Below are 139,916 nucleotides of genomic sequence, written 5' to 3'. Positions count from 1 at the left end.
TAGGAGAAATTATGGGAAAATGATTTGAACACAACCCTATATATATATATATTAAATATAATGAATAATATTGTACGAGAGGTATATACAATGGATAATTGTGTACTTGTTTACTGTATTTAATAAATACTCTTATATTTGATCGTATTGTTTTTTGTTCTAGTAGAAATTACAATATATTTGAAATTATTTTTTAGTTCTAAACATAGAGTCAGTTTATGAAGTTGATTCACAACATTTCCCAAGTAAACAAAAATGTTCCGAAATTCGCCCTTTTTTACGGCACCGTTGCAAAACTAATTGTCAACAAATTTTGACCTAATTTAGTATAATAATCCATAATTAACTAATTCTTGAATCATTAACCATAAAGTACATGTCTTCTTCCTCGTTGCATTAACTTTTGATATCCACTTTGATTCCATACTCCCTGAAACGATGATGATATATATGTGTGAAATTAAAAAACAAGTTACAAAAATATTTCAATCAAAGGATTCATTTTATATACTCCCCAAATGTTAGTTAAATGATGAAATAAATTTATTAATATAAACATTAATTAAACATCAAATTAAGCATAAGTTGACTTTTAGCATAAAATGATATTATTAATTAAGCGGGGGAGAAATAAGATGTAAAAATTGAGAAATAATGAAAAGATAGATTAAAATAAATATAGTTGGTCAAATTTGCCTTTAAGACTGAAAAGCGAAAAATAGAATAAATTAATTCAATAAAATGAAAAGCACTTCTATAAGTTATTTGTAAACTTATAATTAGGTTTTGCATACTCTAATTCTAGATGATGGTTGATGTACTCTGGTCTAATGTCAAGGATTATTTGTTACTTATACCTATTTTTATATATTCACATTTACTATTTTTCTCTCATACTTAATTTACTTATTTTTTTCTCTTTTTCTCTTATACTTTACTCACTTTTTTATATTTCTCTTATTTTACCAATTTATTATTAAATCATGTCATTCACAAATGAGACAACTTTTCGTGGACGGAGGCCATGTTCATGGTGCTTTCAAATTTAATCATTTATCTATAAAAATCATACTATGGAGTATAAACTATGAATCTATGTAATGACATTTTTATTATTCTCTCCAAAACTCTCCTCATATATATCATAAATATAAATAAGAGCAAAAGTTATTTTTTGTATAAATTATGATCTAAATTTCTATAATGACATTTCTATTATTTATTATCCAAAACTAGATGGGTAAATTATTTATTTAAAAAAATTATATGTATATAGCATTATATTTAACCCAATCTCTCTATATTACATTTTAACTTTTTCTCTAAAAGTTACCAAATGTGGTGAGTTCGACATTCCTCCACACCATATTTTATGACTATGCCTAAAGAAAGGCATATGACACCCAATTATTAATAAAATCTATCATTTTATTTTGATTTATTGTCATAATTAAAACCCCAACCAAAATTTATTTTCCCATCTACTTTGGTATAATTGCAATTGATAGATGTTATTCTTCGTGGTGATGGGTGAGGTACCTGTGTTATTATTATTTTTTTAAAAATACTTAAGACATTTGCAGCCATGGCCAGAGCTCCATCGTTCTCTCTCATCATCATCCTCCTCTCCTTAGCCATTTCCCTCCCAAAAAACTTTTGTACAAAATTCGCCAAGAGAGAGATGCGGCGGCTAACTCACCTCCACTTGTACTCAACGCGACGGCCGTGGTGGTTGCGCAGGCCGTCACCACGAACACCTACAGAACCAGGCTGGGCGAGGTGGTGGTGATCGATAATCGCCTGGCGGAGGGGCCGAACCTGAGCTCGAGGGCGGTGGGGCGATGTCACGGGATGTACGTTGCGGCCGATGTCAGCAACCCAGCGGTGTTTAACTTAGTCTTCACCGAGGGGGAGTTCAACGGGAGTTTCCGATCGTCGGGGGCAACGGGCGTTTTCCGGTTGGCGAGGGGCTATGCTCGGATGAGGACATATTCGGATGATTTGGAAACGGGGATTTCTGTATGAGTATTATGCCTTTGTCACCAACTCTTAGACCGATCCTCATGTGCTTTTGTTGATTATTGTTCCACATTCCATTATAATATCTATATAATAGATTAATATCTATATATATACTGAACATAATGAATAATCTTGATTTGCAACGAATTGTACTTGGTGAATATACTAGCATTTTTGTTCTTATAGATTTGACAATATTAATTTGACGTATCATGTTTGTCCATATAACTAAGAATTATATTCTTCCACATTTCCTATATAATCTCAGTATCTAACTCATATGTACAACTCACGTTGCTGCCTAATGACTACTCCCTCCGTCCGTGAATAGGAGTCTCGTTTTTTCCATTTTGGTCCGTCCGCGAATAGGAGTCTCGGTTCATAATTATCATAAATGGTAAAAAGGCCCCACATTCCACTAACTCATTTCACTCACATATCATTTGAAACTAATATTTACAAGTTGGACATCTATTCCATTAACTTTCTTCAATCCACTTTTCTTAACGTTTCGTAAAACTCGTGTCGGAAAGAAATGAGACTCCTATTTGTAGACGGAGGGAAGTATAAAAAAGCGATTTGTGTCAAGAAAAAGGAGCTAGTTAGAGAGGGAGGAGTAGTTCGATGTTGGAGTAGTTAGTGTATTTATAGAAAAATAAGCTTAATGTCTAATGTCATACGAGTACTATAATTTCACAATATATGTATGCCTATATACAACGTTAGAGAATGGGTAATACCTCAACTCAAATACTCATATTATTCCATTAAAAATAAAACATTTTTTAGTTATTTCATTAAAAATAAAATATTTCCTAAAATAAAAATAACATTATCTCTACTTTTTCCTTTTTCTTACTTTACTCTCTCTTCAATAATTCACAAAACAACACTACATAAAATCTCGTGCCAGAAACCAAATGTTTCATATTTAGTGGGACGGAGAAAGTATAACATATCCAAATCCATTATAACACGATTTTAAATTTTTTTATTTATTTTATCAAAAAATATGTTGCCACAAATGAAAAAAATGTGATATTTTTTTTGTAATTGCCAAGAATATCCTCCAGTTGGCCTAGTGACTATTCTCCGTATTGATATGTTTACTATCAATGATTCAAATTTGTTTTCTTTTTTTTGCACCCTTAGCCAACTTAATACACAATATTCATATTTGTCCATTATATATAGTACAAATATTACCGATCCCATACCGTACGCTGCCATGGCCAAAGCAAAAACGTTCTCTCTCATCATCATTATCATTCTCCTCTCCTTGCTGGCCATTTCCTTCCCAACAAACTCCCAAGAATTCTATAATACTAAAATGTCCAAGAGAGAGATGCGGAGAGAGCGGCTAACTCGCCTCCACTTCTACTTCCACGACGTCCTCCATGTATGATATTTTGGAGTTTGAAGTTTGTACGATATTTAGAGTTTATATTTAATTACATCCTATTGTTCACATGTGTGATAGTATTATATATGAATATATATAATGAATAATCTTGTTACGGAGTAGTTGGAGAAATATATTACTCCAATGTGTGGTTGTAACGTTACATTACTTTTTTAAAATCATATAACTTGTCTGAAACATTTATCAGCATGCATATAATAAAAAACATTTTCATATTCTCAGTTCACACATTCTTCGTACTCTCAATTCCTAAAACTCAAATTACGCAAGAGAGGGTGGCTACACGAGGCGTGAGTGAGAGAGGAGGTGAAGAGAAGCCGAGAAATGAAAACCACGAGTCATTTTAATTTCTTCATATTTATTTCATTATGCAAAATAAAATTTGTGAAATGATAAACAAAAGAATATTCGACATTCTCTTATTTTGGATTATACTTTTTCAATCACATTAACCCACATAGCCACAAGAGTGTGTTTAAATGCTAACTTTTCTTTAAAATGTCAATACGATCACATTAAAATTTCAACACATATTTGTATTGACATTTTAATAAACTGTCTTGACATTTAAATATCAGACTTAAAATTAAAAAGTATTTTAATTCTGTGAAAATATGAATTAACTGTTGAGTTATAACTGCAGGAGCAAATTTACGTTGCAATAATTTAATATTGCACTGGTGAGACACTTCCTAGTCGAGATTCATTTAATTGCAATATAGTGACCCTATACACTAAAAACCCAAACCTTGAAATCTAAACCTTAAACCCTTAACTTTAAAATATACTCATCATGACCAACAAATGAGCCAAATATCAATAAAATTCTCCCTCCGCCCAGTTCAGTTTTACTTTGTTGATCACTTATTCTATTTTGGGGTTTTAGATCTGGATTTGATATATACTTTATTGTTTAATGAAAGAAAACAAAAAAAATATTGACATATGTATGCAATGGTGCATGATTGACATGTGCAAAACCAAGTTAAAATATCATATGTTTAAACTCATTTAATAAATTTATTAATAAAAAAAATTTATACTTAGATACATAAATTTTATGTTTAATATAAATAATGTATAGTATATTTTTTTATTTTTTATATTTCACAACAAATTGGATTAAATTAGTGAATTCAATTATAACAATGGTGGGACATTTAAACTCAAAATATGATTTTTTTTACCTGAATCTTGACTGTAAATATATTTATATGCTCGTATCAAGAAAGTACTTTACAATAGGGCTATGTGAATGATAAACCTAAAAAAATCTTGCTTGCATTCATCCAAGCATCTATTCACCTAATGATATTATTTATTGGAGCTGAAGTAGTGTTTTGTTGAAGATATACTTGTATTCAATCTAATCAAATAATTGTGTTTCACATGTGCAAGGAATGTAATAGAATGAATGGAATACATCTACGAAGGCGCAAAAAATGAAATGCAAAGCTAGACTCAGTAAGATGACCATTCAAGGAATATTTAAAACGATTACATCTCAAATTGAAAGCGAACCTGTGTTGTGAAGCTCCACTGAATTGGATTTAGCAATTTCCTCTTGTGCAGAAGCCGTTTGCGGTTGTAAAGACTTTAGCTGTTTTTCCATTGTCTGTGTACGGGAAAAAAATCAGTAATTGTGTCAGTAAAAGTAAACTAAATACTTATAGATTAACATTTCTCAGCTACCTAAATTGCCCTAAAAACACCTCTTATTTACCAAATTGCCCTCAAAACTAAACCTTAATATTAGTATAGATTAGTGAACCGATTCAACTCTGAACCCCTTCTTAAATAAATAACGAGATAGGGTTATATCAAGTCATTTTCAATCGTATCCAATTTTCTACTCCACCCAATAATAATCTTCAGTCAATCAATATTTTAATTAAATCTTATGACACACTTCAATAATTCAGACCAATATCTCCCATACTATATAAATTTTCATAATTTTCTGAATTTCGAATGTAAATAAATTATTTATTTTCTTTAATTTACGACATTTTTAATTTTGATAATTTCAGGCGTTACACTCTTAGCACGGTTCAATCTAATTCAAGAAGTTACAATCGATCGTCAACTACTACTGACACCTCAAATTACGTTGTGGCCACTAACTTACGCAATATGCAATGGATTGACACGGAATAAAGAGCAATATGGTGAATTCCAATGTAATTCGAGTAAATAAAATTGGGGTAGTCTCTAATTATACAATTTATAGTACTACTCTTTATTGAACAAAATATTTTACTAATTAAATTTAGTCACATACTTAAATAATTCAAACCAAGATATTATTTAAATTTTCTAATATTTCCCATACTAGTTAAATTTTACTTAATAATTTTCTGAATTTCCAAGTATAAATAAATTCATGATATTCTTATTCACACTAAGCATGATCCTCTAAAATTTGGAACATTACATGCTTGACTCATTGACTGCAACAAACGCCCCAAATTAAGGTGCGGCCGTGAACTCCGAGTAAATCGACACACAATAATTAAAGATCGACATGGTCATTTCCAACATTGTCCAGTTGAATAAATTCCGGCACTTGTTTTCTATTTTATTTTATGTACTAGTGCATTTTATATGTATATCATTTATATAGTTGTTAACTAAATATTTTGCTCTACAATGTGTATCCTTATATTTAGAAAAAAGTTGACTTTGCACGAAATCCAACTTTTACACTATAATATCTTTCCTCTTTCTCTCCACTTAGCCAACTTAAATTGTAACACAATATTCATGTCTGTTCGAGTATACCAAATCCTTGTAAAAGAAGATATTATATACATATAACCGTTTTCCGCATCAAGAACTACACACATATTATGCAATTGCAGCCATGGCCAAAGAACCAATAACGCTTTCTCTAATCCTCATCCTCTCCTTAGTCATTTCCCTCCCGACAGACTAATTCTATACAAATTAAACTATCCAAGACATATTTCAAGAAATTGATGATGATTTCTTTATACTCCATTTGTAAAAATTACATTGCCGCATCAATTATTATATGATTTTTTGTGTCATTATCGTTTGTGTAAGTTTGGGATTTAATTCCTAGGTCCACAAAAAGTATATCATATCATATCATATTCATATTCTCGTTGTGTTCTTCATGTCGAATTCATATTCGGATCTGAGTAGATATATCATAACATATTGGGTTATGTTCAAGCTAGGCCCGGGAAGACTCAAATTAGAGATGTGATTTTGGTTTGAGAGGAGATTTATTGGATTATAAACTCATATCATATCAGATGATTGAGCATGAAAAATTGGAAGCTATATATATATATGTGTTATCCAACTCCATTCCGTCTCATAAAAAAGCATATGTATTATATAATATTAATAAATTTAAGAGAGATACAAATAATTTTTTAGATTAAAAACTTTTATTTTTAGAGGATAAACTAAAAATAAAGAATTTTTATTTTCAAGGAAAAGAGAGTACTCCCTCAGTCCCAACTAAGTTGAGTCAAATTTTTTGAGTACGGAGATTAAGAAATTATGTTGAAAAGTAAGAGAGAGTAATAAAGTACTAGGAAAGATAAAGAAATAGTAAAGTATGTGATATATTAAAGTAACAATGATGGTATATTTTGTTTTTTATCAAAAAATGAAATGACTCTTTAGTTGGAACGTCCTAAAAAAGAATACGACTCAATTTAATTTAGACAAAGGGAATATAAAATATAAAAACTTTATGTTGGTGTACCCTGTCCACTAGCAAACGGACTCTATTGGTAAGAGGCTCTATGGGTCCCAATACAGGTTTGTCACGTCACTACTCCACTATAGTCTGTCTCCCTAAATATAGAAAGTTAAAACGGCCACGAAATGAAAGGCAAATGAAATGAAAGGCAAACGAAATGAAAAATGCGATAGTTCGCCATCAGTGATTTGAGTCTCTTTTTTCCTTATTTACAACCTAAACCAACTTAATTTCAAAACACAATGTTAATTCATGCCTTATATAGTTCAAATCTCATCTCAGAGCACACGCAATGGGGCGCCCGATGGCGTCCATCGTCCTCGGGTGTGGACGATGGCACCATTGTGGGTGCCTGCCTTCGGGCGCGCCCCATGCTCCCGCCCGATACATCGTCCGCGCCATCGTCCACCGCATTGTGGGCTCCGCGGACGATGACACGCGGTTTCATTTTTTTTATGAATACCCTTTATTTGTAACTTTTATTTTCGCGATTCCACTCTCGAAACTCACATTTTTTATTACTACGAAATGGATTCATCAAGTCCCAATAGTCCGATGTTCAGTGGTGAGGCGCGTTGGCCGGGTAGAGAACCCGACGAATATCGATCATTCGTTGGCAACAGCCTCGATGGCGAGGACGATGTTGCAGACGCACAAGGACCTCAAGAAGTGTACGGACCCCGAAGAAGCCGAATATCTCCGGGCATTGATCGATGAGCTGCGCTGGAGATTGGGAATTGCGTAGATTAGCCGGTTTTTTGTGTAAACTTGAATCGTGTAACTTGTTTTTTAATCAATCTTAGCCGGTTTTTAGTTACTTGTTCTTTTTTTGTTAATTTTCGTTTGCACACTATATTTGAAAACATTTAAATTAATTAAACAAAATAATAGTACAACTGATGACGTGGCGTGCCATAGGGCGCCCCACTGCAGGTGGGGGTAGGAGGATAAAACTGATGACGTGGCGCGCCTTAGGGAGCCCCACTGCTAATGGTCTCATCTACAACAAAAAATAAACTCATTTCTCAACGCATTCCAGGGACGGATCCACCTTAATATAAAGTGGGGCAAATGCCCCTCCTCAAATATTTTTACTATATGCTATTTTGTCAATTTTGTTATTTTTTTTTGAAATTTCTTTATATTTGCCCCTTCTCAAATTTCCAATACATATAATTTTGCCCCCGTTCATTTATATTCCCGGATCCGTCCCTGACGCATTCAATTTGCAGCCATGGCCAAAGCACCATTAACGTTCTCACAAATCCTCCTCCTCTCCTTAGCCATTTCCATCCCATCATTAAACTCCCAAGAATTCGCCACAAAACTCTCCAAGAGAGAGATGGGGATGATCAAGAGAGAGGAACTAACTCACCTCCACTTCTACTTCCACGACGTCATCGGCGGCAGCAAACCGACGTCCGTGGTGGTGGCGCAGGCCGCCACCACGGCCTCGGACCCCAACAGGTTCGGCGAGGTGCTGGTCGTGGACAATCGGCTGACGGTGGGGCCGAACCTGAGCTCGAGGGCGGTGGGCCGAGCTCAGGGGATGTACGCGTTGTCCGATATGGGCGACGCGGGGGATTTAGTGGTGTTCAATTTGGTGTTCGCCGAGGGGAGGTTCAACGGCAGCACGCTGACCGTGGTGGGGCGGGACGCGGTGCTATCGGCCGAGAGGGAGGTGCCGGTCATAGGCGGCACCGGGGTTTTCCGGTTTGCGAGGGGGTATGCGAGGACGAGGACACATTTGCTTGATGTGAAAAGGGGATATGTTGTGGAGGAGTATCATGTCTATGTCTTCCATTATTGATTCTCATGCTTATGGGATGTATGTGTATGTCATATTGTCAGTTTGTGTTACAACTTACAACTTACAACTTATATATGAATATAATGGATAATCTTGTACTCCACCTTGTTTGTTGTAGTCCGACAAATTTATATGCTATAATTTGGTTGTACTAGAATTTACATTTGTTATTCCAGTATATCTGATATGTTAATTAGTGTCAAATTTTATTTAACTATATACAATTATACTATTAATTAGGAGTGCCACTTAGAATATTTCATAGATAGGTAACAGGTTTTACATTCTAGCTTTACTCATATTTAATTTTATTATAAAATCCATATTGGGACTCTGAAATAGGACGGAGGAATTCCTCTCCTCAAGTCTTCATTTAAAATTTGTAATTTAAAAATTTATACTACCTCCGTCTCACATTAAGTGTCACATTTTGCCATTTCGGTCCATCACACAATAAGAGTCACATTTCACTTTTATCATAAATGGTATGTATACCCCACATTCCACCAGTCAATTCTACTCATATTTTATTATAAAACTAATATATATATATATATATATATAAGTGAAATTCATAGTTCCCTAACTTATTCAACTTATTTTTTCTTTATATTTCTTAAAATATGTACTAAAACTAAATGTGACTTAACCGTGGGACGGATATAGTACAAAATGTATGAATGTGGTTTGCCCAAATATTTAGTACTTGCATGTTGGCCTACTAAACTAAGCGGTATCCAATAGCATAACCACACTATCCTAATTCTTAGAGATTTTTTTTCATCTTTCAAAAAGTGAAAGAATCAAAAATCATTTTTAACCACCTAAACTCTCTCCAAAATAAAGGAGATAGAGATACCAATCTATCTTCTTACTTCTTAGTCATTCCCTCATTCCATAACTCTCAAAGACACATCTCCCTCTCTCTCTCTCAAATCCGGCATGGCCGGAGCCACCACCATCCTCGCACTCACCATCCTCACCCTCTCATCCCTTCTCCACCCCACAAACTCCCACCAATTCTCCACAAACCTCAGCAAACGAGCAATGGGGATATCAACTAAGCGAGAGAAACTAAGCCACCTCCACTTCTACTTCCACGACATCGTCAGCGGCCGCAACCCCACGGCCGTCCGCATCGCCGAGGCCGCCGCCACCAACTCCTCCGCCACGGGCTTCGGCTTCGTGGCGATGATAGACGACCCCCTCACCTCCGGCCCCAACTACATGAGCTCCGAGATCGTGGGGAGAGCGCAGGGCCTGTACGGCTCCGCCGATTTGAGCGAGGTGGGGCTTCTCATGGTGATGAATTTCGCCTTCGTGGCGGGGAAGTTCAACGGCAGCACGCTCAGCGTGCTGGGCCGGAACGCGGTGTTCAGCGCCTTGAGGGAGATGCCGGTCGTCGGCGGAAGCGGCGCTTTCCGGTTTGCGAGGGGGTATGCTCAGGCGAGGACTCATTTCTATGACTTCAAAACTGGGGATGCTGTTGTTCAGTATAATGTTTTTGTGTTGCATTATTAGCGTTTTTACGTTTGTGATGGATCCGCGAATTTCTGATGTTAGTAATTGCTGGTAGAGAATGAAAACTACGACACAAAGAATTTACGTGGTTCGATTTACTGAAGTAAATCTACGTCCACGGGAAGAAAGGAGGGCAAGATTGTATTGCTTGATCTGTTTTCTACAGCTTACAAATACAAACTTGCTATTTGCTATTTTATCTCTAGAGAGCTTAACCTTCTTCTATCTGATCTAAGTTCTATTTATATCTTGAACTAAGATCGTGGCTTGCATCACCACCCTAAGTCGTGGATGTCGTGTAGGTCATGGCCTAAGATCGTGGATGTAGCGTAGGTCATGGCCTACGATCGTGGCCTGAGTTGACACCACGTGGTAGTGGGTGTGTTGGACATCCTGTATGGGTCCACTAACTCCTTGTTCGGTCGAATACTGAGACCGAACTGCTTTGGTTGCCGATCTGAGAGTAGAGCTTGATGCCGACCTGAGAGCAGAGCTTGATAGGTTGGCTTTTACCGAGCTGTAGGCTGAGGCCGAACTCTTTGGTAATGCCGAACTCATACTCTTCCTTGGGCTTTGGGCTGATGGGCCGTCATTGCTGTTGGGCTTGTTTAGTACGCACCCCATCACTACCCCCCCCCGAAAAGCGAAGTGAATCACTTCGGCGAAGCGAGTCACTTCGGCATTCTGGAAAAGGGTACGGGGGAGGCTGAAGTCAGGGGACGTGCCCTGCGCGTGACTGCATTAAATGCGGCATTAAATGCGACAGTAAAATCCGGCCGTCGAATCCTGAAAAGGTGGAATATGAAACGGTGCGATGATTTGAAATCTTTTCCAAATCTGATAAATACCGCCTTTCTTCATCATTTGAACACCTTTGCTATTGGCTTCTTCTGCACTCTCTATCTTTTGCGCGAAAAATTTCCTTCCGCTTTCAAAAATTTCCTCAGGATTTCTTCAAACTTTCAAAGAGTAAGAACCATGTCTGCTTCTTCTTCGTCTGAGTCTGGTAGCGGTAGAAAAGGGGGTGAGGGGTCTTCTAGCCGGAAAGAATCCGGGGAGAAGACCGTAGAGTATTTTCACAGTATCTTGAGTAAGGATACTGTGATATCCCTTTACGAAAAATACTCTTTTCCTGGGGGGAAGGCGGTGGTTCCCGACGATGATCATAGGGCTAACGACCCGCCGGAGGGTTATGCCACCGTTTACGAAGCCTGCTTAGAATGCGGGCTTCGTTTCCCTCTTCCCCCACCTTTTGTAGAGCTTCTTGATTTTTTTCAACTCCCTTTAGGTCAGGTGACTCCGAATTCTTGGAGGCACTTGTCGGCTTTTGCTGCCGAACTCCGTAGGTTAGATAAGGATCTGTCTCTGCGGGCAATCCTTAATTTTTTCCAATTTAAAAGGAAGGGATCTTGGTTTTACTTGATCCCCTTACAGCCTTTTAGGGCATTCTGCAAAACCAAGTGGCCGAAATGGCAAAACCGCTTCTTTTTTTATAATAGGACAGCGGCTCCGGGCTTCCCCTGGAGAGGGCCGAAGTCCGTGATTCCTCATCCTCGGTTAGAACCATTGGCCGAGCTCGATGGCGAGCTCAACAAGATTCCCATAGTTAGGAAACAATACACGGAGTCTGAGCTCGTCAAGGGCGACGTCGTGTTCGACATCTCGTCTTCGGACGAAAAGGCCGAGGGTGAGGATTTCTCTTTACCTTTATGTTCTACTGCTTTAACGAAGAAAACTAACCTTGCTTTCTTGCTTTTTGGCAGTGTACATGCTGAACAAGGCTACCCGAAAATCTTCGGAGTCCAAGGAGCCGGAGAGGCCGAAAACCACCAGCTCGGCGTCTGATGCCGAGAGGACTCCGAAAAGGCAAAAAAACCTCTTCGGATCCGAAGAAGCCGGAGTCAACTTCGGCAAAGGGGAGGGGGAAGGCCCAGAAGCCCCCGAGAGCGCCAGAGAAAGACGTGGTCTTGGCGCCTCCTTCGGAACATATCTGTGAGCCGTTTTTATGGCCCACGGACTTCGCCGAGGTGAATTCTCTTCTTGATTTTCTGGCCTTGCTTTTTTCCTGTATTTTTTGTGGTCCCTTTGTTGACTTTTTTCTTTATTCATTTTCAGAGGAACGATATGCTCTCCAAGCTCGTCGCCGTCGAACTCTCCAAAGCGTCCAATGACTATGCTGAGATGCAGAGGAAGTTGGCGGCTGCTTGTCATCGGGCCGAACAGGCTGAGGCTAACTTTGAGAAGGCCAGAGCTGCTAGGATTTCGGCCCAGGATGAAGCTCAGTTTGCCAAAAACCAGCTCGTCATCCAGCGGGAGCAGACGAAACGGAGGGATGCTGCTGCCGTGGTTGCCCAAGGGGAGGCTCTCCGTGTTTACACGGAGAAACTCTTTTTGAGCAGCCAGTTCTCGGCCTTTGTCGGTAGTCTGGTAAGGCTAATTGCCGATAAGGGCGAGCAGGGGGCCGATGTCGTGCTGCCTCTGTACAGCCGAGAGATAGCGGCTCGGCTTCAGAATCTGCCGCTCCTTGAGGAGCTCGCTTCATCTTCGGTCCTGCTTTCTGCAGACCAAGTCCGGAGTTGTCGAGCTGATCGGGACGAGAACCTGGAGGCTATCTTTGCCTCCGTGGGACCCGTTTCACCCGCTTCGACTTACAACGGAGAGGGTGAGGCCGAGCCGCTGGAGCGGGAGGCCGAAGTCGATCAGGCCGGGCATCCGGAGAAGGAAGCCGATCAGGAGGCGGAGGCGAGGCCGGCAGGAGGCGAGGCTGAGGCTGAGGTAGCCCAGGAGAAAGAAGCTGTACCAGACCGAGGAGCCGGAGACGAAGCTGGCGGAGTATGATTTCGTCTCCCTTCTCTTAGTCTAGTTTCTTCCTTGTAAAATGGCCTTGAAGCCCTAGTGTAAAAAATTTTCCTTGTGAATGAAAAATTCTCTACACTTGTCTTCGTATAGCTTTTCGTACTTGCCTTTATTCCTGTTGTATTTTACTATCTGCTCGGTACAGCTGCCGAACTAATATAGCTGCTTTGTACCCAAGGAGATGGAGATACTTCACTGGAAACGGCTGTACTCTTCGGCTTTGGACGAAGCTGAGAGAAGAGCTATAGCCGATCAGACGAAGAATGACGAGCTTCTGGCTCGTTTAGTGAAGCTGGAGGCCGATATCCAGGACTTAGAGTCCGATAAGAAAGATCTGGAGGCCGAGCTGAATACGGCCATTGCTGAGAGGACTGCGTATGAGGATTACATCCGTGTGCGCGGGGGAATGACCATATCAGATGTTCAGAGTAGAGTTGACGAACTGTGGGAGGAATATCATGTACTCCGTATGAACAATGTGCTGGAGAGCCCGGCTTGCCAACAAGTTGTGACATCACTGCGGCGTTGGGCTTCTCGGTACAACATTGTTCTTTCTCGGCGCCCCTCCATAGAAAGATTCCTTCGGCATATCGCGCCAACAGACGCTCGCACTCCAGATCAAACCTCTGGTTCCCTTGTTCAAAATCCTACTCCCAGCCAACAACGAACTCCGGAACAGCCGGAAACGTCAAGACGAGAACGGGCTCAGGAGCAACCGGAATCGTCAAGACAGGGACGGACTGAAATTCGCCGAGGAGTTGTGACTATGAGCGAGCAAGATCAGCAGATGCTTATTGCAGAGACTCTTCATCGCCGAGGTGTTAGGACTTCTCGGGCTCGGGGAAGAGGCGTTGGGTCGAGGATAGCATCTCGTCGACCTGCTTATTCTTCATCTGCTCGGAACAACCGAACTCGGCTTCCAGAGGATTTTGCAGATAGGTGGCTTAACTTCAGCAACCCTGGACAGTAGAATAGTCCTTTGTAATAGCGTAACGCCATTTTGTAGGGTAGCTAAGTTGTATGCCGAACAAGATTTGAAAAATGAAATTTTGTTTTCGCTTCTAACACTGTATTTACAGCTTAGCGAAAAAATTTCATCGTACTCGTCCTCGGTCTTATGAAGTAAACTTCTTTGACCGGGCTTGGGCCTTGGTCTTATGAAGTAAACTTCTTTGACCGGACTTGGTCCTTGGTCTGATGAAATAAACATCTTTGACCGGACTCGTCTTTGGTCTGATGAAATAAACATCTTTGACCGGACTCGTCTTTGGTCTGATGAAATAAACATCTTTGACCGGACTCGTCTTTGGTCTGATGAAATAAACATCTTTGACCGGACTCGTCTTTGGTCTGATGAAATAAACATCTTTGACCGGACTCGTCTTTGATCTGATGAAATAAACATCTTTGACCGGACTCGTCTTTGGTTTGATGAAATAAACATCTTTGACCGGACTTGGTTTGTGTTCTAATTTGGCGATTTTTGTCGCCGGGATCGAACTTTCCCTTGTCCTAATTCGGCGAGTTTTATCGCGTGGATCGGACTTTCCCTGTTAACCGAAGTGGTCTTATGCAGTAAACCTCTTTGACTAGACATGGTCGTCCCCGGTCTTATGAGGTAAACTTCTTTGACCGAACTTGGTCGTCCTAATTCGGCGAGGTTTATCGCGTGGATCGGACTTTCCCTTATTGCAGTTCGTTTCAGACGAAGTGCTTGTTAAGCTGAATCGCGGTCTTGTATCCTCCTTGGAAGCTTGGACTCACAATCGTTGGCTTATTGCAGTTCGTTTCAGACGGACTGCTTGTTAAGCTGAATTGTGGTCCTATATCCTCCGTAGAAGCTTGGACTCACAATAGTCTTTAATAATCGATCTAAAAAGGAGATCAGTCTTTAAAGAACGATATACCTTGGTACCATTTGTAAGAGACGACAAGCACATAGAGACAAAACACATAGAGAAAAAATGAAAAGGACGAAGGAAAAAAACTTTAAACCCTTTTTTTTAAAAAACGACAAGTAAAAGGTACAAGTAAAAAACAAACAAATAAAAACACATATCCCTATGACCGAACTAGACACGAGACGGACTGACCGGACTTTTGTCTCTTACAAGTGGAACTTCTTGAGGTTGGAGACGTGCCATGTTCGGGGTACTTGTTCTCCTGACATGTGAGTCAATTTATAAGACCCTTTGCCGAGGACTTCTGACACCCGATATGGACCCTCCCATGTGGGTTCGAGTTTGCCCAGCTTTTCTGCTCGGCTTACTTCGTTGTTTCTCAAGACGAGATCTCCCACTTGAAATTGAAGCTTTTTCACCCTTTGGTTATAATACCGGGCTACTTGCTCCTTGTACTTGGCTGCTTTTATGCACGCCAATTCTCTTCTTTCTTCGGCGAGATCTAGTTCTGCTCTCAGTCCGTCGTCATTCATTTCTGAGGAGAAATTTAGAGTTCGGGGACTGGGTACGCCGATCTCCACCGGAATTACGGCTTCAGTGCCGTACACCAGACTATACGGAGTTTCACCGTTGGAGGTTTTGGGTGTAGTTCGGTAGGACCATAGGACTTGAGGGAGATTTTCTACCCATTGTCCTTTGGCTTGTTCTAACCGAGCTTTTAACCCTTTCACCAGAATCCGGTTCGTTACTTCCGTTTGTCCGTTTGCTTGGGGATGGGAGACCGAAGTGAACCGCTGTTGAATGTTCAGCTCTTGGCACCAATTCTTGAACGTCTTGTCGGTGAACTGAGTCCCATTATCCGAGATGAGGATGTGGGGTATGCCAAATCGGCACACTATGTTCTTCCAGACGAAGTCCAATGCCTTTGAGCTCGTTATCGTAGCTAATGGTTCAGCCTCCACCCACTTCGTGAAGTAGTCCACGGCAACGATAAGGAATTTCATTTGCCGAGGAGCTTGAGGAAGTGGTCCCACTATGTCTATGCCCCATTGCATGAAAGGCCAAGGGCTTTGCATAGTGTATAGATCGGTCTGCGGCATCCTTGGGACATTTGCATGAATTTGGCACTTCGTACACTTCTTGACGAGCTGAACTGCCTCTTGTACCATGGTTGGCCAATAATATCCCCATCTCAGAACATTTTTAGCTAAAGCTCTGGCTCCGATGTGGCTACCGCACGATCCTTCATGAACTTCTCTGAGGATGTAGTCCGTCTCTTCTGGTCCTACGCACCGCAATAACGGCTGGAGGTAAGACTTTCTAAAGAGGACTCCTTCATGAAGTTCGTACCGAAGAGCTCGGCACGTGATCTTCCGAGCTTCTCTCTTATCCTCGGGCAATTGTCCTTGATCCAGATACTGCAAGATCGGCGTCATCCAGTTCGGCGAGCTGGATACTGAATGTACCTCGGCTTCATCAATGCTTCGATGCATTAATTCTTCCGCCTTTGAGCTCGGATCTGAGGCCAACTTACTTAAGGCATCTGCTCGGCTATTTTCCGCTCTGGGAATGCGGATTATCCGAAAATAGGAGAAACTTCGGCTGATGCTTTGCGCTTTGTCCAAATACTTCTTCATTCTCTCGTCACGAGCTTCACTTGTACCCAACACGTGATTTACTATGACTTGTGAATCACAATGGACTTTGAGAGATTTGACGAGCAGACTTTGCGCTAACTGGAGTCCGGCCAGGAGGGCTTCGTACTCGGCTTCATTATTAGTAGTGGGGAATAGGAAACGAAGTGAGTAGGTTACCTCGTGTCCGTCGGGAGCGACAAGTAAAATACCAGCTCCACTTCCCATCTTGTTTGAAGCTCCATCTACGAATCCGCTCCAGCAGTCCGGCGGCTCTACTTCGGATTCCAAGGGCTGTGCTAGTTCGGCATTGGCAGAATTCTTCTGTTCGGCAATAATAGGAATTGCTTGATCGAACTTCGCTTCTGCAAGAAAATCTGCCAAGGCTTGTCCCTTGATGGCTTTCCGAGGTAGATATTCAATTGTGTGCTCTCCCAACTCTATAGCCCACTTGGCGATTCTGCCTGATGCTTCTGGTTTGGTCAACACTTGCCGAAGTGGCAGATCAGTTAAGACGCATACCTTGTGAGCATAGAAGTATGGCCGCAGTCTCCTTGCTGCATTTACTAATGCCAGAGCAATCTTTTCCAGTGGTTGATACCTGGTTTCTGGACCTCTTAATGCTCGGCTTGTAAAGTAGATGGGAAGCTGCTTTAGGCCTTCTTCTCGAACAAGTACCGCGCTGATGGTTTGATCCGATGCCGCTAAGTATAAGAATATTACTTCGGCTTCGGTTGGAGCAGAGAGAATAGGAAGCTCGGCTAGATAACTTTTGAGCTCGTCAAAGGCCTTTTTCTGCTCGGCTCCCCACTCGAACTTTGGTGCCTTTTTCAACACCTTGAAGAACGGCAGTTGCTTTTCGGCTGCTTGGGAAAGGAATCGACTCAGTGCGGCTAGACATCCGGTTAGCCTTTGCACGTCATGTATGGACTTCGGCATTGCCATGTTCTGAACGACTTGAACTTTTGAGGGGTTTGCCTTGAGTCCGTCTTTTGAAACCCAACAACCCAGAAACTTTCCCGAATCTACCAAAAAGGTACACTTTTGGGGATTAAGTTTGAGGTTGGCTTTCTTGAGCACGTTGAGAGTGGACTTGAGGTTGTGCTCGTACTCCGAGGTGCTTTTGCTCTTGACGACTATATCGTCAACATACACTTCGACCTCCTTTCCAATCAGGTGCCGAAAAAGCTTGTCTACCATCCTTTGATAAGTGGCTCCGGCATTCTTTAAACCGAATGGCATCTTTTTATAAGCGAAAATGCCGAAATCAGTAATGAAGGCCGTTTTTGAAGCGTCAATCTCATCCATTAAAACCTGATGGTATCCTTTGTATAGATCAAGAAAACAAAAAATTTCAAAGCCTATCAGAGCTTCTACTTTTTATCTATGTTCGGAAGGGGATAGCAATCTTTGGGACAGTGCTTATTTAGATCGGTGAAATCTATGCACATCCGCCATCCTCCTTCCTTTTTCTTGATCATGACAGGATTGGCCACCCACGAAGGATACTTCACTTCGAATAACACATCCGCCTTCAATAATTGACGGACTTCGTCATGGATGACTTGACTTCGTTCTGCCGCAAAGAGTCTTTGCTTCTGTTTTATCGGCCGGACCGAAGGATCAATATTTAAACGATGAGTGATTACCTCGGGGGGCACTCCGGTCATGTCCAACGGAGACCATGCAAAGACGTCTTTGTACTCCTTGAGGAGCTGGATGGTTTTTTTCCCGAAGTAGAGGCGTTCCCGCGAAGCCGATCTTAACCGTTCTGGATGGATCGTCTTCGTACAGCTGAACTGTCATCGAATTCGGCTCCGGTATGACTTCGGTCATTGCCTCTGACTCCGGCTGCTGTGATTGCTATGCTTGGTGGTGCCGATCTGACTGCTCGGCACTTCTAAGCGCAATTTGCAGACATTCCTTTGCTCTCTTTTGGTCACCTCGGATGACCGCTATCCCTCCTTTAGTAGGGATCTTGATGGTGAGGTGATAAGTGGAGCAAATGGCCCGAACTGTGTTGAGCCAGTCTCTTCCCAGGATGACGTTGTACGGGGACCGAGCTTTCACCACGAAAAACTCAATCATCGTACTGGAGCTAGTAGGCGCTTTCCCCACCGTGATCGGAAGGCTGATAATACCTTCAGGGCGGGTGTCCTCCTGGGCGAAGCTCTTCAGGGGAAGCGGAGCCGGGCTGAGCCGAGCTGGGTCCACTTCTAGTTTGTCGAAGCACTCTTTAAAAAGAATGCTGACTGACGCTCCTGTATCCACAAACACCCTGTGGATCAGTTTGTTTGCCACTCCGGCTTGGATGACAATGGCGTCTTGGTGAGGAGAGATGGCCGGGACGGGATCAGCATCCGAGAACGTAATCACTTCGTCCTGCTTCAGCCTTTTATGCGTTGGCTCTTCTCGATTGGAGCCTCTGCGCTCTGACTTCAGGGACGACTTGGTCTTCCCGGCAGGGAGAGCGTCAATAGTCAGGATTACTCCATCATATTGCGGCTCGTCATCGTCTTCGGGATCCGGCTGCCTTTTCGGATCCTGAGGAGCGCAGTTCGCACCTCTCTGCTTCTTATTCTTCTTTGACTGCTTGCTTTGGTATTTTTTCAATGTCCCTGCCCTCACAAGAACATCGATACCTGCAGCCAAGTTTCTGCACTCCTCGGTATCGTGACCGTGGTCTTGATGGTAGGAGCAGTAGTTATCCTGGGGTCGGCGCGCGGCAGATTTCGTCATCCGCTTTGGCTTTTCGAACAGGTCAGAGTGTAGTTCGAAAATTTCCGCTCTCGGCTTGTTCAGCGGTACGAACTGAGCGGGCGGCTTCTCGGGATTGAGACGGGGTCCCAATCTGTCTTGCACCGGAGTCCTTTGAATCCTTTCAAAAGGAGTTCGGCGAGGATGTCCCTGATCGCCAAAAGGAGTTCGGCGAGGATGTCCCTGATCGCTATGATCGGGCTTCCTCCTGTCTCCTCGGGACGATGAGCTGTCTAACGACCGTTTGCGACGGTCTGCCTCATCGGCCCGGGAGTACTGGTCCGCAATGTCCCACATTTCCTGAGCTGTCTGCGGACCGCACTCAACGAGCTTCCTGTAGAGAGCTCCGGGCAGGATTCCATTTTGGAATGCCGAGATGACAAGCAGATCGTTGAGATCGTCTACTTGCAGGCATTCCTTGTGGAATCTTGTCATAAAGTCGCTGATTTTTTCGTCGCGACCTTGACGAATGGAAAGCAGCTGAGCCGAAGTGATTCGGGCTTCCGCTTTCTGAAAGAACCTCCTGTGGAAGGCATCCATTAGATCTCGGTAAGATCTGATGCTGCCCTGGGGGAGGCTATCGAACCACCTTCTCGCGTTCCCGATGAGCAGCTCGGGAAACAGCTTGCACATGTGGACCTCGTTGAGACCCTGGTTCGCCATGTTATACTGATAGCGCCCCAAGAAATCGTGAGGGTCCACGAGCCCGTCGTAAGTCATCGACGGAGTTCGGTAGTTCTGTGGTAGGGGAGTTCGGGTGATGTCGTCCGAGAACGGAGTCTTCAGTGCTCCGTACACGGCGAATCCGATATCTCGTCGGTATGGAGGAGATTGAGTTCTCCTGTGATTCCGGTACCGAGGAAGAGCAGGAATATGTCGGGGTTGAGGATTCTTCTTCCTGGAAGACACGGCACTACTGCGGTAGTGACTTTCATGTCTGGATGAGGAAGGAGAATCCTCCGCTTTCGTCTTCGGCTCTTGGCTCTTTTGCAGGAAGGCTAAGAACTCATCCTGCTTCTCAGCCAAGAACAGCTTGACAGCCTCATTCAAATCAGGCTGCTGGGAAGACTCAGTGGGACGATTTTTGGAGCGGCCTGTTCCTTCGCCATGAGAACTGGTGGTGGATTTATCCCTAGGCTGTTTTCCAGACCTATGGGATGGATTGGCTTCCTCCTGGTTCTCACGGGCAGGAATACGGGTACTCTGCGATCTGGTATGCATTTTTTGGGTGGAAAAAATGGATCAAAAATTCGCTTTATCACAAATTTTGTTCTCTGTTTCCCACAGACGGCGCCAGTGATGGATCCGCGAATTTCTGATGTTAGTAATTGCTGGTAGAGAATGAAAACTACGACACAAAGAATTTACGTGGTTCGATTTACTGAAGTAAATCTACGTCCACGGGAAGAAAGGAGGGCAAGATTGTATTGCTTGATCTGTTTTCTACAGCTTACAAATACAAACTTGCTATTTGCTATTTTATCTCTAGAGAGCTTAACCTTCTTCTATCTGATCTAAGTTCTATTTATATCTTGAACTAAGATCGTGGCTTGCATCACCACCCTAAGTCGTGGATGTCGTGTAGGTCATGGCCTAAGATCGTGGATGTAGCGTAGGTCATGGCCTACGATCGTGGCCTGAGTTGACACCACGTGGTAGTGGGTGTGTTGGACATCCTGTATGGGTCCACTAACTCCTTGTTCGGTCGAATACTGAGACCGAACTGCTTTGGTTGCCGATCTGAGAGTAGAGCTTGATGCCGACCTGAGAGCAGAGCTTGATAGGTTGGCTTTTACCGAGCTGTAGGCTGAGGCCGAACTCTTTGGTAATGCCGAACTCATACTCCTGCTTTGGTTGCCGATCTGAGAGTAGAGCTTGATGCCGACCTGAGAGCAGAGCTTGATAGGTTGGCTTTTACCGAGCTGTAGGCTGAGGCCGAACTCTTTGGTAATGCCGAAATCATACTCTTCCTTGGGCTTTGGGCTGATGGGCCGTCATTGCTGTTGGGCCGAACTCTTTAGTACGTTTGCTTTTTAAAAAAAAATAAATAAATTAAACACTGTTGTTTGGAGTAAGCGTTTTTACTCTTTTATTAAGCGTGTTTTACTCTTTTAAATAAATATAATATTTTTTTTAAAGGACAAATTCCTATTTTTGGGTACGACATAAATATTTTACTTTTAAAAAAGTGAAATATATACCCATTTGGTTTAAACATGTGGGCGGTTCTCTTAAACTTAAACAGACAGCATCCAATAGTAGGTTATCGGCAGGTTTGAAATTTTGCGGGTCACTCCACCAACTCTTCAATAATTAATCATAGAGTACATGGTCAGATTCATTATTAAGATTTTTATTGGTGATTTGGTATCATCCACAGAGGACGAAATTATTTTCTAGTAAAGAGTTAATAGTCATTAAATTATTGAACTGTCACCAATTTCTAATTTCATGCACAAATTTACTTATTATTTTGTTAATTAGTCATGCATCACAATAGTATAATGCATGACTCAAATGATATTCTATTTGCAGCAATTCAAAATTATGAATTCATATTTATAAAATGAGAAACAAGTATACCAAGTTCAAAATTAATAAATGTATATAATTACAATTTATTATACCAATAAAAACACATATAATAATCAAATAAGTTTCAATACTAAAAATTGCACATAAAACACATGTCAATTAGAAACACTTTTCGATCTCTGCTACAAAATGATCAACTACAAACACATGTCTTTACTAATGTTTAATGAAAGAAAAACAGAGAATTTATTGATATATGTGAAGGGGCATGATAGACGTATGCAAGTCCAAATTAGAATATCCTAAACTAATCAGTCACACAAATAGTGGAGTATAATTTTTTATGATAGTTTCGATGAATGAAATTTGTATTTGTAGAAGATGTGGTAATGTCTTACATTCTTTTACGGATGACTTTTTGTGTCAATGCCATAAATTATAAACTAAATCGGTAATAAAATCGATCACACAAAGAGTAGAGTACCTCATAATTATTCTAACCTTTCAAATTAAATCAATAACTGCAAAATTTAAAGGTCAATTAATCAAAAATAATTTGAACTAAGTAAATAATTTATAAACTAAAACGACATGAAACTCCCCTATGTATAGATTTGATTTTACTTAGACCAAACTTATGGCTCATATTCAATTGATTTCGTTTAACATGTGCAGTAATTTTTTTCAGTATCAAACGACAGTATGTTGTAGTGACCTCTACAGATTTTTCTATTCTATTTCACATTTGTACCAAAATATTAAGCGGGCCTTAATCGTCGAGTATTAAGATATTTTGAGGCCCAAAGCCCATAGTTGTAATGAAAACCTGTAGCTCGAAATGAATTCCTCACTGGAGTTGTTTTCGAGTGCGAAGAGAGATGATTGTTTAGATCAATTGCAAGGAGAGAGATACTTGTTGATCAATTGGAAGAGGAGAGGAGTTTTTCGATCAATTTATGGGGACGCGGGAAGTGTACGAAGAGAAGCTGCGACGAGGGAATCTCATACACGATCCCACCATCAAACCAGGCCTCGGCACTGCCCGCTGCCCGCGCTGCCTCTCTCTCTCTTAAATCCTGCTAAGGTATTATCTCTCACTCTGTGTGTGTTTGCACGTATATTTATATTTGTTGATGCCCATCAGCTGTTTGATGAAATGTTTCCTTAACTATTTTTTTGGAGCAGGAGAATTCGGAATGGGAAATCGCACCGGTTCTGCACGACGCCACTAACGTGGTATGTGCGCGGTCTTTAGTAATTGCTTTTTTTATGCTTGAATTGCTTTTTTCTATACTAGTTTGATTTTAGAATGGAGCGAATGATTTTGTAATGGATTCCGTTTCATATTTCTATATGTTCTTCTTATGTTGTGATTTTTAGTTTAGTTCCCGAGTTTGGTTAAGTAGCTAGTTTAGTAGTAAGTATATGACAGGTATCAATAGTTAGGTAGTAAATGTTGATTAATATAATAGGATAAATGAGAATGATTGGAAGTATCTATTGCTCTTTGTATACTCCTGCATGCTCCTTGTGTGTTCATTCGGTTTATTAATCAGCAACTTCTTGTCCATGACTCCAAGTTCTGCTAGTTTCAGTAATCCCATCCTACAAAGATGCACATGTGCAACATTAGTCTAATGTTGGCTCTGATTCACTAGGGTTTGCACAGCAACGTATACTTGGTAATAATTTATCAGTTCTTATCTAGGAGTTGAGTCCATACAAGTAAACTGATTTGCTTCTATTACTTATTATTTTTTTTGAAGATATGAATCTACGATTGCTCTTAGTGGAGATAGCTGCACCTACTCTGCTGCTGTTTCCCTTTTAAAGTTTGAATGGAGACACTGTCGATTTATTTTTATTTGGATGTTCTCATTGTTTTTGCTCAAATTCATCCTGGAGAGTTTGTAATTTGATATTGTATTAAATATTCGTGGTGTAAGACAAGTTACTCATGTGTTTTCCTTTGCTAAAAGGCGTATATCTGCATGAATTCTTCTTTTAAAGAAACATATGCATAGTATAGATCTGGGCAGCTTGTCATTTTTTGATTCTGATAGCAATTTCTTACCTTCACATTTACAAACTGTGGATCCCTATGCCTAAAAATGACATTATGAATTTGTGTATGTGCACATACATGAACATCCGCATGTATAATATACACATCCTCACTCTCCTTGACAATCATGACTGATATTGTGAAATGAAATGCACTGTTCTGAATAGGCTGGCTATGGGATTGGTGGTTTGCTTAGTGCAATTCATGGTTTTAACACAGGTAGACCAATTCCATCTATTCACTCATTCAAGTGTTTCTTTGTCTATCGTCTTATCTCATTAACCTTTGATGATGTCTTTACTAGGAATTCCTTATATCCAAAACCGTGTGAAGGGGCCTAAGTGGCTTCCCTTTGTTATTGGGGTATGCTATGTTTGCTTCTTCAGTACTCATGTTTAATAATTACATTATTCTGTTAGGAGCAGCTAATTTCTCTCCCCCCCCCCACAATTTTGTATGAGATTTATAATCTTTCTGCCTTTCCATTTTGCAGCTTCCTCCTCTTTTGATGTACTCTGCAGCTAGTGCTGCGTTTGGAGGTATGTGTCATTTATAATCAGACAATTACAAGATACTATTTTATATGTGCTTTCTGTAATACCAATATTTATACACTTTGTAGCTTAATTTTTTTTCCGCAAGATTTGAGCCACTGAATAATATCTGCAGCATATCTTTTTCTTTGAATATAGTCTACTTGACATAGTAACATATAAATGTACTAAAACGAGTGAAAATCAGAGATTCGTCTACTATAAAAGTTACTGATGGTTTTTGACATATTTAAAACATGTACAGTAGTACATAGGGAATATGTACTTCATGTATAGCTAAAGTATGGTTAGAGCTAGTAAGCATGGCGACTACGACAAATTACGTGCGTGATACAGGGTTGTAAATAAGTCAAATTTTCAAAAATAAAGATACGATATGTCAAAATTTTAAAATAAATATACGATACGTCAAAAATACTTTTTATGTTATATAAATACGATACGTGCATGATACATAGTATATGTTTATATATAAAAAAAATTCCAAAATTTCATGATTCAGAAAATATGCTGTTACCACATAATCCATGATAAAATCAGGCAAATACAGTAGCATTTAGGGGTTAGTTGCTGTTAGCATCCAGAGAAGAAAGTGGATGGGGCTGGTGATTCCAGCTGCGTGAGGCAGCAGAGATTTCGGAGGAGGCTGATGCGAGAGGAGATGATGCCGAAGCATAGGCGAGAGGACTTCAAACACAGAAGCAGCGGTGGGCGGCTTACCTAGTGGCGGTAGTTAGATGGGATTCATGGGAAGTGGGTTTAGGATTGAGAGGATGGTTCATTTTTTAATGTCTGGAAGGAAGGCAGTGGCAGCAGTCTTCTAAAAACATAGGGTTTCACCTATTTTTTTTGGTCAAAAGATATTTTGACCGTAGTAAAACGTAGTATTTAAAACAAAAAACAATAACATGGTAAAATATAATATACCCCCAGGGGGACGTATTTTGCACCTTTTTTTTTGGCATTTGTCCTTGGGACGTCCATGGATTAAATACATAGACCTGGGGTGCATCCCACTTCACAGGTAAAGGTTAGTATTAACAAAATCTCAAAGGAAAGTTAATACTCACAACCCCGGCAGCTATCGTTCATGTACCACATCCCAAAGTAGCATCCCAGAAAAGAAGACATAATCTATTAAACTCCCTTTTGGTACTAGGACCATAAACTACCTCTTTCTCATCCCATGTAACTGTTGTCTTTTTCTGAAAGCTTTAACAATAATTTTTTCAGAATGATTCATTTTCACCTTAATTCACAGGCTATGCACTACCGAAGCTCAGTCAACTCATTGTGACATCTTATTTTGCTTCTTCAAGTGTTTCCCATTATGGCATTTCATTGTTTACAAGACATATTGAAGACAATCACATCTCTAGAGTTCAACAGAAGCAGCATCCGTGATTGGCTGGAGGGGTTTAGAATCTTAGCTACTCTACTTGGTTCTGTTTTGTATTTTGTGTATCATGTAAATTAATAAACATAACAACTTTCTGTCTGTTTAACTGGCTTGCACACTCAGCTGTTTGATCTGCCATTTGGGCCATATGATGACCATATCAGATTTAAGAAATGTTAACAAATTAAATACTGCTTCGCATTGCTTGTTGATTATTTTGAGCATTATACATGATTTGTAACATGACTTGTATTAGCACAAGAACCGGCCTTTTCCTTTAAGTTTTCTGTCTGTAATATATTGCCTTTTACTGCTGTTCCAGTGATACAAAACTTGTTTTGCATTTCAATTTCTTATTGTGTGTTGGTACGTGGTAACACTAGAATCACCATCTATTTCAAGTAATATTGATGTATTTTGCTATTTTCTGGCAGAATAAGGCCAGTCGGGTAGGTACTATGGAAATATTTATTAGGTCTTGCACTGAATATTGGTGGTACTGATCTTGATATATCACAAAGCTTGGCTATTAAGAGGTAGGTAGAATTGCCATAAATTGCGATCAGTGAAATTGTTTACATGTTCTAGGTTAGTGTTAATTACATGGTTGAATTCCAAGCCGTGCTGCAGTTAAAGTCTTGAATTTATACATTCAATTTCGTGCTTTGTAACTTGAACTATATGAGTAGTATTTACTAATGTACTTCTGCTGTCCTCTTTAGTATTGCACTTATGGAATAGTTATTAATAAAACTCCTTTGTGTCCTGCTTAATATATGTATATGCAATTGGTATTCGTGGCAAGACTTATGAAGCGCGTCCCCTAGAGATGCAGTGAGCAGAGTTTTTTATCACGTCCGTTCTGACCTGATGAGAAGTCTAGAAGTTTCATCTTTGACATAATCTATGCTGGTGGTAAAGATTCTTGTCATGTTTTGAAAGAAAATATCTCAGGTTTCCGCTGCTTATGATGTGCATTCTGCTGGCGTTGGTGATATAGCATTGCCATGAAACGAGCACTCTACTGCTGTTCGGGTAAGTGCTTTATGAATATGATATGGTAGACGTAGAAATAACATAGAGTGTTGTGTTGAAGATGAGTGGATATGTTCCCACCCATCCAATCCAATCCAACCCATTGGGAGGTTAGCAGTGTTAAAGGTGTCAACCTCGTTTATAAGGTTGTGGTCCAACCAATTGTTGCTTGAATCCCAGTGGTCTGTGTTAGAGGTGTTGTGGTCCTAACTTCCATAATGCATTCTACTCTTCATATGTCTTTGTTCTCCTCTTTATTTGTCAACTTTTTCGCTTACATGTGTTTCTGTAGGTTTTCTGTCATCACCAGACTATTAATTCGTGGGCCTTCAGATAATTGGCCTGGATTCATCTCTCCCTCTCTCATTTGGTAAAATTAAACCCCTCTCTTATTTGAATTATTATTCCCTTATGCACTGTGTTCTTGCTTCTTTTTTTAGGGTATCTGCAGTAGGGTAAAGAGAGGTACCATAATTGAAATTATGTCAGGTCCATCCAATTCAAAATCTAATTACATATACAAGCCCTCTCATACCCCTCGATGCGATGGATTTTTATCTTCTACTTCAAGTATTTGGCTGAATATACTAATCTAACCTTCTAAAAAACATTTGTTCTCAAATTTAACCCAATGAACAAATACGGACAAAAATATGTACCTAAAATTGATTTTCTTTTCAAATATAATCTGAATCAACTTCAGTCATCGCCAGCAGTCAAAATATGACATAAAACTACGATATTTCGGCTGCTAGCTTGATAACTAGGTGTCAAAAAGTGACCCGAGTTAGATTTGAGAAGAAAATCAATTTATTAGGAATGTTTGTCAATATTCATTTACTGGATTAAACTAGGTTAGTACTACTACACGTAATTCGGAACAGAATTATATCTAAAAACGTTTCAGCATGACTAGAAATGGTTTATGATTTGGTGGGTTAACGTGAGTCGTTCTTTTCCCAATAATTAATGAGCATATCGACATATATCCGTTTTCTAATAATTCAGATTTCAGATGTATATGCACCAAAATAATAGAGTTTTTAGGTCGACAGATAAATCAATACTTGGCCCTTGTAGTGTACTAATGATAAGTGAAAATAAGTGAGTCAAATCATAGACTAATATTATTTGCTCCAAATATGAAACCTTTTATGACATTAATCCTAAATCGTATAGCACGTGTCATTTCCGAAACGGGCCGTGGCGTAAATGTACATATATATACTAGTTTATCGTGATCAGAAAACATTAACGATTGTATTAATTTAACAAGAAACGACCAAGTTAAAGGGGGCCGGCTAGGATTAACACGTTTGAATTTATTTTGTATCTTTACAGGTATTTGAATCACTAGTGATGAAGTATTTAGTCGAGACAAGAATTCTTGAAAATAGAGTAATAGACTAATAGTAATAAAAAAAATGAACGAAGTAAATCACCGAGGAAGTTAATTCATTTACACACTAGTATGATTTCTTGTAAATAAAATCAAGAATCTGAGATGATGTTATTCCTCGAGAAATAAGCAATTCATTTATATTTTCCCTCTTTTTTCCCAAGAAAATCCAGCTAAAGATGCAAATCCAAACTCACATGTTCTTGCATTTTAGCCTTCGATTCGTATCCAAACCGCAGCTGAGAGGCTGGAATGCTACTGATCGACGATGGCAAGGCCCTCACCTCCAGTGACGTCTGCGGTGGCTGGCTGCGGCCAGCAAACGCAGCCGGAGCAGCAGCTGGGACCCGCCAAAAGGCCAAGGGGCTGCAGGTGATCGGCTGCTGCTGTGGCTGAGCGGTGGTGTTTGCGTAGCTCCCGTAGATCCTGCTGGTGGCGGTGTAGGCGCTGCTGGAGGCAGGGCCGCCTCCACCGCCCCAAGAGTGGTAAGCCACCGGCAGCGGAGGTGCTGAGCCGAGGCGGCTGTAGTTCATTAGGCCGTAGACGTGAGAATCAGCCAAGCTACCATGCAGCATTGCTGACTGCAGATGAGCTCTCTTGGCTTGCTGCCTCTCCCTCTTGTGGGCGTTTTGGTGGCCGCCGAGGGCTTGGGAGGTGGGGAAGTTTCGGCAGCAGTAGTGGCACTCGAATTTCCGGCTGCTGCCGCCTCCGTTGCTGGCCTCCGAGTCTTGAGTGTTGTTGATGTTGTTTTCGTCATCGTTGGAGTCTGAGGGATAGTCCTTTGGGGTTTTCTTGGTGCCCAATTCTTGGCCGAATAGTCTAATTCCACCGGCGCCCTTGTCGCGGGGCGCAGAGCGGATGAAGGGCAGCTGAGAGAAGGACTCGACGCTCATGAAGTCTCGAGTCTCTCTCTCAGATGCTTTATCCATATGGAGGAAGTGGGAGTTTTCCTTTTAGGCAAGGGTGGGAATGGAGAGAATTTCGAAGAGGAAGGGAAAGAAAATGTGAAAGAGGAGTAGAGTTGTTGTATATGGAAGTGTTAGAAGAGGATATGGTGGGGCTGGAGAAGGAGTGGCCGCATAAATTTTTACTTTAAACATTCTTCTATTCTCCTAACATTCATACACGTTAGCCTGTATAAAATACACGATATTATCAATACTATAAACACATAATATGGAGTCTAGAGAAGTACTTACATGTTTAGGCTATTTTCTTAGGGGGAGGGGTGTTTTTCTACACTTATGAATAGTTTCTTGATTGTGTTTCTGTAGTAGGTGAGTGCAATACCATAGTGATAATTGATTACTTAAACACAAGCCCTATTATTTATGTACAATAGCAAGGACACAAAGAACTAGCAAAAGTCATCAATGTAGGTTAATTATTGGGCCCTTATTTGTTGTTTTTTCCTGAAAAAAACGGCCAAATCCAACCACCAAAAATTGATTCTTGTCTGAATATCAATCACGTTGATTTATAAAGATGGGGAATATGTGGAATAGTTTTATTTTTTTGGCATTTTTAGTCCATTAAGATGTACTATTAATTAGCGAAGCATTACTAGTAGGGTTTTTTTCTTGAATTTAAACAAGATATTCACCGGCCATCTCTCTCTCTCTCTCTCTCATGTGCAGGACCATGTAGAAAGGCATTGTTGGGTAGTTCTTATTATCAAGTTGGGTGTTTTTCTAGTATATCTTGGAACCTTTCCTTAAAGTGGTCCAAAAATGTTAGCTAACATTACTTCCATGAAAGAGATGTCTAATGGGAGTTCATCATTATCTCTCTCCTCCTGCACCTCCTCTCTCTCTCTCTCACACACACACACACTATCACTTGCAGTTTGCAAAGTATTTAGTTTTGTATTTGGCTTTCTTGTCTTTTCTTCTCATATACTATACAATGGTCCATGATGTTTTCTACTGTCAAGCCCTCCCATTTAAACTATCAAATTCAAAACTCTATTTCTTCCACGTTTCTTGTTAAAATATCATTTATAATACCCTAATCTGCCTAGTGATTAATTAATTGAGATTTTCTATTGAATTCTAGTACAGTATCATATGCTTAGATCAAATAGTGTAAATTTAGTTTAATTATAATCAATTCTACAGTTTAGTGTAATATAAGTAAGTTATAATTAGAGAATACTTGAATGTTTCTGACAGGAAGAAGACGTGCAGTCAGGGTGTTTTTATGGTTTTTCATCATTGCATAGTTATATGAAGTTTTTTTTTGTCATTTGTAATTCAAATCAAATGGTATACATATTAGGGAATTTCACCTTATGTTTTTACCTCTAGATGTACTTGTTTTTGTGTGAAAAAAAACTGTAGAAAATTATAGATTTGATCTAAAAGTTCCTGAATGTCATCTTCACAAGGAATTTTTTACAGCTTTCTAACTTTCACTACTTCCAATATGCAACTACTTGATGAGCAAAAGTTTATGCTCAGAGAAGGGCTCTCTCTCTCTCTCTCTCTCTCTCTCATGAATTTGTGGAGTCGTTGATGCGTGCTTGACCCATTATATTTTTGGCAATTATTCTTGGTTTGTACACCACACTTGCTAATAATTCAAGCTTTTTTGGTATGCAGTTTGAAGACAAGTCGTTGTCCTAAATTGCTTTGGGTTATCATAGGATTTTAATTACAATATATATATATATATATATATATATATATATATATATATATATATGTACCGTGTGTGGTTTAAGGGTGATGCAAGTGTCCCCATTTGGATTTGCAGATTCAACTTACATGGGGGGTCCTTTCTCTAGTCATGCAATAGCTAGCCAACCTTCATTCATGCAAAACCCTTTCTTTTCCCCATTAAAGTTACATTCTTTGCACCTCACAAGGGGACCAGTGTGTTTAAGGACTCTTTTGCCCTCTCCAAGATGTAGTTATTGACAAATATAGATACAGTAGTACTCCTTTCGAGTCACACTCTAAACGACACATTTTCCGTTATCATACGGGAGAAATTCAATTTTAATGTCTAACTACAAAACTAAATACGAAGATCATTATCAAATTGTTTAAAGGTCATTTTTTGAATTTCAAAAACACATAAATAACCTAAAACAATCTAAAAATGACCTTATGTTTTTCAAATCCGGATTTTCTAAAATGAATCAAAGGAATCTAAAAATGACCTCCCGTAATTTGGTTATGTGGTTTGACATTAAGACTGAGTTCTATTTTGATAATAATTCCTTGATTGAATTAGCCCTGAATTAGCCCTATAAATTTTTGACACGGCAAAAATATGTACGAAATTTTTAGTATTCAACTTTATAATAGTGTATGCATAGACGAAGCCACTATGGGGCCTGGGGAGCCCATGGCCCTATGGGCCCCGCATCACTATTTATTACTATCTATAGGAACTTCTTTGTTTCCTAAGAATAGGAACTTTGGAATTTAAATGATGTTACACACTACTACTACTATTGTTTCTCTTGTATTATTTTATCTATGTACCCATTTTTTCTCTTATTTACCTACATTTTTTGTTTCAAATTTACTTGCACATGGATTTATTTTTCTCTTATTTACCTACATTTTTGGTTTCAAATTTACTTGCACACGAATTTCTCTTTTTTCATATTTTACTCATACTTTAATATATTTAATTACACAATTTTCACTTTTATTTTTCTATTTTACTTCTATTATTATTATACCTATTATGGTTTTTGGTCTTATTTTCTAATTTACTCTCAATTATCTTCTAATACACTAGCTTTTTTTTCATTTTACAAGCTTTTTGTATGCATTTCTGAATTTTTTTTCTTATTTTCTCATTTACTAACTAGTTTTTTTTTCTAATTTACTTCCATATGATTTTATTTTTTTCTCTTATTTTTTCTATTTAAATTCTACTTCAATTCTACTTGAAAATGCACGAACTTCTCTTTTATTTTATATTTACTTCCAATTAAAAATTACATATACGATCTTTTCTCTTCTTTTCTAATTTATTCTCAATTTTATTTTCTAATTTACTACTCCTAGCTTTATGTTTTTTGTTTCACACACACAATTTACTCATATTTTGAAGAAAAACTTTCAAACGTGCGATATTAACAACAACGATGATACGTATTTCTAATTTCCATCACTCGTTAATTATTTTATGATATGTCTCTTGTTTCTCTTCTCTATCACTTGCATTCCTTTACTACTCATACCATAACTATTTTCGACAATAGTAATGCCAAAACTTTTAAGAGTGACTTAAGCCTTTCAACGACAAAATCCTGGCTTCGTCACTGAATATATGTGTTGGATCATAGTTACGACTTACGATTTACGAGGCTGACGGTTCTGATTTTGAATCGGCAGTTAACTTTGGGTCTGGTTTGTTATGGGCATGTCTAATGCATTTAGAGTTGATGTTATGGTTGGTGTCGATCGGTCAACGAAACAACTCGCACAAAGTGCAGCCACGTAGGGCAGATTGAATAGATAATAGGAGTGCACCGTTTGTATAGCTTGGATGAAATAAGTGTAGTAAATAGTTAGTACACCAGACGTGACAAACATCCAATATGCAATTGTTTCTGTCCTATCCTATTAATGTTGCTAACCAGAGTATTTATAATCTCCACCTAAATTAGGCCCCATTTCTTTTATTACATTAGAATTTCATATAATGCAAATTTCAGACATTAATTAATTAGCAGTGTCCAGGTTATATATATATATATAGGTATATCACACACACACTGTCCAAGTTAAGTAAGAGTTGATGACTTAAAAGTTAAATAGTTCCAAATTTAGAACATGCTTCCTTGATTCGCGGAAATTTTTCACTTATTGTGAATAAATATACTTAAATTATGATCTCAAGTATCATTTGCTAAAGATAAAGTCCAAATTTACCAGCGATGTATTTTTTTTTTATTAATTTAACCTAATTATGCATTCATCATCATGAGTGGGGTTAACTGAGTGTCTAAGTCCTGTTTTTAGATTAAAAATTGATTTACATGAATTTTAAAATTAGAGGTGTGATTTTTAATTGCTCTTTTCAATTCAGTAAATTATACAAATGATTCAGTAATTTTATGCTTGTTAATAATAATAATAATAATAATAATAATAATAATAATAATCTCGATAAGATAATATGTTGACATCATGACGATTTTTAGTATGTGTATAAAAATGAGTCATTTGTATTGTTATACTACAAAATAACGCCGTAGATTGTATTACTGGTGCATCTTATTAAACTAAAAATGCAAAATTGCATTAACTCAAAAATGCATATACTACTGTACTACGCATATATAATAATCTATAATTATATAACAAAATTTGCGAATAATACAATACCGCGGAATGTGTGAGATTAGGTATATTATCATATATATGTGCAAATTAAATGAGAAGTAGATATTTTCGGTGGGGTTATTAATTGATACTATAGTAAATAATTAAGAAGAAGAATATACAAGTGGATGAAATAAAATAGGAGCCCACTAATATCCAATAAACTATTTAGTTATATGGGATCAATATATTCCAAAATTGTAATATACTAAAAATTCAAGTATAATATTTATTTTTTGCAACACATGTCAATTTATATATATGAACAGAAAACAACATGCCATTGAACTATCTTTAAAAGCTTGATGCTCAATGATACATCAGTATAATTGTCTGCAAACTGATATTTTAGGACCACCCGACACGTTTCTATATCAGAAGTGTCCATCAACCCTATAATCATGATTTATATATAATTAAATCAAAATCCTTTTTTCCTAGTAACTTGCAAAATTATTGTATATCTGTTATGCACGCATGTCTGATACATAAATAATTAAGATGGTACAGCTATGACATGAAAAAACTAGTCCTATTAATATTACTATATTTATGATAAAGTAGCGTTGAATTAATTTTTATCGAGTAGGGTTGTGTGCAGTGGCGAAGTAATGAGTTCCCAACGATTTAAATTAGTAATTTAAAGTAATCGTGATTAATGAGGTTGAGAGTTCGGGTCTATTAACGAGAGTACTAATTACTTATAATTATCTCTTTGTAGTTACCGGTGGCATGGAGCCCTACCAGTTCATTCAATTATAGCTACAATGGTGGTGAAATATCATTTTCCTCAGATCTTGAGAGGATCTTGATGTTGAAATTCAGAATTAACATTATTGTCTTTTTCTAACTCGTATATGAGACAATTTTTATACATACGTACTGCAGTTTGCCTGCATACTGTGTGATTTGCATTCATTTTCATCTCAGAACAATTTATATAGATAGCTCTGTCAATTCTTTACCAAACCCTAACACGCACACACACACACACACACTCTATATATATATACAAACATTTTACTAGCTAAAATTTATGTCCTGTATCATATACGTATAAATAAGGTATCAAAAAGTAGCAAGGCAAGGCAAGGCAAAAATGGGCCTGTGAAATTGTTTTAGGATAGCAATAGAAATAAGGAAATTGGCTATAAAATTATGATATTGCCCTTGTAAAATGTCGTAAGTTTGATCTACTAATAGTTTGGGCGTTCTTTGAAAAAATATGAATTAAACCCGTGACCACACAAATAAAATGCAAATTATTTTATCACCTATACTAAAATTAACAACTTATGCTCCTTTGAATATAAGACATGGTACTATTTAAGTAAGTAGTACTCCCTCAGTCCATGAAAAATAGAGCTATTCCATTTTTGTTCCTCGTTTTGAAAAAATAATAATAAATAGTTAAAGTGGAGAGAAAGAAAAGTAAGAGAACTCTCCACTTTAACTATTTATTATCATTTTTTCAAAACGAGAGACAAAAATGGAATAGCCCTATTTTTCGTGGACGGAGGGAGTACTATATATTTATATGAATAATCGATATGCTATACTCCCTCTATCCCACAAGAAAATGCACTTTTGGTTGTACATGTGTTTTAATACACAATTGGTAAAGTAAAAAAGAAATAGAAAGAAAAAGTATTTAAAATATTGTTAGTGGACAAGGGGTCTCATCTAGTTAGAGAGAAAAGAGTTTTCAAATTTAGAAGTACATATTCTTGTAAGACGGACTAAAAAAAAGAGTACAACTATACAAATTCTTATGGAACGGAGGGAGTATATAGTTATTATAAATAATTTTTTAGACGAAATACAAAAAGCTCAAGTCATACAATGTGAGCCAAAACAAATAATAATAGGGCATCACAACCAAAAACTTGCCCACACTACAAAGAAGAGAGAAGACGTAATAGATGGCTAAATAATTACCACCAACAATAGACAATTAAAAAAACACAAATCAATAATTAAATAAAGATTAAATAATTACCCCCAATAACAAACAATTAAGAAAAACACAAATCAAAAATTAAATAAAGATTAAGCAACCCGCAGCACAAAACACAACAACGCATTCAAAACACCTTAAACTAAAATCTCCGAAAAAAACAAAACTGCAACTCACCCCAATCGAAACACAACAAACACAACAAAGCATTCAAAAACCAAAACCTAAGGAAAAGCAAAACTGCAACTCACCCCAAACAAAACACAACATACATAAATCAATAGTTTGGCTCAAGGGGTTCCAACTTCCAACCTCCTCCATCCCACTCTCTAGAATTCCCCAGTTTCTCACCAATTTGGTTAGGAGAAAATTAAAGTTTTGGACAACAATTTTTAATCCATGTTCCAAAACATTATAAATGGACCGTTCAACCCCTTAAAAGACCTCATAAGGGGAAGGGTTGTCCACTGTTATATAGATGAGATAGGATCATCATTAAGTCGATATAAGATAAGATTTAAAAAAATTTAAGACAAGACATCAAAATCCATTTTTTCGGTTTCTCATTTGGGTTGGTAATATTGGAAAATCACTTTGTTTCAAATCTTCCAAATTAAACATGATATGATGTAGAACATGGACACATGTAGCGCTTGTAATTGCACTTAGTTTCACGCCATTTATCTTAATATGTTCTGACTTCAGAGGATCCTCAATGCAGTGGACTACGCCTATAAATATGGTAGTCATTTCATGCATCCCACACGCCAATTCACTGCATAAATTAGCATACGAAAGCGCTCTCTCTCTCTCTCTCTCTCCAACCTTCATTGTCGAAGCATAGCCTCTTCCAGATCGTCGAAGCTCGTGATGTCAGTAGTGTTGCTACAATCGAGACGAAATCATTTTATTTTAAATGACATGTATGATCCTAGAGCACACTACTTCGGTGTATTTCTTCGTTCGGAAACAAGACTCCTAGAACTTAGCTTTAAATTAAGATTTGAACTTAGCTTTAAATTAAGATTTTTGTCTCTTGTACAATTTATTAACAGTTCAGTTTATTTTTGTACCCAAATTTTCAATAAAACCTTATTGTACTTTATAAAAAAACGCCCTTGAACTTCTTTGCTAAAGGTTTTATAATTAATGATCTTGGTGTTTTAGAAACTAGATTATTCATTTATCTTTCGCATGAAAATATTTGATTTTATTTATCTATTGGTTCATAAAACAAGTAGACATAATTGGGTAACGAAACAAATAAATGATGCCATAATCTAAAACTTAAAATTACCAGCGAATTGCCGGTAGAGAAAGTAAAAGTAGTATTACTATTACTGATGGATATATTGTCGTATTTCAGCACCTCCATTGTTAAATTAAAAAAATTATCCCATAAAATGTGATGAACTTAAATTAGCAACAAATTAATAGTAATTCTCTGAATGTGTTACCATAATCTAAAACTTAAACTTACCAGCTAATTGCCGGTAGTGAATTTAAAATTAATTCAGTTTCAATGTAACTAATTGGGTAAATGCTGAAATAAATTATTGGTAGTTGTAAGGCAGCGACATTCACATGAATGTCTCCCATTTTACTACATTATTACTATCAATTGGTCCACTTTCTTCATCTAGATGTTGACTCTACATCATTACACATTAAATTTAACCACTTGACAAACCTTTAATTTTTGTTTTCTGCTTCCATTTACAATAGTTATAACCAAATCTTTGACTAACACGTACATAATTAAGGACTCCAAATCTGAGTTTCCAATAATTATATTTCCATAAAACAAAATCAACAAACTATTTGCATCCTCATATACCTAATTTTTCCCCTAGTTAAAAAATAAATTGATTTTCAACCAATTTAGTTCATTTAATATCCACCATCTTTCCCTGCTAGATTCACCAATCATTTCTGCCTCCCCTTCATTATCAAAGGCCAATGTCGCATTATGATTTATGACATTACATTTGCATTCATGTTTTCCCTCTCTCAAACTAAAATTAAGAGAGAGAGAGAGAGAGAGTGGTAGGGCTTCATTTATCAGTACTAGTATGACCTATTCATATATGAAACACCACTTCTTTTTTGGCATTACTTAAAATGGTCCCAAACCAATGTACCCATAACTATTGTCTTAAAAAAAATCTTTCTCTTGTACTACTCTCACATCACTCCCCCAACTATATAAATGTGTCTTTCTTCCCCAATTAACAAGTGTATACAGGGTAAAATGTTTTCGGTATTCATTGGTAAAGTCAGTGAATTTATAGTTGAACATTTATGAATTCGAATTCGAATTCGAACAATGTTTTTGGTTACTATATTATTAGGTAAAGTGGGTGAAGTTATAATCCAATTCATTCATGAGTTTGGATTCAGATTATTTAACGTTTTTTTAGTGCAATCCATCCAAAAATTATTTACCGTGATATTTTTACCTTGTTTATTTACCAGTTCTCGTGTGGCTATAGATTTCTTACCGTCAGAAAAGAAAAGGTTGGGACCATGTGTGCATTATAGTCTTTTTTCTCTCTTTTTTCTTTTTCTTTTTTCATCCCATCTACCTAGAGATGTTGACATATCATCGTCATTGCCTAATTTTGGGTAGTTTTTGTAATGTTTTATCACATTTGTAGTTTATTATAGTTCTAATTAAAAAAAGGGATTTAGAAGAATATGTACTTGTGAAACCTAGACTTTTCCCATTTTTTTTGACAATATTAGTCGTACTAACTAATTGTGGAAACATAGGAATATACCATAAGTTTCCTCTTCAAACAAACATTTCCATCTTTACTTTTTTCCACTTTAATGGTCAATTATGCTACAGTCCTTAATCATTTACAAAAAGGTATTCTATGGTTTTGATGTTGATTTCTATTTATTATTGGTGTCTTCTGTTTATTTATTTAATAGTATCAAATTAAATTGCTGTACTTAACTTTATGAGTAAAATTTAAAATGATTAAAACTGACTTCGTTTATTGAATTGTCTCGATATTTGTCATTGAATAAAGTTATTAGTGAAACATCAAAGGAACACATGCAAAATAATTTATTGCATGCACGTACAATTCTTAACTTAAAATTAATACTACTATAACTTTACAAGTTTGTACTTGGTACAACTAAATATAGTACTATCATCTTATTAAATATTTTCTTTATGAAAACTAACGAAGCAGCAGCACACGTCATTCATTATTTTAGGATATTCGCGATTATTTAGTTTTAGTTAAATACATGTAACAAATACTTTCAGTACCATATTACACTGAACATGAGTAATTTAATTTAAGATCACTAATCACCCAAAAAATTTATTATAAATATTTTACTAAAAGGGCAACGAACATCCAAGGCCCGAGACTCAATTAGCCCAGTGTTTCCTTACACAAATAGGCCCAGTAGGCACAATTATTTACTAACTCAAAGCCCATATATATTTCTAGCCCAATGTTGTAGGCCCTTTTTTTACTTTTCTCTAAATCATACTGCTACTATTAATTTCTCGTGCAATTTATTATTCTTCGTAAACTAATTTTATTCATTTATACCAGTTTCTTAGTTATAGAATTGGTGTTATATGCAGTATGCTACTTTTCTTCTGTACAGAATATTTCAAATAATTAATTTCCTTCTACGTTTCAATCTACTATAATACAGTATATTTTTGGTTTGTGAGATTGAAAATTTAAAACACAGTTTTCTAACAATATTTGAGAATATGATAAAAGAAAAGGAACAATAAAAAAGAAGATATCTTGGACTGTGGAAAAGGAATCAATGCATTTTTACTGCTCAAACTTTGCTGAATATAACAATTTGGAATCCAAACCATTTTGATGATACAATCAATTTAAAAACTTAGAAAAAATCTCAATATTCTCATTGTTTTCAAGATCCTAGTTAATGAGCATGTGGATTAATATTGCCATTAAATTACTCTTAATTAACAATAATTAATTCATTAAGCAGTTACCTTAATTAATTTAGGTCCCAAATCACTAATTAAATTATTATGTCATGACATTAATTAATTTATCAATAATTTTGATGCATTAAATAGTTGCTAATTTATTAAGCATTATTTACAAACATTAAATTATATCTTGCAGGGTAAATTAAAATAAATTATCCTTTACCATTTAATTCAAAAAATAGATATTAAATTATATAAACTCATATCATTGTAAGGGTAAAAATATCATTAAAACAATCCACTTTATCAAATACTCCACTTTTTTTTTTATCAAGTCTTTCATCTAACAACCAAATAACACCACTAAATTATTATCTCTATTCTTATCTACAATCAAATAGTACCATTAAATTATTTTAATTCTTATCTAAAGGTCCATTTTACTTTAATTTTGCGTTATCCCTATCATCTCTGTTAAACAGAGCCTTATATAATGCTGCAATTAAGTTTTTTGTTTTGTTTGTAAATGTGAATCCATCGCTACAGATATAGAAGTCAATTGATATGAGCCAACCACGATTTTAAATGTTCATATTATGTCTACATAATGTTGTTTTAAAATCACAAAAATTACCAAAAATAAATAAATAAATAAATATTGTATACTTATATAGAAGGAGATAAATAGTGTTGTGATTCTAATCTACCCCTTTGTGCACTCTTCGAATCTACATTGAACACTACCAAATCTCGTCACCGAAAACCCCTCTCCGCTCTATAAATTCCTAAATTCTCAATCTCGCTCGATTGGAATTCATCGTCTGATAATCAATTTCACTGCATTTCTCAATCAGGAAGACAGAGATGCGCTAATTGTGTACGGATACGTTGTTTACATAGCTTCTCTACTGATACGGCGCGCTAATTTATGCTTTGGGCGATTGGAGGGGATTTGGCTCTGGGAGAAGAGGAGTGTTTGCAGGAGGAATCGAGATTAGGAGATAGAATGCCTGGGATAGCGCAGAAGTCTAATGTTTGCGGCGATTCTAATACGACTGTTTATCACAATTCAGTGGTAGGGAATGCTCAATCATTTAATGGTTCGTCGGTCTCCGGCAATGGCTTCTGGTCTAAGCATCGCGATGATCTGAGCTACAATCAGCTGCAGAAGGTATGTTGCCAGCTATTGTACATGTCAGTTTTCATAAGAATTAAGGTGTAGTGTGTGTTTGGCAGTTTTTTGTTTATGGAATGAGGTGAGCTTGGTTTATATATTTTAGAAGGTTGCAGGGTTTAATTGGAAGACTAGAATTTGGAAAATTGAGTGACTTTGGGAATGTCGTATGGATGTAATTGTAAATTCCTTTTTTTTGCATTTGTTCTATGTATAAATTTATCTTTTGGGGAAAAGAAGTTGTTGAGCTTAATCTTAATTGATACCACTGTGGCGTACTGATTTTGGTGGGTAACTTCAAACTTCAAAAAAGTTTAATACTCCGTACTAGATAGTGTTTTTCTAATGCATTTTGACTAATGAAAATGACCTTGTATGTTGCTTGATCATGCGGTCTTTCAAGTAATGTCTTTTAGATAAAATTTCTCATGCTCAAATTCCACGGAGTTTAGACTTCTAGATTTCATTTAGGGCAGATATTTCCTTGTCTCATTCGTGTGTCATCTTATTCTTAAGCCGTTTGATGAGATTTTATGTCGTAGTCATCTGAGCTTCTTCCTCTTTCTATGTTTCATACAGTTTTGGTCTGAGCTATCAACACAAGCTCGGCAGAAACTTATGAGGATTGACAAACAGACACTATTTGAGCATGCTCGTAAAAACATGTACTGCCCTAGATGCAACGGGTTGCTGCTTGAAGTTTCTTTACAGATTGTTATGTATGGAAAGTCTCTACAGCAAGATGCAACAAATGGCCATTACAATGGGCGAACCACAAACAATCAGAACTGTGGCAACTTGTGTATTGACAATGAGTGCCAAGATAACATGATAGACCCGTCTATACATCCGTGGGGTGGATTAACCACTGCCAGGGAAGGTACTTTGACCCTGTTGGATTGTTACCTTCACTCAAAGTCTTTGAAGGGTCTCCAAAATGTAAGTGTCAACTCTACGTAGTTTTGTCTTCTTTTGTGCAAACCTTAGGTTAACTCCCTTTAATATGAATCAGGTATTTGATAGTGCACGTGCAAGGGAAAGAGAACGCAAGTTGCTCTATCCTGATGCATGCGGAGGAAGTGGCCGGGGATGGATGAGTCAAGGAATGACAGGATTTGGTAGAGGGCATGGAACAAGAGAAACTTGTGCTCTTCACACTGCTAGGTTATCGGTGGAGACATTGGTCGACTTTTGGTCAGCCCTTGGAGGGGAGACTCAGAAATCTCTCTTAAGGATGAAAGAAAAAGACTTTCTTGAAAGACTCATGTATAGGTGTGCCATCCTCTTTTTCCTTGTTATAGACTTAGTTCACCACTCACTGGCTCTTTAATGACTATAGCAGTTTTTAGAAATGTAAAGACACCAATCCGTGTTCATACTGTAAATATATAGTAGGAGTATGTTTTTTCTGTTAAACATGGACTTATTCTAGGTTTCAGTTTCCCATTTAATACTTTGTCTCAATTGGACAAGGATGTGGCATGCAGCTTCTGGAGTAGAAATGTTAGTGCATGGATGTCATAATGGTTATTTATAAACATATATTGATCTTCATGATTTGGCTAAAGTTACCACAGTATGAAGATCTTTAGAGCTAGGCTAACTCATTCTATTTGGTAGTCCAGAACATTTAAAGAATAATTTTTTAAGGATTAACTTAGGGTGTCATACAATCAGCTTAATTAAAGATAAGGTACAGATTCTTATATAAGATGTAGTCTTATTTTATCTAACTTAATGTCCAAACAAAAATTTAGTAGGAGATGTCATGCTTGATTGCAAAGATCCTAGCTCCAACCTTTTTTTATTATCAAACGTATAGTACTGGAAGTAAGCTTAGGCTTCCACTTAGCAAGGTTTTATACTATTATCACACTACTGAAGTAAATTTCGTAAACCTGCATTGCTACTTGAGATGCTTCAGCCTGTATAAATTGGTGATAAGCAGTGGCATTTCCATCAAAAAGTTGTCTCATGATTAAAATTTGCTGTGGTCATCTTCAGAATTACCGGGACTGGTGAGTTTGTTGTAATTTTATCTTCTGTGACTAGTTTCTTCTCGTTTTAGTGTTAACTTTGATTAGCTTGGAGTGACACATTAATTTGCTTAGGACTTGAGTTTTAATCAAATAAATGGGATAGGTATATAATTTAGCATTAAGACATAAAATTTACATTATACTTGAAAAGTTTGTGCAACTTATGAGTTAAATCCTTTGAAATAGGTCAATGAAGTTCTTATTCAATGTTGGTTCAAGGATAATCCAATTTGAGTTCAATGCAAAGAAACTTCTAAATCCCTTGTCTGCAGGTTTGACAGCAAAAGGTTTTGTAGAGATTGTCGACGAAATGTGATGCGTGAATTCAAGGAGCTGAAAGAGCTGAAGCACATGAGAAAGGATCCTCGCAGTACCAGCTGGTTTTGTGGAGCTGATTCCATCTTCCAATATGAGGTGCACAATCTGGATTATCTCGTCATTCTTTTGGAAATTTGATATTCTGGTCCTACAATATGATAGAGATAAGGCGTTGGAGGATGAATGAATTTGTGCATAAACGAACGAAACAGCCTGCTGGAGAAGAAACGGAAGAACAGAAAGAGCGAACAAAAGGAACAATCTAAAATATAAATCTGAATAAAAGAATCGTCTTACGAGGCCCTACGGTACTACTGTCCTAAACTATTTTCCTGGACATATAGCTCTTCTGCTGACAAGCTATGTATATAACTAGCAGACTCATAATTTGAATAAGGCTCCTAACTAAATAAGGACTCCTAAATCAACTCCAACTCTATAATATCTATCTCTAATTCATTAGTCATTACTGATATTCAAGACGTTATCAACGACTAATAAATAATAACTAGATGTCCTCTCAAGAGTTTAGCAATGGAGTAGCAACAGACACAACAACTGATATCGATAAATGAGTATCAAGAGTTTACCTGCTTTCTTGTCTTTATCTTTATTAGTTGTTGTTTATTAGTGGTGAATTAGTGGAGCCCCCCCCAAAAAAGCATTATCTTAGGAGTCTTGTGTTTTATCTTTAGAGTCATGCTTATCTTAGGATTTCCTTTCCTTTTGAGTCTTGTTTTATCTTAGGATTTCCTTATGCTTTTAGGATTGAGTCATGACTCATGGCTATAAATACCTTGATGTTTAAGAGGGAAGCCTCGTCCAGGATTTTGGTTGAGTATTGGCATTGGCCAAGGACCTCACAAGAGGGTCATTCTTTGTTATTCCTTTCAGTTAATGCAATATAGTTCTTTCTGTTATTCATTGAAATATCTGTGTGCATTAATCTGCCAAGGGCAGCATCTTTGGCATTCCTGCAAGTAGTTGGGGTGTGTGATCTTCAACCCTAAAAATTGGTGCAGTGAGCGTCCTTCTCCAATGGTGAATACGCAGTCGGAGAGCGTGCGGTCTGGAGCATGCGGCCAATTCAACAAAGTGGTCTTTTGCAGATATTTGAGCTACCCTTTCTGCGTCTCAGCCAAATTTGATCAACACACAACTGATATCAACCGCCATCCCTCCGATATGAGTTCTTTATTAATACGTGGGTGGTAAACTCGATGCCCAGGCCCTCCTGGAGACTCCATCGGTGCCTTTACCAGTCCCTAACACCGATGTGGTTGCTAATCAACCCACCTTGTCTCATCCATCGTTTGATGGTATAACATCCTTGGCTTGTCTATAATTTCCACCACCAATAGTTGCAAACCCACCACCTCCGCCATCAGTACCAGTACCACCTACTGTTTTGTCTCCACTATCCGTTGTGCCAGCATGTGTGCATCCATCCAGCCCCAATGCTGCGTCACCACAACCCCTTCTCCTTTCCCAGGTGCAGCAGCAGAATCTACAGACCCTAGAACTCTTTCAGCAATCCGCGCCAGCCCCTACTGTGGTTATTGTTGTTGTTTCTCGCGAATCTCACCTGAAAGCAGCCTCTACCCCAACCCGAATGACCGCCAGCACCACCCATCGGCCTGCTCAGTACTTCATGGCAATAAACTTTAGTACAAAGAGTACAGAGTTGCAGAAACTATTTTAGCAGCACATCACTTTTCAGATTGCAATTGTCTTCATCTTTGCGTGGTCTTCAGTTTTGCCTGATGTCACCCTACCTAAAGCAGGAGTATGAGCCCCCTTGTCTCTCTATACTCCAGCCTTGAGGGCATGTCTGTTTCGACAGACGGAGTATTAATATCGATACATGAGTATCGAGTGTTTCCCTGCTTTCTTGTCTTTATCTTTATTAATTGTTATATATATATATAAGTAGTGAATATTTGGAGAATTGGACTCCTGGAGATAGGATTATCTTAAGAGTTTTGTGTTTTTCTTTTGAGTTGTGTTAATCTTAGGATTTCCTTTCTTTCCTCTTGAGTCTTGTGTTTATATTCAGATTCATGTTTATCTTAGGATTTCCTTAGGCCTTTAGGATTGAGTCATGGTGATACGGATGTTTGTTGGAGGGGAGAGGTTTGGCCAGAATAATAGGGAAGTGGTTAGAGGGGAAATCCCAATATTATCTCGCCTGATTAGCTAGTTCAATTTCAGAGATTTTATTGTTATTTTGAATTATTGTAGATTTGTTTAGCTTATAGGCGGGCCAGTAGGAGTAGCTGATCATCTTGGATAGATCATTTTGTATTGGACGACTTAGTCGTAGGCCTCTGCGGAGGAGTGTTATTCTTTTACTTTCCCATCAATTCAAAGTGATCGTTCCTCTTATTCTTGCATTTACAAAGCATTGATTCGAAGTGGGGAGCATAACTCGTGCTCTATACCTCCCTCCCGCCTTTCACTCCTAACAATTGGTGCGGTGAACGATGGTGAACTCTCGTGCGGACACGCGACTGGATGAATTGGAGAAGGCGACATATGATTTGCAGCAGGGTAGACTCTTGTTGGACGCGGCAGTGAAGGAACTGAATGCTCAGTTCCGCCGCACTGATGACCAGGTAACAGAGGTCCGAACCGAACTGACCGCCATGCTTCAGGAGATGCGCGCGGGTTTCGCTTCGCTGAAACTCAAGGACACTTCCAACCCCGACGACGGATCCACCTCAGCGAATCAGGGGTCAAAGACGACAACCGCCGGTGGTACTTCGGCGTCACCCATGCCCACCTTCGATGGCTCGGATGCCCTCGCTTGGCTTGCACGGGCGGAGCAATACTTCTTGATCTCGGGAACCGCCTCCGAGGACCGGGTGGGCGTCACAATGGTGGCTTTGGCAGGCGCTGCCCTCCCTTGGTACCAGTTGTTGCGACAGCGAGTTCCGGATCTGACGTGGGCTCGGTTTGCAAGGGAGTTGATGAAACGCTTTGGCGGCAATGGGGTGTTGAATGTATATGAAGCATTCGCCGCAGTACCATCTCCTCCCCGTCCACCTACACTAGCAAAGGTGACAGCTCCGATGTTGTCCTCTAGTCCGCCTACAACAGCCAAGGAGAATACTCTGCACGCCATCCAACAGCCCCTACCTATACAACAAATGTGCACACCCTTGACAGTACAACAACCCATTCCACCTCCAGTTTTGGTGCCTCCACCATCTCCTCCCAGTCCACTTACACCAGCAACTCCACCTACACTAGCACCAGTGACAGCACCGCTGTTGTCCACCTCCGGCCCTTACATTCTGCAGTTTCAATCTCCGTTCTTGTCCTTGCTGCGATGTTTAGTTTCCGCTGCCCACCAGTCCCCACCTATGGCGGTTTCCTTTCCAGGATCTCTATTTTCATTGACAGGCGCCCCCTTCTCCTATCTGGTCATGCTGCGATTCCTACATATAGTTGGCAATCTTCTATGGTTCGATGCTCTGGCTACTACTCGAAAGCATGAGTTTGAACCTCCACCGGACAGAGTGATATATTTTGAATTTTAACATAGCCTTGAGGACAAGGTTGTTTCGAGAGTGAGGTAGTTGATACGGATGTTTGTTGGAGGGGAGAGGTTTGGCCAGAATAATAGGGAAGTGGTTAGAGGGGAAATCCCAATATTATCTCGCATGATTAGTTAGTTCAATTTCAGAGATTTTATTGTTATTTTGAATTATTGTAGATTTGTTTAGCCGCCTATATAAGGCGGGTCAGTAGGAGTAGCTAATCATCTTGGATAGATCATTTTGTATTGGACGACTTAGTCGTAGGCCTCTGCGGAGGAGTGTTATTCTTTTACTTTCCCATCAATTCAAAGTGATCATTCCTCTTATTCTTGCATTTACAAAGCATTGATTCGAAGTGGGGAGCATAACTCGTGCTCTATACCTCCCTCCCGCCTTTCACTCCTAACACATGGCTATAAATACTCTTGATGTTTAAGAGGGAAGCCTTGCTTGGATTTTAGTTGAGTATTGGCATTGACCAAGGTCCATGCAAGAGGGTCGTTCTTTGTTATTCCTTTAAGTTTATGTAATAAAGTTTAGGAGCTATTTATAATAACTAATAACAGACTCCTACTCTGAATAAGGCTCCTAACTATATAAATACTCATAAATTAACCCCAACTCTAACAGATTAAATCCATCTCATAACAATTACCGATAAACAAGACACTATGAACAAACTAATAAATACTCCCTCCGTCCGCAATCAATTGGCTCTGATTTACTCTGCTCGAGTTTTAAGAAATGTAATGGAAAGTGGATGGAAAAAGTTAATGGAATGTGGGTTCTATTACCAAAAGTTGTAAAAAGTAATTGAGAAAATTATTTGCAAATTGAGCCAATTAATGGCGGACAGGGGGAGTAATAACTAAAGATAACGTTCCAGAATGCTGGGGACTTCCTTTAAAACAATACTGCTGGAATAATGATGCATCTTGTACTTCAATTTCTCAGGTTTCTCATGATACAGTTAAAGTTGATTGGCATCAAACATTTTTAGATGCTTGTGGAACGTATCAACACTTTGAATGGGCTATTGGAACTGGAGAAGGAAAGTCTGATATCTTGGATTTTAAAAATGTTGGGTTGAGTGTAAGGGATCAAGTGAATGGTCTAGATCTAAGTGGTCTGAATGCTTGTTACATTACTCTGAGGGCTTGGAAAATGGATGGGCGATGCAATGAACTGTGTGTGAAAGCTCATGCATTGCGAGGGCAACAATGTGTTCATTGCAAGCTAGCTGTTGGTGATGGATATGTAACAATTATAATAGAGGAAAATATCAGAAGGTTCCTTGAGCATGCAGAGGAGGCCGAGGAAGAAGAGGTAAGCTTGTTGAAAAGAAGAATTTGCTTTAGGTTTTCTTCTCCATAATTAGTCCATTTCTATTATGCTATTTAATCCCTGATATTATGATTAATGCCTATGTTATTTTCAGGATGATGACTCCATTGATACGGATGGAAATGAGTTTGATGGCGAGTGCTCTCGTCCCCAGAAACATGCAAAGAGTCCTGAACTTGCCCAAGAATTTCTCTTAGATGCTGCAACTGTCATTTTCAAGGAGCAGGCATGTTTATCATGTTTATTTCTCATTCCTTCAACTTAATGTTTTGAAATATACGTGCAGTCAGAATTATTTCTGGTTTCCAACACGAATGATCATTTGAATCTTACGGAACTACCTTAACTTGCCCAATTTCCAAGCTGTATTGTTTGAGAGTGAATTACCATCTTGGAGTAATTTATGTTTATGAGCTTGTTTAATGTTTGATGTTTTCTTTAGTGAATGGACTTGTTTTTAGCACTATGAAGTTTCTTAACTTGACAGATGTTCCTGCAGGTTGAGAAGGCTTTTAGGGAGGGAACTGCCCGTCAAAATGCACGCAGTATTTTTGTGTGTCATGCTCTGAAATTGCTGGAAGAGCGCGTGCATGTGGCGTGCAAAGAAATCGTCACTTTAGAAAAACAGGTACTTACACGTGTAATATGTAGTCAGGGGCAGCAGCTATCTATCTAGTTTAATATTTTCCCTGAATTTGTATTTTTCCTGAATTTGGACTTACTCTCACTTTTCCCATTCAAATCTGTATTTACAGATGAAACTTCTTGAAGAAGAAGAAAAGGAGAAGCGTGAAGATGAAGAGCGCAAGGAGCGTAGGAGAACAAAAGAAAGGGGGAAAAAGCTGCGCAGAAAGGAAAGGTTAAGAGAGAAAGAAAACAAATGTGCTGAACCCAATACAAATGCTGTAGTTCTTGATACTCGAGATGAGGCAGAACCTTGCGCTGATGAGGGTACCCTTAGTGGGAACACCAGAGATTGTGAGATGGAAACAGGGGCAGCTACCCCCCAACCCAGTCCTTTGTCTCCTGATATTCAAGATGACCAGTTATTGATGTGTTATAGTTCTCCAAATATGGGAAATCACAATGAAGATATTCTGGAAGAGGAATCTGGCAACACCAGAGATTTAAACTACTCTTTGCCTTATAATCACTATAGGTATTCTCGCAGGACACCTAGGTTACATAAAGATATCGAGCAGGATTTCACCTCCAAGTGGTCCGATAGGAGAAAGGGTGCAGCAATATCAGAGAGTGAAGTCACTACTGGCAAGTATGAATCAAGATTTCATGCTGATCGCTTTGAATCGACAAGGACCAATCATTGCTTCAATAAGCAGTTAAGAACAAATGCTGCAAAGTTCAACCCAAGAAATGGTCCAAAGTTGAGTGAAAAACTTCAGTGTACCAATAACAGAGAAGGTGGCAGATGCGATTACCAAGATTGTAGTTGTAACCATCCTAACGACTATCGAGCAAAGCCTGAGTCGCATATGTTGAGATCAACTGGAGAGCCTAAATATGTGAATAACTTGGAGTCATCATTTGATATTTCAAAATCATATTATCCAGAGGACTGCACTGAAACTGAGTGCGCACGTGAGATTAATGGGCAAGTTAAAGCCAATGCCAACTGCAACTGTGGTAACTTACCTGTTAGAAATAAAGTCTGGGAACCTTTGCATTCACTGAAAAAACATGCTCAAAGCAACTCAGGAACTGATGTTGCCTTGAAGCCCAACAAAGTTGAAACTACTGAGTCTGATCGAGACCCTGAATTATCTGGTACTGCTCCTTCTGGTGAATTGACAAATTTTTCGATCGAAACTATTAGCACAGACAATGAACTGGGGGACACGGCAAAGTCTGGAAATGGTACTTGCAAAGACAAGGATAATGGATTTCATTCAATGGAAAAGTCAGCGAATTACATAAAGGTGGAAGAAGATGGCGAGTTAAGTTTCATGACTAAAACTCCACTCAGGACAGTAGGGTCATTTCTTAGCAGATCTTCCAACTCTGACAGCTGCTTTTCATGCCTAAGTGAAGGTGACTCCTCAAACCACCAAAATCTGGAATCAACATCCACATCAGATTCGGAAGAGTCTAGCCAAACCTCTGAGGGAAGAGATATGTTGCATTGTCTTGAAAGTGGGTTTTGCGAATGTCACAAAGTTGTGGATGATCTAGTCACAGCAAGAGCACAAGATGCTAACAGCCAGGAACTAGCTTCATCCAGCAGTTTGCCTGCAGAAACAGCCACGTATTGTGAGAGCGGGAAAGCAAATGCCGGTGTGGATGTTCTGTCTCAAAGCGTGCTTCCCACTATGATGCAGAATCAGAGCATACATTATCCCACCTATCAGGCCCCAGCAATGGCTTATTACCATCAAGCTCCGGGTTCATGGCCAGCCGGACCTACTAATGGATTTACGTCCTTTCACTACCCCAACCATTACTTATATGCCAGTGGGTTTGGATACGACTTGAACACAAATGCACAGTTGATGCAGTATGGGGGCTTACAGCATCTCCCTCCGCCGCTGATCACTCATGTTCATATGCCTCTCTTCCCCACTGCAGCTAATGTAGTCAGCTCAAAGGATCACAGTATAGATTCAACAGTTGCAGAGGATGGCAAGTGTGAGAAGGGGAATGATGATTTCTCTCTCTTCCATTTTGGTGGCCCTGTAGGATTCAAACCTGAGGAAGCTGTCTCCTTGAAAGGAGGACGAGGGGGAGATTTGTCAGAAAAGAACCCTCATTCCTGCAATACTAAAGAGTCCATAGAAGAATACAATTTGTTTGCTGATAGTAATAGCATAAAGTTTCCTATTTTCTAATTTATTTTGGATTTGTGATACAAGGAAGCCTGAGTGGGTGGTGGAGGTTTGAGTGCTGTGTAAACAATAATCCTCCCCTGCAAATTTTTATGGTTTTTTATAACATTATACATTGATTGTTTTCATTTGCTTGTTGCCAATGTCATTTTTCTGAGGGACTAGTACTAGGAGTATGTTTTACTAGTTCTTAACACATTGAGGTTTTTTGGATGAAGATATGTTTGTGCTATTGGCATGATGTGTTAGTAAAAAATGAAATGCCTTCTCTGTTGTCAAAACACAGTGATAAAACAATCTGTTGTGCAAGAACAGTGTTTATGCCAATCCCATTAATTCAACCAACAAATCCAAGTAAATTCGATCAAAATTGACACTGTTTATGAATTCCTAAAATGACCTTTCGAAGAGCAGAAGAATTCTTCTAATGATACAAAAACCAAAAGTCATCAAGATATTATGAAAGCATTCTTCTAATGATACAAATACCCCTTCTCCCATTTCATTTCAACCACACACCCAATTTTTTCACAACAAACTTCTCTCTGTTTCCAACTCTCTCTACTCGAAATGGACCCTGCCGACGATGATGAGATTGTGATGGTCTTAGAGTGAGCCATGTTGGATTACGCATTAAGCGTAGAGGAACGACGATGACAAGAACAGTTACAGCCATCGGTCCCTAAGCCAATCTGCCATCGGCAGCGGGTCTTCAGTTAGCATGTCGTGGTTGCCCAACGGCTATACTCGGACTACGTCGCTGAGGAGCCACAGTGGGGGCCGGAGGTTTTCCACCAACGTTTAAGAAAGCGTCGGGATCTTTTCTTGCGTATTCCTAACGTGTTGCAAGCACGTGATGAATTCTTCTAGCAGCGTCCCGATGCCAACGACAGACCCAGACTGTCGATGTTGCAGAAGTGCAAATTTGCTCTAAGGCAGTTGGCTTATTGAGGAACGACATATATGTTCGATTAGTATCTCTACATTGCCGACACAAAGGGTCGCGAATGTCTGAAGAAATTCTATTGGGGAGTTGTGGAGGCCTTCAGCTACACTTATTCGCAGAAGCCGAACGCTGCCAATGGCCGGTTCCTGTTGGATTTGCACGGGAGGGTGCAAAGATTTCCTGGAATGTTGGGGAACATAGATTGTATGCATTTAGCATAGAAGAAATTTCTGACCGCTTGGAGAGGCCAGTTCACGAATAGGTTTAAAGGCACGCACCCCCATGATGATTCTCGAGCCATTGATGACCAACGACTATGGATATATGACATGCTTACTTCGGTGTAGTCAGATCAAACAACGACCTCAATATCATGCACTCATTGCTTCTCTTCAACGAGCAATGCAAGGGTAAACCATCCCCTCCCGTGCCAGTTCACGAATATGTTCAAAGGCATGCACCCCCATGATGATTCTCGAAGCTATGGCTGACCATCGACTTTACTGTCAATGACAACCAATATCGTATGGGGTACCCAAAGTGGCCATTATTTCTAAATACGATCACTTGTCCAACTAATCCAAAGAGAGCTTTATTTGCTCAAAGGCAAGAGGTTGCGCGGAAGGATGTGGAGCGGGCATTTGGTATGCTCCAAGCGCGTTGGACAATATTAAAGGCCTAGTGCGTTTGTTCTACCAAGAATGTGACGCTGATATCATGTATGCATGCATCACCATGCATAACATAATAGTCGAGAATGAAGTGAAGAAGTGACCAATTGGGGCGATGAAGACACTAGACTAAACTCCGGTGTTGCTCGCGAGCCCCGACATCTTTGTTTACCGCACGGCTACAGTATGATTCTTCGTGCATTTTTTACTACCCGCAAGGAAGAAGTCCATGATTGCCTCCATAAAATTCGAACGCGTAATCATTGAAGTGTAATGTACATTTTTTAAGTTTGTTTCTCGTTGTATTTTTTCGGTATTTTAATATAATGAAGATTTTTATATTATATTATTATAGTATTTGATAACGTAACAAAAATTACAAAAAAGAATAGTGGTAACATAAAAAATGGGATAGGAAGATTTATAGGGCATTATTGCATGTGTTTGGGTTGGAGGATAAAATGTCAACGTAGCATGAGAAAAAAATTGAAGGATTTATAGAGCGAAATTATGTTCCACTATTTTTTTTTGGTTTAACCTTAAGTATACCGAACTCATCTTTGGTGGAATCCGAGTAATCGTGTTTGACTGAATTTATGAATTAAAGCTAAAATTTTTCCAAGCGTGACCTCAAGGACACCGTAACTCTTATACTCCTACCATTTGGTAAGTCTAGACCATCGAATTTTCTCATTCTTCCTGCCCTCTTCGAATCTACATTACACACTACCAAATCTCGTCACCAAAACCCCTCTCCGCTCAATAATTTCCTAAATTCTCAATCTCGGTCGATTGAAATTCATCGTCTGATAATCAATCTCATTGCATTTCTCATTCAGGAAGACAGCGATGCGTTAATTGTGTATGGATACGTCGTTTACATAGCTTCTCTACTGATACGTACTTCATTTGCGTATCGGTTCTCTACGGCCGCTGTAATTTATGCTTTTGTCAATTGATCTGGATGCTTGGAGAGGATCTGGCTCCGGGAGAAGAGGATTTTTTGGAGAAGGAATCGAGATTAGGAGACAGAATGCCCGGGATAGCGCAGAAGATTAATGTTTGCGGCGATTCTAATCCGACTGTCTATCACAATTCAGTGGTAGGGAATGGTCACTCCTTTAATGGATCGTCGGTCTCCGCCAATGGCTTCTGGTCCCAGCATCGTGATGATATTAGCTACAATCAGCTGCAAAAAGTATGTTATCAGCTAATTTACATGCCAGTTTGATAAGAATTAAGGTGTAGTGTGTGTTTTGACAGTTTTTGTTGATGGAATAGGGTGAGTTCGGTTTATATTTGTTTGGAAGGTTGTAGGATTGAACTAGAATACTAGAAGTTGAAAATTGAGTGACGCTGGCAATGCTATATGGATGTAAATTCCAAAATTTCCTTGCTTTTGTTCTATGTTTGAATTATTTTTTGGGGAAAAGAAGTTGTTGAGCTTAAGCTTACTTGATACCACTGTGTTGTACTGATTTTGGTGGGTAACATGAAACTTAAAAAAAAGTTTGATAGTGTTTTTTTATGCATTTGTTGCATTTTGACTTATGCAAATGACCTAGTATGTTGATTGATCATGCGCTCTTTCAAGTAATGTCATTCAGATTATATTTCTCAGTCTCAAATTCCACGCGTATAGCCTTGCATATTTCATTTAGGCCAGATAGTTCCATGTTTCATTCGTGTCTCATCTTATTCTTAAGCCGTTAGATGAGATTTTATGTTGCAGTCATCTGAGCTTCTTCCTCTCTTCTTCTATGTTTCATACAGTTTTGGTCTGCGCTGTCAACACAAGCTCGACAGAAGCTTATGAGGATTGACAAACAGACAATATTTGAGCATGCTCGTAAAAACATGTATTGCCCTAGATGCAACGGGTTGCTGCTTGAAGTTTCTTTACAGATTGTCATGTATGGAAAGTCTCTGCAGCAAGATGTAACGCGCCGTTACAATTGGCGAACCACAAACAATCAGAACAGTGGCAACTTGTGTATTGACAATGTGTGCCAAGATATTATGATAGATCCGTCCCTACATCCGTGGGGTGGATTAACCACTGCCAGGGAAGGGACTTTGACGCTTTTGGACTGTTACCTTTACTCAAAGTCTTTGAAGGTTCTCCAAAATGTAAGTGTCAATTCTACGTAGTTTTGTCTTCTTTAGTGCAAACCTTAGTTTAACCCTTTAATATGAATCAGGTATTTGATAGTGCACGTGCAAGGGAAAGAGAACGCAATTTGCTCTATCCTGATGCATGCGGAGGAGGTTGCCGAGGATGGATAAGCCAAGGAATGACAGGATATGGTAGAGGGCATGGAACAAGAGAAACGTGTGCTCTTCACACTGCTAGGTTATCAGTGGAGACATTGGTCGACTTTTGGTCAGCCCTTGGAGAGGAGACTCAGCAATCTCTTCTAAGGATGAAAGAAGAGGACTTTCTTGAAAGACTCATGTATAGGTGTGCCACCCTCTTTTTCCTTGTTAGTTCACCACTCACTGCCTCTTCAATGACTTTAACACTTTCAAACAATTGTAAAGACACCAATCTGTGTTCATGCTGTAAATGTATATTTACTCCATCCCATCAAAAGCTATTCATGTTCCTTTTAGGGACGTCCCATCTAAATTGATTCATTTCCTTTTTTGGCAAAAAATAACATTCTTCTTGTGTCTTACTTTATTCTCTCTCCACTTAATTTTTTATACATTACTTTCTTAAATCTTGTGCCCAGAAGAACCGCCCCGCTTATGGCGGATGGATGGAGTAACTTTTTCTATCAAACATTGTGTTATTCTAGATTTCAGTTTCCCATTTAATACTTTGTCTCCATTGGACAAGGATGTGGCATAGAGCTTCTGGAGTAGAAATGTTATAATGGTTATTCGTAAATATATATTGATTTTCATGAATTGGCTACACTTAGCACAGTATAAGGATCTTTAGAGCTAGGCTAACTCATTCTTTTTGGTAGTCAAGAACATTCAAAGAATAAAATTTTAAAGATCAACTTAGGGTGCCATATGATCAACCTAAGTTAAAGGGTATGGTACAGATTCTTGTATAAGATGTTGTCTTATTTTATCCAACTCAATATCCAACACTCCAACCGAAAAATTAGTAGGAGATGTGATGCTTGACAGCAAATATCCTAGCACCAACCTTTTTTCGTTATCAAACTTATAGTACTGGAAGTTAGTTTGGGTTTCCACTTAGCAAGGCATTGTACTATCATTACACTACTGAAGTAAATTTCCTAAATCTTTATTGCTACTTGAGATTATTCAGCCTATATTTATAAATTGGTGTTAAGCAGTTACATTTCTGTCAAAAAGTTGTCTCGTGATTAAAATTTGCCGTAGTCATCTTCAGAATTACAAGGAATGGTGAATTTGTTGTAATTTTACAACAAATTAAGGGCTTAAGTATATAATTTAGCATTAAGACATAAAATCTACCTTATACTTGAAAAGTTTGTGCAACTTATTAGATAAATCCTTTGAAATAGGTCAATGAAATTCTTGTTCGATGTTGGTTCAAGGACAATCCAATTTGAGTTCAATGCAAAGAAACTTCTAAATCCTTTGTTTGCAGGTTTGACAGCAAAAGGTTTTGTAGAGACTGTCGAAGAAATGTGATACGTGAATTTAAGGAGCTGAAAGAGCTGAAGCGTATGAGAAAGGATCCTCGCTGTACCAGCTGGTTTTGTGTAGCTGATTCCATCTTCCAATACGAGGTGCGCAATCTGGATTATCTAGTCATTCTTTTGGAAATATGATATCCTGGCCCTACAATATGATAAGATAAGGCTGAGGATGATGAATGCATTTGAGCAAAAATGAATGAAACAGCCAGCTGGAGAAGAAACGGAAGAACAGAAATAGCGAACAAAAGGAATTAAGGAACAAACGAAAATATAAAATCTGAATCAAAGAATCCTCCTATGATGCCCTACGCTACTACTGTCCTAAACTATTTTCCAAGACATGTAGTACTTCCACTGACGAGCTCTTTATATAACTATAGCAGACTCATACTTTGATTAAGGCTCCTAACTAAATAAAGACTCCTAAATCAACTCTAACTCTATAATATCTATCTCTAATTCATTAGTCATTACCGATAAACAAGACTTAATCAACAACTGATAAATAATAACTAAAAGTCCTCTTACACTTACTCTGTTGTTGAAACAGCCTTGTCCTCAAGGCTGGAGTCAAAATTATCCATGGGGGGGTTATACTCAAGCTTGCCGGCATGAGGCATTGAGCAGAACCACAGAATACCCAAAAATTGAAGGAACAAAAACAAGTTCAAGTGAAATGTGCCATGAAACCCATATTCTTGAAATTGCTCGACTATCCAAAAGGCATTGGATGGGGGCTGCTGTATGTGGAGCATTGGAGAAGATTGTTGTGGCGGTGGCGGAGGGCAGGCTGGAAGGTGGGGTGCTGTCGTTAGCAAGGGAGTAGCAACAGACACAACTACTGATATTAATACATGAGTATCAAGAGTTTCCCTGCTTTCTTGTATTTATCTTTAGTAATTGTTACTCCTATTTATAGTGGTGAAAGTCCTAAGGATTGGATTATCTTTAGAGTCATGTTTATCTTAAGATTTACTTTCCTTTTGAGTCACTCTGTTTATCTTCAGAGTCATGTTTATCTTAGGATTTCCTTATGCTTTTAGGATTGAGTCATGACTATTAATTCCCTTGATGTTGAAGAGGGAAGCCTCGCCTGAATTTTAGTTCAGTGGCGTTGGCCAAGGACCATGCAAGAGGGTCATTTTTTTTGTTATTCCTTTCAGTTTATGCAATAAAGTTCTTTTTGTTATTCACTAAAATATCTGTGTGCATTAATCTGCCCGAGGGGCACATCTTTGGCATTCCATCAAGCAGTTAGGCTGTGCGATCTTCCACCCTAGCAACTAAGGGGAAACTCAATCACAACCGGTAGATCAATAGGCTAGACAGCCGCTTCCATGAACACATGAGATAGAGGCAGTAACGGTGGAATTGTAACCGTAACAGAAGGTGGTAGAATTGTGACCAATGTTGTTTGTAACGGAGGGCAGCTCATGGCCAAGAATCCCTTCAGGCCAGTGACGGAAACGTGACCATGCGGAAGCAGGGCACAGGTTGGGTGCTGATGTTGCGGGCGTTGAGGATTAACTCTGTGGTCATTGTGGGCACAACACCATCTGAAGTTGCAAGGGTTTGCATGATGGCGTCGAATTTGCTGTCGAACTTGGCTTTCAACTCCTTCTTTAATCCATCTATGTGGGCCGCCGTGCTTTGTGTGGTTACCATTTTTCACCGCATGAATTGATAGAGAATAGGCAGTCAGACACTAAACGAGAACTAACAGAGCATAAACTTAGAAAAAACAAAGATAAATCCTCCTTCGAGGCCCTACGGCTAAACTATCTTCCTAACTCTCAATTCCACACATAGCTCTTCCATTAAGAAGCTATTTACAACAACTAATAACAGACTCCTACTTTGAATAAGTCTCCTGACTAAATAATGACTCATAAATCAACTCCAACTTTAAGAAATAAAATCTATCTCCAAACAAATACTGATAAACAAGACTCTGTGAACAAACTAGTAAATATGTCCTCCGGACGTTAATTGGTTTGGTTTGACTCGACTCAGGTTTTAAGAAATGTGATGGGAAGTGGGTGGAAAAAGTTAGTGGAATGTGGATCCTACTTTTGTATTAGTTTTATAATAAAATGTGAGTGGGATAAAGTTAGTGGAATGTGGGGTCCATTGCCAGAAGTAGTAAAAAGTAAATGAGAAAAATTTTCGCAGACAGACGAAAATGGCAAATTGAGCCAATTAATGGCAGACGGAGGGAGTAATAACTTAAGATAATGTTCCAGAATGCAGGGGACTTTCTCTAACACAATATTGCTGGAATAATGATGCATCTTGTACTTCAATTTCTCAGGTTTCTCATGATACAGTTCGAGTTGATTGGCATCAAACATTTTTAGATGCTTGTGGAGCATATCAACACTTTGAATGGGCTATTGGAACTGGAGAAGGAAAATCTGATATCTTGGATTTTAAAAATGTTGGGCTGAATGTAAGGGATCAAGTGAATGGTCTTGATCTAAGTGGTCTGGGTGCTTGCTACATAACTCTGAGGGCTTGGAAAATGGATGGGCGATGCAATGAACTTTGTGTGAAAGCTCATGCATTGCGAGGGCAACAATGTGTTCATTGCAAGCTAGCTGTTGGTGATGGATATGTTACAATTATAATAGAGGAAAATATCAGAAGATTCCTTGAGCATGCAGAGGAGGCTGAGGAAGAAGAGGTAAGCTTGTTGAAAAGAAGAATTTGCTTTATGTTTTCTTCTCCATAATTAGTCCATTTCTATTAAGCCTATTTAATCCCTGATATTATGCTTAATACCTATGTTATTTTCAGGATGATGAATCCATGGATACAGATGGAAATGAGTTTGATGGCGAGTGCTCTCGTCCCCAGAAACATGCAAAGAGTCCTGAACTTGCTCGAGAATTTCTCCTAGATGCTGCAATTGTCATCTTCAAGGAACAGGCATGTTTATTATGTTTATATCTCATTCCTTCAAATTTATGCTTTGAAATTTACATGAAGTCAGGAATTATTTCTGGTTTCCAACACGAATGATCATTTGAAATCTTAGGGAACTACCTTAACTTGCCCAAGTCCCAAGTTGTATTGTTAGGGAACACGAAAGTTTGATGTTTTGTTTAGTGAATGGATTGGTTATTAGCACTATGAAGTTTCTTAACTTGACAGATGTTCCTGCAGGTTGAGAAGGCTTTTAGGGAGGGAACTGCCCGACAAAATGCACGCAGTATTTTTGTCTGTCTTGCTTTGAAATTGCTGGAAGAACGATTGCATGTGGCGTGCAAAGAAATCATCACATTAGAAAAACAGGTGCTTTCATGTGTGATATTTAGTTAGGGGCAGCTATCTATCTACTTTAATATTTTTTCCTGAACTTGGACTGACTCTCACCTTTCCCATTGAAATCTGTATTCACAGATGAAACTACTTGAAGAAGAAGAAAAGGAGAAGCGTGAAGATGAAGAGCGCAGGGAGCGTAGGAGAACAAAAGAAAGGGGGAAAAAGCTGCGCAGAAAAGAAAGGTTAAGGGAGAAAGAAAACAGATGTGCTGAATCAAATACAAATGCTGTGGTTCTTGATACTCGAGATGAGGCAGAACTTTGCGCTGATGAGGGTGTTAATAGTGGGAGTACCGATGATTGTGAGATGGAAACAGGGGCAGATACCCACAGTTCTCCAAATATGGAAAATCACCATGAAGACATTTTGGAAGAGGAATCTGGCAACACCAGAGATTTAAACAACTCTTTACCATATACTCACTATAGATATTCTCGCAGGAAACCAAGATTACACAAAGATATCGAGCAGGATTTCACCTCAAAGTGGACTGATAGGAGAAAGGGTGCAGCAATGTCAGAGAGTGACGTCACTACTGGGAAGTATGAATCAAGATTTCATGCTGATCGCTTTGAATCTACAAGGACCAATAATTGCTTCAACAAGCAGTTAAGACCTAATGCTGCAAAGTTCAACCCAAGAAATGGTCCAAAGTTGTCTGAAAAACTTCAGTGTACCGATAACAGAGAATCTGGCAGATGCGATTACCAAGGTTGTAGTTGTAACCAGCCTAACGACTATCGAGCAAGACCTGAGTCATATATGATGAGATCAACTAGAGAGCCTAAATATGTGAATAACTTGGAGTCGTCATCATTTGATATTTCAAAATCATATTATCGAGAGGACTGCACTCAAGCTGAGTGCGCACATGAGCTTAATGGGCGAGTTAAAACCAACTCCAACTGTGGTAACTTACCTGTTAGGAAGAAAGTCTGGGAACCTTTGGATTCACAAAAAAAACGTGCTCAAAGCAACTCAGGAACTGATGTTGTCTTTAAGCCCAACATTGAAACTACTGAGTCTGATCGAGTTCCTGAATCATCTGGTACTGCTATTTCTGGTGAATCGACAATTTTTTCAATCGAAACTAATAGCGGGGACAATCAACTGGGGAACTTGGCGAAGTCTGGAAATGGTACTTGCAGAGACAGGGATAATGGATATCATTCAATTGAAAAGTCAGAGAATTACATAAAGGTGGAAGAAGCGGAGGATGGCGAGTTAAGTTTCATGGCTAAAACCCCACTCAGGACAGTAGGGTCATTGCTAAGAAGATCTTCCAACTCAGACAGCTGCTCTTCATGCCTAAGTGAAGGTGACTCCTCAAACTGCCAAAATCTGGAATCAACGTCTACATCAGATTCAAAAGAGTCTAGCCAAGCCTCTGAGGGCGGAGATATGTTGCATTGTCTTGAAAGTAGTTTTCGCGAGTGTCACAAAGTTGTGGATGATCGAATCACAACAAGAGCAAACAGCCAGGAACTTGCTTCATTGAGCAGTTTGCCTGCAGAAGCAGCCACATATTGTGAGAATGTGAAAGCAAATGCCGGTATAGATATTCAGTCTCAAAGTGTGCTTCCCACTATGATGCAGAATCAGAGCATACAGTATCCCACCTATCAGGCCCCAGCAATGGCTTATTACCATCAAGCTCTGGTTTCATGGCCAGCCGGAGCTACTAATGGATTTACGTCCTTTCACTACCCCAATAATTACTTATATGCCAGTGGGTTTGGATACGACTTGAACACAAATGCACAGTTGATGCAGTATGGGGGCTTACAGCATCTCCCTCCGCCGCTGATCACTCATGTTCATATGCCTCTCTTCCCCACTGCAGCTAATGTAGTCAGCTCAAAGGATCACAGTATAGATTCAACAGTTGCAGAGGATGGCAAGTGTGAGAAGGGGAATGATGATTTCTCTCTCTTCCATTTTGGTGGCCCTGTAGGATTCAAACCTGGGGAAGCTGTCACTTTGGAAGGAGGACAAGGGGATGATTTGTCGGAAAAGAGTCCTCATTCCTGCAATACTAAAGAGTCCATAGAAGAATACAATTTGTTTGCTGCCAGTAATGGCATAAAGTTTCCTATTTTTTAATTTGTTGTGGATTTGTGATACAAGGAAACCTGAGTGGGTGATGGAGGTTTGAGTTTTGAGTGCTGTGTAAACAATAATCCTTCCCTGCAAAATTTTAGGGTTTTTTATTACATTATTATACATTGATTGTTTTTATTTGCTTGTTCCAATGTCTTTTTTTCCGAGGGAGTAGTATGTTACCGGTTCCTGCCACATTGAGGTTTTTTAGATGAAGATGTGTTTGTGCCATTGGCATGATATGTTTGTCAAAAATGAAATGCCTTAAAAGACTGTATGTACTTCGTTCGCTCCTTCTTAATTGAATCATTTCTTTATTGTACTCCGTTTTTAGGAAAACTCATACTCCCTTCGTCCACAAAAAATAGAGCACTTTTATCATTTTTGGTGGTCCATGAAAAATAGAGCACGTCTAAGAAAAGAAAGTTTTCAACTTTTCTCTTACTTTTTTCATTTTCTCTTACTAATAATATGGACTCTATATTCCACTAACACTATTTTTCTCTTTCTTTTTTCCATTCTCTCTTACTAATAATATAGACCCGACATTCCACTAACATTACTTCTCTCTTACTTTACCAATTCAACATTAAAACCTATGTCATTCATAATGTGTCATATTTTTTCATGGACGGAGGGAGTAGTAATAAATATGAGTAGTTAACTCTTTATACTATTCTCTCTTATTTTACTTTTTCTCAATTTTCATTTTTTTCAAAATGAGTGTTAAAAAGATTCCTCAATTAACAAGGAACGGATGAAGTATCTAGCTTTAATCTAACTATGTTATACGATCCTACAACCTATTGGTTGGTGAAGAACGACGAGAAGGATTTGCCTTCCCTTAGTTGTATAACAAAGTGATGGATCTTCAAGAATTTATAAATTCAGTAAAAAAAAATCAAATCTTGCTTATACAATCAAGAAACAAGATAAACACCAACACAGATTCAACTCAAGCAATAACCACCAACATTTGCATTTAAACAGTGAATAGGTATGTACTCTAACTCGGCATATAAAATCTCTGCCGTAATCCCAACATGGATTACACAAGTCAGTAGTTATGAAAAGGCAAAATAGGTCAAAAAGAGTGATTTTTGTTTTATCATCGAGGAATCATATCATAATCATCAAATTTGACTCAGAGACATATGTACTCTTTCATCATCATAATATTTAAGCATACAGTTAAAAGCACTAATCCCAGGCACTGGGGTATCCTCCGCCATAGCTACCGCCACTGCCACCGTAGCCACCGCCTCCTCCATGGTAGTCGCCGCTGTTGTTGCCTCTATTGTAAGAAGAATCTCTTCTAAAATCACGACCTCCAAAGCGCCCACCTCCGCGCCTACCTTTGTTTCCAAATGAAGCCCGGCCAGCAAACCGAGTCAACCAATCGGGCACCTCCTGATTCGCTTCCTTCATCAACTCAGCTAGTGATTTTGCCAATGACATGTTGTTCTCGTTGAAGAATGCTGTCGCCAGTCCTGATTTTCCAGCACGACCTGTACGCCCTATGCGGTGAACATAGTCATCAATGTCATTAGGAAGGTCGAAGTTGATAACATGAGCAACATGCGGGATATCAAGCCCGCGAGCTGCCACATCAGTTGCGACTAGTATTGGCGTATTTCCGCTCTTGAATGATCTTAATGCCGTCTCTCGTTCCTGAAATCACAAATTAAACAATGTAGAGCAACAAATAGGTGGTATGGTGGAGAAAGAGAAATAGTGAATATCTGAGGATCCAACAGCAGTTGTAGCTGAAGTCTCTCAAGGCTAAGAGCAAATTATATCAGCTCTATGAAAATCGTTAACACTGGATATAGTTAGGTTTCTGATATCAGATATAGCAGCTTTCGAAGTCCACAGCACTATAATATATATATATATATATATATATATATATATATATATATATATATATATATAACCCTATATATATATATATATATATATATATATATATATATATATATATTCTTCAACTTCACAACATCATGTTCAGTTAAGGTGTGATGTATCTCAGTTGCTTGCCGTAAGAATTTTAAAACAGAACACTGAGAATCACCTCACAAAATCTCGCAGCCACTAAGTAGCGAATAACATGAAAGTTGGTGATTAAAAGTCTAATGACTAATTGCACAGATAATGGACTAGGTCCATCGGAATCTCCAAAGAAAGAAAAAAAAAATCAGCTAGATCACAAATAATAAAGTATATATACAGAATTTTCAAAATATCAAGCAAGTATAATCAAACTACTCCCACGAACTCCGAAGTAAAAAACCATGATAGAAAGAGATGTAATGAGTATTCTCAACTATATTATTTTCTGACCTGTTGCGTTCTATCTCCATGAATTGTAGTAGCAGGAAATCCGTTCATACATAACCAGTGTTCCAAAGAATCAGCACCTTTTTTTGTCTCCACAAATACTAATGTAAGAGCGTGCTGTCACACACCAGGAAATAGAAATGTTATTATCAACAAAGAATTTTAGTAAAAACATGATTTAAGAATATATGCTGGTATATCATGGGGAAAAGATGAAGATCCTTAGTTACCAAATGCAGTGGCATACCAGATATGGGGAAAGTTGAAAGTTGCATACTTAGTATTGGTAGTGTTACCACTTAACATATAACTTTATGTAATTTCTTGTTATTGACATGGGGAAGAGCACACTTACAAAGATATATGATCCGCAATCACCTAGAATCGAAACAATGCATCCCATGTCCCATTTGCGACATGTTCATGATGGAATTTGTGGGTCACAAAATCTATTTCATACATGTTCCATTATTGTGTTGTATGGTCCATACAGTTGTGGGAATTTTGAAGGTAGAATTATATAGTGTATACTAGGTAAACCATGTGCACGCAAATAATGAGATTTTAGAGATTTGATTCCAGCCAATAACACACAGCTATCCATGTCTTCACTGTTTTGAATATTAGCAACTTACATAGGAAAATTAGTCCTATTTTTGGCCAACGTTTCTTTTATTAACTTGTAGTCTAAGTCACCTGGTAAGAGCCTATAATTTATAAAATCAATGCGCTTGAACCTAATTCAACAAAAAAAAAATAAAAGATGAGAGTACAAATGAAGTTTAGGACTCCATCTGTATGCATAACGGCCCTACTTTCAAAAAATTGAACAAATTAAGTTTTTCAATTTGCAGTGAAAACTCTTCTAGTTAATAATCTACATTAACAATGTAATACTTTGGTCAGATGTAGAATAAATCAGACCAAAAGATCCAAAAGGAGTAATTATTATATGTATTCACTAGAAAAGTATACCTTCCCTTGAACTCCATTTGCTCTTTGTGCATGAATAAGATCCATCAAATAGCTTCTCTTATCATTCTCATGAACATATTCAACTCGCTGAACAATTAAGTCTGTACTAGAACCAACCCTTCCAACTGCCAAAAATATGTAATTTGAAAGGAAATCTGATGCCATTCTCTGCATTCCAAACATTAGAAAAGAATTTGAGAATATCAAATGTAAATTAGTAGAAGAAAACCCGATGTCATGGTCGCCATTCACAAATTCGTAGCCTATCAACAAAAGTGTTATATATGCACTTGGTACATAAGCCCAAAATGACGCTCAAAGACTCTTTTTTCATCACTTATCATTGACCAAGTCAGAACCAGAATTCAACATGAGTCCTTGTTGCAAAAATCAATGGTAAATTCAAAATCAGTTACTGAATAACCAATTGGCATCAAGAATTTCCTAGCTTGTGATTCTTTTTATGAAAAAAATCAAATCTTTAATGCTTTGGCTTTGCAGATAATTTATAGACAATTCAGTGGTAAGTAGCAAGAATTAAGTGAAGACTACACAATATAAGATTGATTTACGAGTTACGACTTTGACCTGGATCTCTTTTGGAAAGGTTGCACTAAATAGCATTGTTTGTCTTTCACCAGGTGGTGGCATATCCATCTGTTCCACTATCTTTCTGATCTGAGGCTCGAAACCCATATCCAGCATTCTGTCTGCCTCATCAAGAGCCAAGTATCTAATCATTTGTAATGAAACTTTGGCTCTCTCGAGCAAATCAACCAATCTCCCAGGAGTTGCAACCAGAATGTCTACTCCCCTCTCAAGTTCACGTAGCTACACACAAATGAATTACTTTGGGTCACCATTATGTTTTAACAATTGTAGCGAAGATATTGAAGCTGAGAGCAAGTAATAGGACATCTACCATGAGAAGAAACCTCCCGTTTTACTAAATTATAAGGGACAAATCCTAACAACATCTACAGAACATTTGAACCCAAAACAAATCAGCAACTTTTTTTACATCTTAAATCATGAGTAAACAAAAGTTGGAAGCAAGTATCCCAGGGAAAACGTGAAATACATCTACAAGTTTCTCTTCGACATCGTGGCATGTCATATATTTTCATGAGTTTATAGATTTTTATTTAAGGGGTAGCCGAAATGGAATATTTAGTACTCTGTGTTTTATGTATAATAAGACAGCAACACATGCATGCTGACAGCGCATCCCCCTCATATATATAAATTTGTCGACTTGGAACCAAATCCGACAAAAATTAAACGATGGTATGTTTGGGTCTGTAAGTGTAGACTGTCCTTTATAAGCCTAAAACAAAATCATGAAATATTGTGCTAATGTGAAGATATAAATGGTCCACGCTTTGATTTAGGGATCTTTGTTATGCCCCAAAATTTTATTGGCTGCAAGAAAAATCTCAGAGCAAAGGTCAGAGTCTGGTGGCTCACTCTGTCCCTTGGATGACTTTGATTTAAGAAAAATGGTTGACAGAGGTTAAACATGGGGATGGTCTTAAATGAATGAATGAATCACCAGCCTAATAAGACAAAATGAAAATGGGTGCACACATATGTGTGTGTATGAAGATAGTTGAAATGTACGTCATGTGATCGGCTGGTGACATGATCTTAAAGCACTTAGTTGTCTTACTTCAAAATTTGTTAAAATGTAGTATAATTGCACAAGTAAACTCACATCGTGGAGCTCAAGAAAAAGGCAAACCACAAAATCACTCAAGCAATCTATATGTTCCCATATTTCATCGTAGCACGTGAAATTAATTTTTTTAAGTGAGCACGTGACATGAATTATCAACCTATCATACATTCACAACATGCACCTTTTTTCCTGGGAAAGAAGGGGAACGTTTTAATCAACAATAAGAAATTATATTTATAAACCTGCTGATTTATTGGTGCTCCACCATAAGCAACAACAACTCTAACACCCGTTTGATATGAAAACTTTCTAGCTTCCTCGTGTATCTGCAGGTTAAATGCAACACAGCCATCAAACATTCCTTCTCATATAAAAGTTCAAAGAATATATAAAAAAAGTAACAAACACAAAAACAACTATGTTTGAATAAAGATGCCAACCTGCACCGAGAGTTCTCTTGTAGGCGAGAGGATAAGAGCAAGCGGAAAAACAGTACGAACTCCACGTGGTCTCTGGGGGAAGTTGCCCTTCATAATACCAGATATAATTGGGAAGCAAAAAGCGGCTGTCTTGCCAGACCCTGTCTGAGCACAAGCCATTAAATCCCGTCCAGCTAGCGAAATGGGTATTGCATGTCGCTGAACAGGAGTTGGTTTGACGTATTTACACCTACGAATATTCAAATTAAGTGCATCCCCCAAATCAATCTCCGCAAATGTATTCACAGGCGGCGGCACGTTACCCCCACTCGTCTCAACAGGGATATCCTCATAGGCATCAAAGTTAATGCCAGAATTCTCCTGCTCGTTAAAAGCAGGCTCTGCGTCAGCATCCACATCATCATTACCAAAGGGATTGACCTCCCTATCCTTGCCACCCCAACCCCCTCTCCCTCGCCAACCCCCACTTCCACGACCCCCACCACCACCGCCACCATACCCTTGTCGTCCATACTCAGTCCTGCCACCACCCCACCGGGATCCACTAGTGGGTCCACCTGAACCCGGCCTATCGTTAAAAGAATGCGGCCCACCAACAGATGGAGCAGGTGGCTCGGACACTGGAGGTCTGTTCCTAAGGTGTGGCGGAACATAAGCAGACCTAGCCGCAGCAGATGGCCTTTCATTCCCACCACTTGTCCCAGCATTGTCCAAAGACTCACCAGCTGAGTTCTCAACAGCATCTGCCCATGAAGACCTCATTTTTTCCCGCAAAAATATGTTCCCAGCTAATGCAAAAAAAAAAAACTAAGTAAATAAAAATCCCAACTTTCCAGTATCACATTCTAAAAGCTCATTCTTATTACAAAAAACAAAACAGATCATGCACCACTTCAACCAAATCAACCTCACACATCGAAAATTATAAACTCAATTCTCCCCGATGTAAATTAAAGATGACAGATTAATCAACACAAAAAAAGCTCACCACTTCGTAAATGCAAGCAAAACAAAAGTTAATGAGATCGAGCAAGCTGAAAAAAATGCACGGACAACAAATTAAACAAAAATCGAGCTCCTTTCTCTCCCCTCACACACACAAATAAGAAGAATTCGCAAAAACTTGGATTGCTTATGCGGAATGCAGAAGCGTAAAGCTACAGAAAGAATGCATGATTGAGGAAAAACTCAGCACACATACCTGAGATAGATCAGCAAAAGATTTGGGTTTGGAATAATTTGTTAAGCAGATAGACGGTGACACCAGAATTATGGAAAACCCTAGCTACCAAATGGTAATAAATTAAAAGAAATCGTGGAGAAAATTTAGGAACTCAAAATGGGACAATTCAACATAATAATCGGATTTTTATTACAACGTACTTTATCACTTTTACCCGTTTCTTCTACTTTTCAACTTTCACTTCATTTGGTAAACAAAAAACGTGGGTTGTACTTCACTTCATTCGGTACTCCTTACTTAACTTTTTATTCAATGCACTTATTTAGCTAATTCATCATTTCTATAATTCATCAAATATTTACTCGCCATAAGCAAGGATAATGATAGTATCATTCCAAAGAATGCATATATATCAAAGAAATAACAAAATAAAACCCGTAGAATTGGATATAATTGCAACTTCTTGACCTTCCTAAAACATTATGGTAATATGTATATGAAATAGTAGTATGAAATTATGTAATATTGTGCTCTCTTTGCTCTAGTTCCGTAGACATATTCTTGGAAATGGCTATTGATGATTAAAAAAAATATATGAGTTGCATGAACTCTATCCAAGATTGAGAAAATATTTGGCATCTAAAGATAAGATTATCTTTAACAAATATTGCATCCCGAATGATCAACTGGGTTGAGTCATGCTCTATGAAGTCGTTTGACGTTTCTAGTTGACCTAACTCGGTCGAGTCACTCTCTGGACTCCAAAAGCTTGTCAAATACGAACACTTCTCTTATTTCGCATGATTTTCTACGAAACTCGTTAAAAACATATTTCAATGAAAATTTTAGATAAAAATTAAAGAAAACTAAAAAAAAATCAAGCATGTCAAGCTACATATTGGCATTCAAAAACAGGTGCATCAACACCCCAAAACTTACATATTTATTTGACCTCAAACAAAATAATACTCCCTCCTTTCTTGATAAATATAACTTTTTTTTATCTTTAAAATTATGAACTCTCTACTTTAGGAAATAGTATGTTGGTAGCACATGACTCATACACGTCATTTTCATTTCAACATATACCAACATACACTATTCACTAACATGACTTTTATTAGTTACTTATTATTTTTCTTATTCTCTCTTACTTTATCAATTTTGCATTAAAGTTTATGTCCCGCAAAAAAATCATACTATCAGGGACGAAGAGAACAATTTAAACATGAAATTGACTCGAATATAGGATTTTTTTATTATCATCCCTACCTTTTTTTTAAAAATATCATATTTTCATAATGAAGATAGAAGGATCATTAACTAAATCATGCAAGATTGCTACTATCTCATATACCACCTTGTTACAACGCATCACAAGTGTATATAATGCAATTTATGTCACTCAATATCAAGTGTTTATGACAAAGTATATATTCTCAAATCAAAATATCAGCAATGTTTATCATAATCTTTTTAAGTGTGCTTGCACGACGATGGAGAAATTTAGTGTGCTTGCGAATCTCGACACTTATCACACGCCTTCAACAAAATAGACTTTTGTTTAATTTTCTTATTTTCTCTAAAACCCTTGATTATTTTTATTTTATTTTTCCTACTTGAACTATCTTCCTAACAACTACCATATCAACTTGTTTTCCTCGTAGTATGTCTTTTCAACGTATTCGCGTACTTTTATTTTTCTCTATTTTCTCACTCCTCAATTTTCTTTTTTTTGATTTTTTCTTTTATTTGCCTCTTGTTATTTCTTTCTTATTTATTCTCGTCGTTTTTTCAATGTATTTATATCCAGCTTATCTTTTTAGACTATTTAAAACATTCTCGTAAATTCCCCCCTTTTATCCTCATCTCATATTATGGTATAAAATATACTATTATCTAAATTCTTCAATAGCTCTTATCACCAAGAAGTTGATATTTCTTTTGAAATATTTGTTTTATCAACAAAACAGGATTTAATTAAGACTCGAAAGTGTTTAATATATAGAGAATTTTGAGAGTAAAAGGTAAAAGTATAACATTTGGGCTAGCAACCTGCAAAGATGGTCTGGGACATGGTCGCGGCGGAATGGTGACGGATATCGCACTGCCTAGACTCTCCTGCTTTAAAAATTAAAATTGAGGAGAATGATGACGTGATAGTGAAAGTAGATATATTAATGTGCTTATTATGGATAGTTAGTTTTATTACTTAGTGTAGATTTGAATATTTAATTATTGCAAAAATCAGGTTGCGACTTGCGACACATTTTCCATACAATAAAGAAAAGTGTACTCCCGTTATACTGAATATGATTAGCTTACTGTAGGTTTGAATATTAAATTATTGCAAAAATTAGATTGTGACACATTTTCCATGCAATAAAATTCAAAACATAACACAAAGAAAAGTGTACAACAAATCAGCTGGCAAATTTAAATTCTTGAATTTTTCTTATTTTAGATATTTATTTATTTTGTAACAGAGTGTCAATCAATAATCTGAAATTACCACACAAGCTCGGAATGGAAAACGATGATACTAATTTTGTTGATTATTGATGATGCAATGTACGCAATTGAATTTTTTCTTTTTTTTTTGCTTAAATTCATGTGGTTCAGGCCACTTGCATCTGCCAGCTAGGCAGCAGGCAACAGTGAGAAAGAAAAATATACTTGTAGTAATAATAATAAAAAGAATGAATATCATTCATGGTCCAAGTCCACCGTATAGAATCTCAAATGCTGACAATTTCTGTGCCAAAATCGAACGGATGTCCCGCCAGACATCCCGACGGAATTCCCAAAAATACATTCTGCCACATCATAAGAACATCTCATTGCACTGTCACGTCATAAGGACATCCCACTATATAATGGCGGACATCCCCAAAGACATCCCCGACGGACATCTATAAAAACAATAAAAAAATCGGGACATCCGTCGTGTCAACGCAATACGGACGTCTCAAAAAGGCGAGGAACTTCGGTGTCCGCAACGGACGTCCGTATCCGTATGCATGCTGCCTAATGGCGGACGTCCCCATGCCTGTCCACGCCGGTCCGACGTCCACGAGGACATCCGCCATTGTGAATGCTCTTATTGTTCAATCTCACTCTCTTTTAACTGAGCAACATAGTGTATTGAGGATAGAGAGAGAGAGATGGTGAGCATAACAACAGGGTGGCAAGTGATTTCATTATGTGGAATAGCACTTTGGATTATGATTTCTTCAAAATTGAAGGTGACTCAAAAGCTCAGATCTTGCACACAGCCATGGGTCTGTCAACGTGTGATTTCTGGAACTCCCATTATTATAAAGATTCAGGTTTGTTATCTGTGATGTGCTTTTCTTGAAGAAATATGTCTAAAGATTATATTTTTGAGTGGTTTTTTATGGGCTTTTGCAGAAATACCAGCACAGATGTTTGGATGCATTTTTTTCTGGTTTATCTTGTGTTGTTTCTGTGCCTTTTTATACCGCCTTTCTTCCCCTCCTTTTCTGGGTAAGCCCTCTCACGCCCCTTCATATGCAAGGCTGCGTTATCTGTTTCGTGTATTTATTTCCTGATTTGAGAGAATTAGAAATTTTTTGGATGCTGGTTTTGTATGAAAAGTTCCATTTTTGGGGGCTAATGCTTTTAGTTCTGTGTTATATATAGACTGGGCATTGCAAATTGGCTAGGCAAATGACACTCTTGATAGCTTTCTGTGATTATACAGGAAACTGCATAAAGGTAACTTCTTCAGTTGTCCATGAAGTTAGATGTGCCTTCTATCAGTTGTGGTGCTGTTTCTGATTCAATTTATGATTACGGGCTTATAGGATGTGGTTTCAGCGCCTAGACCCATATCTCCGCCTGTCGGAAGAGTAACAGCCACCAAAGATTAGGAAGATAATGCAATGGAATACGGATTACCTTCGTCTCACACTCTTAATACTGTCTGTCTATCAGGGTATTGAGGTTTTCTTGCATTTGTTTCCTAAGTATATTTGTCATTTAAATTGCCCTGGTGCTAACTTAGAAAAAGAAGAAAAGGATATGTTCTGATTCCTAAATATGTAGCAAACTGTTTGCTTTGATCTAAAAGTCAGTTTTACACGTTGACATGCCAGTGCCTCATAGATTGACTATCCTCTGCTGGCTAATCTTATTGGGTGTTTATACAGGTACCTTTTACACTACATTCTTGACTACACTGAAAGTAATGATCTCTCTATTAGAGTGGCTTGAATCATCCTGGCTTGTCTTGTCGTCGGTCTCATCGGTTTTGGTGAGTTTTTTTTTAGCGTGAAAAATTACATAGTATTAAATTGTAATGGTTCTTTTAGTTGAACATCATGAATGAATTTCAATGAAAGATTATAACATCTGTTGGAGAGATTTCCTTCTATTAACTATTTATGTTTATATAAGTTTATGTTTATATAGATATGTGCTCGTTGTAATGTCAAACAATGTGAAATACAGGCAACAATTATAGTCTTAGGGACCATGTTTTGCATTCTTTTAAGTTCAAACTCTAAACATATATGTTTGACAGGAAGGATATACCTTGGAATGCACAGCTTGATCGACATCATTGGTGGTCTGGCTTTGGGACTAGGAACCCTGGCAGTTTGGCTCTCTGTGTCAGAATACATAGATAATTTCATAGTTTATGGCCAAAATGGTAAGAGTGATGGTTCCCTTTTGCAGAGCATGTCCACCAGTCGATTTGAGGAAATTACGGGTAGTCGCTTAAAAGAACAGCAAGAATGTGTAACCTTGCAAAATGAAACAGAGGTTAACAATAACATCAGATAAATTGCTAGATGCTGGAGCATGTATAACCTAATTATCAAAAGTTGGGTCAGTTAATGGAGATAAGGCAGAACATGTAGAGAAATGATAATTATAATAAACATTAGGTTGTAAGGTTACTGCTTGGATGATTCACCAATGTATTCCATGTTTTTTATTGAGAACTAAGTCTCTCCCTGTGCAGTTGTATCTTTCTGGGCTGCTCTATGCTTCTTGTTACTCTTTGCATACCCGACTCCCGAAGTTCCAACACCAAGTTTTGAGTATCATACTGCCTTCAATGGAGTTTCCCTTGGTATTGTAAGTGTGGTGTTCCTGTTTCTAGTAAGAGTTCTGTTCAATGCATGTTATATTATCAACTCCCGTGTCTTTTTGCAAGTATCGTTAACAGGAAATTGTATGATCCAGGTGATTGGAATCCACCAGACGTTCCATCAGTTTCACCATGAGGATGTTGCTCGTGTTTTCTCCCCTCAGCTTATGCTTCCTGCCTTTGTGGGTAGACTACTACTAGGAATCCCGACAATCCTTCTCGTGAAGTTCTGTAGCAAGGCTCTTGCCAAATGGATTCTTCCAATTATTTCAAATACTTTGGGAATCCCAGTTAGATCGACTAGCTATATACCTACCTTAAATGCAACCGATAAGAAATCTGATGTATTGAAGCAGTCGGGTTATCTCCAGAAAATGTTCTCAAAGCAGACGTCATTTGATGTTGATACTGGCATCAGGCTCCTTCAGTATGCTGGTCTTGCCTGGTCTGTTGTTGACCTTGTTCCTTCGATGTTCCTTCACATAGGATTGTGACACCATAATACCGATGTATAATAGTTTATCATCGTTATACTTTATTTGTTCTTTGGGTTTCCCTGGTAGGGGTGGTGGAGGATGGTTAACTAGGCTGTATGGGTATAATAAAAAATATTGGCACTGCTATATTCTTATTGTATAGAAACATCTCCAAATTTTGTTGTCATTTATGATCCATTACTGTGGAAGTTTATATTATTTTAAGCATCAAACTTTTGGAACCTATTGTTGTGGAATCTCTCTTTCATCTGAAGATCTGTGGCATATACGTAAGAGAAGTTGATCGTTCTGAATTCTCCATCAACAAGAGCCAAGGTGCATTCTTTTTCTTTTTCTTGCTTTTGTATTATCATGATATTTTCACCTGTTTTCACTAGAAATTTGAATACCTAACATTGGCTTGTCCATCTTCTCTCAATCAAAGCTGCTGCATTCTTGTTGAACTACGATTTTGGTAACAGTTTGTTTGCAGGAACCACTCCCTACCTGATAATCTAGTGAAAGCATTTTTTTTCCTAGAAATTTTGGTGAGTTATTTCATCAGCATGCATATTCAGGATGCTATATTCATTGTTCATCGAACGGGTGAAGCCTAAAGCTTATGTGCTACTGGAACGATGTTGATCTTGTAAAACAGTGATTATTCCATTGTCTTGGCAGAAATGCAGAAACTGAAGCATGTATTAGTACAATTTATCCTAGACGGATGTGCGACTGTTCTATAAATATTTTATGAACTGGCAAATTGCTGGCCTCCTCTTTGTGGATATTGCATAAAACATGAATAGAAATAGAGAAAAAGAAAACACTCTTTTACAGTTGGCTACAGAAATTAATGATAAGTCTTTTGTTCGACGGAAGCTGCATTAGCTGTTGCCTCTTCCCTTCATGACATGCCTCCTTAACCCCGGAATGTGCACGTTAATGATGTAGTCTTTCCAGTTGATGTTTTCGACTTCAAATCCAAACTGTTGTCTCTCTTCCTTCGACATGCATCCCATCAATCTTTGGGTATTTCTGTTGTCGAACCTGCCATTTTACACATTGTTTATTCTTATTATCATCCAGCATCAGAGTAACACAGTATAACATCAAGATTTAGTTGCTTTTACCTTCCGCCGTAGAATGTGTATGATTCATAGATACTTGCTAGATACTTTGCTTGTTCCACTGATTTTCTGCACATGAATACAAGCTTTTGGGACAACTTCCCCTCAATATTGGTCAGAGCTCCTAATCCAGTTCTATTGATTGCATCCTTCCACAAGTGGTCAGAGAAATCGTCCATAGAGCTGAATAGCTTCATTTTTGGAACATGAACTGGAGTCCCAGTGGAATCCATGACGGGTGAGGAACTGAAGTGCTCGTGGAGCAGTTTGGCTAGGTCCCGGAAAACTAATGGGTTGACAACAGACGATGCAACCTGATAGATGCTACACTCTGGTTTCCCAACTTCCCCATGCTTCGCCATTGCTGCTAAGGTCGCGTTAACAACCATATCCGCTGGAACCTAAAGCAAGTCATTTTTTCAGTTACCGGACTTGAAGTTCCAAGCAGGTAAGAGATTTCGACTTCTTTGAGGGAAACTACTAAGAAATTAATATACTTTTATCAACTTTAGCATGGCTACTTACTACATCAAGAACTCCATTGGGGTCAACAAGGAATCCTGTGAGCTGCCCCTTTCCGTATTGCAATATGATCGGATCCATCATTCTGTTGGCCATATATGTCGTTTAGTCAACATTAAAAACTAAAATGAAAAACTTGCAGCATTATTCATCAGACTTACCTGTTTCCTTCCATCCATCCAGGGAATGGTTCTTTGTGCGTGCTCTCGATGACACTGGGTCTAATCACAACTACTGGTACATCACCCCTTAAATTATCTATCATCATTTCTCCCATAGCCTTTGTGAATACGTACGTATCTTGCCATCCGAATTTCTTAGCCCTGGATAGAGCACATATGTTTTCGTTATCTTATTAGGAATGTATTGAGGAGATTTTAATATTTCATGATAAATTGAGATTACCTCTGCAGTCCTAATTCTTTCATTGCCTGAAGCAGTGAATCATTTCCAAGAGTTTTCTTTGCTTCCACAACTATCTTTATTTCATCTTCTACGCTCAATTTGGGAAGTAATATTTGATGGTTTCCGTTAACGGTTTCACCTGCTATAGTTTCACCTATGCAGAAAGACTTTTCCATGATTCTGCCTTGCCTTTGTCCATTTACATAAGCTGTTACAAATATAACAAAAAGAAACATGTTTAAGTTTGCGAAAAATGTAGTATAAAACTTATTAGGTATATACCTTTAACATGCAAATTTAGACAGGCTAGAATGAGTTTAGGAAGTTAGTTAGAAGTTGGATACTCTTAGGTTGGACGTTGTATAACAGTGTTTAAGCTACTCTTTACTTGCCTGTCGATACTTGTACGAAGAGCTTCAGTTTCAGGCATTGTTTCGCAAAGCTCATGAGTCGAGTCGGGCCGCATGTGTTTATGTCAAGGGCTGTATCATACCTGAGATCATCAAATCATTTACTTGAAAAATCATCAGTAACCCTATAATTAGATGGGAACAACAACTAGTATGGATATCATAACCTTTCATCAAAAGTGGTATTTGCTGCAGAATTTATGATTACATCAACCTCTCTGGTCATGAACTCAGCTGCATCTTCGTCTAATCCGAGATTAGTTTCACATACATTCCCAACCACCGGAATTAACTTACTCAACATGAAAGCTTGATATGATTTTCCATGAATTTGTTTCAAATTCTTGAACAGCTCGGCGTTGATGATCTACAACAGACACACATCTCAGAAGCTTACACAGGAAAAAGAAGTCGAAGATATATATATATATATATATATATATATATATATATATATGAAAGCAAAGCTCTCCATACTTCGTTTTTCAATCTCTCTGCTCCAGCTTCTTTGCTCTTGGCCTTGATCAGAACAAATATCTTATGAACATCAGGAGCCGTTCGCAGCATTTTCTCGATGAGAACTGAAAATTCATGCAAGGGATAACGGAAGGAATTAAATGACGTTTCTGAGAATCTGAAAAGGTAAGAAAACAATACCTTTGCCAAGAAATCCAGTTGCACCAGTGATGAGGAAGGTCTTCCCTCTTAGAAATTTGACAATGCCAATACCTTCATCCTTGCCATTGGGGCTCAAGACTAGGCTCCCGGTTTCCATCAACGTAGGCCCATGATCTTGGCTGATCAAAGCTGACGACGTCTCTGTGAGAACCGAAGAGATCCCAGTAGACTTGATGGCATGGCTACCAGTTTGGCAGCAGACCATGCTTCTTGGACTGCGTGTTGAAAGCCGCCTGTGGTTGAAGTTGGAAGCTTTAACTCCATAGGAGATGGAGGAATTCAGAGAGAAAGCCTCCATTGTTGCACAGGTGAAAATTAGTAAAAAAGGATGCAAGGTTAGATGAAGCTCTTTTGATGAGAAATGGTAGGTTTGCAAAGTTAGCTACTCTTCTTTTTTTTACCCTTATTTTTTCTTGCAACAAACTATTATTTAAGATGTGTGTTTGGTTAGATTAACAGGGGTGTGAATGAAATTGATGAATTGTTAATGATTTTAAGGAGTGTGGAGATGAGAATTAGGAGGATAACAAGAAGGCTCTCTTTTTGCCACCCCCTCTTCACACACGTTTACTTGGAAATGACTGATTTAGTGGAAAGCTGATTGTTTTTATTATTTCTCTTTTACGTCTCACACACCAAAATATTTCACGAATAAAACCAGAATAAAGGGTGTGAGGTCCTGACTTGAATTTTCAATCTTAACAAAATCACATTGCTAATAACAGGGTAGTCATTGCAAATTCCTCATCTTTAATCATGTTGTGTGAAGGATGTAGAAACACTAGAAAATATTGAAGATTGTAGTATTTTTTTTAAGACATTTGAAATTTGTGAAAGTTTGTTGTAAATTGCTGGTTTCACGTTTGCGGGCAATACATGCGTGTAAAAGATATCAAGAAATCTATACACATCTCTTTGGATAAGGAAATGTTATTTGGGATTGTGACATACATTGTGCAGAGAGTATAACTCCATATATACATAAGAAAAAAAGAATGATCCTATATAAGCATAAAGCATTATTTGATACTAACCGATTTAATTCCACATCAATCTACTAAGCTCATGAATTGATTATCTAATAAATCAAAATGATGAATCACAACATGATTTTGAATCACAACATATGGTTTCTAAACTTTTTTTCCGCAATATTTGGCCGCTAAACTCATTATTGAGAGATAAAAACTTGCCTAGCTGTTTCATATATTCCACCAAGAGAGCAAAAGCTCACCAATTAATAGATCGAAGTCTCGAATATGGCAAGTTTCCCTTTCTCTGCTACTCTCTCCAGTAGACTTCACTCCTTTGCAACACATCTGGGGCAGTCACATACGAAACCATATCCTCCGTACAAGATTTTTGCCCGAGCCTCATAACCCATGCTGGCATCAAGGTAGCATATCCGTACCTCTTCCGCTGCAATGTCATGACACGCACTTAACCTTTAGTGATGTTACGTTCATTTTCGGACATTACTTCACAAAATTTAAAGTGACGTTGAATGATAGTTAAAAGGGGTGTGGGATGGAAGCACCATCTTAGTGCTCTGAATTAATCTTAGTTTCACAAAGAAAACATGCAACCTAATCACCTAACTAGGACTTCTTTTGTTAAAGAAAAAAAGATTATTGTGTGCTTGATTATCTAGATGAGATGAGACATAGTTTTCAACACTTCACGTAATTTCAGAAAAAATGTTGAAGGAAACCTATTCAAGGGAAAGCCTTTTTCAATCTCTTCAAGTTAACATGCTTTTATAGAAAGGGTGAAAATTCTGCCAAGTAATCTTTCACAAAGAATCAGATCGGGCCATCCTAGAAATAATATTAAATCATGAGACACCGAGATCTAGAGCTACCATGCAGAACCTCCTCAGAGCATAACACACTCCAGCAAAAGCTATGAAGAATTGAAATAAAATCGAGCACAACACTTAGTTAAAAGAAAGGACCTTTTTGGATGTCACGGAGAGCCACCATCTTTCCTTCTGCACTGTCGCTCCATACAATATTTACATTAGGTTCTGCAATGAAAGGAAAAATGACATACTCACTGACCTGTGAAATCGCTAATGCTATCGCTGCTCTTTTGCAGATTATCACAAGCCATTAGCTACAGCTAGAATTCTTAATTACTAGTATTGAAATAAAACCTTTTTTTTTGTATGGGGTCTTACTTTCCAAATAATGGAAGTTAAGTAGTGTTACGAGTAAAAAACATGCAAGCGCTGGACTTTCCATGAAACAAAAGATATTACCACAAGAATGATTGTAAAAGGATGGAAGCATATACATGGCATTTCCAACAGCAGCTTCTCCTTCTACAGTTGCTGCTGCTGAAGAAAGGAGATCTTCATGTGACTGCACAGGCAGTTCAACACGAAAGGCATTGAAGCGTATTCGTCCCAAAACATCAGTATACCATTCTTCAGTCAGAACTATCATATCAGGTCAAAAGAAACAGCGTATAAGTTCACGTGAATGCATAGTAATCAGAAAAGGGGGGCAGAGTGCAAAGAGTCTCCAAATTCAGTTCACAAGGATACATGACAACAGCTCCTCTGGCTCTCCATCAACAATTGGTCCCTTCCCTTCATCCATGTTCTTCTTCTTCTGCTTCTCCACCTTTATATCTGCATCTTCCAGGGTACTCCTCAGCAGGGCAAATTCCTCTTTTATCTGAGAACCATTACACAGAGATTGGATCATTGGAATAAAACATAAGTTCATGACTATAGCTTAAATCAGGTTTAAGTTATACTATTTAATTGTAGGAGCACCAAGCCTTGCTCTTTTTATTAGATGTAGACAGAACTTGCTTAAGATATGGCTGCACCTAGTTTAATTTCCTTAAAACATAATTCCCTGGAAATGAATAAGGCCATGAACCACGATACAGAGAAAACCCAACCAATAATAGCCATCTAGTTAAGTGAGGATCCAGAATTTTGTTAAAAACACACAAGGTTTCCTGAGATTTTCTTTTATTGCTGGGACTGTATGGCCAATAGATCTAGGTTTTAAACCTCTACAGCAGAGGGATGATCAGGTGAAGAACATACAAAATTAACGAGTAAACATCATAGACATATATATCACCTCCTCCAGTTTAAAGATTATTCTAAGGTAGACATTCTCCTTAAGTTTAAGAAGGCAATCAGCGGGGCTGGAGAATCTTACCAGATGAGCTCTATCAGACAAATCCTCCCCTTGGAGTAATTCAAGTATGTCAGTAGGGATGTTACCAGCGATAACTTGACAGGCAAATCTCTTCACAATAAGAGGATATTTTAGACCCTTCTGTCTGCAGCAGAAGCAGCAGTGAATATCGAATTCATCAAGTGTTCCGTAAAGAGCTAAATAGAGAAATTCAACCGGCAGTATTCATGAAATCTCGACCAGTCTATCTGCTTCTCAACATCGTAAAACTTCTGATGCCATGTAACAAATATTATAAGTGAGTGGAGTCACGATATAGAACAAACAACAATCTAAGAATTGATCAAAATATTCAAAACAGAGATGTGGATGAAGCATAGTGATCAGTAGTAAATCAGAAAAAGTATGTGCAATTAGGGCACTGGTCTGCATGTTTTGCAGTGTTTTTAGAAAGAAATTATGGATAAAATGACATATAGATTAAGCTTAAACTCAGTATTTCCAAATTGAGGGCAATTACAGTTTACAAACCCTCGAACTGAAAAAAACACCAATCAGTTTTCACTATAAGCAAAATTCCATCCTGAATACTAGTACTAAATACACAGAATCAGACGTCGAGCGTATGATGGTGAAAGATTACCTTGGAAGTTTGTTCGCACTGTTCGCTACAAAACGACACCGTGTGAGCTTCGGTAGTGCGGCCTCGTTTCGGGAGGCGCCTGAGACAGTAATAGCAAACGCAGTTGATCATGGAAAGGGACGGGTGCGCGAGAATAGGTCTGGCGGAATGGAGGACCTCGCCGGAGGCGATACGCTGTAGCGCAAACGCGCCGCGGCCCGCATGCTTGGTGAGCTGGATGCCAATGAGAGGCGGAATGTAAGGAGGCGGCTTCGGTTCGGAGGCAGCGCCGGCCGATTCAGTGGCGGAATTGGAAAAGGATGAGAGGAACGGCGGAGCTCCGGCGCGGCGGTGGTGGAGGGTTTTGAAATCGAAAGCCTGACGGCTGAAACGGAGTAAGCGCGACATTTTTCTATTATTGGTTTGGTGAACTAACTGAAGAAGCTCGAAATACAAATGCAAAATTGGATAACTGTAAAACCTTCGTAATATTAATAAAATTAAATATAAAAAAGAATATCTGCCGTTAGATTCCAATCAAACATCCAGAAATTTACACATTTTTAGCTGGCGAAACTTTAATTTTTACAAAACATTATGTATTGTAATTTTAACTAAAATTTAAATTATACAATAAAAAACTAAAAATTACAAAATTAAAAGTGGAAAAACTTTTAAAGCTGGTTATATAATTAAAATTGAGAAAACTAAGAGATCATCAATTATCACAATACATTTACAAAATTATCAGAACAATTATTTTCCTTATTTCAAAATTCATTTACAAAATTATCAGAACAATTATTTTCCTTATTTTAAACTTCACAAAACATTCTTATTCAGTGTTTTCATTTCCATCGCCATGTTGTCAATTTTTTTTCCGATGCCACACCGTTTGAGGTCGTCGTCTTCCTCTTACGCTTATGTGTTTTGTTTGATTGGGTGACATATACTCGTGTGCCATTAAATCTCTTGTTAATCGGTACAAAGGTTAAGGATATAGGAAGAATTACTTTTTACTGTGTTATTTCATTCATTGTACAAATCTCCTCTTATAGAGGCTGTTACAAAGGTATACAAGAAAGGTTCCTATTCTAATTGAATTATGCTATCAATCTCCCAAATTGATTCCCCCAAACCGTCCTAATTGATTTTGTGCAATCTTTCCATTCTAACATCTCTCACATGCATTGTCGCTTGGAACATGCTCAACTTCATTACTTGAGATGTATCAAACGGACGAGGTGTTCTTCGTTCTCTCCGGTCCTCTTGAATCTCCATTGTCCGGCCACTTTTGGCAGTGGTGCACCTCTCCTAAGTCACTACACACTTGAAAGACTTGTTGACAGTTGACTTAGCTTGTTCTTCTCTTGCTAACAAATGTTGAGCACCTTCGTCAAAACATCGACATGAGACCCTCTCGTTCGTTATACTTTGACGTGTTATCATAAGTGTCGCATATTTTGTGGTAGTATAGGTGATCTCTTTCAAAGTGGGCTCTAAGTGCACGAGCTTTTACGAGCATGCATGAGAACCTCAACGACGTACAAATGTTGTAGCTTTCGCCAATTTTCTTTTTAAAGTTGCAGCCATTTGAGAGCACGGCATTTGAAACTTTAGACATATTCATGTACACTTCGAACACAATAGATTACGTCGATGAAGTAGGTAATCGGACTACATGGCAGGAATATCCGCTTCATTTGAGAGTTGGAAGGAGAGTTTGGGATGATCCAATTTCGTTGATTATAGCCATGATTTGAAAGAAAATTTCATAATCGTGTTGGGTAATCCCATCATAGTGAATTTTGCAAAAAAAATAAGGAAGAATTATTTGAAGAATATGATGAAGAAAAATGTTTATACTTAAAATGATTGAATGATCATATTACAGTGGGAAAACCGAAGAATGGTGGAAAAGTTTTTTAAATTAAAGATGGACATGGAAAATAGGCAAAAAATGGTTTTCAAATACTCCCAAGAATCCAAGATTCCAAATTTCAACATAGAATGGAAAGCAAATACTCCCAAGATTCCAAATTTCAACATAGAATTGAAAGCGTAAGTCAAATTTCAACATAGAATGGAAAGCGTAATACCAATAAACATTGCACTTGGAAATTCAATCCCATTCAACATAAGAGAACATGTAAAATACAATAAGAGGGAGATGAGAAGCACCTATATTTAACGACTACTACCACTCAACCCATTACCAAGAAGTCAGAAGATGTTCTTAAATAGCTCCCACATTAGCTGGAGAAATATAATCCCCATATATCACAAACAATAACATCAGTAGTCCTCTGGGCTCCAGCTCCTGCTTCTGACCGGACTCTGGCTCCGGCTTTCGTAGGGAGACCTCGAATAGGATCTCTCTCTGTACCTTCTCCCACGAGGCAAGATGGATCTATATACACAAGAAAACGAGCTTTCATTGCTAAAATGATCACTAATATATAGTAGTACAACCTATAGTTGCCAATGTTCCAATGAATTGCATACCTGGAGCGGTGTCTGCCCCTTGAAGAGGGAGAATAATAGCCAGGACTAGGACTGGGGCTTTGGGAGTAGGTACGACGATAGCGTGGTGACGGAGAGTAAGAACCTCTGTACCGAGGTGACCGGAGAAACGACTGGATGATCTGCTACATTGGCATTATGTGAAATCAGGATATAAATCATATATGGAGAGATCGGAAACTAGGAAGCTGGAAGCCCACTAACCTGATACGCTCACAAGACCTCATCTCTGATGGCTTTTTCCTGTTTTCCTCAGCAAACACAACCGTCAACTCACGCCCAAGAAGTGACTGACCATCCATATGATACTTGGCCTCAGTAGCATCATCTGGGTCAACATATTGCACAAAACCAAACCCACGTGGCTGCCTGCACATGACATAAAGATGAATATGATCCGGCAAATGAACACCTTGGTAGCTATTTGCAACTTTCAACTATGCATTCAAAAGCTAACATAATCCAAATTGTGAGCTAACCCGTGTGAGTATTAACAAGCAATTCACATTCTAACCTTGTAAAAGCAAGGTAAATACTTGAATTCCTTCAAGAGTCAAGACTATAAATTCTTCAAGACTTCTGTCATAATTGTATACATACTCAACCTTGCTTGAATCTTCAAGTTCATTAAGACGATCTTGACCTCTTAACTACTTCATCATCACTTTCAAATAAGAACATAACAAGTTTCTCATCAAACTATTGAGATTACATAACAGAAATGCTCACCCTGTGTAATAGTCACGTGGTAAGTAAATGTCCTTAAGCGGACCAAATTCGCCAAACGGACCACGGAGATCTTCAGTCCTGCAAGATATATAAACAACAAAGTTAGGAAGGATGACATATGTACATAGCCAAATCCCACAGAAAATTCACAATATGCAAATACAAACATGATCAAAATCGTGCAAATTCATTCAGCAAATCTTGAAAGATCGAAATTGAGCATGAGAGAGCAATCACACCTGCAATCATGGCGAAGATTGCGAACGAGCAAACTAGTTGGGAGGTCTCTCCCACGGCTTCGGTAACGACCCCTTGGACTAGGGCTTTGGCATCCCCTTCTGTAGCCTCTAGGAGATGGACTTCTGCTGTATCTCCTTCTCATTTTTCAGTCACCTTGATGCACATAAAAACACAAAACAACCTCAAAACCATATACCACCCGCAAATACACCGTATAAAATGTAAAATGCAGAATCACAAATCGGTGTATGAAAAGGACGAATCCTGGTTTGGGGTTGGGGCTCCATGTACTATTCATCAATAATCCAATCAAAGCGAGAAAAAAACGGGAAAAAAAACAGCTAAATATTCATCCGTGTAAGAGTTAATTAACTGACCACAAACACATTAAAAATCGAATTAATTCATATTTGCAACAGAAAACTAAACACGTACTCAAAAAACAGCTAAAAAATCATCTGTTAAGCTGCCAATTGCCACAAATTTAATTCACCTTGAATCAATTCCTAATTGTAACATAAATCTAAATCTTCTCAATCTCAGCAGTGATTATATAGAGGATGAGCTTTAGGTGATTCTCGAGAAGCTTCTCTTTATAAAGGGCATTAGTTTTAAACATTGGGCCCTTCTAAGATAAGAGAGCCCAATCCAATGCGTGCGGTCTGCGGAGCGAGCACCTTCCCTCATTTTGATGTACATTTTCCTTTTTCTTGTGGCGCTTTAATTGTATTTTTATACTTATGAAAGCAAAAACTCCTTTCTTAGTAACATCTGAATTTGGCAAATGAAAGGAGATTGATATGCTTGAGATTTTGAACAACTGAAATGATTTTGCTGCTTTGTTGTGTATTTATTTTATTAGGAGTTTAGGACCGATTTTGTTGTGTATTTATTTTATTAGGAGTTTAGGACCGATTCTCTAATGAAAGGAAATGGGCTATAATTAGATTAATATGGATTAAGTAATTGTAGTTGTGCTACAATTATATTAGTTCATAAGCTCAACAATCATGGTCCATGGAGCCCTAGTGACTCTTCATCTATTTAATGGTTATTTATTCTCCATTGTGAGAAAGAAAAATAGTGTAACAATAGAGGCTCCTAGTGACTCTTCATCTATTTAATGGTTATTTATTCTCCATTGTGAGAAAGAAAAATAGTGTAACAATAGAGAGAAATACGGAAATTTGTGTATAGAGAATTCCTAGCTTTCTTCTACAGAGTAATTGTATCGGGATAGTTCCTGCATCGAATTGGATTGCACGTGGACCTCGATAGTAGTGGATTCAATTTGCATGATTCAATCGTAGAAGAAAACAACACAACAACTAAGATTTAGTTCCGTTGTGTTTTACATGCTCAGCTTGCAATATGATTATGAATCTAGATCTGTTATTCTTGTATGCTAATTCTCCTGCGCTTATTAGATGAATACAATAATTCATAACATCTAATTGGACCAAACTTAAAGTGATTATGTGCAAACAAGAAAAATATAGTAAAACAAACAAAATTATCCAATTAATTTTCTAGTTAACTAGATATGGTAGACTGTGCCAAATATATTCTTGTTCTGATACGGTAAAACAAAAAAAATTAATTTGGATAATGGAATGCTTTTTCCTAACCAGTAGATTGCGGTTCCAATTAATCTAATAAGAGAAAGGTCGTTTGACAAAAGAAAACTTCAATTTGTTGCTTCAGCTTTCGTTGGCTGTTGCTTTTTTATGAAACCGATATAGACGGGAGGATTCCAATTGATCCTTCATGATCCAGAAGATAATAGACGAAGTTGAAGTCCAGGCAAGGGAATAAGTTCACCTATTTATTACTACTAGTTAATAAATGTAGTACTACTACACTTCTATTTGGTGGCTAGGTATGATTAGTAAAAAAAAAAATTTAGTCCATTATTCTATTTTGAGATGTTTGTAATTTTTATTTTTCAAATTGTATTTGATTAAGATGACTATTGTTTGTATTTTTATATATTAATACTTAGTTTTTGTAAGTTAACATGATTATACCATAAATTATACACATTGTTTATTTAAATAAAAGTAGCATTCCTCAAAATAAAAGCTATTGTTCTTATTAAAAAAATATTAATGTAGGGGGTAAAAGTTTTGTTATCGTGGATAAAAGATATTGTTTCTTTAAAGAGGTTTCATTTTTTGAATAAAAGTTATTGTTAACATGAATGCATATAATTAAATTAATGAATAAAAGTTACTAATATTATTTTTTAAACTAAATTTATTATTTTTGTGAATAAATATTAGTGTTCTTGTGCACAAAAACTATTTAAATGGATAAAAGTTACTGTATTAGTTTTATGCATATAATTCATTATTTATTGGGTAGCGATAAAATACAAACTCATATATTGTACAAACTCCAAACTTTTCAATCCAGTGTCAATACAACGTCAACACAGTGTAAAATTTCAAGATTTTTATGCCAACACAATATCAACACAACATCAACCGTTGAAACTGTATTGACATTTTCTATTGCTATTATTTTATCATCTATTGACATTTTCTAACGGTTCAGACCATAGTTTGGAGTTTGCACAATATTTGGAGTTTGCATTTGATTACATTCCATTATTTATATGTATAATAAATACTAAGTTTGAGTTATTGTCAATAAAAATTTTCTGTACTTGTGAACAAAATTATTTTTCTAAACTTCGAATGAATAGAAGTTATATATTCTTCTTACGAATAGAAGTTACTCATTGGAAATAGAGTTATTGTTTTTGTGAATAAAAGTTGTTATTCTTATAAATTTAAATTATTAGTCGTATTTTTTTAATAAATGTTATTATTAAACAAGTAGTAAACATTATTGTGCTTATTAATAAAAAATAACTTATGTAAGAAGAGTTATTGTTATAAAATTGAATTAGGTATTTTAAGAATAAATTTATTATTCTTTCAAATAAAAATTACTGTATTTTTAATAAATTTAATGTCATGATAAATAGTAAAAGTTAATGTTACTTGTGTAAAAGCTCACTGATAGTGTGAATAAATGTTAGTTTTAGCTAATGAAAGTTATTATCCTTGCAAATAAATATTACTTCATCCGTTTGCGAATAGAAGTCTCGGTTCATAATTACTATAAATTGTAAAAAGACTCACATTTAACTCACATACCATTTAAAACAAATACTCCATTTATGCAAGTGAGATTCATATTTCAATAACTTTCTTTCACCAACTCTTTTTTAACATTTTTTAAAATTTGTGTTGAAAATAAATGAGACTCTTATTCGCGTATGGAGAGAGTATTGTTTTAATAAAAAAAGGTGAATATTGGGAACAAAAGTGATTTTTGTTGCATATAAAAACTATTATTTTAATAAATAAAATTTACTGTCGGTTTTAAAAAGCTATTGTTGTTATTCATAAAAGTTACTCTATTTACTAGTATAACGTAGTACAAAACTTGTATTCTTCGATTAAAAATGATATTTTTTCTGATAAATAAAAAGTTACAGTTATTTTTCAATTAAAGTATTATTAATAATTAAAGTTATTCTAAAGTCGAAATAAATAATTAAACAACTCAATATTCAAACTTACATCTCCTAATTAATAAATTCATTAAACCTCAATTTCAAAAGTTCTTCAGCCCGTTTCTCAGATACTATATCCCAATAGACTACTATTAATTGGGTACGATTTAGTAGTCACAATAATGGTTCAGAATTAAATTAAGAAGCCCCATTTAAATAAAGAAAAATCCAAATTATAGCCCAACTTTTCCGTTTCTCTTTTCGATCTCATCGCTGCGCGTGTGAGAACTTGCCAAATTTTATTGTGAAAAATAGCGAATATGATGAATTTGCTATTGGTAAAATAAATAGGTTTCATAAACCCTGAAAAACCCTCTCCTTCGGCCGCTCCTCTCTCTCCGCTGTCTCTCTCTCTCAACTCTGAAGACTGATTTCCGTGAAGTTCTTTATCGAGAATTATTTTCCTCTATTTTGCGGATTGCTGAAGAATGGCGCCGCCTGCGAAGAAATTTAACTCGAAACCTAGCTCGGAAAGACCTCGTCGCCGCCCCATCGGCGTCGTTGCTTCGTCACAGTTGCCTCTTCAGCCCGAAGACGATGCTCCCGACTTCCCAAGAGGTTCTTCTCACTTTTCCCCTCTCTGTGGTGCATACTCATTGAGAATTATTGATGGTTATCCGGTGCATCAATTGCCTTAAAAAAATCCCAGTGTGGAATATAATAGATATTTCTTATAGGGAGTGCATGAGTAATTTGCTAAATGTAATAAAATTGTCAGCATAACTTTGATTGAAAAATAATTGGATGCTTATGTGAGGTTCGTTCATGTAGTTAGCAATTGAATGAGATGGACTATAGAAAACATAAAGCAGGAAAAATATAGAATGGAGAATGAAGCGCAATTAGGGCTGACAATTTTCGACACGACACGATAATCTGACACGAATCCATACGAAATTGTTGGGTTGGGGTCAAGTCTTATTGGATCCGTGTCCTTATCGGGTTGACCCATTAAGAACCCGATAATTTCGGGTTGGGTTCGGGTCGGATGCGGGTAACCCATTAAGAAATAATATTATTATTTTTATTATTATTTAAAAAATATATATATTACTTTAATTTTTTAATTTCTTATAAATTAGGTTTAAATGGTATAAAACAAATTTTAATTGTGTAAATTAGGTTAAAAATTAAGGTTTAATCGTGTAATATTAGGTTTTAACCGTGTAATATCAGTTTCGGGTTGTTATCGTGTCGTGTCAACCCATATTATATCGTGTCGATAACGGGTTCGTGTCGGGTGCGGGTCGTGTTCGGATTTGAAGGTAGCAGGTCGGGTTCGTGTTCAGATTTACAGTTTCTTTAACAGGTCGGGTTCAGGTTAGGCCTTATTGGGTTGGGTCATTATCAGGTTGACCCGATAACGACCCAATCCGCACGATTTGCCAGCCTTAAGCGCAATACAGGTGTTGGAACTTGAAACTTGGAGGTGGAGCTAGATGAGGACATTTATGTTTGTTCTTGGCTACTCGTCCTTACAGAAATAAAAATATCATCAGGTTACTTAATTACAACCTTTGGGCGATTTACAACTGATATGATCCGAAAACTTCAATTGATGACATAATGGGAAACTTGAAAGAAGGAAAAATTGCCTATCTGGTAATTCATTATACTTAATGGTTTGTAAGTAATAATGTTAAATCTGGATGTGACTTTATCATTATTTTACTTGCTTTCTAATGTTTGAAAATGTAGCTAACCGGTTGATTAGTGTTAAGAAATTATTTTTGGTGGTTGGATGGTGGTTATCTACTGCTTCATATACCCAAGAAAATGCATGTTGTTGACAGCCTAGAGAATCTGGCTTCTGGTGAGGATTTGATGGTTGATGGAAATCGAGTTTGTGGAATCATGAATAAATGTCTCTATGTTATATGCTGAGTTGATAACAACTGAGTATCATCTCTTTCCTAGTCCTATTACATTTTTATGTCATGTTGCTTGCAATTTGATAGGCAATGTGAAATAAAATACTACTAGATTGAATCCCCTGTTGTTAATTGTATGCTTCATATTGAATATGAAGTTTAATTGATATTCTATAATAGTCTTGTGTGTTTGTGAGGTTGTCATTTATTTATGTTATCTGATAGTATCATCTTGGTGAGACCTGTTGGCATGTTAAATAACTGGAAATTTTATTTCTACCTTTTATGGCTGTGACAATAAGGTAATAGGTATGGTCAGAATGAGGTATATCCGTACATACAGGGTGTACGCTGGAATATAGTTTGGGAGAGCTAAAGTCCGAAATGCTCGGCAAAATACCTAATTATAAGGTTTAAAAAAAAATCGGATGGGGGTGCTGCTCTCCCCCAGCTACCCCCAATACACCCGTGTGTATATGCTACTGTTTCCATTTTGAATTTGATTCAAGATAATTAAAAATGAAAATAGAAGGTCTCTTTTAACATATCTCAATTTGTATTAATTATTTGACATGTTAATTAAAGGGTGAGGATTATGCCAATTCTATTGTACTCCCTTGTTAATGTATGTTATTTAAAATTTATCATTTTTAATCATATTTTGTGATTTAGGAGGGGGGACTTTGCTTAGTAGGGCAGAGAGGAATGAGGCTAGGGAAGGAGTGGAGAAGGACTTTGAGACAGAAATTAGAGTCCTAAAGAAAAGAAAGAAGGAAAAAAGGGTGCAAAATAAGAATAATTCGACAGAGGATGATCTAGGGTTGCTATTTGCAGATGGAATTACAGGGAAATTGCCAAGGTTTGCTAATAAAATCACTTTAAAGGTATGCTCTTGTTTTCTTTATTCCTCATTTTTCTTACATTATTTACTGCACTGGGGTGGGGTATCATCTGCTCTGTTTTGATGCCTCTACTAATGTGGCAATGAAGAGTTAGTGCATGAGCACATTCATTAAAAAGTTATTGCACTTGATGGCATTCAATTTGCAAAAAAAAAGCACTTTTGTCCTGTTAAATTTTATCTAAAAATTCCCAGAAAATTTTAGATGCTCATCTTGCTTTTACTTGAAGATAATCTTTGTACGTTGTTTGAAGTGACTAATTTTCTGGAAATTATTCTCGGTCTTCTATAGCTAGGTAGAACAGGACCCAAATTGTGGTCAAACATGATTTGGAAATTTAATGTGACATCTTCAACTTATCTGTTCATACATTTTTGGGCTAGCCCAATTTGTTTGTCAAAAAGCACATAATTATTCTTGGTTGGTCCAACTACCTATATCCATATATGTAGTTCTTGTTTCTCTAATGCATATTTATTATGTAGTATTTCACAGTTTCTATCTTTTAGTTCCGCTGGCAACTTAATCTTTGCAGAATATTGGAGGCCAACTTGATTGATCATTGAGAATGATAATTCATATTTTTCTTACATACTGTATTTTTTTGATTAATGTTAATTTGTATACCACTGTGATTTTCCTCTATTCAGGGATAAACTTATAGAATTACTTTTTGAAAGTTTATTGTATTATGGATATGCTTTTAGAATTTGTCTTACTTCCTTATGTATTTCAGAATGTGTCATCGGGAATGAAACTATGGGGCGTAATTGCTGAAGTTAATGAGAAAGATATCATAGTTAGCCTTCCTGGAGGCTTGAGGGGACTGGTTCGTGCATGTGATGCATTTGATCCCATTTCCAATGATGAAATCAATGGGGTATTTTCTCCCTCCACTAATATTTCTAGAGAAGAGATATCAGCTGATGAGATGATGAATTTTGTTAATTATCATTCTTTTTCTAATATATTTGACTATACCATATGGCAGGATGTGGATAATAGCTTCCTTTCTCGAATTTACCAGAAGGGGCAGCTTGTATCTTGTGTGGTTTTGCAAGTGGATGATGATAAGAAAGAAATAGCAAAGAGAAAGATCTGGCTTTCTCTGCGCCTATCTGTATTGCACAAAAGCTTAAATCTGGACTCTATTCAAGAAGGAATGGTAACCCATCGAACTACTATTTTAGCTTGAAAAAGTTTCATATGGTTGTTTTTTTGCTGTCCATGATGGTATATATTTTTGAATGTACACTAGTTTCACATTATGACTTCCTCTACTGTTACTAGCCTTGCTCATCGTAAGTTGCATGATAAAAGGGATGAACTCTAAACTTGGCAGTTTAGATTCCTATTTTCTTTTTCTTATTATGTATGTATTTTTTTTATATCTGTCAAGTGTTAGTGAGTCTTTTGTTTTCACCTTTTGATACTAATAGTTGTATATTGTTATCTAAATTCTGGCTTAAGTTTTACAGCTTTTTGCGTCTCAAACTTTTACATGTTTTTTTATGCAGGTGCTAAGTGCATATGTGAAGAGCATAGAGGATCATGGTTTTATGCTTCACTTTGGGTTGCCGTCTTTTGCTGGATTTATGCCAAAGCAAAATCAATCTGGTAATCCAATAGTCTACCGTGCTTCTACAGTTTGTTTACAAGCAGACTTAGCTTTAGAGTAGATGGCATTCGGCTCCGTTTATATTGAGCAATTTTAGGGAATATGTAATTGCCTTGGTAATAGCTTATCCATATCCATTCTTTGTAAATCTGGTTAGGTTAGATCAGAACTCAGTACCATCACCTATTAGCTTTAAGTATTTGGTCAGTTACAACTTGTTAATTTGATTTAGTGCGTGGCTGTGGGTTACCTTGATTATTGTTTCATGCAACTAATTAGATAATATCTTGTTGCATACTGGAAGTGATGTTAATGTATCCTTTACTAGATGCTTCATATTCTATATCTGTTTACGCTGCAGAGGGAAGAAACCTTAATGTAGGCATAGGCCAGCTTTTACAAGGGATTGTTAAAAGTGTGGACAGATCTCGAAAGGTAGTCCATATGAGTTCCGATATGGATGTGGTATCAAAATATGTGGTATGTATATTCTATTGCCATACTATTCCTTTGTTTCCTAAAATACCATCCTTTTAATCAACAAACATATGTGCAGACCAAAGAGCTTAAAGGTATCTCAATCGATCTTCTTGTTCCGGGCATGATGGTTAATGCTCGTGTGCAATCAACTCTCGAAAACGGCATTTTGCTATCCTTTCTTACATACTTCACTGGAACTGTATGTCAACATCTTTACTGTTTTTACCAAAATGGTATCTTTTATACCTTTTATATGATTTGTCTTTGGTCATGTACAGGTCGATATATTTAATCTAGACAAAACTTTTCCATCTTCAAAATGGAAGAATGATTATGCTAAAAATATTAAGGTAATGCTGTTATCCATTTTTTGGGGATCAAACTGTGATCTTCTTTTAGCTGTTTAGCATGAACTTATGCCAATACCACCTGGGTGGTGCAAAGATTTTTTAATTCGTCAAAAAGTGGTTCTGACTTCTAATGTTCCATATCATGAATGTGATCTCTTGTGATTGTACTGTAGTTTAATGCTCGCATCTTGTTTATCGACCCTTCGACTAGAGCTGTTGGTTTGACATTGAGTCCTCAACTTGTCAGTAATAAAGCTTCAACATCTGTAAGTTTGTTTATGCTACTAGTGCTGCATTCTTTATACTTCCTTTATAGTTTGCTGCATTCTTTATACTTCCTTTATAGTTTGTTGAAGTACAAATTTATGCTTTCTAATAAGTAACAATTCCTTCCTTGTTTGAAAATATTTGTTATGCAGCTAGTTAAGGTTGGAGACATTTTTGAACAATGCAAAGTAGTCAGGGTTGATAAAGGGTCAGGCCTTCTTCTTGAAGTTCCCACTGAACCATTTCCGACCCCTGCTTATGTCAATGTAGGTTCATCAAAATATACTTCTTATGCCTGTTAACTTGTCTTGTTATTACTGATCTATGAGAATTTCAGGTAAATGATGTAGCTGATAAGGAAGTTAAATTGGATAAGATCTTTAAGGAAGGTAGCTCTGCCCGTGCCAGGATACTAGGATATAGGCACTTGGAAGGGCTTGCAACTGCTACTCTAAAGGTTGTTTGGCTCCATCTTTTAATAATTATCCTTTGTACTTTTAACAGTTCAAAATAGGATAATAGAAAATATTGCGTTAGGCAATAACAATATTTCATTTGAGAATAGCGGAGACAGCTAAGCTGGCAGGAGTTTTGTTGACATGTACTTTCAGAACAAGCTCTTGTTCTATGTTGACATGTACTTTCATAACAAGCTCTTGTTCACTATCCAGCAAATTTTTCTTCTTGGGTACACAAGTTGAGGGAATGTTACAAAGTAAAGATTTGGGACGGATGGCAAAATATTTTCATTTATCTAGTTTGATGTTTACTTCATTTTTGCAATTTAAAACATTATTTTCTTATCCCTTTATTTTTTCTTCAAACAGACTAGTGCATTTGAAGGCTCAGTTTTCACTCACTCTGATGTGAAGCCGGGAATGGTTGTAAAAGCTAAAGTTATTGCAGTAGACAGTTTTGGTGCTATTGTTCAACTTGCTAGTGGTGTGAAAGCACTATGTCCCCTCCGCCATATGTCAGAGTTTGAGATTACAAAGCCAAGGAAAAAGTTTGAGGTTGTTAATCTAATCCCATGTATAAGAGCCATTGTTGCATTTTTTGTGGATCAGAATGGTCCTTTGGATGCTTTTTTGGAATTTTAATTATCTTCCTTGTATATTCATTTTTCAGGTGGGAACGGAGTTAGTTTTTCGTGTTCTTGGTTGCAAGTCCAAGAGAATAACAGTTACACACAAGAAAACTCTTGTACGTCCTTCCCAGTGTACATTTTTTCTGCTACTACTTTTAACCTATTGTATGTTCAGAGATATGCCACTTTTTTGTGATTTTATCCTTTGTGGGAAGTACTGAAGCTTGATGCTATTTTCAGCAAATGGATTACTTTTCAAGTTTTGTGTGAAAAGAGCAGCATGTTTAAAAAATAGCACCATGTTGTTGCTGAGCAGTTCTGATTTGGGAAGTAACCATTGGATCATTATTTCAGCTTGCTATTGAAATGATTAATTACAATTCCGTGCATTAGATAGAGGAGAGTATGATTGCTTGATGCAAATTTTAGCTATTAAAATGCATCTGCAGTGTTTTATATGTTAGTGAGATAAGTTGTGCTATCAGATCTTTATTATTTCTTGCTGTCTCACTTCCCCAATTCTTTTGTACTGGGATCATTTAGGTGAAATCGAAGCTTGAGATCCTTAGTTCTTATGCGGATGGGAGTGATGGGTTAGTCACTCATGGGTGGATTACAAAGATCGAGAAGCATGGATGCTTCGTTCGGTTCTACAACGGGGTTCAAGGATTTGCTCCTAGGTTAGTCTCAGAGGCTTTGAGGAATTTTTGTCATGGATGTTATCGGCTTCCTCTTCCTAACTTTTGATTTTATTAGTATTGTAGTATTACTAACTAATTTAATGTTTTGTTTGATTATTTTACTTTAGCTGAACTTTGAGCTTCTCTTTTTACAGATCTGAACTTGGTTTGGGTCCTGGCAGTGACATACATTCTATGTATCATGTCGAACAAGTTGTCAAATGTAGAGTTGTCAAGTGTATTCCTGCTTCGCACCGGATAAATCTCAGTTTCAACATCACACCCACAAGGTTTGTTGTCAATTATTTTTGCATAAAACTGTTTTCTGAAACATAAACATGGTTCTGTAGTTTAATCACTTCATTAGCCTGAATTGTGTAATGTTATATTTGCTTGCTTCCTATGTTTCTTACATGCTTGTCATGGACGAATTCACTTGAAGAATGTTAAATTTTGGCAGGGGGTCAGAGGGTGAACTAATCAAACCAGGCAGTCTAGTCTCTGGAGTTGTTGAGAGTGTGGCAACCAAAACAATAGTAGTGGCTATCCATGAATCAAGTCGCATGAAAGGCACTGTAGTTCTTGAACATTTGGCAGACCACCATGGTAGTGTAGAATTCTTGATTACTTTTCAAATTAACCCTATGTTCTGCTACGCGCCTACGCCCCATACTTCTGAAGGTCCAATGATTTTTTAATCCTTTCTTTAACTTTAACAGGTCTTGCCACTTTGTTGATGTCTGTTATGAAGCCAGGATACCACTTTGATAAACTCTTGGTTCTTGGTAATCTCATCATTGTTCTTATTTCACCTATTAATTGATCCGTCTTAGACTTTCTTGTGTTATGCTTGTCATAGTACACATAATTTGTTGAGGGTTGGGGGTGGAAGCAGCATATAGGATGTTTTACAGGCCGTATGGGTGCAATTTGAGTAATTAATGTCAATAATTTACCTTATGAAGATAGATTGGATACCTGCAAGTGGTATGTTAGTATAAAGATAGCCTAAGAGCTGAGGTTTTTGATGGTTGAGCTTTTATATTTTGTATGTAATATTGCAGATGTTGAAGGAAACAATCCGATACTCACAGCAAAACATTCACTGGTTAACTCAATCGAGCAGATTCCTGCTGAAATTAGCCAAATTAGCTGTCATTCTGTGGTTCATGTAAGAATGTTTGTGTCTATGTTGTGTTACTCAATATTCAAGATGAACACCTTCCATACCAACATGTAGAGGATTGACTTGATAAAACTTTCCTTTTTGGTTCATGTTCATCTGTTCCCAGGGTTACATATGCAATATAATTGACACTGGTTGCTTCGTTCGCTTTATGGGACGGTTAACTGGATTTGCTCCTAAAAGCAAGGTATATACAAATAAGTATCCAATTTTTTATTAATGTTTTGTGTGTGACTGCTAGTTTGATGTTTGATATATTGTTTGTGTTTCTACTTTCTGGGATGTTTTACAGGTTACTGATGACAGGAGATCAGATCTTTCTGAAGTCTTCTTTGTTGGGCAGTCTGTACGAAGCAACATTGTGGATGTAGGGACAACATCTGGATTTAGTTTGTAAATGGAAAACTTCAGGAGATTGTCTTCTAATCGTTCTTTCAAATCTATTTTCAGATTTCCAGTGATACGGGTAGAATAACACTATCACTGAAGCAGTCTTTGTGTTCTTCAACTGATGCATCTTTTATACAAGAATACTTTCTTTTGGAAGAAAAGGTAACACTGAAATTTTGTTAATCGCTGACTAACCCTCTGAAGCACAGTGCGAGAAGAGCCGCAAGCCATTTATTTAGCCTTCTGTCAAAATGAAAGCACTAGGATAGAGAATTCATTATATGATTAGTAATATCTTCAATTTTAGTTTGTCTGTAATACATATTCTTGTTGTGATAGAATTACTTATCTTATTAAATTAATGTTGCAAGCTTTCACCTTGCAAGTAATTTCCTTTTCTATTGTTAATTTTGGCCAATAGTCCATCTATTTTGGTTCTATTGCTATTTGTTGCACATTTATGTTACACAGCTGTTTTTTGGTCAGATTTCGGAGCTACAAGTATCAGACACTCATGGCCCTCTGCTGAAGTGGACCAATGGATTCGGTATTTGCAGTGTCGTTGAAGGAAAAGTACACGAAATTAAAGATTTTGGTGTTGTTATCAGCTTCCAGGAATATAGTGATGTCTTTGGCTTTATCTCACATTATCACTGTAAGTCACTGGCCTAAAATCCATAATATCTTTAATCTTGTTGAAAACTGATTTTCAGGATATTATCCTTTGCAGTGGCTGAAACCACCTTGGAAAAGCACTCTGTTGTTCGAGCTGCAGTTCTTGATGTTTCCAGGATCGAACGCTTTGTAGATCTATCATTAAAGCCAGAGCTCATAAATAAAACAAAGGAAGGGAGTTCTGCTTCAAAAACGCTTAAAAAGGTCTGTCTCCAAGGAAAAAGTATATTTTTTAAGAGGATCAATAATGGTTCTATACCCCCGTGGTGACTCGAACCCATCTATTGAGTGGAGGAGAAGCTAAGTTGCGCTTCATCATCGGAAAAAGTGTAGTAGTTGTTGCCAAACAATTTTTGAATTGTCCCTGTTTAAAATGTCAGCTGTTTTATGTGGGTTATGAAACCAGTTATCTTGTTCCTTCCCATTCCATGTACTTAATTAGTATGTTATTGTTTGTAGAAGCGCAAAAGAGAAGCCCATAAGGAGTTGGAGGATAATCAAGTGGTTAATGCAATTGTTGAGATTGTAAAGGAAAATTATTTGGTAAGCAATGTTTTCTCTTATATTGCTCATTTGGTTTTGATACTTACTTACGGATGTATTAAACGTTTCCCCCTCTTTCTCTGAACAGGTTCTCTCTCTTCCAACTTATAATTACTCGATAGGTTATGCATCATTGACAGATTACAATACCCAGAGATTTCCGATTACACAGTTTTCCCACGGACAGAGGTAATGGCCAAATGCTCTTCTAAAGCAATGCTCAGACTTTTAGTAATATCGAGTTAAGAAAAGTGTGCTTTTTACATCATTGTCTTTAATAGGTAACTTCTTACTTCAGATAGCATGTGAGCTCCAATGCTCATGTTTTTGTTTTGTGTTCCATTTTTTTATTGCCTAGATTAGAATACTTTATTTAGGAATCCTAAAATAACCTAATCAAAACAGTTGGTTTCTCAATTATGAGGATAGTTGTGTTAATTTGTGTGAAAATCATTGTACAAACCTTGTACACCAATTGCTATCACACCTTCATGGTATGGGTGGAAATTACCTTGTACACCAATTGCTATCCCTTGCCTTTGGATATACCTCTGTTCTTAGTGCATTAAAGTGTACAATGGATTGAGAATATTAAATTATTACTATTTCATTATAGTATACAAAAAGTCTCCATTCAAGTAATATAATGGATCTAGTGAGATTAATTCTAATATTCTATGCATCCAGTTTTTTATCAATGAAAGTAAATGTAGCATTTGTTGAAACTTTTGATTGCTTGGATCCCTGGCCAAAGGGATAGTGCTGAATCTCTGGAGCTTTTATAGGATGAAGCTCATGATAATCCAGAAACAGTTCATTGAACTGAAGAACTTGTTCTGTAAATTCTCTACTCATAAATTTGACCTGTTATCTTTTTTTTGCTACTTTTGGGTGCAGTGTCACGGCCACTGTAATGGCTCTTCCAGGTCCGACAACTGGAGGGAGATTGCTACTGCTTCTCAAGTCCTTGAGTGATGGCATGGAGACATCCAGTTCTAAGCGTGCAAAGAAGTCTAGTTATGATGTTGGATCTCTTGTTCAAGCAGAGGTTGGTATAGATAGTGTCATTATTCTGAATTGGGAACCATATGGTTGCAGATTTACTACTGGGTGTGAACTATATTTTAGCAAACTTTGGTTTTGTTCTTCAACTGACTTGAATCCGCATTTGATTTACAGATTTCTGAAACAAAGCCTCTTGAACTTCGAGTAAAATTTGGTTCTGGATTTAATGGAAGAATACATATAACTGAGGTTGGAAATCCTTCAGTCGCTTATTGTCAAGAATAGGATTTGTCCTCTTTCCCTGTGATTTTGTACTGGAAAGTCTGGAAATCATGATTTTAATGGATTTTGCAGGCAACGGATGATAACTCTGCTGATAGTCCCTTCAGTGAATATACAGTTGGTCAAAAACTAACTGCAAGGATAGTTTCGAAGGGTAATAGGACAGAGAGTAGTAGGGGATATCATGGATGGGATTTGTCAGTCAAGCCATCTTTACTTAAAGGTAAGGGACATCATCTTACCTAATGTTCACATTTAGCATGCTTAGAATAGTTCTTTTTGTACAGTGGTAAGACATCAGTACTGTTTCTTAAGATGGCAAGTTTCTAGCAGCCATCGAAGCTGCAAGGCCTGGAGTCTTTGTTTTTCATGGGAGTTTATTAATTTTTTAATTACCTCCATGCGTATTGTTTGATTTCCATTTATTCATATTTCTTGCTTTTATTTTGCGTTAAACTTGAGTAAATTGCATTTGTTATACAGGAGATGCTGAAATGAGTAAATCATTATCTTCTGAAGACATAAACTATTCCTATGGACAAAGTGTTTATGGTTTTGTGTATAAGATCGACCCTGAGTGGGCCTGGCTGACTGTTTCTAGAGAGTTTATGGCGCAGCTGTATATTCTTGACTCTTCAAGTGAACCCTGTGAACTTTTGGATTTCCAGAAGAAATTTTATGTGGGCAAGGCTGTTTCAGGATTTGTAATAAATGTGAATAAGGAGAAGAAGTTACTTCGTGTAGTCTTGCATGCACCACCTGCTTCTGGGGAACTCAAAGAAGCTGATTCTGATCGTCATTCATTATGCCATTTAGTTCAAGGAAGTGTTGTAGGTGGCAGGATTTCTAAAATCCTTCCTGGTGTTGGAGGATTGCTGGTCCAAATTGATCAGCACCATTATGGCAAAGTTCATTTTACTGAACTGACTGATGCATGGGTCTCAAATCCACTTTCTGGTTATCAGGAAGGACAATTTGTGAAATGTAGAGTCTTGGAAATTAACCAATCTTTCAAGGGGAGTGTCCATGTTGACTTATCCCTCCGATCAGCACAAGATGCTTCAGGGTAAGACATTTTACCTAGATGATTTGTGAGTTGTAGCTGTTTTGAAGTGCTATTTATATGCTTGCTATTTGGCATCATAGAATTTATAATTCCTCGCACATTTCAATTTCTACTCATTCTGCTAATAACCCTTTGGGGAATATGGGAAAATCTCATTTTCAAGTTTTATCATTTGCAGGCATACTTCTACTCGACGGGTGGACACAATAACAGACCTTCATCCTGATATGGCAGTACATGTACTATACCAATCCTCCAACAATTGATTATTGATTATTCATATACTTATGAAGTTCTTGCCATGTCAAGTTCGAATATATTGAATGGAGTCCTAATGTATTTCATGAATATATTAGTTATTTACTGCATTTCCCGTATGCTGCAGGGTTATGTTAAAAATGTTTCCAAAAAAGGATGTTTTATTATACTTTCACGGAATATTGATGCCAGAATCCTCATTTCAAATTTGTCAGACGACTTTATTGAAAATCCTGAGAAGGATTTCTCGATTGGACAACTTGTGACTGGAAAGTAAGTATAATCTTATTGGAACATCTTTCTGTTTATGTGAGTATGCCACATTAACACATCTTCTGCAGGGTACTTTCGGTGGAGCCATTATCAAAGCGTGCTGAAGTTACCCTTCGGACTTCAAGTGCTGTCAACGCTCCAAAGTCCAATGCTAATCACTTAAACCAAATTATGGTGGGAGATATTATCCATGGAAAAGTCAAGCGGGTTGAGTCTTATGGGCTGTTTATATCCATAGATCAGACAAATGTTGTAAGTGAATTGGTTTCCTTTGATTTCCCTGCTTCCAACTCTCAGTTCCTAGGCCTGATTATATATTTTTAAGTATCATTCTTGAAAATTTTCTTATGTTATACTTTCATCTAGGTTGGTCTGTGCCATGTTTCCGAGCTTTCTGATGATCATGTCGATGATCTATCAGCAAAGTTTAAAGCAGGAGAGATAGTGACAGCAAAAGTTCTGAAGGTTACTCCTCTAGTTAAAGTTTTCTGTAACATAATTACTCACTTCAGTATCTTTCAAAATGTAAAAGCATTGTCCAAGAGAAATCGAGTTTCCTTGACATCACTAGTTGTTGATAACTTGATGTCTATTCTTACATTTCCTACCTTTTCTTATAGGTGGATAAAGAGAGAAATCGAGTTTCCTTGGGAATGAAGAACTCATATATAGCAGGGGAGGAAGGTTCTACGACACCTTCAAGGCAAAGCATTGATGTTACTGTTGGCATGAATGGTTCGGTTACAACATCTGAGCCATCACTATCCCAGGGCAGCTCAGAGGACATGAAAAATGGATCTGATGTTGATCATATACCTCTACTAGCTGATGCAGAATCCAGAGCTCTTGTGCCACCACTTGAGGTTCAACTGGATGATATAGAAAGCTTAGATATTCAAGGTGATATTAGTGAAAGTGTAGTGGATGTTGCAGATGACAATGAAGAGAAAACTGATAAGAAAACAAAAAAGAAAGCTAGAGAAGAAAGGTATTGGAGCTCAACAAGATGTTGCTCTAATTCTGTTTAAATATGGATTAATGCTTTTACTTTTGCTTTATGATGGTTGCCTTATAGCATTGGAGTTTGACTTTCTGATGCTTCTTTTGTAAAGGGAACGAGAAATAAGAGCTGCAGAAGAGAGGCTTCTAGAAAAAGATATCCCGAGGAGTGCCGAAGAATTTGAGAAACTTATTCGGAGTTCTCCAAATAGCAGCTTTATATGGATAAAGTATATGGCATTTATGCTCTCTTTGGCAGATATTGAGAAGGCACGGTCAATTGCTGAAAGGTATAGTTGGCATTTTTTAAATGTGGTGCATGAGAACAATTTCTCCTAGCATGAAGAGCATCTCTAGCCGGTTTGTGTGGTTGTGATGAACTCATGATATGCAATTGTTGTTTTAGGGCATTGAGAACAATAAATATCCGAGAAGAGTCCGAGAAGCTGAATATCTGGGTTGCTTACTTCAACTTAGAAAATGAGTACGGCAATCCTCCAGAGGTAATATAATAGTCTTTAAAACATTTCGTGCTTTAAATCTTTTGCATTTTGACCATTTTTAGATGACATTTCGATTAGTAGCATCTTAATTCCAATTATCCTTTTTCAGGAGGCTGTTCAAAAAATATTTGAGAGAGCATTGCAGTACTGTGACCCGAAAAAGGTGAATCTTGCGCTTCTAGGCATGTACGAGAGAACGGAACAACATAAATTGGCTGATGATCTTCTTAACAAGATGAGTAGAAAGTTCAAGCATTCATGCAAGGTATAGAGTAATTCTTGTTAAAAATATCCATTGACATAGCCATTTGAACTGTAGTAAGTAAGCATATTGTGGCATTCAGGTGTGGTTGAGAAAGATTCAGTCTCTTGTGAATAGAAATGTTGATGGTGTTCAGTCGGTGGTGGAACGGGGTTTGAAGAGCCTCCCCCGTCACAAGCACATAAAATTCATAACGCAGATGGCCATCCTTGAGTTCAAATGTGGCGTTCCGGACAGAGGAAGATCCCTGTTCGAGAAGATGCTGAGGGAGTATCCCAAGAGAACAGATTTATGGAGCGTGTACCTCGATCAAGTAACACTCTCTTCCAACTCATCTCTAATAGATTAAGACATTATTGGATTGGTTGTAACATGCATACATGTGGTTTTATTGAATGAGCAGGAGATCCGGGTTGGTGATGCAGATTTGATCCGTGCACTATTTGAGAGAGCAATAAGTTTGAGCCTTCCCCCAAAGAAGATGAAGGTAGACTAAGCTTCAACTTGTAACGACTTATAATCAGATTCAAATAAAAACCTCTTATTTGTGAGAACGCTTGCACTGAACTTGCAATTTGCTATATTTGCTTGTGCAACCTATAATGCAAGCGTTTTTACAAACAAGATGTATTCATTTGAATAATTTCCTTTACAAGTATAGGATAGTGATAAAATGCAAACGCATATATTGTACAAACTCCAAACTATGATCTGGACCATTAAAAAATATCAACAGATGACAAAATAGTAGTAACACAATATCAACACTGCATCAACCGTTGACGCTGTGTTGACATTTCTGGTGCTACTATTTTGTCATCTGTTGACATTTTCTAACGGTCCAGATCATGGTTTGGAGTTTGTATAAGTGCATGTATATGATGGATCTACACACACTACCATCTAACAACAACAATAACAATGGTTGTGCAGTTCTTGTTCAACAAGTATCTCCAGTACGAGAAGTCCACTGGTGACGAACAACGCGTTGAATCTGTCAAGGCCAAGGCTATGGAATATGTAGCCACTCTTGATTGAACACTATTTTTGCATTTCCGACGCAGTTTTGTAGCATCTTGTATTGTGTTAGAATCACATGACGAGAGGCACACAGTTCTGAAACTTGAAATGTTGTATTTTTCTGCCAATTTTGTACTACTACATTTTATCAAATATAGTAGAGTTTGAATTTCTAAAATTTCTAAAATTTCTAAAATAGTAGTCCGTTAAATACATAGACAAATACTACCTCCTTGCATGAAAAATGTCTTGTTTTTTCGTTGTCTCTCTGTAAGACCATTTTTTGTCAATGGAGGTAGTATAACAAATTAACAATACATACTGAATGTATGTCATGCTCTGATCATTTTAACAAATTTTATTGGGAAGGTACAATAAATTTAAAAAGATGGAGTACAATTAAACTAGTGATGCTGAAATTGGACCGGTAGATACAGTTGGAGCGGGTCTAAATGGCGATTGGAAAATTTTAAAAAAAATCAATTGTTTTGAACATGAATCGAAATCGCAATTTTCTTTGCTGGATAAGCTGCAGATCTAGTTTTTATGGAACCGAAACCAACAATTATTGAACCATTGACATCCCTACTAGTATTTGCAAGGGAATAGTCGTGTTTTTAAGATAGTACCTTTATGTGGGAAAATGATGTAATATACGTGATAATAAATGTTTTTTTTGAAAATATGAAAATATAATTTGAATGCATAAAGCTATTGTATCAAAATGAGATGGTTGCTTTGTCATGGTCATACTAATATTTACGAATTCTTATTCGCACCCACCAAAATTATTAAGTTCTATAAACATTTATACAATCAATATTAAAAGACTTGATTTTTATTGTCTGAATGGGCTGCCGGGTTATCTATGCAATTTGAGGCCCAAATCCACAACTCTTATTAAATCCTACGATTAGGGTTCCGTTCCTCTTTCTTCTCCGTCACATCCATTCAGCTTCCCTGCACTCTGCAATTACCTTACGCCGTCGACATTCGTCAAGGTTTTAATCTCTCTCTTGATTACTCTCTAGTATTCCTTTTTGTGAGCTTATACGTATCGCTTTGTGCAGCGCAGGTGAATTGGGAAGATATGGCGGAAGCTGCTGTTGCTCCTCCTGTGAACGATGAAGATAAGATTCAAGCCGGCGTCATGCTCTTCAACCGATGGTCCTATGACGAAGTTGAGGTCATTATTCGTTTAACAATGCGCTCGCTCTTCCTTTAGTTTTTATTGATTTTGCTTCTCAATTTCCATGTTTGTTCTGCTCAATTATTATTTTTTATTTTTTTATTTTTGCCTTAGTATACCTATCCTTCTTCTAGTATTACTGTGTTTGATTGTAATGAATGTGTTTGTATGAAGTATTATTGTGTTTCATTGCAATGTATGTATTTGCTTTCTCTGTTTGACTGTAATTATTTATGATTTCATTACGAGTTCAACGATCACACCATTTTTATATTTATGTTGCCAATTTATCTATAAACTAGCTTCAATATGATATCCTTTTCAATTACACAGCTCGTTTCCTTTTGGTAGTTTATTTTGGTTCATTTTTTGAACTCACAGTATGTTTTTAATCTCTTACAGATTAGTGACATCTCTGTGGAAGATTATATCACTGCCACTGCAGCCAAGCACCCAACCTTCATGCCTCACACAGCTGGAAGGTACCAAGCCAGGCGTTTCAGGAAGGCTCAGTGCCCCATTATTGAGAGGCTCACCAACTCCCTCATGATGCACGGCCGCAACAACGGAAAGAAGCTCATGGCTGTTAGGATCATCAAGCATGCCATGGAGATCATCCATTTGTTGACTGACCTGAACCCAATTCAAGTCATTGTTGATGCAGTTATCAACAGGTCTGCTTTTCCCTGATTGTATACATGACTTTTTAAATCTATTTTACACAAAACTAAATATTGTCAATTACTTTTTACCTATAAAAGATTTGTTCTACATTGCTCAGCATATGTGTATTTCTGTCTTTTTATTGTTTTTGCCTCCTCTGATAATCACTTAAGCTCATTTTTGCACTTGAACTATGTATGCAGCGGGCCAAGGGAAGATGCCACCCGTATTGGGTCAGCTGGTGTGGTGAGAAGACAGGCTGTTGATATCTCTCCGCTGCGCCGTGTCAATCAGGCTATTTACCTGCTGACCACCGGTGCCCGCGAAAGCTCCTTCAGAAATGTCAAGACTATTGCTGAATGCCTTGCCGATGAGCTTATCAATGCTGCCAAAGGCTCTTCGAACAGGTGAGAAACATGAATCTCAATCCCATCACCTTTGTATTCTTGACTCAAAAGGTAATATGTGAACCTTGTTGGTGTTTACAGCTATGCTATAAAGAAGAAGGATGAGATTGAGAGAGTTGCAAAGGCAAATCGTTGAGAGTCCAAGATTGAAGTTTTCAGGACAATGCCAATGTCCCTCCTGTTATCATGCATCCAGTCTTTTTGACAATGTAGGAGACTTTCTTTTTGTCAAGCAGCTATGAAATTACAAATACATTTGCCTAGAATACATGTAGAACCTGATTTTATTCTCTTTTAATCTTTATTTTCATTAAGAGAATACAACCTGTTGCTTTTATTTCAAGTTATCGCATATTTTTCACTATCTGATCATGTAATATTTGTACTTCTCTGTTGCCAAGCAATTCAACAATTTTTGCTAAAAGGATGGATGTGGATTAACTTTTTGGTATGGACAAAAATTGCAAAAACCACTATAAATTATCAAATTTTAAAACCTTTTAACATGATTTGCGTTGCAATTGGTAGTACAACCGAACAACCAACTTGTAAAGAATCAATACATTACATCCCTAGTGACAAATCACACATAGTGGGCAAAATATAGTACTCCTACTAGTATTCACATTGGTAGTGAATCTACTATTCTTAAAATCACTCCAAATTTTGATCTAATGCTATTTTTTATTTGAATTTATTGAAATTAGAGACATAGTCTATACTCATCTCCGTTCAACATTTTATACTAAGAGATCATAATACATAAGTTTAAATATTCAGTTAAATCGGATTAATCAATGTAACATTTTAAATTGGAAAATACAGCACAAATTATGTTCATGTTCTACTCGGTGATAAGGGATTCATAATACATCCTAAATTGGAAAGAATAAAGACGTCATAAATAATGAAAATGGAAAGATGAATAAAAACCTATCACAAATAACAAATTACTAATATTCAAAATAAAGAAAATAGAAAAAATAAAATGAAGAAATATCTCTAGAGGCACACCTCAACGCTATATCAATCAAGAAAAGTAAACTGGAGAATAATTGGGATCCCATGCACCATCTACATCGATAATACATACTACTCTCTTTTTTTTTATTAAGAAAATAAAAAATGAGAAAAAATTCCATGATGGGGTGCGTACTAAACAAGCCCAACAGCAATGACGGCCCATCAGCCCAAAGCCCAAGGAAGAGTATGAGTTCGGCATTACCCAAGAGTTCGGCCTCAGCCTACAGCTCGGTAAAAGCCAACCAATCAAGCTCTGCTCTCAGGTCGGCATCAAGCTCTACTCTCAGATCGGCTACCAAAGCAGTTCGGTCTCAGTATTCGACCGAACAAAGAGTTCGGCCTCAGCCTACAGCTCGGTAAAAGCCAACTAATCAAGCTCTGCTCTCAGGTCGGCATCAAGCTCTACTCTCAGATCGGCAACCAAAGCAGTTCGGTCTCAGTATTCGACCGAACAAGGAGTTAGTGGACCCATACAGGATTTCCACAACATCCAACACACCCACTACCACGTGGTGTCAGCTCAGGCCACGATCGTAGGCCATGACCTACGCTACATGCAGGACCTCCATGACCTCCACGACATCCACAACCATCATTAGTGGTGATGCAAGCCACGATCTGATGGTGATGAATGCAGGAAAATGCAGAGTACGACACAGAGAATTTACGTGGTTCGATTTACTGAAGTAAATCTACGTCCACGGGAAGAAGGGAGGGCAAGATTGTATTGCTTGATCTGGGATTACAGCTTACAACACAGACTTGCTATATGATATTTTATCTCTAGAGAGCTTAACCCTTTTCTATCTGATCTAAGTTCTATTTATACATTGAACTAAGATCGTGGCTTGCATCACCACTAATGATGGTTGTGGATGTCGTGGAGGTCATGGAGGTCCTGCATGTAGCGTAGGTCATGGCCTACGATCGTGGCCTGAGCTGACACCACGTGGTAGTGGGTGTGTTGGAAGTTGTGGAAATCCTGTATGGGTCCACTAACTCCTTGTTCGGTCGAATACTGAGACCGAACTGCTTTGGTTGCCGATCTGAGAGTAGAGCTTGATGCCGACCTGAGAGCAGAGCTTGATTAGTTGGCTTTTACCGAGCTGTAGGCTGAGGCCGAACTCTTTGTTCGGTCGAATACTGAGACCGAACTGCTTTGGTAGCCGATCTGAGAGTAGAGCTTGATGCCGACCTGAGAGCAGAGCTTGATTGGTTGGCTTTTACCGAGCTGTAGGCTGAGGCCGAACTCTTGGGTAATGCCGAACTCATACTCTTCCTTGGGCTTTGGGCTGATGGGCCGTCATTGCTGTTGGGCTTGTTTAGTACGCACCCCATCAATACCCCCCCGAAGGGCGAAGTGAATCACTTCGGCAAAGTGAGTCACTTCGGCATTCTGGATAAAGGCAAGGGGGAGGCTGATGTCAGGGGACGTGCCTTGCATTAAATGCGACAGTAAAATCCGGCCGTTGAATCCTGAAAAGGTGGGATTCGAAACGGTGCGACGATTTTGAAATCTTCGCCGAATCTGATAAATACCTCCTTTCTTCATCATTGAAGCACTTTTGCGACTGCTTCTTCTGCACTCTCTCTTTTTTGCGAAAATTCTCTCTCCGCTTTCAAGAATTTCTTCAGACTTTCTTCACCTTCAAAAAGTAAGAAAAATGTCTTCTTCTTCTTCTTCGGAGTCGGGTAGCGGTAGGAGAGGCGGTAAGGGGTCTTCTGGCCGGAAAGAGTCCGGGGAGAAGACCGTAGAGTATTTCCATAGTATTTTGAGTAAGGATACTGTGATATCCCTACCCGAAAAATACTTTTTTCCTGGGGGGAAGGCGGTGGTACCTGACGGTGATCATAGGGCTGACTCCCCGCCGGAGGGTTACGCCACCGTGTACGAGGCCTGCTTAGAATGCGGGCTTCGTTTCCCCCTCCCTTCTGCCTTTATAGATTTACTAGATTTTTTTCAGCTTCCTTTAGGCCAGGTGACTCCGAACTCTTGGAGGCACTTGTCGGCCTTCGCTGCCGAACTCCGTAAGTTAGGAAGGGATTTGTCTTTGAAGGCGATCCTTAAATTCTTTCAATTTAAGAGGAAGGGGTCTTGGTTTTACTTGATCCCTGTACAGCCCTTTAGGGCCTTTTGTAAAACGAAGTGGCCGAAGTGGCAAAACCGCTTCTTCTACTATGATAGGACCGCGGCTCCTAGTTTTCCCTGGAGAGGGCCGACGTCCGTTATCCGTCATCCTCGGCCTGAACCGTTGGACGAGCTCGATGGCGAGCTCAACAAGATTCCCATAGTTAGGAAACAATACACGGAGTCTGAGCTCGTCAAGGGCGACGTCGTGTTCGACATCTCGTCTTCGGACGAAGAGGCCGAGGGTGAGGATTTCTCTTTATCTTTATGCTCTACTGCTTTAACGAAGAAAACTAACCTGGCTTTCTTGCTTTTTGGCAGTGTACATGTTGAATAAGGCTATCCGAAAGTCCTCCGAGCTTGTGGAGCCGGAGAGGCAGAGAGCCCCTCGCTCGGCGTCTGAAGCCGAGAAGAATCCGAAGAGGCAAAAAACCTCTTCTTCGGATCCGAAAGAGCCGGAGCCGTGTTCGGCTAAAGGGAAGGGGAAATTTCATGAGTCCCCAAGAGTGCCGGGGAAAGACCTGGTCATCTCCGAGGTGGTTGCAGACATCCCGGAACACGTCCCTGAGCCTTTTCAATGGCCGACGAATTTTGTGGAGGTAAGCTTTCTGACTTGGCTTCTTTTCCACATTTTTTGATGGCCATCTCCTCGTAGTCGTGGGATGCTTTGGAGAGCTCCACGGAGACGAGCTTGGCTCTCTGAAGATGAACAAGGAAAAAACTCAACAGAATGGCCATCACAAAATGTGGAAAAGAAGCCAAGTCAAAAAGCTTACCTCCACAAAATTCGTCGGCCATTGAAAAGGCTCAGGGACGTGTTCCGGGATGTCTGCAACCACCTCGGAGATGACCAGGTCTTTCCCCGGCACTCTTGGGGACTCATGAAATTTCCCCTTCCCTTTAGCCGAACACGGCTCCGGCTCTTTCGGATCCGAAGAAGAGGTTCTTTGCCTCTTCGGATTCTTCTCGGCTTCAGACGCCGAGCGAGGGGCTCTCTGCCTCTCCGGCTCCACAAGCTCGGAGGACTTTCGGATAGCCTTGTTCAGCATATACACTGCCAAAAAGCAAGAAAGCAAGGTTAGTTTTCTTCGTTAAAGCAGTAGAGCATAAAGATAAAGAGAAATCCTCACCCTCGGCCTCTTCGTCCGAAGACGAGATGTCGAACACGACGTCGCCCTTGACGAGCTCAGACTCCGTGTATTGTTTCCTAACTATGGGAATCTTGTTGAGCTCGCCATCGAGCTCGTCCAACGGTTCAGGCCGAGGATGACGGATAACGGACTTCGGCCCTCTCCAGGGAAAACTAGGAGCCGCGGTCCTATCATAGTAGAAGAAGCGGTTTTGCCACTTCGGCCACTTCGTTTTACAAAAGGCCCTAAAGGGCTGTACAGGGATCAAGTAAAACCAATACCCCTTCCTCTTAAATTGAAAGAATTTAAGGATCGCCTTCAAAGACAAATCCCTTCCTAACTTACGGAGTTCGGCAGCGAAGGCCGACAAGTGCCTCCAAGAGTTCGGAGTCACCTGGCCTAAAGGAAGCTGAAAAAAATCTAGTAAATCTATAAAGGCAGAAGGGAGGGGGAAACGAAGCCCGCATTCTAAGCAGGCCTCGTACACGGTGGCGTAACCCTCCGGCGGGGAGTCAGCCCTATGATCACCGTCAGGTACCACCGCCTTCCCCCCAGGAAAAAAGTATTTTTCGGGTAGGGATATCACAGTATCCTTACTCAAAATACTATGGAAATACTCTACGGTCTTCTCCCCGGACTCTTTCCGGCCAGAAGACCCCTTACCGCCTCTCCTACCGCTACCCGACTCCGAAGAAGAAGAAGAAGACATTTTTCTTACTTTTTGAAGGTGAAGAAAGTCTGAAGAAATTCTTGAAAGCGGAGAGAGAATTTTCGCAAAAAAGAGAGAGTGCAGAAGAAGCAGTCGCAAAAGTGCTTCAATGATGAAGAAAGGAGGTATTTATCAGATTCGGCGAAGATTTCAAAATCGTCGCACCGTTTCGAATCCCACCTTTTCAGGATTCAACGGCCGGATTTTACTGTCGCATTTAATGCAAGGCACGTCCCCTGACATCAGCCTCCCCCTTGCCTTTATCCAGAATGCCGAAGTGACTCACTTTGCCGAAGTGATTCACTTCGCCCTTCGGGGGGGGTAGTGATGGGGTGCGTACTAAACAAGCCCAACAGCAATGACGGCCCATCAGCCCAAAGCCCAAGGAAGAGTATGAGTTCGGCATTACCCAAGAGTTCGGCCTCAGCCTACAGCTCGGTAAAAGCCAACCAATCAAGCTCTGCTCTCAGGTCGGCATCAAGCTCTACTCTCAGATCGGCTACCAAAGCAGTTCGGTCTCAGTATTCGACCGAACAAAGAGTTCGGCCTCAGCCTACAGCTCGGTAAAAGCCAACTAATCAAGCTCTGCTCTCAGGTCGGCATCAAGCTCTACTCTCAGATCGGCAACCAAAGCAGTTCGGTCTCAGTATTCGACCGAACAAGGAGTTAGTGGACCCATACAGGATTTCCACAACTTCCAACACACCCACTACCACGTGGTGTCAGCTCAGGCCACGATCGTAGGCCATGACCTACGCTACATGCAGGACCTCCATGACCTCCACGACATCCACAACCATCATTAGTGGTGATGCAAGCCACGATCTTAGTTCAATGTATAAATAGAACTTAGATCAGATAGAAAAGGGTTAAGCTCTCTAGAGATAAAATATCATATAGCAAGTCTGTGTTGTAAGCTGTAATCCCAGATCAAGCAATACAATCTTGCCCTCCCTTCTTCCCGTGGACGTAGATTTACTTCAGTAAATCGAACCACGTAAATTCTCTGTGTCGTACTCTGCATTTTCCTGCATTCATCACCATCAGAAATTCGCGGATTCATCATTCCACGATTCATCTCTTGATGTGCAAATCGACGAATTAGCTCTCTCACTCGTAGAAGAAAGCAATTACCAAACCAAAATCGAATTCCCCACTGCCTTCTACTGCTATTTCTATATCAAAATCACAATCAGAATCACTTCAAAACAATTGTTGAATGGATTTCGACGATGAGTGGGAGCTCCTCTCCGACGAGGACTACCTCGAGATCAGCGACGAGGCTGGCAAGCAGATTTACTCACCCGCGGCGTCGGTTGTCCACATGAACTACTTCATCTCCCAGCCGTTCCCTCAATTTGTCAAAACTTCTGCCAATCAAATTCTCCACGCTCCTGATCGTGATCAGCCGATTCAGAGTAAGATCGAATCCTTCAGCGCCGATCAGGACCCGATCTCACAGGATTTCTTCAATAAATTGAAGGAGGCTCAATCAGTCGACATGAAAGTGGAAGATCCTCGCAAACTCAATGCAGAAATGGCGATCGAGGATGACGACGGCGCCAACGCGTGGAAGCGGAGTTTGAGCGCTCTCTGCTCGTTCGGAGTGGCGGCAGCGGCAACTTTCTGCATCGTCGTCTTCGCCAACAAACATCCGCACCAAAATCACAGGCTCCGATTCCGGATTCACACCGACGAGAAGGTTAGGTGATGAATCCGCGAATTATTGATGATGATGAATGCTCGTAAAAATAAATTACGACACGGAAATTTTACGTGGTTCGATTTACTGAGGTAAATCTACGTCCACGGGGAGAAATGGGGGCAGGTTTGTATTGCTTGATCTGCGAATTACAGCTTACAACACAGACTTGCTATATGATTATTTCTCTAGAGAGATTCTCCCTTTTCTATCTGATCTAAGTTCTATTTATACATTGAACTAAGATCGTGGTTTGCAGCCCCACTAACAAGATCGTGGGTGAGCAATAACTGCTCAATAACTGCTTCGTACCACTAAATAGATCGTGGGTATAGCGGAGGTCGTGGAGGCCTTTCATGAGTCCACTAACTCCTAGTTCGGTCGAATGCTGAGACCGAACTGCTGGACTTTACCGATCAGCTCTTGCCGATCTGAGAGGAGAGCTTGACTGGTCGGCTTTTACCGAGCTGTAGGCTGAGTCCGAACTCTTTGGTCGTGCCGAACTCTTTGGTGCCGAACAGGTACTCTTTCTTGGGCTCTGGGCTGATGGGCCGTCACTGTTATTGGGCTTGCCATTAGGGTTTAGTTCGTACCCCATCACTACCCCCCCCGAAAAGCGAAGTGAATCACTTCGGCGAGGTGAGTCACTTCGGCATTCTGGATAATGGTAAGGGGGAGGCTGACGTCAGGGGACGTGCCTTGCGCGTGCCTGCATTAAATGCGACAGTAAAATCCGGCCGTTGAATCCTGAAAAGGTGGGATTCGAAACGGCGCAACGATCTCGAAATCTTTCCCGAATCTGATAAATATGCTCTTTCTTCCTCATTTGAACACCTTTGCTGTTGCGTCTTCTATACTCTCTCTTTCTCGAGAAATTTTCTTCCTCTTTCAAGAGCTTCTTCAGACTTTCTTCACCTTCAAAAAGTAAGAAAAATGTCTTCTTCTTCTTCGGAGTCGGGTAGCGGTAGGAAAGGGGATAAGGGGTCTTCTGGCCGGAAAGAGTCCGGGGAGAAGACCGTAGAGTATTTCCATAGTATTTTGAGTAAGGATACTGTGATATCCCTACCCGAAAAATACTTTTTTCCTGGGGGGAAGGCGGTGGTACCTGACGGTGATCATAGGGCTGACTCCCCGCCGGAGGGGTACGCCACCGTGTACGAGGCCTGCTTAGAATGCGGGCTTCGTTTCCCCCTCCCTTCTGCCTTTACAGATTTACTAGATTTTTTTCAGCTTCCTTTAGGCCAAGTGACTCCGAACTCTTGGAGGCACTTGTCGGCCTTCGCTGCCGAACTCCGTAGGTTAGGAAGGGATTTGTCTTTGAAGGCGATCCTTAAATTCTTTCAATTTAAGAGGAAGGGGTCTTGGTTTTACTTGATCCCTTTACAGCCCTTTAGGGCCTTTTGTAAAACGAAGTGGCCGAAGTGGCAAAATCGCTTCTTCTACTATGATAGGACCGCGGCTCCTAGTTTTCCCTGGAGAGGGCCGGAGTCCGTTATCCGTCATCCTCGGCCTGAACCGTTGGACGAGCTCGATGGCGAGCTCAACAAGATTCCCATAGTTAGGAAACAATACACGGAGTCTGAGCTCGTCAAGGGCGACGTCGTGTTCGACATCTCGTCTTCGGACGAAGAGGCCGAGGGTGAGGATTTCTCTTTATCTTTATGCTCTACTGCTTTAACGAAGAAAACCTGACTTTGCTTTCTTGCTTTTTGGCAGTGTACATGCTGAGTAAGGCTAGCCGCAAATCTTCGGAGCCCAAGGAGCCGGAGAGGCCGAAAACCACCAGCTCGGCGTCTGATGCCGAGAGGACTCCGAAAAGGCAAAAAACCTCTTCGGATCCGAAGAAGCCGGAGTCGACTTCGGCAAAGGGGAAGGGGAAGGCCCAGAAGCCCCCGAGAGCGCCAGAGAAAGATGTGGTCTTGGCGCCTCCTTCGGAACATATCTGTGAGCCGTTTTTATGGCCCACGGACTTCGCCGAGGTGAATTCTCTTCTTGATTTTCTGGCCTTGCTTTTTTCCTGTATTTTTTGTGGCCCCTTTGTTGACTTTTTTCTTAATCCATTTTCAGAGGAACGATATGCTCTCCAAGCTCGTCGCCGTCGAACTCTCCAAAGCGTCCAATGACTATGCTGAGATGCAGAGGAAGTTGGCGGCTGCTTGTCATCGGGCCGAACAGGCTGAGGCTAACTTTGAGAAAGCCAGAGCTGCTAGGATTTCGGCCCAGGATGAAGCTCAGTTTGCCAAAAACCAGCTCGTCATCCAGCGAGAGCAGACGAAACGGAGGGATGCTGCCGCCGTGGCTGCCCAGGGGGAGGCTCTCCGTGTTTACACGGAGAAACTCTTTTTGAGCAGCCAGTTCTCGGCCTTTGTCGGTAGTCTGGTAAGGCTAATTGCCGATAAGGGCGAGCAGGGGGCCGACGTCGTGCTGCCTCTGTACAGCCGAGAGATAGCAGCTCGGCTTCAGAATCTGCCGCTCCTTGAGGAGCTCGCTTCATCCTCGGTCCTGCTTTCTGCAGACCGAGTCCGGAGTTGTCGAGCTGATCGGGACGAGAACCTGGAGGCTATCTTTGCCTCCGTGGGACCCGTTTCACCCGCTTCGACTTACAACGGAGAGGGTGAGGCCGAGCCGCTGGAGCTGGAGGCCGAAATCGAGCGGGCCGGGCATCCGGAGAAGGAAGCCGATCAGGAGGCGGAGGCGAGGCCGGCAGGAGGCGAGGACGAGGCTGAGGTAGCTCAGGAGAAAGAAGCTGAACCGGACCAAGGAGCCGGAGACGAAGCTGGTGGAGTATGATTTCGTCTCCCTTCTCTTAGTCTAGTTTCTTCCTTGTAAAATGGCCTTGAAGCCCTCCTAGTGTAAAAAATTTTCCTTGTGAATGAAAAATTCTCTACACTTGTCTTCGTATAGCTTTTCGTACTTGCCTTTATTCCTGTTGTATTTTACTATCTGCTCGGTACAGCTGCCGAACTAATATAGCTGCTTTGTACTCAAGGAGATGGAGATACTTCACTGGAAACGGCTGTACTCTTCGGCTTTAGACGAAGCTGAGAAAAGAGCTATAGCCGATCAGACGAAGAATGACGAGCTTCTGGCTCGTTTAGTGAAGCTGGAGGCCGATAATAAGGACTTAGAGTCCGATAAGAAGGATCTGGAGGCCGAGCTGAATACGACCATTGCTGAGAGGACTGCGTACGAGGATTACATCCGTGTGCGCGGGGGCTTGACCATATCAGATGTTCAGAGTCGAGTTGACGAACTGTGGGAGGAATATCATGTACTCCGGAGGAACAATGCGCTGGAGAGCTCGGCTTGCCAACAAGTTGTGAAATCATTACGGCGCTGGGCTTCTCGGTACGACATTGTTCTTTCTCGGCGCCCCTCCATAGAAAGATTCCTTCGGCATATCGTGCCAACAGATGCTCGCACTCCAGATCAAGCCTCTGGTTCCCTTGTTCAAAATCCTACTTCCAGTCAACAACGAACTCCGGAACAGCCGGAAACGTCAAGACGAGAACGGGCTCAGGAGCAACCGGAATCGTCAAGACAGGGACGGACTGAAATTCGCCGAGGAGTTGTGACTATGAGCGAGCAAGATCAGCAGATGATTATTGCAGAGACTCTTCATCGCCGAGGTGTTAGGACTTCTCGGGCTCGGGGAAGAGGCGTTGGGTCGAGGATAGCATCTCGTCGACCTGCTTATTCTTCATCTGCTCGGAACAACCGAACTCGGCTTCCAGAGGATTTTGCAGATAGGTGGCTTAACTTCAGCAACCCTGGACAGTAGAATAATCCTTTGTAATAGTTGTAACGCCATTTTGTAGGGTAGCGGAGTTGTATGCCGAACAAGATTTGAAAAATGAAATTTTGTTTTCGCTTCTAACACTGTATTTACAGCTTAGCGAAAAAATTTCATCGTACTTGTCCTCGGTCTTATGAAGTAAACTTCTTTGACCGGACTCGTCTTTGGTCTGATGAAATAAACATCTTTGACCGGACTCGTCTTTGGTCTGATGAAATAAACATCTTTGACCGGACTCGTCTTTGGTCTGATGAAATAAACATCTTTGACCGGACTCGTCTTTGGTCCGATGAAATAAACATCTTTGACCGGACTCGTCTTTGGTCTGATGAAATAAACATCTTTGACCGGACTCGTCTTTGTGTTCTAATTTGGCGATTTTTGTCGCCGGGATCGAACTTTCCCTTGTCCTAATTCGGCGAGTTTTATCGCGTGGATCGGACTTTCCCAGTTAACCGAAGTGGTCTTATGCAGTAAACCTCTTTGACTAGACGTGGTCGTCCCCGGTCTTATGAGGTAAACTTCTTTGACCGAACTTGGTCGTCCTAATTCGGCGAGGTTTATCGCGTGGATCGGACTTTCCCTTATTGCAGTTCGTTTCAGACGAAGTGCTTATTTCTTAAGCCGAATTGTGGTCTTGTATCTTCCTGAGAAGCTTGGACTCACAATCGTTGGCTTATTGCAGTTCGTTTCAGACGGACTGCTTGTTAAGCTGAATTGTGGTCTTATATCCTCCTTAGAAGCTTGGACTCACAATAGTCTTTAATAATCGATCTAAAAAGGGGATCAGTCTTTAAAGAACGATATACCTTGGTACCATTTGTAAGAGACGACAAGCACATAGAGACAAAACACATAGAGAAAAAATGAAAAAGACGAAAGAAAAAACTTTAAACTTTTTATAAAACGACAAGTAAAAGGTACAAGTAAAAAACAAACAAATAAAAACATGTACCCCTATGACCGAACTAGACACAAGACAGACTGACCGGACCTTGTCTCTTACAAGTGGAACTTCTTGAGGTTGGAGACGTGCCATGTTCGGGGTACTTGTTCTCCTGACATGTGAGTCAATTTATAAGACCCTTTGCCGAGGACTTCTGACACCCGATACGGACCCTCCCATGTGGGCTCGAGTTTGCCCAGCTTTTCTGCTCGGCTTACTTCGTTGTTTCTCAAGACGAGATCTCCCACTTGAAATTGAAGCTTTTTCACCCTTTGGTTATAATACCGGGCTACTTGCTCCTTATACTTGGCTGCTTTTATGCACGCCAATTCTCTTCTTTCTTCGGCGAGATCTAGTTCTGCTCTCAGTCCGTCGTCATTCATTTCTGAGGAGAAATTTAGAGTTCGGGGACTGGGTACGCCGATCTCCACCGGAATTACGGCTTCAGTGCCGTACACCAGACTATACGGAGTTTCACCGTTGGAGGTTTTGGGCGTAGTTCGGTAGGACCATAGGACTTGAGGGAGATTTTCTACCCATTGTCCTTTGGCTTGTTCTAACCGAGCTTTTAACCCTTTCACCAGAATCCGGTTCGTTACTTCCGTTTGTCCGTTTGCTTGGGGATGGGAGACCGAAGTGAACCGCTGTTGAATGTTCAGCTCTTGGCACCAATTCTTGAACGTCTTGTCGGTGAACTGAGTCCCATTATCCGAGATGAGGATGTGGGGTATGCCAAATCGGCACACTATGTTCTTCCAGACGAAGTCCAATGCCTTTGAGCTCGTTATCGTAGCTAATGGTTCAGCCTCCACCCACTTCGTGAAGTAGTCCACGGCAACGATAAGGAATTTCATTTGCCGAGGAGCTTGAGGAAGTGGTCCCACTATGTCTATGCCCCATTGCATGAAAGGCCAAGGGCTTTGCATAGTGTATAGATCGGTCTGCGGCATCCTTGGGACATTTGCATGAATTTGGCACTTCGTACACTTCTTGACGAGCTGCACTGCCTCTTGTACCATGGTTGGCCAATAATATCCCCATCTCAGAACTTTTTTAGCTAAAGCTCTGGCTCCGATGTGGCTACCGCACGATCCTTCATGAACTTCTCTGAGGATGTAGTCCGTCTCTTCTGGTCCTACGCACCGCAATAACGGCTGGAGGTAAGACTTTCTAAAGAGGACTCCTTCATGAAGTTCGTACCGAAGTGCTCGGCATGTGATCTTCCGAGCTTCTCTCTTATCCTCGGGCAATTGTCCTTGATCCAGATACTGCAAGATCGGCGTCATCCAGTTCGGCGAGCTGGATACTGAATGTACCTCGGCTTCATCAATGCTTCGATGCATTAATTCTTCCGCCTTTGAGTTCGGATCTGAGGCCAACTTACTTAAGGTATCTGCTCGGCTATTTTCCGCTCTGGGAATGCGGATTATCCGAAAATAGGAGAAACTTCGGCTGATGCTTTGCGCTTTGTCCAAATACTTCTTCATTCTCTCGTCACGAGCTTCACTTGTACCCAACATGTGATTTACTATGACTTGTGAATCACAATGGACTTTGAGAGATTTGACGAGCAGACTTTGCGCTAACTGGAGTCCGGCCAGGAGGGCTTCGTACTCGGCTTCATTATTAGTAGTGGGGAATAGGAACCGAAGTGAGTAGGTTACCTCGTGTCCGTCGGGAGCGACAAGTAAAATACCAGCTCCACTTCCCATCTTGTTTGAAGCTCCATCTACGAATCCGCTCCAGCAGTCCGGCGGCTCTACTTCGGATTCCAAGGGCTGTGCCAGTTCGGCATTGGCAGAATTCTTCTGTTCGGCAATAACAGGAATTGCTTGATCGAACTTTGCTTCTGCAAGAAAATCTGCCAAGGCTTGTCCCTTGATGGCTTTCCGAGGTAGATATTCAATTGTGTGCTCTCCCAACTCTATAGCCCACTTGGCGATTCTGCCTGATGCTTCTGGTTTGGTCAACACTTGCCGAAGTGGCAGATCAGTTAAGACGCATACCTTGTGAGCATAGAAGTATGGCCGCAGTCTCCTTGCTGCATTTACTAATGCCAGAGCAATCTTTTCCAGAGGTTGATACCTGGTTTCTGGACCTCTTAATGCTCGGCTTGTAAAATAGATGGGAAGCTGCTTTAGGCCTTCTTCTCGTACAAGCACCGCGCTGATGGTTTGATCCGATGCCGCTAAGTATAAGAATATTACTTCGGCTTCGGTTGGAGCAGAGAGAATAGGAAGCTCGGCTAGATAGCCTTTGAGCTCGTCAAAGGCCTTTTTCTGCTCGGCTCCCCACTCGAACTTTGGTGCCTTTTTCAACACCTTGAAGAACGGCAGTTGCTTTTCGGCTGCTTGGGAAAGGAATCGATTCAGTGCGGCTAGACATCCGGTTAGCCTTTGCACGTCATGTATGGACTTCGGCATTGCCATGTTCTGAACGATTTGAACTTTTGAGGGGTTTGCCTTGAGTCCGTCCTTTGAAACCCAACAACCCAAAAACTTTCCCGAATCTACCAAAAAGGTACACTTTTGGGGATTAAGTTTGAGGTTGGCTTTCTTGAGCACGTTGAGAGTGGACTTGAGGTTGTGCTCGTACTCCGAAGTGCTTTTGCTTTTGACGACTATATCGTCAACATACACTTCGACCTCCTTTCCAATCAGGTGCCGAAAAAGCTTGTCTACCATCCTTTGATAAGTGGCTCCGGCATTCTTTAAACCGAATGGCATCTTTTTATAAGCGAAAATGCCGAAATCAGTAATGAAGGCCGTTTTTGAAGCGTCAATCTCATCCATTTAAAACTTGATGGTATCCTTTGTACAGATCAAGAAAACAAAAAATTTCAAAGCCTATCAAAGCTTCTACTTTTTTATCTATGTTCGGAAGGGGATAGCAATCTTTGGGACAGTGCTTATTTAGATCGGTGAAATCTATGCACATCCGTCATCCTCCTTCCTTTTTCTTGATCATGACAGGATTGGCCACCCACGAAGGATACTTCACTTCGAATAACACATCCGCCTTCAATAATTGACGGACTTCGTCATGGATGACTTGACTTCGTTCTGCCGCAAAGAGTCTTTGCTTCTGTTTTATCGGCCGGACTGAAGGATCAATATTTAACCGATGAGTGATTACCTCGGGGGGGCACTCCGGTCATGTCCAACGGAGACCATGCAAAGACGTCTTTATACTCCTTGAGGAGCTGGATGGTTTTTTCCCGAAGTAGGGGCGTTCCCGCGAAGCCGATCTTAACCGTTCTGGATGGATCGTCTTCGTACAGCTGAACTGTCATCGAGTTCGGCTCCGGTATGACTTCGGTCATCGCCTCTGACTCCGGCTGCTGTGATTGCTATGCTTGGTGGTGCCGATCTGACTGCTCGGCACTTCTAAGCGCAATTTGCAGACATTCCTTTGCTCTCTTTTGGTCACCTCGGATGACCGCTATCCCTCCTTTAGTAGGGATCTTGATGGTGAGGTGATAGGTGGAGCAACGGCCCGAACTGTGTTGAGCCAGTCTCTTCCCAGGATGACGTTGTACGGGGACCGAGCTTTCACCACGAAAAACTCAATCATCGTACTGGAGCTAGTAGGCGCTTTCCCCACCGTGATCGGAAGGCTGATAATACCTTCAGGGCGGGTGTCCTCCTGGGTGAAGCTCTTCAGGGGAAGCGGAGCCGGACTGAGCCGAGCTGGGTCCACTTCTAGCTTGTCGAAGCACTCTTTAAAAAGAATGCTAACCGACGCTCCTGTATCCACAACACCCTGTGGATCAGTTTGTTTGCCACTCCGGCTTGGATGACAATGGCGTCTTGGTGAGGAGAGATGGCCGGGACGGGATCAGCAGCCGAGAACGTAATCACTTCGTCCTGCTTCAGCCTTTTATGCGTTGGCTCCTCTCGATTGGAGCCTCTGCGTTCTGACTTTAGGGACGACTTGGTCTTCCCGGGCAGGGAGCGCGTCAATAGTCTGGATTACTCCATCATATTGCGGCTCGTCATCGTCTTCGGGATCCGGCTTGCCTTTTCGGATCCTGAGGAGCGCAGTTCGCACCACTCTGCTTTTTATTCTTCTTTGGCTGCTTGCTTCGGTATTTTTTCAATGTCCCTGCCTTCACAAGAACATCGATACCGGCAGCCAAGTTTCTGCACTCCTCAGTATCGTGACCGTGGTCTTGATGGTAGGAGCAGTAGCTATCCTGTGGTCGGCGCGCGGCTGATTTCGTCATCCGCTTTGGCTTTTCGAATAGGTCAGAGTGCAGTTCGAAAATTTCCGCTCTCGGCTTGTTCAGCGGTACGAACTGATGCGGGCGGCTTCTCGGGATTGAGACGAGGTCCCAATCTGTCTTGCACCGGAGCCCTTTGAATTCTTTCAAATGGAGTCCGGCGAGGATGCCCCTGATCGCTATGATCGGGCTTCCTTCTGTCTCCTCGGGTCGATGAGCTGTCTAACGACCGTTTTGCGACGGTCTGCCTCATCGGCCCGGGAGTACTGGTCCGCAATGTCCCACATTTCCTGAGCTGTCTGCGGACCGCACTCAACGAGCTTCCTGTAGAGAGCTCCGGGCAGGATTCCATTTTGGAATGCCGAGATGACAAGCAGATCGTTGAGATCGTCTACTTGCAGGCATTCCTTGTGGAATCTTGTCATAAAGTCGCTGATTTTTTCGTCGCGACCTTGACGAATGGAAAGCAGCGAGCCGAAGTGATTCGGGCTTCCGCTTTCTGAAAGAACCTCCTGTGGAAGGCATCCATTAGATTCTCGGTAAGATCTGATGCGCCCTGGGGGAGGCTATCGAACCACCTTCTCGCGTTCCCGATGAGCAGCTCGGGAAACAGCTTGCACATGTGGACCTCGTTGAGACCCTGGTTCGCCATGTTATATTGATAGCGCCCCAAGAAATCGTGAGGGTCCACGAGCCCGTCGTAAGTCATCGACGGAGTTCGTAGTTCTGTGGTAGGGGAGTTCGGGTGATGTCGTCCGAGAACGGAGTCTTCAGTGCTCCGTACACGGCGAATCCGATATCTCGTCGGTATGGAGGAGATTGAGTTCTCCTGTGATTCCGGGTACCGAGGAGGAACTGGAATATGTGGGGGACGGGGATTCTTTCTCCTGGGAGATGCGACACTACTGCGGTAGTGACTTTCTTGTGCGGAAGGAGAAGGAGAATCCGCCGTTTTTCGTCTCGGCTGCTTTTGGCTTTTTCGCAGGAAGGTTAAGAATTCCTCCTGCTTCGCCTCCAAAAACTGCTTGACAGCCTCATTCAAATAGGGCTGCTGGGAAGACTCAGTGGGACGATTTTTGGAGCGGCTTGTTCCTTCGCCATGAGAACTGGTGGTGGATTTATCCTAGGCTGTTTTCCAGACCTGTGGGATGGATTGGCTTCCTCCTGGTTCTCACGGGCAGGAATACGGGTACTCTGCGATCTGGTATGCATTTTTTGGGTGGAAAAAATGGATCAAAAATTCGCTTTTATCACAAATTTTGTTCTCTGTCTCCCACAGACGCGCCAGTGATGGATCCGCGAATTATTGATGTTATGAATGCTGGTAAAAGAGAATTACGAACGGAAACAAAACAAAAGAATTTTACGTGGTTCGATTTACTGAGGTAAATCTACGTCCACGGGGAGAAATGGGGGCAGGTTTGTATTGCTTGATCTGGAATTACAGCTTACAACACAGACTTGCTATATGATTTTTCTCTAGAGAGATTCTACCCTTTTTCTATCTGATCTAAGTTCTATTTATACATGAACTAAGGTCGTGGTTTGCAGCCCCACTAACAAGATCGTGGGTGAGCAATAACTGCTCAATAACTGCTTCGTACCACTAAATAGATCGTGGGTATAGCGGAGGTCGTGGAGGCCTTTCATGAGTCCACTAACTCCTAGTTCGGTCGAATGCTGAGACCGAACTGCTGGACTTTACCGATCAGCTCTTGCGATCTGAGAGGAGAGCTTGACTGGTCGGGCTTTACCGAGCTGTAGGCTGAGTCCGAACTCTTTGGTCGTGCCGAACTCTTGGGTGCCGAACAGATACCTTTCTTGGGCTCTGGGCTGATGGGCCGTCACTGTTATTGGCTTGCCATTAGGGTTTAGTTCGTACCCCATCATTAGATTGCAATCAAATTAGTTTCGCAATGTCTGCAATATGAAGTTTGTTTATCACTATGGGCAGCAGCTATTTGATCAGGCCTTTACAAAGTATAGGATATTATATCACACATCTATAAGTTACAAACTCCAAACTGTGCTCTGACCCTTAAAAAATAATCACCAGATGCCAATATAAGTCCACAATATCAACACTGCATCAACCGTTGACGCTGTGTTGACATTTCTGGTGCTACTATTTTGTCATCTGTTGACATTTTCTAACGGTCCAGATCATGGTTTGGAGTTTGTATAAGTGCATGTATATGATGGATCTACCCACACACTACCATCTAACAACAACAATAACAATGGTTGTGCAGTTCTTGTTCAACAAGTTCTCCAGTACGAGAAGTCCACTGGTGACGAACAACGCGTTGAATCTGTCAAGGCCAAGGCTGGGAATATGTAGCCACTCTTGATTGAACACTATTTTTGCATTTCCGACGCAGTTTTGTAGCATCTTGTATTGTGTTAGAATCACATGACGAGAGGCACACAGTTCTGAAACTTGAAATGTTGTATTTTTCTGCCAATTTTGTACTACTACATTTTATCAAATATAGTAGAGTTTGAATTTCTAAAATTTTCTAAAATTTCTAAAATAGTAGTCCGTTAAATACATAGACAAACTACCTCCTTGCATGAAAAATGTCTTGTTTTTTCGTTGTCTCTCTGTAAGACCATTTTTTGTCAATGGAGGTAGTATAACAAATTAACAATACATACTGAATGTATGTCATGCTCTGATCATTTTAACAAATTTATTGGGAAGGTACAATAAATTTAAAAAGATGGAGTACAATTAAACTAGTGATGCTGAAATTGGACCGGTAGATACAGTTGGAGCGGGTCTAAATGGCGATTGGAAAATTTAAAAAAAATCAATTGTTTTGAACATGAATCGAAATCGCAATTTTCTTTGCTGGATAAGCTGCAGATCTAGTTTTTATGGAACCGAAACCAACAATTTTGAACCATTGACATCCCTACTAGTATTTGCAAGGGAATAGTCGTGTTTTTAAGATAGTACCTTTATGTGTGGGAAAATGAATGTAAATACGTGATAATAAATGTTTTTTTTGAAAATATGAAAATATAATTTGAATGCATAAAGCTATTGTATCAAAATGAGATGGTTGCTTTGTCATGGTCATACTAATATTTACGATTCTTATTCGCACCCACCAAAATTATTAAGTTCTATAAACATTTATACAATCAATATTAAAAGACTTGATTTTATTGTCTGAATGGGCTGCCGGTTATCTATGCAATTTGAGGCCCAAATCCACAACTCTTATTAAATCCTACGATTAGGGTTCCGTTCCTCCTCTTTCTTCTCCGTCACATCCATCCTTCAGCTTCCCTGCACTCTGCAATTACCTTACGCCGTCGACATTCGTCAAGTTTTAATCTCTCTCTTGATTACTCTCTAGTATTCCTTTTTGTGAGCTTATACGTATCGCTTTGTGCAGCGCAGGTGAATTGGGAAGATATGGCGGAAGCTGCTGTTGCTCCTCCTGTGAACGATGAAGATAAGATTCAAGCCGGCGTCATGCTCTTCAACCGATGGTCCTATGACGAAGTTGAGGTCATTATTCGTTTAACAATGCGCTCGCTCTTCCTTTAGTTTTTATTGATTTTGCTTCTCAATTTCCATGTTTGTTCTGCTCAATATTATTTTTTATTTTTTTATTTTTGCCTTAGTATACCTATCCTTCTTCTAGTATTACTGTGTTTGATTGTAATGAATGTGTTTGTATGAAGTATTATTGTGTTTCATTGCAATGTATGTATTTGCTTTCTCTGTTTGACTGTAATTATTTATGATTTCATTACGAGTTCAACGATCACACCATTTTTATATTTATGTTGCCAATTTATCTATAAACTAGCTTCAATATGATATCCTTTTCAATTACACAGCTCGTTTCCTTTTGGTAGTTTATTTTGGTTCATTTTTTGAACTCACAGTATGTTTTTAATCTCTTACAGATTAGTGACATCTCTGTGGAAGATTATATCACTGCCACTGCAGCCAAGCACCCAACCTTCATGCCTCACACAGCTGGAAGGTACCAAGCCAGGCGTTTCAGGAAGGCTCAGTGCCCCATTATTGAGAGGCTCACCAACTCCCTCATGATGCACGGCCGCAACAACGGAAAGAAGCTCATGGCTGTTAGGATCATCAAGCATGCCATGGAGATCATCCATTTGTTGACTGACCTGAACCCAATTCAAGTCATTGTTGATGCAGTTATCAACAGGTCTGCTTTTCCCTGATTGTATACATGACTTTTTAAATCTATTTTACACAAAACTAAATATTGTCAATTACTTTTTACCTATAAAAGATTTGTTCTACATTGCTCAGCATATGTGTATTTCTGTCTTTTTGTTTTTGCCTCCTCTGATAATCACTTAAGCTCATTTTTGCACTTGAACTATGTATGCAGCGGGCCAAGGGAAGATGCCACCCGTATTGGGTCAGCTGGTGTGGTGAGAAGACAGGCTGTTGATATCTCTCCGCTGCGCCGTGTCAATCAGGCTATTTACCTGCTGACCACCGGTGCCCGCGAAAGCTCCTTCAGAAATGTCAAGACTATTGCTGAATGCCTTGCCGATGAGCTTATCAATGCTGCCAAAGGCTCTTCGAACAGGTGAAAACATGAATCTCAATCCCATCACCTTTGTATTCTTGACTCAAAAGGTAATATGTGAACCTTGTTGGTGTTTACAGCTATGCTATAAAGAAGAAGGATGAGATTGAGAGAGTTGCAAAGGCAAATCGTTGAGAGTCCAAGATTGAAGTTTTCAGGACAATGCCAATGTCCCTCCTGTTATCATGCATCCAGTCTTTTTGACAATGTAGGAGACTTTCTTTTTGTCAAGCAGCTATGAAATTACAATACATTTGCCTAGAATACATGTAGAACCTGATTTTATTCTCTTTTAATCTTTATTTTCATTAAGAGAATACACCCTGTTGCTTTTATTTCAAGTTATCGCATATTTTTCACTATCTGATCATGTAATATTTGTACTTCTCTGTTGCCAAGCAATTCAACAATTTTTGCTAAAAGGATGGATGTGGATTAACTTTTTGTATGGACAAAATTTGCAAAAACCACTATAAATTATCAAATTTTAAAACCTTTTAACATGATTTGCGTTGCAATTGGTAGTACAACCGAACAACCAACTTGTAAAGAATCAATACATTACATCCCTAGTGACAAATCACACATAGTGGGCAAAATATATACTCCTACTAGTATTCACATTGGTAGTGAATCTACTATTCTTAAAATCACTCCAAATTTTGATCTAATGCTATTTTTTATTTGAATTTATTGAAATTAGAGACATAGTCTATACTCATCTCCGTTCACATTTTATACTAAGAGATCATAATACATAAGTTTAAATATTCAGTTAAATCGGATTAATCAATGTAACATTTTAAATTGGAAAATACAGCACAAATTATGTTCATGTTCTACTCGGTGATAAGGGATTCATAATACATCCTAAATTGGAAAGAATAAAGACGTCAATAATAAATGAAAATGGAAGAATGAATAAAACCTTCAAAATAACAAATTACTAATATTCCAAATAAGAAAATAGAAAAAATAAATGAAGAAATATCTCTAGAGGCACACCTCAACGCTATATCAATCAAGAAAAGTAAACTGGAGAATAATTGGGATCCCATGCACCATCTACATCGATAATACATACTACTCTCTTTTTTTTATTAAGAAAATAAAAAATGAGAAAAAATTCCATGATGGGGTGCGTACTAAACAAGCCCAACAGCAATGACGGCCCATCAGCCCAAAGCCCAAGGAAGAGTATGAGTTCGGGCATTACCCAAGAGTTCGGCCTCAGGCCTACAGCTCGGTAAAAAGCCAACCAATCAAGCTCTGCTCTCAGGTCGCATCAAGCTCTACTCTCAGATCGGCTACCAAAGCGTTCGGTCTCAGTATTCGACCGAACAAAGAGTTCGGCCTCAGCCTACAGCTCGGTAAAAGCCAACTAATCAAGCTCTGCTCTCAGGTCGCATCAAGCTCTACTCTCAGATCGGCAACCAAAGCAGTTCGGTCTCAGTATTCGACCGAACAAGGAGTTAGTGGACCCATACAGGATTTCCACAACATCCAACACAACACCCACTACCACGTGGTGTCAGCTCAGGCCACGATCGTAGGCCATGACCTACGCTACATGCAGGACCTCCATGACCTCCACGACATCCACAACCATCATTAGTGGTGATGCAAGCCACGATCTGATGGTGATGAATGCAGGAAAATGCAGAGTACGACACAGGAATTTACGTGGTTCGATTTACTGAAGTAAATCTACGTCCACGGGAAGAAGGGAGGGCAAGATTGTATTGCTTGATCTGGGATTACAGCTTACAACACAGACTTGCTATATGATATTTTATCTCTAGAGAGCTTAACCCTTTTCTATCTGATCTAAGTTTCTATTTATACATTGAACTAAGATCGTGGCTTGCATCACCACTAATGATGGTTGTGGATGTCGTGGAGGTCATGGAGGTCCTGCATGTAGCGTAGGTCATGGCCTACGATCGTGGCCTGAGCTGACACCACGTGGTAGTGGGTGTGTTGGAAGTTGTGGAAATCCTGTATGGGTCCACTAACTCCTTGTTCGGTCGAATACTGAGACCGAACTGCTGAATTATTGCCGAGCAGTTGCCGATCTGAGAGTAGAGCTTGATGCCGACCTGAGAGCAGAGTTTGATTGGTTGGCTTTTACCGAGCTGTAGGCTGAGGCCGAACTCTTGGGTAATGCCGAACTCATACTCTTCCTTGGGCTTTGGGCTGATGGGCCGTCATTGCTGTTGGGCTTGTTTAGTACGCACCCCATCAATACCCCCCCGAAGGGCGAAGTGAATCACTTCGGCAAAGTGAGTCACTTCGGCATTCTGGATAAAGGCAAGGGGGAGGCTGATGTCAGGGGACGTGCCTTGCATTAAATGCGACAGTAAAATCCGGCCGTTGAATCCTGAAAAGGTGGGATTCGAAAACGGTGCGACGATTTTGAAATCTTCGCCGAATCTGATAAATACCTCCTTTCTTCATCATTGAAGCACTTTTGCGACTGCTTCTTCTGCACTCTCTCTTTTTTGCGAAAATTCTCTCTCCGCTTTCAAGAATTTCTTCAGACTTTCTTCACCTTCAAAAAGTAAGAAAAAATGTCTTCTTCTTCTTCTTCGGAGTCGGGTAGCGGTAGGAGAGGCGGTAAGGGGTCTTCTGGCCGGAAAGAGTCCGGGGAGAAGACCGTAGAGTATTTCCATAGTATTTTGAGTAAGGATACTGTGATATCCCTACCCGAAAATACTTTTTTCCTGGGGGGAAGGCGGTGGTACCTGACGTGATCATAGGGCTGACTCCCCGCCGGAGGGTTACGCCACCGTGTACGAGGCCTGCTTAGAATGCGGGCTTCGTTTCCCCCTCCCTTCTGCCTTTATAGATTTACTAGATTTTTTCAGCTTCCTTTAGGCCAGGTGACTCCGAACTCTTGGAGGCACTTGTCGGCCTTCGCTGCCGAACTCCGTAAGTTAGGAAGGGATTTGTCTTTGAAGGCGATCCTTAAATTCTTTCAATTTAAGAGGAAGGGGTCTTGGTTTTACTTGATCCCTGTACAGCCCTTTAGGGCCTTTTGTAAAACGAAGTGGCCGAAGTGGCAAAACCGCTTCTTCTACTATGATAGGACCGCGGCTCCTAGTTTTCCCTGGAGAGGGCCGACGTCCGTTATCCGTCATCCTCGGCCTGAACCGTTGGACGAGCTCGATGGCGAGCTCAACAAGATTCCCATAGTTAGGAAACAATACACGGAGTCTGAGCTCGTCAAGGGCGACGTCGTGTTCGACATCTCGTCTTCGGACGAAGAGGCCGAGGGTGAGGATTTCTATTTATCTTTATGCTCTACTGCTTTAACGAAGAAAACTAACCTGGCTTTCTTGCTTTTTGGCAGTGTACATGTTGAATAAGGCTATCCGAAAGTCCTCCGAGCTTGTGGAGCCGGAGAGGCAGAGAGCCCCTCGCTCGGCGTCTGAAGCCGAGAAGAATCCGAAGAGGCAAAAAACCTCTTCTTCGGATCCGAAAGAGCCGGAGCCGTGTTCGGCTAAAGGGAAGGGGAAATTTCATGAGTCCCCAAGAGTGCCGGGGAAAGACCTGGTCATCTCCGAGGTGGTTGCAGACATCCCGGAACACGTCCCTGAGCCTTTTCAATGGCCGACGAATTTTGTGGAGGTAAGCTTTCTGACTTGGCTTCTTTCCACATTTTTTGATGGCCATCTCCTCGTAGTCGTGGGATGCTTTGGAGAGCTCCACAGAGACGAGCTTGGCTCTCTGAAGATGAACAAGGAAAAAACTCAACAGAATGGCCATCAAAAAATGTGGAAAAGAAGCCAAGTCAAAAAGCTTACCTCCACAAAATTCGTCGGCCATTGAAAAGGCTCAGGGACGTGTCCGGGATGTCTGCAACCACCTCGGAGATGACCAGGTCTTTCCCCGGCACTCTTGGGGACTCATGAAATTTCCCCTTCCCTTTAGCCGAACACGGCTCCGGCTCTTTCGGATCCGAAGAAGAGGTTCTTTGCCTCTTCGGATTCTTCTCGGCTTCAGACGCCGAGCGAGGGGCTCTCTGCCTCTCCGGCTCCACAAGCTCGGAGGACTTTCGGATAGCCTTGTTCAGCATATACACTGCCAAAAAGCAAGAAAGCAAGGTTAGTTTTCTTCGTTAAAGCAGTAGAGCATAAAGATAAAGAGAAATCCTCACCCTCGGCCTCTTCGTCCGAAGACGAGATGTCGAACACGACGTCGCCCTTGACGAGCTCAGACTCCGTGTATTGTTTCCTAACTATGGGAATCTTGTTGAGCTCGCCATCGAGCTCGTCCAACGGTTCAGGCCGAGGATGACGGATAACGGACTTCGGCCCTCTCCAGGGAAAACTAGGAGCCGCGGTCCTATCATAGTAGAAGAAGCGGTTTTGCCACTTCGGCCACTTCGTTTTACAAAAGGCCCTAAAGGGCTGTACAGGGATCAAGTAAAACCAATACCCCTTCCTCTTAAATTGAAAGAATTTAAGGATCGCCTTCAAAGACAAATCCCTTCCTAACTTACGGAGTTCGGCAGCGAAGGCCGACAAGTGCCTCCAAGAGTTCGGAGTCACCTGGCCTAAAGGAAGCTGAAAAAAAATCTAGTAAATCTATAAAGGCAGAAGGGAGGGGGAAACGAAGCCCGCATTCTAAGCAGGCCTCGTACACGGTGGCGTAACCCTCCGGCGGGGAGTCAGCCCTATGATCACCGTCAGGTACCACCGCCTTCCCCCCAGGAAAAAAGTATTTTTCGGGTAGGGATATCACAGTATCCTTACTCAAAATACTATGGAAATACTCTACGGTCTTCTCCCCGGACTCTTTCCGGCCAGAAGACCCCTTACCGCCTCTCCTACCGCTACCCGACTCCGAAGAAGAAGAAGAAGACATTTTTCTTACTTTTGAAGGTGAAGAAAGTCTGAAGAAATTCTTGAAAGCGGAGAGAGAATTTTCGCAAAAAAGAGAGAGTGCAGAAGAAGCAGTCGCAAAAGTGCTTCAATGATGAAGAAAGGAGGTATTTATCAGATTCGGCGAAGATTTCAAAATCGTCGCACCGTTTCGAATCCCACCTTTTCAGGATTCAACGGCCGGATTTTACTGTCGCATTTAATGCAAGGCACGTCCCCTGACATCAGCCTCCCCCTTGCCTTTATCCAGAATGCCGAAGTGACTCACTTTGCCGAAGTGATTCACTTCGCCCTTCGGGGGGGGTAGTGATGGGGTGCGTACTAAACAAGCCCAACAGCAATGACGGCCCATCAGCCCAAAGCCCAAGGAAGAGTATGAGTTCGGCATTACCCAAGAGTTCGGCCTCAGCCTACAGCTCGGTAAAAGCCAACCAATCAAGCTCTGCTCTCAGGTCGGCATCAAGCTCTACTCTCAGATCGGCTACCAAAGCAGTTCGGTCTCAGTATTCGACCGAACAAAGAGTTCGGCCTCAGCCTACAGCTCGGTAAAAGCCAACTAATCAAGCTCTGCTCTCAGGTCGGCATCAAGCTCTACTCTCAGATCGGCAACCAAAGCAGTTCGGTCTCAGTATTCGACCGAACAAGGAGTTAGTGGACCCATACAGGATTTCCACAACTTCCAACACACCCACTACCACGTGGTGTCAGCTCAGGCCACGATCGTAGGCCATGACCTACGCTACATGCAGGACCTCCATGACCTCCACGACATCCACAACCATCATTAGTGGTGATGCAAGCCACGATCTTAGTTCAATGTATAAATAGAACTTAGATCAGATAGAAAAGGGTTAAGCTCTCTAGAGATAAAATATCATATAGCAAGTCTGTGTTGTAAGCTGTAATCCCAGATCAAGCAATACAATCTTGCCCTCCCTTCTTCCCGTGGACGTAGATTTACTTCAGTAAATCGAACCACGTAAATTCTCTGTGTCGTACTCTGCATTTTCCTGCATTCATCACCATCAGAAATTCGCGGATTCATCATTCCACGATTCATCTCTTGATGTGCAAATCGACGAATTAGCTCTCTCACTCGTAGAAGAAAGCAATTACCAAACCAAAATCGAATTCCCCACTGCCTTCTACTGCTATTTCTATATCAAAATCACAATCAGAATCACTTCAAAACAATTGTTGAATGGATTTCGACGATGAGTGGGAGCTCCTCTCCGACGAGGACTACCTCGAGATCAGCGACGAGGCTGGCAAGCAGATTTACTCACCCGCGGCGTCGGTTGTCCACATGAACTACTTCATCTCCCAGCCGTTCCCTCAATTTGTCAAAACTTCTGCCAATCAAATTCTCCACGCTCCTGATCGTGATCAGCCGATTCAGAGTAAGATCGAATCCTTCAGCGCCGATCAGGACCCGATCTCACAGGATTTCTTCAATAAATTGAAGGAGGCTCAATCAGTCGACATGAAAGTGGAAGATCCTCGCAAACTCAATGCAGAAATGGCGATCGAGGATGACGACGGCGCCAACGCGTGGAAGCGGAGTTTGAGCGCTCTCTGCTCGTTCGGAGTGGCGGCAGCGACTTTCTGCATCGTCGTCTTCGCCAACAAACATCCGCACCAAAATCACAGGCTCCGATTCCGGATTCACACCGACGAGAAGGTTAGGTGATGAATCCGCGAATTATTGATGATGATGAATGCTCGTAAAAATAAATTACGACACGGAAATTTTACGTGGTTCGATTTACTGAGGTAAATCTACGTCCACGGGGAGAAATGGGGGCAGGTTTGTATTGCTTGATCTGCGAATTACAGCTTACAACACAGACTTGCTATATGACTTTTTCTCTAGAGAGATTCTAACCCTTTTCTATCTGATCTAAGTTCTATTTATACATTGAACTAAGGTCGTGGTTTGCAGCCCCACTAACAAGATCGTGGGTGAGCAATAACTGCTCAATAACTGCTTCGTACCACTAAATAGATCGTGGGTATAGCGGAGGTCGTGGAGGCCTTTCATGAGTCCACTAACTCCTAGTTCGGTCGAATGCTGAGACCGAACTGCTGGACTTTACCGATCAGCTCTTGCCGATCTGAGAGGAGAGCTTGACTGGTCGGCTTTTACCGAGCTGTAGGCTGAGTCCGAACTCTTTGGTCGTGCCGAACTCTTTGGTGCCGAACAGGTACTCTTTCTTGGGCTCTGGGCTGATGGGCCGTCACTGTTATTGGGCTTGCCATTAGGGTTTAGTTCGTACCCCATCACTACCCCCCCCGAAAAGCGAAGTGAATCACTTCGGCGAGGTGAGTCACTTCGGCATTCTGGATAATGGTAAGGGGGAGGCTGACGTCAGGGGACGTGCCTTGCGCGTGCCTGCATTAAATGCGACAGTAAAATCCGGCCGTTGAATCCTGAAAAGGTGGGATTCGAAACGGCGCAACGATCTCGAAATCTTTCCCGAATCTGATAAATATGCTCTTTCTTCCTCATTTGAACACCTTTGCTGTTGCGTCTTCTATACTCTCTCTTTCTCGAGAAATTTTCTTCCTCTTTCAAGAGCTTCTTCAGACTTTCTTCACCTTCAAAAAGTAAGAAAAATGTCTTCTTCTTCTTCGGAGTCGGGGTAGCGGTAGGAAAGGGGATAAGGGGTCTTCTGGCCGGAAAGAGTCCGGGGAGAAGACCGTAGAGTATTTCCATAGTATTTTGAGTAAGGATACTGTGATATCCCTACCCGAAAAATACTTTTTTCCTGGGGGGAAGGCGGTGGTACCTGACGGTGATCATAGGGCTGACTCCCCGCCGGAGGGGTACGCCACCGTGTACGAGGCCTGCTTAGAATGCGGGCTTCGTTTCCCCCTCCCTTCTGCCTTTACAGATTTACTAGATTTTTTTCAGCTTCCTTTAGGCCAAGTGACTCCGAACTCTTGGAGGCACTTGTCGGCCTTCGCTGCCGAACTCCGTAGGTTAGGAAGGGATTTGTCTTTGAAGGCGATCCTTAAATTCTTTCAATTTAAGAGGAAGGGGTCTTGGTTTTACTTGATCCCTTTACAGCCCTTTAGGGCCTTTTGTAAAACGAAGTGGCCGAAGTGGCAAAATCGCTTCTTCTACTATGATAGGACCGCGGCTCCTAGTTTTCCCTGGAGAGGGCCGGAGTCCGTTATCCGTCATCCTCGGCCTGAACCGTTGGACGAGCTCGATGGCGAGCTCAACAAGATTCCCATAGTTAGGAAACAATACACGGAGTCTGAGCTCGTCAAGGGCGACGTCGTGTTCGACATCTCGTCTTCGGACGAAGAGGCCGAGGGTGAGGATTTCTCTTTATCTTTATGCTCTACTGCTTTAAACGAAGAAAACCTGACTTTGCTTTCTTGCTTTTTGGCAGTGTACATGCTGAGTAAGGCTAGCCGCAAATCTTCGGAGCCCAAGGAGCCGGAGAGGCCGAAAACCACCAGCTCGGCGTCTGATGCCGAGAGGACTCCGAAAAGGCAAAAAACCTCTTCGGATCCGAAGAAGCCGGAGTCGACTTCGGCAAAGGGGAAGGGGAAGGCCCAGAAGCCCCCGAGAGCGCCAGAGAAAGATGTGGTCTTGGCGCCTCCTTCGGAACATATCTGTGAGCCGTTTTTATGGCCCACGGACTTCGCCGAGGTGAATTCTCTTCTTGATTTTCTGGCCTTGCTTTTTTCCTGTATTTTTTGTGGCCCCTTTGTTGACTTTTTTCTTAATCCATTTTCAGAGGAACGATATGCTCTCCAAGCTCGTCGCCGTCGAACTCTCCAAAGCGTCCAATGACTATGCTGAGATGCAGAGGAAGTTGGCGGCTGCTTGTCATCGGGCCGAACAGGCTGAGGCTAACTTTGAGAAAGCCAGAGCTGCTAGGATTTCGGCCCAGGATGAAGCTCAGTTTGCCAAAAACCAGCTCGTCATCCAGCGAGAGCAGACGAAACGGAGGGATGCTGCCGCCGTGGCTGCCCAGGGGGAGGCTCTCCGTGTTTACACGGAGAAACTCTTTTTGAGCAGCCAGTTCTCGGCCTTTGTCGGTAGTCTGGTAAGGCTAATTGCCGATAAGGGCGAGCAGGGGGCCGACGTCGTGCTGCCTCTGTACAGCCGAGAGATAGCAGCTCGGCTTCAGAATCTGCCGCTCCTTGAGGAGCTCGCTTCATCCTCGGTCCTGCTTTCTGCAGACCGAGTCCGGAGTTGTCGAGCTGATCGGGACGAGAACCTGGAGGCTATCTTTGCCTCCGTGGGACCCGTTTCACCCGCTTCGACTTACAACGGAGAGGGTGAGGCCGAGCCGCTGGAGCTGGAGGCCGAAATCGAGCGGGCCGGGCATCCGGAGAAGGAAGCCGATCAGGAGGCGGAGGCGAGGCCGGCAGGAGGCGAGGACGAGGCTGAGGTAGCTCAGGAGAAAGAAGCTGAACCGGACCAAGGAGCCGGAGACGAAGCTGGTGGAGTATGATTTCGTCTCCCTTCTCTTAGTCTAGTTTTCTTCCTTGTAAAATGGCCTTGAAGCCCTCCTAGTGTAAAAAATTTTCCTTGTGAATGAAAAATTCTCTACACTTGTCTTCGTATAGCTTTTCGTACTTGCCTTTATTCCTGTTGTATTTTACTATCTGCTCGGTACAGCTGCCGAACTAATATAGCTGCTTTGTACTCAAGGAGATGGAGATACTTCACTGGAAACGGCTGTACTCTTCGGCTTTAGACGAAGCTGAGAAAGAGCTATAGCCGATCAGACGAAGAATGACGAGCTTCTGGCTCGTTTAGTGAAGCTGGAGGCCGATAATAAGGACTTAGAGTCCGATAAGAAGGATCTGGAGGCCGAGCTGAATACGACCATTGCTGAGAGGACTGCGTACGAGGATTACATCCGTGTGCGCGGGGGCTTGACCATATCAGATGTTCAGAGTCGAGTTGACGAACTGTGGGAGGAATATCATGTACTCCGGAGGAACAATGCGCTGGAGAGCTCGGCTTGCCAACAAGTTGTGAAATCATTACGGCGCTGGGCTTCTCGGTACGACATTGTTCTTTCTCGGCGCCCCTCCATAGAAAGATTCCTTCGGCATATCGTGCCAACAGATGCTCGCACTCCAGATCAAGCCTCTGGTTCCCTTGTTCAAAATCCTACTTCCAGTCAACAACGAACTCCGGAACAGCCGGAAACGTCAAGACGAGAACGGGCTCAGGAGCAACCGGAATCGTCAAGACAGGGACGGACTGAAATTCGCCGAGGAGTTGTGACTATGAGCGAGCAAGATCAGCAGATGATTATTGCAGAGACTCTTCATCGCCGAGGTGTTAGGACTTCTCGGGCTCGGGGAAGAGGCGTTGGGTCGAGGATAGCATCTCGTCGACCTGCTTATTCTTCATCTGCTCGGAACAACCGAACTCGGCTTCCAGAGGATTTTGCAGATAGGTGGCTTAACTTCAGCAACCCTGGACAGTAGAATAATCCTTTGTAATAGTGTAACGCCATTTTGTAGGGTAGCGGAGTTGTATGCCGAACAAGATTTGAAAAATGAAATTTTGTTTTCGCTTCTAACACTGTATTTACAGCTTAGCGAAAAAATTTCATCGTACTTGTCCTCGGTCTTATGAAGTAAACTTCTTTGACCGGACTCGTCTTTGGTCTGATGAAATAAACATCTTTGACCGGACTCGTCTTTGGTCTGATGAAATAAACATCTTTGACCGGACTCGTCTTTGGTCTGATGAAATAAACATCTTTGACCGGACTCGTCTTTGGTCCGATGAAATAAACATCTTTGACCGGACTCGTCTTTGGTCTGATGAAATAAACATCTTTGACCGGACTCGTCTTTGTGTTCTAATTTGGCGATTTTTGTCGCCGGGATCGAACTTTCCCTTGTCCTAATTCGGCGAGTTTTATCGCGTGGATCGGACTTTCCCAGTTAACCGAAGTGGTCTTATGCAGTAAACCTCTTTGACTAGACGTGGTCGTCCCCGGTCTTATGAGGTAAACTTCTTTGACCGAACTTGGTCGTCCTAATTCGGCGAGGTTTATCGCGTGGATCGGACTTTCCCTTATTGCAGTTCGTTTCAGACGAAGTGCTTATTTCTTAAGCCGAATTGTGGTCTTGTATCTTCCTGAGAAGCTTGGACTCACAATCGTTGGCTTATTGCAGTTCGTTTCAGACGGACTGCTTGTTAAGCTGAATTGTGGTCTTATATCCTCCTTAGAAGCTTGGACTCACAATAGTCTTTAATAATCGATCTAAAAAGGGGATCAGTCTTTAAAGAACGATATACCTTGGTACCATTTGTAAGAGACGACAAGCACATAGAGACAAAACACATAGAGAAAAAATGAAAAAGACGAAAGAAAAAACTTTAAACTTTTTATAAAACGACAAGTAAAAGGTACAAGTAAAAAACAAACAAATAAAAACATGTACCCCTATGACCGAACTAGACACAAGACAGACTGACCGGACCTTGTCTCTTACAAGTGGAACTTCTTGAGGTTGGAGACGTGCCATGTTCGGGGTACTTGTTCTCCTGACATGTGAGTCAATTTATAAGACCCTTTGCCGAGGACTTCTGACACCCGATACGGACCCTCCCATGTGGGCTCGAGTTTGCCCAGCTTTTCTGCTCGGCTTACTTCGTTGTTTCTCAAGACGAGATCTCCCACTTGAAATTGAAGCTTTTTCACCCTTTGGTTATAATACCGGGCTACTTGCTCCTTATACTTGGCTGCTTTTATGCACGCCAATTCTCTTCTTTCTTCGGCGAGATCTAGTTCTGCTCTCAGTCCGTCGTCATTCATTTCTGAGGAGAAATTTAGAGTTCGGGGACTGGGTACGCCGATCTCCACCGGAATTACGGCTTCAGTGCCGTACACCAGACTATACGGAGTTTCACCGTTGGAGGTTTTGGGCGTAGTTCGGTAGGACCATAGGACTTGAGGGAGATTTTCTACCCATTGTCCTTTGGCTTGTTCTAACCGAGCTTTTAACCCTTTCACCAGAATCCGGTTCGTTACTTCCGTTTGTCCGTTTGCTTGGGGATGGGAGACCGAAGTGAACCGCTGTTGAATGTTCAGCTCTTGGCACCAATTCTTGAACGTCTTGTCGGTGAACTGAGTCCCATTATCCGAGATGAGGATGTGGGGTATGCCAAATCGGCACACTATGTTCTTCCAGACGAAGTCCAATGCCTTTGAGCTCGTTATCGTAGCTAATGGTTCAGCCTCCACCCACTTCGTGAAGTAGTCCACGGCAACGATAAGGAATTTCATTTGCCGAGGAGCTTGAGGAAGTGGTCCCACTATGTCTATGCCCCATTGCATGAAAGGCCAAGGGCTTTGCATAGTGTATAGATCGGTCTGCGGCATCCTTGGGACATTTGCATGAATTTGGCACTTCGTACACTTCTTGACGAGCTGCACTGCCTCTTGTACCATGGTTGGCCAATAATATCCCCATCTCAGAACTTTTTTAGCTAAAGCTCTGGCTCCGATGTGGCTACCGCACGATCCTTCATGAACTTCTCTGAGGATGTAGTCCGTCTCTTCTGGTCCTACGCACCGCAATAACGGCTGGAGGTAAGACTTTCTAAAGAGGACTCCTTCATGAAGTTCGTACCGAAGTGCTCGGCATGTGATCTTCCGAGCTTCTCTCTTATCCTCGGGCAATTGTCCTTGATCCAGATACTGCAAGATCGGCGTCATCCAGTTCGGCGAGCTGGATACTGAATGTACCTCGGCTTCATCAATGCTTCGATGCATTAATTCTTCCGCCTTTGAGTTCGGATCTGAGGCCAACTTACTTAAGGTATCTGCTCGGCTATTTTCCGCTCTGGGAATGCGGATTATCCGAAAATAGGAGAAACTTCGGCTGATGCTTTGCGCTTTGTCCAAATACTTCTTCATTCTCTCGTCACGAGCTTCACTTGTACCCAACATGTGATTTACTATGACTTGTGAATCACAATGGACTTTGAGAGATTTGACGAGCAGACTTTGCGCTAACTGGAGTCCGGCCAGGAGGGCTTCGTACTCGGCTTCATTATTAGTAGTGGGGAATAGGAACCGAAGTGAGTAGGTTACCTCGTGTCCGTCGGGAGCGACAAGTAAAATACCAGCTCCACTTCCCATCTTGTTTGAAGCTCCATCTACGAATCCGCTCCAGCAGTCCGGCGGCTCTACTTCGGATTCCAAGGGCTGTGCCAGTTCGGCATTGGCAGAATTCTTCTGTTCGGCAATAACAGGAATTGCTTGATCGAACTTTGCTTCTGCAAGAAAATCTGCCAAGGCTTGTCCCTTGATGGCTTTCCGAGGTAGATATTCAATTGTGTGCTCTCCCAACTCTATAGCCCACTTGGCGATTCTGCCTGATGCTTCTGGTTTGGTCAACACTTGCCGAAGTGGCAGATCAGTTAAGACGCATACCTTGTGAGCATAGAAGTATGGCCGCAGTCTCCTTGCTGCATTTACTAATGCCAGAGCAATCTTTTCCAGAGGTTGATACCTGGTTTCTGGACCTCTTAATGCTCGGCTTGTAAAATAGATGGGAAGCTGCTTTAGGCCTTCTTCTCGTACAAGCACCGCGCTGATGGTTTGATCCGATGCCGCTAAGTATAAGAATATTACTTCGGCTTCGGTTGGAGCAGAGAGAAGAGGAAGCTCGGCTAGATAGCCTTTGAGCTCGTCAAAGGCCTTTTTCTGCTCGGCTCCCCACTCGAACTTTGGTGCCTTTTTCAACA

The 139,916-nt window shown here is 39.9% G+C and overlaps 14 protein-coding genes and 2 pseudogenes across 19 annotated transcripts in view; 11 read left to right on the top strand and 5 right to left on the bottom strand.

Moving 5' to 3' along the window:
- Positions 1 to 8,272: 8,272 nt before the first annotated feature.
- LOC121751192 (dirigent protein 21-like) lies at positions 8,273 to 9,151 on the top strand. Its single transcript, XM_042145906.1, has one exon. The coding sequence runs from the start codon at positions 8,419 to 8,421 to the stop codon at positions 8,992 to 8,994; it is 576 nt and encodes a 191-aa protein (XP_042001840.1). The 5' UTR covers positions 8,273 to 8,418; the 3' UTR covers positions 8,995 to 9,151.
- A 657-nt stretch (positions 9,152 to 9,808) lies between these two features.
- LOC121751243 (dirigent protein 22-like) lies at positions 9,809 to 10,613 on the top strand. The gene has a single exon (XM_042145955.1). The coding sequence runs from the start codon at positions 9,937 to 9,939 to the stop codon at positions 10,513 to 10,515; it is 579 nt and encodes a 192-aa protein (XP_042001889.1). The 5' UTR covers positions 9,809 to 9,936; the 3' UTR covers positions 10,516 to 10,613.
- Positions 10,614 to 22,997: 12,384 nt separating this feature from the next.
- LOC121751244 lies at positions 22,998 to 26,497 on the top strand (annotated as a pseudogene).
- A 2,167-nt stretch (positions 26,498 to 28,664) lies between these two features.
- On the bottom strand, positions 28,665 to 29,914 carry LOC121750685 (zinc finger protein 8-like). Its single transcript, XM_042145263.1, has 2 exons — positions 29,850 to 29,914; positions 28,665 to 29,783 (listed from the first exon to the last, which is right to left on the bottom strand). The coding sequence occupies exon 2, from the start codon at positions 29,577 to 29,579 to the stop codon at positions 28,824 to 28,826; it is 756 nt and encodes a 251-aa protein (XP_042001197.1). The 5' UTR covers positions 29,580 to 29,783; positions 29,850 to 29,914; the 3' UTR covers positions 28,665 to 28,823.
- Positions 29,915 to 40,600: 10,686 nt separating this feature from the next.
- LOC121751701 lies at positions 40,601 to 51,283 on the top strand. The gene is made up of 8 exons (XM_042146502.1): positions 40,601 to 41,069; positions 41,652 to 42,011; positions 42,085 to 42,344; positions 43,384 to 43,525; positions 47,926 to 48,297; positions 48,410 to 48,541; positions 48,815 to 48,943; positions 49,071 to 51,283. Exons 1-8 carry the CDS (start codon positions 40,827 to 40,829, stop codon positions 51,156 to 51,158), a joined length of 3,726 nt encoding a protein of 1,241 aa, XP_042002436.1. The 5' UTR covers positions 40,601 to 40,826; the 3' UTR covers positions 51,159 to 51,283.
- LOC121751702 (CTTNBP2 N-terminal-like protein) lies at positions 43,533 to 47,917 on the top strand. Its single transcript, XM_042146503.1, has 2 exons — positions 43,533 to 43,737; positions 44,452 to 47,917. Exon 2 carries the CDS (start codon positions 45,913 to 45,915, stop codon positions 46,969 to 46,971), a length of 1,059 nt encoding a protein of 352 aa, XP_042002437.1. The 5' UTR covers positions 43,533 to 43,737; positions 44,452 to 45,912; the 3' UTR covers positions 46,972 to 47,917.
- A 2,153-nt stretch (positions 51,284 to 53,436) lies between the features above and the next one.
- On the top strand, positions 53,437 to 61,981 carry LOC121752099. Its single transcript, XM_042146985.1, has 8 exons — positions 53,437 to 53,970; positions 54,546 to 54,902; positions 54,974 to 55,233; positions 56,368 to 56,509; positions 58,731 to 59,102; positions 59,216 to 59,347; positions 59,585 to 59,713; positions 59,822 to 61,981. Exons 1-8 carry the CDS (start codon positions 53,737 to 53,739, stop codon positions 61,844 to 61,846), a joined length of 3,651 nt encoding a protein of 1,216 aa, XP_042002919.1. The 5' UTR covers positions 53,437 to 53,736; the 3' UTR covers positions 61,847 to 61,981.
- Positions 61,982 to 62,792: 811 nt separating this feature from the next.
- Positions 62,793 to 68,648, bottom strand: LOC121752361 (DEAD-box ATP-dependent RNA helicase 37-like). Its single transcript, XM_042147386.1, has 7 exons — positions 68,478 to 68,648; positions 67,277 to 68,064; positions 67,079 to 67,162; positions 65,747 to 65,989; positions 65,159 to 65,326; positions 64,187 to 64,300; positions 62,793 to 63,514 (listed from the first exon to the last, which is right to left on the bottom strand). Exons 2-7 carry the CDS (start codon positions 68,036 to 68,038, stop codon positions 63,044 to 63,046), a joined length of 1,842 nt encoding a protein of 613 aa, XP_042003320.1. The 5' UTR covers positions 68,039 to 68,064; positions 68,478 to 68,648; the 3' UTR covers positions 62,793 to 63,043.
- Positions 68,649 to 71,544: 2,896 nt separating this feature from the next.
- On the top strand, positions 71,545 to 74,543 carry LOC121751680 (annotated as a pseudogene).
- A 152-nt stretch (positions 74,544 to 74,695) lies between these two features.
- LOC121751678 (fatty acyl-CoA reductase 2, chloroplastic-like) lies at positions 74,696 to 77,973 on the bottom strand. Its single transcript, XM_042146482.1, has 9 exons — positions 77,179 to 77,973; positions 76,999 to 77,102; positions 76,689 to 76,888; positions 76,504 to 76,604; positions 76,112 to 76,319; positions 75,868 to 76,029; positions 75,710 to 75,791; positions 75,188 to 75,585; positions 74,696 to 75,104 (listed from the first exon to the last, which is right to left on the bottom strand). Exons 1-9 carry the CDS (start codon positions 77,495 to 77,497, stop codon positions 74,942 to 74,944), a joined length of 1,737 nt encoding a protein of 578 aa, XP_042002416.1. The 5' UTR covers positions 77,498 to 77,973; the 3' UTR covers positions 74,696 to 74,941.
- Positions 77,974 to 78,257: 284 nt separating this feature from the next.
- On the bottom strand, positions 78,258 to 81,430 carry LOC121751681 (histone-lysine N-methyltransferase ATXR4-like). Of its 2 annotated transcripts, none has more exons than XM_042146483.1 (7): positions 81,004 to 81,430; positions 80,577 to 80,632; positions 80,382 to 80,505; positions 79,748 to 79,880; positions 79,460 to 79,639; positions 79,154 to 79,225; positions 78,258 to 78,618 (listed from the first exon to the last, which is right to left on the bottom strand). In XM_042146483.1, exons 1-7 carry the CDS (start codon positions 81,388 to 81,390, stop codon positions 78,500 to 78,502), a joined length of 1,071 nt encoding a protein of 356 aa, XP_042002417.1. In that variant the 5' UTR covers positions 81,391 to 81,430; the 3' UTR covers positions 78,258 to 78,499. The 2 variants fall into 2 exon arrangements, 1 of the variants encoding a protein (XP_042002417.1); XR_006040148.1 differs by having other exon boundaries at positions 78,544 to 78,618; positions 79,495 to 79,639.
- A 1,605-nt stretch (positions 81,431 to 83,035) lies between these two features.
- Positions 83,036 to 85,105, bottom strand: LOC121753377 (serine/arginine-rich SC35-like splicing factor SCL33). Of its 3 annotated transcripts, none has more exons than XM_042148667.1 (6): positions 84,968 to 85,105; positions 84,474 to 84,627; positions 84,235 to 84,312; positions 83,710 to 83,874; positions 83,488 to 83,630; positions 83,036 to 83,392 (listed from the first exon to the last, which is right to left on the bottom strand). In XM_042148667.1, exons 2-6 carry the CDS (start codon positions 84,614 to 84,616, stop codon positions 83,235 to 83,237), a joined length of 687 nt encoding a protein of 228 aa, XP_042004601.1. In that variant the 5' UTR covers positions 84,617 to 84,627; positions 84,968 to 85,105; the 3' UTR covers positions 83,036 to 83,234. The 3 variants fall into 3 exon arrangements, with proteins under 3 accessions (XP_042004601.1, XP_042004600.1, XP_042004602.1); XM_042148666.1 differs by having other exon boundaries at positions 84,910 to 85,057; XM_042148668.1 differs by having other exon boundaries at positions 83,488 to 83,627; positions 84,910 to 85,057.
- Positions 85,106 to 88,332: 3,227 nt separating this feature from the next.
- Positions 88,333 to 103,955, top strand: LOC121751655 (rRNA biogenesis protein RRP5-like). Its single transcript, XM_042146453.1, has 40 exons — positions 88,333 to 88,618; positions 90,604 to 90,815; positions 91,570 to 91,713; positions 91,825 to 91,998; positions 92,351 to 92,450; positions 92,813 to 92,931; positions 93,008 to 93,130; positions 93,210 to 93,281; positions 93,455 to 93,547; positions 93,701 to 93,814; positions 93,886 to 94,005; positions 94,376 to 94,561; positions 94,677 to 94,751; positions 95,179 to 95,315; positions 95,471 to 95,605; positions 95,776 to 95,921; positions 96,035 to 96,100; positions 96,380 to 96,486; positions 96,608 to 96,688; positions 96,794 to 96,868; positions 96,952 to 97,053; positions 97,378 to 97,546; positions 97,622 to 97,770; positions 98,026 to 98,109; positions 98,198 to 98,298; positions 99,007 to 99,157; positions 99,289 to 99,363; positions 99,469 to 99,619; positions 99,880 to 100,462; positions 100,641 to 100,701; positions 100,848 to 100,993; positions 101,062 to 101,245; positions 101,360 to 101,458; positions 101,614 to 101,981; positions 102,106 to 102,282; positions 102,399 to 102,495; positions 102,605 to 102,760; positions 102,840 to 103,070; positions 103,161 to 103,244; positions 103,691 to 103,955. The coding sequence occupies exons 1-40, from the start codon at positions 88,489 to 88,491 to the stop codon at positions 103,793 to 103,795; spliced, it is 5,682 nt and encodes a 1,893-aa protein (XP_042002387.1). The 5' UTR covers positions 88,333 to 88,488; the 3' UTR covers positions 103,796 to 103,955.
- Positions 103,956 to 104,636: 681 nt separating this feature from the next.
- LOC121750189 (40S ribosomal protein S5-like) lies at positions 104,637 to 106,379 on the top strand. Of its 2 annotated transcripts, none has more exons than XM_042144672.1 (5): positions 104,637 to 104,778; positions 104,848 to 104,963; positions 105,369 to 105,640; positions 105,833 to 106,036; positions 106,118 to 106,379. In XM_042144672.1, the coding sequence occupies exons 2-5, from the start codon at positions 104,868 to 104,870 to the stop codon at positions 106,170 to 106,172; spliced, it is 627 nt and encodes a 208-aa protein (XP_042000606.1). In that variant the 5' UTR covers positions 104,637 to 104,778; positions 104,848 to 104,867; the 3' UTR covers positions 106,173 to 106,379. The 2 variants fall into 2 exon arrangements, with proteins under 2 accessions (XP_042000606.1, XP_042000605.1); XM_042144671.1 differs by having other exon boundaries at positions 104,643 to 104,778; positions 104,853 to 104,963.
- An 18,607-nt stretch (positions 106,380 to 124,986) lies between these two features.
- Positions 124,987 to 126,601, top strand: LOC121750466 (40S ribosomal protein S5-like). 2 transcript variants are annotated; one of them, XM_042145004.1, is made up of 5 exons: positions 124,987 to 125,031; positions 125,105 to 125,215; positions 125,620 to 125,891; positions 126,081 to 126,284; positions 126,365 to 126,601. In XM_042145004.1, exons 2-5 carry the CDS (start codon positions 125,120 to 125,122, stop codon positions 126,417 to 126,419), a joined length of 627 nt encoding a protein of 208 aa, XP_042000938.1. In that variant the 5' UTR covers positions 124,987 to 125,031; positions 125,105 to 125,119; the 3' UTR covers positions 126,420 to 126,601. The 2 variants fall into 2 exon arrangements, with proteins under 2 accessions (XP_042000938.1, XP_042000937.1); XM_042145003.1 differs by having other exon boundaries at positions 125,100 to 125,215.
- Positions 126,602 to 132,371: 5,770 nt separating this feature from the next.
- LOC121752681 overlaps positions 132,372 to 139,916 on the top strand; it is an 11,409-nt gene continuing 3,864 nt past the window's right edge. The window contains exon 1 of the mRNA XM_042147788.1: positions 132,372 to 132,856. Coding sequence (XP_042003722.1) covers positions 132,372 to 132,856 — 485 coding nt within the window. The remainder of the gene's footprint in view (positions 132,857 to 139,916) is intronic.

This window comes from Salvia splendens, chromosome 10 (assembly GCF_004379255.2).
Source record: "Salvia splendens isolate huo1 chromosome 10, SspV2, whole genome shotgun sequence".
NCBI classification, from domain to species: Eukaryota; Viridiplantae; Streptophyta; class Magnoliopsida; order Lamiales; family Lamiaceae; genus Salvia; species Salvia splendens.
The sequence above is the reverse complement of the archived record's forward strand: the minus strand, read 5'-3'. Positions and strand labels throughout refer to the sequence as shown.

What these genes read in the sequence shown, in the direction of transcription:
- LOC121751192 (XM_042145906.1), top strand. Translation starts at nt 8,419, where the DNA reads ATGGCCAAAGCACCATTAACGTTCTCACAAATCCTCCTCCTCTCCTTA.
- LOC121751243 (XM_042145955.1), top strand. Translation starts at nt 9,937, where the DNA reads ATGGCCGGAGCCACCACCATCCTCGCACTCACCATCCTCACCCTCTCA.
- LOC121750685 (XM_042145263.1), bottom strand. Translation starts at nt 29,579, where the DNA reads ATGGATAAAGCATCTGAGAGAGAGACTCGAGACTTCATGAGCGTCGAG.
- LOC121751701 (XM_042146502.1), top strand. Translation starts at nt 40,827, where the DNA reads ATGCTTTGGGCGATTGGAGGGGATTTGGCTCTGGGAGAAGAGGAGTGT. An exon ending in CTTTGAAGGGTCTCCAAAAT is followed by an intron (nt 42,012 to 42,084) that starts GTAAGTGTCAAC and finishes AATATGAATCAG; the next exon opens with GTATTTGATAGTGCACGTGC. An exon ending in AGGAGGCCGAGGAAGAAGAG is followed by an intron (nt 48,298 to 48,409) that starts GTAAGCTTGTTG and finishes TGTTATTTTCAG; the next exon opens with GATGATGACTCCATTGATAC.
- LOC121751702 (XM_042146503.1), top strand. Translation starts at nt 45,913, where the DNA reads ATGGTGAACTCTCGTGCGGACACGCGACTGGATGAATTGGAGAAGGCG.
- LOC121752099 (XM_042146985.1), top strand. Translation starts at nt 53,737, where the DNA reads ATGCTTGGAGAGGATCTGGCTCCGGGAGAAGAGGATTTTTTGGAGAAG. An exon ending in AGGAGGCTGAGGAAGAAGAG is followed by an intron (nt 59,103 to 59,215) that starts GTAAGCTTGTTG and finishes TGTTATTTTCAG; the next exon opens with GATGATGAATCCATGGATAC. An exon ending in TCATCACATTAGAAAAACAG is followed by an intron (nt 59,714 to 59,821) that starts GTGCTTTCATGT and finishes CTGTATTCACAG; the next exon opens with ATGAAACTACTTGAAGAAGA.
- LOC121752361 (XM_042147386.1), bottom strand. Translation starts at nt 68,038, where the DNA reads ATGAGGTCTTCATGGGCAGATGCTGTTGAGAACTCAGCTGGTGAGTCT. An exon ending in CCTTTCCAAAAGAGATCCAG is followed by an intron (nt 65,327 to 65,746) that starts GTCAAAGTCGTA and finishes TTTGGAATGCAG; the next exon opens with AGAATGGCATCAGATTTCCT. An exon ending in CAAATGGAGTTCAAGGGAAG is followed by an intron (nt 64,301 to 65,158) that starts GTATACTTTTCT and finishes GGTGTGTGACAG; the next exon opens with CACGCTCTTACATTAGTATT.
- LOC121751678 (XM_042146482.1), bottom strand. Translation starts at nt 77,497, where the DNA reads ATGGAGGCTTTCTCTCTGAATTCCTCCATCTCCTATGGAGTTAAAGCT. An exon ending in CTTCGTACAAGTATCGACAG is followed by an intron (nt 76,320 to 76,503) that starts GCAAGTAAAGAG and finishes TATTTGTAACAG; the next exon opens with CTTATGTAAATGGACAAAGG. An exon ending in AAAGAATTAGGACTGCAGAG is followed by an intron (nt 76,030 to 76,111) that starts GTAATCTCAATT and finishes TGCTCTATCCAG; the next exon opens with GGCTAAGAAATTCGGATGGC.
- LOC121751681 (XM_042146483.1), bottom strand. Translation starts at nt 81,390, where the DNA reads ATGTCGCGCTTACTCCGTTTCAGCCGTCAGGCTTTCGATTTCAAAACC. An exon ending in TGTCTGATAGAGCTCATCTG is followed by an intron (nt 79,881 to 80,381) that starts GTAAGATTCTCC and finishes AATGGTTCTCAG; the next exon opens with ATAAAAGAGGAATTTGCCCT. An exon ending in CTTTTACAATCATTCTTGTG is followed by an intron (nt 79,226 to 79,459) that starts GTAATATCTTTT and finishes CTTTCATTGCAG; the next exon opens with AACCTAATGTAAATATTGTA.
- LOC121753377 (XM_042148667.1), bottom strand. Translation starts at nt 84,616, where the DNA reads ATGAGAAGGAGATACAGCAGAAGTCCATCTCCTAGAGGCTACAGAAGG. An exon ending in AGGTCTTGTGAGCGTATCAG is followed by an intron (nt 83,631 to 83,709) that starts GTTAGTGGGCTT and finishes ATGCCAATGTAG; the next exon opens with CAGATCATCCAGTCGTTTCT. An exon ending in AGGGGCAGACACCGCTCCAG is followed by an intron (nt 83,393 to 83,487) that starts GTATGCAATTCA and finishes TTGTGTATATAG; the next exon opens with ATCCATCTTGCCTCGTGGGA.
- LOC121751655 (XM_042146453.1), top strand. Translation starts at nt 88,489, where the DNA reads ATGGCGCCGCCTGCGAAGAAATTTAACTCGAAACCTAGCTCGGAAAGA. An exon ending in AGCCAAGGAAAAAGTTTGAG is followed by an intron (nt 94,562 to 94,676) that starts GTTGTTAATCTA and finishes TTCATTTTTCAG; the next exon opens with GTGGGAACGGAGTTAGTTTT. An exon ending in GATTTGCTCCTAAAAGCAAG is followed by an intron (nt 96,689 to 96,793) that starts GTATATACAAAT and finishes GATGTTTTACAG; the next exon opens with GTTACTGATGACAGGAGATC.
- LOC121750189 (XM_042144672.1), top strand. Translation starts at nt 104,868, where the DNA reads ATGGCGGAAGCTGCTGTTGCTCCTCCTGTGAACGATGAAGATAAGATT. An exon ending in GGTCCTATGACGAAGTTGAG is followed by an intron (nt 104,964 to 105,368) that starts GTCATTATTCGT and finishes AATCTCTTACAG; the next exon opens with ATTAGTGACATCTCTGTGGA. An exon ending in GCCAAAGGCTCTTCGAACAG is followed by an intron (nt 106,037 to 106,117) that starts GTGAGAAACATG and finishes TGGTGTTTACAG; the next exon opens with CTATGCTATAAAGAAGAAGG.
- LOC121750466 (XM_042145004.1), top strand. Translation starts at nt 125,120, where the DNA reads ATGGCGGAAGCTGCTGTTGCTCCTCCTGTGAACGATGAAGATAAGATT. An exon ending in GTTGATGCAGTTATCAACAG is followed by an intron (nt 125,892 to 126,080) that starts GTCTGCTTTTCC and finishes CTATGTATGCAG; the next exon opens with CGGGCCAAGGGAAGATGCCA. An exon ending in GCCAAAGGCTCTTCGAACAG is followed by an intron (nt 126,285 to 126,364) that starts GTGAAAACATGA and finishes TGGTGTTTACAG; the next exon opens with CTATGCTATAAAGAAGAAGG.